Raw genomic sequence first — 136222 nt, forward strand, 5'->3', positions numbered from 1 at the left:
GGAGAATGAAAAACAAATACATGCAAAAAGAATTCCATAGGATGCTTCCAATAGCTTTATTCATAATTACATTCCTACTCTGAAATCACTCCAAATACCTCTCAGCCAGGTGCTTCAGACAGAAAAGTGTCCTCACAAAAATTCCAATGATATATTCACAGAAATAGAAAAATAATTCTAAAATTATTATGGCACCACAAAAGACCACAAATAGCCAAAACACTCTCGATAGAGAAAAAACAAAACTGGAGGCATCATAGTTCCTAATTTTAAATTATATTACAAAGATGTAGTGATCAAAACAGTCTGATTCCAACCCATACACAGACATATAAAGCAATGGAAAAGAAACAAGAACCATTAAATAAACCCATGCATTTATGGTCAACTAAATTTTAACAGGGCCACCAAGAAAAGACAGTGGGGAAAGGATAGTTTATTCAGTAGACATGAGACATGTAGATATCCATATCCAAAGGAATGGAATTGGATCTTTATCAGACACCATAAATTCAAAGTGAGTTAAAAACTTAATATGTGGGGCCAGCACTGTGGTGTAGTGGGTAAAGCCACCGCCTGCAGTGCTGGCATCCGATATGGACACCAGTTGGAGTCCTGGGTGCTCCACTTCTAATCCAACTCTCTGCTGTGGCCTAGGAAACCAGTAAAAGATGGCCCAACTCCTTGGGGCCCTGCAGCCACGTGGGAAACACAGACCTGACTCCTGGCTTCAAATCTGCTCATCTCCATCCATTGCAGCCATTTGGGGAGTGAACCAGTGGATGGAAGCCACCAGTTGGAAGTCCCCAACCGGGACTAGAACCCGGTGTGCCAGCGCTGCAAGGTGGAGGATTAGCCTAGTGAGCCGCGGCGCCGGCCGACCAATGGGATTTTATCAAGCTAAAAAGCTTTTGAAAAGCAAAAGAAACAACAAACGTGATGAAAAGGCAGCCTTGAGGTTGGGAGAAAAGATTTGCAAAACATATATCTCATAAAATGCTAAGACCCAAAGTGAAATGAATTTCACACAACTCAATAGTAAGATAAATGCGCAACAAACAAAGCCCCAGCTAGCCCAATTAAAAATGGGCAAAACACCTCAACAGATATTTCTCCAAAGAAGGCATGCAAGTGACCAATAACAATGGGCAAAGGCCCTCAACATCACTATCAGGGAAATGCAAATTGAAACCAGTCAGATATCATTTCATACCTCTTAGGATGATTATTCTCAAAAAAAAAAAAAAATCCACAACAGTTAGCAGGTACTGGTGAGGGTGTGAAGAAAGGGAATCCTTGTGTAATGTTGGTGAGCATATAACCTGGGGTAGCCATTATTGAAAACAGGAAACTTTTTCAAAAATTTAAAAATAGAGCTACCATATGGCCCAGACATTCCTCTCTGTTGGATGTATACCTAAGGAAGTAAAATAAGAACCTGAAGAGATATCTGGGCTCCTGTGTCCACTGCAGTGTTATTCACAATAGCCAAGATACAAGAATGACTTAAGTGTCCATCAACAGATTAATAAAGAAAACATGGCAGGCATCCAAGGACTTTGGCCACCTTCTGCTGCTTTCCCAAGTGCATTTGAAGGGAGCTAGATCAGGAGGAGGCGGATTGCATCTGGTCACAACTCAACAGGACGCAAGTAAGGATGGGATACTGGTGAAGTATAGATCCTCGTTCTCTCTGGGTAAGGATAGCATTTTTTTCCATGGACCCTCTGAGCTGGGTTGGAGAGCCAGGGGTCAGATTTCCATTTCCTTGGCAACCAAAACCAGATTATTTGTATTTCTCCAGTTGAATGCCCAGTGCCTAACAGTTATTGATAAACTTACTTAAGCTGCTTCAGAGGTTTTGGCCTTTGTCCTAGGGATGTTTTCTATATAGCGCTATTGGAGATGATCAAAGATTCTCATTCTTTCTAGGAGGGCATTGTTCCTTTCAGCTTACAGCTTCCCACCTCTGCAGCCTTGTGCATGCCCTCCCCTTCTACCAGCCGATTTTGGAAATCATGTTGAGCCCTGGGGAGTCTGTCTTGGTACCATGTCGCTCCCCCTCTTCGCGGAGGAACGACACTAGACCCTGCGCTGTTCTTTTGTCTGCTCGGCTCTTCCCGGGTTTGCTGCTGGTCCTTCCCGGGTTGGCTGCCGACCCCTCCACCTCTGTGGAGGGGCGGCTCCCCCTGCCACTTTCCCCGCTTCCGCGGAGGAGCGGCACACCGCCAGCTGGCTCTCTCAGGGGGCTGCTCAGGTGTTCCTTCAGATGTTCCCTTTAGATGTTCCTAGTGCATGTTGTCTCTCTCCTCCTTTACAGTCCTCTTCCACCAATCCCAACTCTGCTGCCCACACGCCAAGCACGCTGCTCTCCTCCAATCAGGAGCAGGATCAGCTCCTGCAGCTTATCAGTCAAACTGGCGAGAGGCAGCTGCGTAGAGGTTGTTTGGGCTCTCTCCCAGCGCCATATTGTGGGAGAGCAGATGCATAGAATAAGTCTTAATTCCAGTAACAGTCTAGTCCGAGTTGCTCCCCACAGTACCACTCTGTAGGTTCTTCTAGAATGCCCGTTTCCCCCTGAATACAAAGTAATTGGAATACAACTCTGGGAAACCATTGTTTCCCAACAGAAATAAACTAAGTCCATTTTCTTTTCCAAAAACAAGAGGTTCCAGTTTCTAAACCAGACACGGTCAATCTCCGGGTTGGATCCACGAGAAGAACTGTGGCTACAGGAAAGAGAAGTTCTGTGACATTCCTGTCTAGGTGAGTGAGCGAAAGCTTGGTAAGTTAGCATCCTTTCATTCACTGAAGGAGTGCATGGCCTGTTGCACGTTCTGCTAGCGAGAGCAATTTTGTTTGTTTTTATCAGTCATGAGAGACACCTGTAGCTGATCCATTCATAGAAAGAGTGGAAACTGATCATTTGCAGGGCCTGAATTGAACTGGTTTGCAATTCCAGCTCTGAGGAGAAAAATGAACATTTTAAGGATTCTGAACGTTGACTGAGCCTTTCATTTGCCTGTCATACCTGCCCACATCTCAGCGTTCTTCACTACATATGAGACATTTCAAATTGCATTCTAGGTCAGAGGCTATCTACATTTCGACTCAAAATGTAGTATGTTTAGTGATGGCAGCTGAACCACAAATGAAGCACTGGGAAGAGAGTGACAAAGGAAAACATTTATTTTGTTTTTAAAAGATATTCATCCATGCAGTTAATATATATTTTTACCCAATCACATTTGTTTTACAAAAACAACATTTGCAGGGCCGGCACTGTGTCATAGTTGGTAAAGTCGCTGCCTGCAGTGCCGGTATCCCATATGGATGCTGGTTCGAGTCCTGGCTGCACCCCTTCTGATCTAGCTCTCTGATATGGCCTAGAAAGGCAGTGGAAGATGGCCCAACTTCTTGGGCCCCTGCACCCACGTGGGTGACCTATATGGGAGACCTGGGAGAAGCTCCTGGCTTCAGATCGGCACAGCTCTGACCATTGCTGCCTACTGGGGACTGAACAAGCAGATGGAAGACTTCTCTCTCTCTCTCTCTCTCTCTCTCTCTCTCTCTGTGTGTGTGTGTGTGTGTAACTCTGACTTTCAAATAAATAAACCTTTAAAAAATAACATTTGCTCCTTCTAGTTAAAAGTGTTAAAAATGCACACATGAGGAAAACACAGAAGTCCTGGGGCTGTACCACCCAGAGACAGCGTCAACCTTTGCATAAGCGTTCTCCCAAGCATGCCTCTGCATGGTTACATGTACAGATGTGGACACTTTGATGCATATGCTGTAATCCTTCACCTGCCATTTTTCTGTGATTTATGTGTTGTGGGCAGCTTTCCATGTCAGTTAACATACACATGTACACAGATATTCATCCTCTTTAGTGGCTGCTGGACTATTCCACTGTATCAATTTATGATAATCTGCTGATAGCTATTTAGGATGTTTCTAGGTCTTCATTATTGTCAGCCATACCTAAAATATGAAAAATCACAGCTTTCAAACTAGTGAGACTGTCTTCAGGATCAATACTTAGGAGTGTTATTGACAGGGCAAATGGTGAAAGGCAAGAAATCTAAAATATATAGTTCTTTTTTTGTTCACAACTCTTGCATCATTTGTACTAGATGTCAAATAAATCTGAGTTGGTCTTAAAAATGAACTGATGGCACTTTGCTAAAAATTCCCCAGGCTTATGAGGAAAATGTATGATATGGAGGTGGGTATTATCTTTAATCTGCTTGTCTTCATCTGAGTCTTTTATTTATTGTTCCTGCTTCTTTAGGGCTTCCCTGGAAGCTGGAAGTTTTCCTCTGTTTCAGTCCTGAGCCCCAGAGCATTCACTCTGTATTTTGGGTTATCCCACATCAATATGCTGGGTATTGGGAATAAATAATAAGACAGCACGCACCTGTATTGCATTTGATATGCCAGGCATGCAAAGTTATATGTGTTTTACAAATATAACTGAGTTTATCTTTGAAAATGCCCAAGGGAGTAGATATTATCATCTTCTTCATAAATAAACTGAAGCCCTGAGAGACTAAGAAGTTTGTCCAAGTTCATCATGCAAGTAAGTGCATGGGCCAGTAACTCATGCAGCTTGGCTCCAGAAGCTCCCAGACCAATCTCAGTCAGTGTGCCTCCCTTGCCAGTCCCTACAAGCCACTTGCACAGATTCTTTGTGCTTTAGCCCATTCACTTTTGCAAATGGATGTCAAGGGCATCCTCTCTTTCCCCACCATCCCAGTCAAAGAATTTAGATGTGGGTGGTTCCCTGTGTTCATTTGGTAGAACATGTTGCTCCTCTTGTGTGTGATTCCCTCCTCAAGGGCTGACATGTGGTTCTTTTCTCTACATTTCTTGCTTCTCCTTAAGTTTCAAGGTTTAGATCATTCTGCTCATCCTGGAAACAAAGAGCACACCAGTTTCCCTTTTGGAGACAGTGGGTGGTTTTGCACTGGAGCTGCAGTCTTCTGAGCAGTCCTAAACATTGGGCTGGATAAAATTGAGATTTCCCCCTCCTGATTTGGGAGGAATGTTTCTTGTTGGTGGGGTTTTACTTAATCAGAAAAAAGTATCATGTGCTCATGGCAGAGAACTATAAAGAAAGGAGTAACGCCACTTGTTAGAGAAAGCAACTATTGTTTTTCTGTATTTCATTCTAGCCTAGTTACGGAGCTATAAAATTCATATTATGCCATGTATTTGTATATAATTTTGTATAACTCTTCACATGTCATTTCAAAATCGTGATCCATAATGACTGTGGAGCATTTAATCATCTAAATGGATAATTTAATCATGTCTTTATTGTTGGAATTTTAATTTTCTCTTCTTCACAGTGGTTGCTCATACTGTTATACATTCTTTCTTAAAATTATTTATTTATTTATTTATTTATTTGACAGGCAGAGTGGACAGTGAGAGAGACAGAGAGAAAGGTCTTCCTTTGCCGTTGGTTCACCCTTCAATGGCCGCCGCAGCCGGCGCGCTGCGGCCGGCGCACCGCGCTGATCCGATGGCAGGAGCCAGGAGCCAGGTGCTTTTCCTGGTCTCCCATGGGGTGCAGGGCCCAAGCACCTGGGCCATCCTCCACTGCACTCCCTGGCCACAGCAGAGGGCTGGCCTGGAAGAGGGGCAACCGGGACAGAATCCGGCGCCCCGACCGGGACTAGAACCCGGTGTGCCGGCGCCGCTAGGCGGAGGATTAGCCTAGTGAGCCGCGGCGCCGGCCTTATTTATTTATTTTGAAAGTCAGAGTTACACTGAGAAGGGGAGGCAGAGAGAGAGAGGTCTTCCATCTGCTGGTTCATTCCCCAGTTAGCCCCAAGGGTCAGAGTTGCGCCAATCTGAAGCAAGGAGCCAGGAGCCAGGAGCTTCTTCCAGGTCTCCCACATGGGTTCAAGGGCCCAAGGACCTGGGCCATCTTCTACTGCTTTCCCAGGACTTAGCAGAGAGCTGGATCGGAAGTGAAGCAACCGGGAGTTGAACTGGCGCCCATATGGGATGCTGGCACTGTAAGCGGTGGTGGATTTACCCACTACACCACAACACTGGACCTATTATACATTCCTGTACTTAAATCTCTATGAAGAACTCTGTTTCATCCCTCTGGAATAAGGGCTAGAATATTTTTTCAAGTTCTTCTAGTTTACAATCTTACAGTAATGTATTAGAATATGTCTCTGTATACCCTCCCAGCATGTACAATTGTTTTATTTTAAATCATGTCTCCCAATTTGAAAAGGAAAAAATTGTTTTCAACTTTTATTTCTAAAAAGTTGAAGAAAACATCCTTAAAATATTTATTGGTCTTTATTTTTTTCCCTTTTTTATGTTAAGGTCCCCCTTTAGAGACAGGGACCATGGAGGACCATAGTCCTTTAATCTGAGCATCTCAACTCTCCTGCTACTTTGCTCTCTGAAGCATGGCCTTTGATTTGCAGTGTGGAGCTGTCTTAGTCAGCTCGGGTTACTAGGACAAATGACTATAGGCATGGTGGCTTAAGCAACAAAGATTTATTTCTCGCTGTTCTGGAGGCTGGGAAGTCCAAGATCAAGACGCTAGCAGATCCCATCTGCTTGGTTGTTCTCACAAGGCAGAGCAGCAGAGAGAGCTCTCCCCTGTCTCTGCTTTGAGGACACTAACTCCATTCCCGAGGCCCACCCCCATGATGTAATTACCTGCCAATGGCCCCACCTCCTAATACTAACCCAATAGGGGATGAGATTTAAACACAGGGATTTGAGGTGGGGCCATAAACACTCCATAGCAGGAGTCCATACTTCATTTCTCCTCAGCCTCTTGCCCCACAATTACTCTGTCTTTTACTTCATAAAACTGCCTCTCTTCCCCCTGAAGTCAGGCCTGCTTTGCTTCCCATTGGAATCAGGACTTCACGTTTCATCCAGTTTCTTCTTCTTACTAATGTGAGGTGCGTTTCCTTGAGTTGGCAAATTCTTCAACTGTGTACTCAGGAGGTCCCAATCAGTCGGCCCTGCCCCTTGTTCTCTGGGATCCTTCTGCCATGCCAAACATTGCAGGCTTTCTTGAGAATCCTTGATCTCCCTGATGTGTGTCAATCCCATTCTACCTTCCTGCTTCCTAGCCTCCCCCAAATGCTCCTCGGTTCTCTGTCCTCCCCCAGTTGAGCCTGCTATATACTTGCCACTCATTCAATTTTTTAAAAGATTTATTTATTTATTTGAAAGGCAGAGCTACAGAGAGAGAAGGATGGAGTGAGAGACAGAGAATGATTGAGATCTTCCATCTGCTGGTTCACTCCCCAAATGGCCGCAACGGCTGGAACTTGGAGGATCCAAAGCCAGGACCCTGGAGCTTCTTTTGGGTCTCCCGCGTGGGTGCAGTGGCCCAAGCCCTTGAGCCGTCTTCCTGTGCTTTTACAGGCCACTACTAAGGAGCTGGATCAGAAGTGGAGCCCATTTGGGATGCTGGTGTCACAGACACTCATCTCACACATTGTGTCTCTGGCAACACTTGATAACAAGTAAGATGGCCAGTTCCTGCTGAGGGGGTTAAAGCAGAATGGAGCTGAACCTGCCCTTGCTCTTGAAAGCCCACCAGATTCTGGAGACATGGGCTGTAGTCCCAGCTGTGCCTGACCTTGTACGCCCTGCCCTCCCTGGGCCTGATATCTAGTGCTGTGGCTGTCCTCAGTCCATCAGAACCATAAGATCCATGGGAGAGGGCTGTAACCCAAGGAGAGGGGCTGTGTCAGGGAAGACTTCTCCCCCCTCTTGTGAGTCTAATTGCCTGGTAAAGTCCAAGGAGAAAGGTGGGAGGGGCATCATTAGTCTTGTGCTTAAAGAGGCAGCTTGAAGACCTCCAGGATGTGCAGGTCCAACCTAGGGAAGATGTAGTCCTGCAGGGCAAACCCAGCGAAGGCCCCAGACAGGTGGCACAATCACTGCCCCCAGGTGCATTTCAGGCTCAGGCAGCTGTTGCGCTGCTGTGTGTACAGCTTTGGACCTCCTGCCTAGCCCCCATTAGTGGGCAGCAACCAAAGGGCTTAGAACCAGGAGCACCTGTCCACCAGGGCTGCATTTGATGTTCCATGATGGTGTTTCCTTGACCCAGAGCCATGCACAACACCTGTTGTTGGAGACCGTAAAGCTTGTTGGCTGATGGCCACCAGGAGGGGCCAACTCCTTCACCTGTAGCATGGCTGCTCTGAGCTACCTCCTTCCTCTGTAGCCTCTGCCTTTGCTACAGTCAACAGGCATGTGATTCAGGACTAGCAGTGGGGCTGGGAGAGGAGACACACTCTTGAATAATGGAGAGGATATGGCACTGGGGCAGGGAAGCACCTAGATTTCATTTTTGCTGAAATCTGCTGTCACAATCCCTGCCCCCCCACTCACACTCACAGACATGGCAGCAAGCACTTTCCACCTATCACTGATGTCACCCTTTCCTTTCATTCAGTGCTCTTTCTGGAAAGCCTCTTCCGGACCCAGCCTCTCGTTAGATCCTAGACATTGAGCAGTAAATGTCATAGCAAGGCCTGTTCCAGAGGTCCTTACAGCCTATGGGGGAACAAACAGTAACTTGGGGGAGGGGAAACTGATACAATTACATGCCATGAAAAGTGTTAAAAATAAAAGATGAAAAGTAAGTGTTGTGGGTTCTGGTTAAAAAGGCTGCTTTCAGAAAGTGAGAGAAGGATGAGAGGGGTTTCAGGCTAGTGAAGACCAGGAGAAAGCAAGTCCTGGCATGTGAGTGGAGCGACAAAGGTGTGATAGTGGAGAAAGTCCTTCCAAGAACCTGGAGTAGAACCAGGAAGAGGGGGCAACTGGGGGCTGTGTGGAGAGGATGAGGCAGGAGCCTTGTGGTTCACAGAGAGGGATCTGGAGACCACTGAAAGGTTCTGAGCGGGATGGGCATTCTAGAGTGGTACTCGGACTACCATATAGAGCGTGGGTGTAGAGGAAGGGTAGCTAGCTGGGAGCATAGTGAAGTGCTAGGCTAAATGTGGCTATGGAATGGAGAAAGGCTGTTCAGGTCCCAGGCAGTGCATCACTGCTCCCTTCGTCTCTTTTGATGGACATTTACTTTTTTCTCCACTTCAAATTAGATGTTCTTCAGGTCTTCAAAGAAGGAGGTACCTTTCTCTGAAGGGAGGAGAGAACCTCCACTTTGACTATGACCTTGTCTAAACAAGATAAGAGTCGGAGAACTCAAAAGGCTTCTATAGCCTTGGAAACTCATGACTGGAGCATAGGGAGATTACTGATGCCATAAACAAGAGAGTCAATTTGTAAAGTCAACAACAGGAGTCACTGTGCCCTTACTCCTCATGTAGGATCTCTGTCCTTAATGTGCTGTACATTGAGATTTAATGCTATAACGAGTACTCAAACAATATATTTAACTTTGTGTTTCTATGGGGGTGCAAACTGTTGAAATCTTTACTTAATGTATACTAAACTGATCTTCTGTAAAAAAAAAAAAAAGAAATTATCAATTCCCAACTTGACTCTCGCTGGGATTAAACATGACAATAGGTCTGATCTGATTTCATCATCATTTAAAAAATCATCTATCATTTTTCACTTTATGTTTCTGTGTGGGAGCAAACTGTTGAAATCTTTACTTAATGTATGCTAAACTGATCTTCTGTATATTAAGAGAATCGAAAATGAATCTTGATGTGAATGGAAGGGGAGAGGGAGTGGGAAAGGGGAGGGTTGCGGGTGGAAGGGACGGTATGGGGGGGAAGCCATTGTAATCCATAAGCCATACTTTGGAAATTTATATTCATTAAATAAAAGTTAAAAAAAATTAGATGTTCTTCATTAAAGAAAGACAGTGAGATTCTTAAAAATAAATTGGAGGGGATCGGCATTGTGACATAGCAGGTTGTGACGTCATCATCCCATATGATTGCCAGTTCATGTCCCAGCTACTTTCAACTCAGCTTTCAACTCAGCTCCCTGCTATTGAGGCTGGTTCACTTCCCAGCTAGCTGCAACGGCCATAAAGGGCCAGATCAGAGCCAGGAGCCAGGAGCTTCTTCTGGGTCTCTCAGATAGATGCAGGAACCCAAGCACTTGGACCATCTTCCTCTGCTTTCCCAGGCGCATTAGCTTGGAGCTGGATTGATGGGATGCCGGTTTTGCAGGTGGCAGCTTAACCTGTTATGCCACAATGCTGGCCCTGAGAAATCTCATTTCTAATCCAAAGACTGTTGCTATGAAGTAGTTAGGGCCTTTGGGAGAAAAGTGTCCAGTGGCTTTTCCAGAAGCAATGAAAGGGTGGTGGGTCTGGCCAAGCAAGCCCTCCATTCACAAGGAAGGTTCTGCCTTGGGGATGCTAGGGAGCTTTTCTGCCCCTAAGGCTTCTATACTTGTGCCTGGGTTCTGTTGTTTGGAGTAGGAGAAATGCTCTGATTGTGTTTGTGTCCCACAAGTAATAATATGAGGCGTGCTGACCACCAAATAACTGCATGTGTGACTTCTCTTAAGCCAACAATCCTGCAAGACCAATATACTCACACCTCAACTCCTAAGTGGAACATAGGTAGAAGGAAAGTGTGATTTTAGATTTAACACTGAGCATGAAAACTGAGGAATGCCAAGGATACACCATTTCACTAATTACATAAATATATTTCTATCAGCAAAAGTAAAGTAGCTTCTCTACCTTTTCCAAAACACCTTTGTTTTGATAAAGAACAGATTTACAGAACTGTTGCAAAATTAATATAGGATTACTCTATATTCTTCACTCTGCTTCTCCCATGCTCGTTCACTTTTAGCTTTAAATAAGCTGTATAATTCCAAACACAACAAAGGCCAGGACAAATCTTTTATTTATTTATTTATCTGACAGGTAGAGTTATAGACAGTGAGAGAGAGAGAGAGAGAGAGAGAGACAGAGAGAAAGGTCTTCCTTCCATTGGTTCACTCCCCAAATGGATGCTACAGCCGGAAATGCGCCAATCTGAAGCCAGGAGCCAGGTGCTTCCTCCCGGTCTCCCATGCAGGTGCAGGGGCCCAAGCACTTGGGCCATCCTCCACTGCCCTCCTGGGGCACAGCAGAGAGCTGGATTGGAAGAGGAGCAACCAGGACTAGAACCCGGCGCCCATATGGGATGCCAGTGCCGCAGGCAAAGAATTAACCAAGTGAGCCACGGCACCGGCCCCAGGACAAATCTTCAAAACAGAGAGAGTATGTTATGTCACCAAACACCCACACCTCCCAGTTTGTTCTATTCTTCCTGCTGAATAGATATTTTCTCTTCCCTGTTGGCTGATACATAGTCAAAAGACTAAATACCATATGTGCTCACACTTCTTTAGTAGCAATTTCCTTATCCTTCTTTATTCTATCTCAGAGCAAATCAGCTTTTGCTGAGTTCTGCCGCCTCAAGGAATACTAGAGAGTGTCCTTCAGACTGGTGAGATGAATTCGGAAACATAGAGCAAGCATTTAAAGATGTTTATGTCAATCTGCCACTGCTGAAACACCCTTACTGTATTTTACAGAAAGTCGCCAGACTGGAAGTCAAAATCCTTTGTGGCTTGGTGTAGAGAGGGGAGAGTAGATTAGGGAAGCCAGTTGACCAGCCCATTGTCCAATACTGAAAAATGAGCCAGGCCTGACTTTCAGCTCTGGACCACAGAGGGAGGCCTGGGGCAAAAACCAGTGTGCAGCTGGTGGCAGCATATAAAGAGAAGAAAGAGTCCAAGACAGACATCAGTAACTCTCTGTGCCTCCTCATGCCCAACTCAGGCTCTTCTGCCTGCCAGTAATTGCCCTAATACTCCAAGCCACCAGCATGCATACACACATTCACACTCACTCTCACACACATTGTGTTTCACACATACATGCTCACACCCACACTTAGTTTCATTTATACCCATCCATACACTGCCCATATACACTTATCCAATGTCATGCACACAATGCCCTCATATGTACACTCAGACACTTGCACACACCACACATTCTCACGTTTCTTCTCACACATATATACTCTTATTTTCATACATCTGTACATGCCCATACCCTGAATACATCCACATGTTCACACACATATGCCCTCATGTGTTGCTTAATGCATATAAATGTGTACACATCCCCATACTTGTAATATTCTCTCATACACTCACACTCAATTATCTTAAACACTCAAGCAATTTATTTCTTATACCTTCATTTTCTCAAGTGCCATGCATATTTGTGCCACACATTCATTCACACACACACATTTATACATACTTTATTATCCTTGCAGGAGTAATTCAAATGTTAATTCTTTTATGACACTTTCTCTGATCCACAGCTCTCTCTGCCCTTGTGGACCTCACCACTGAGACTTTCTAGAGTACATGACTCAGCACTGAACTAGTTACTTGACTATATAGCTCCTCCCAATTTGATAAACACACACACACACACACACACATACACAAAGATGCAGTGATGTGCTGGAGCCATTTCTTTTATTTTTTAAAATATTTATTTTTTTTTGAGAGGCAGAGTTACAGATACAAAGAGGGAGAGACAGAGAGAAAGGCGACTTCCATCCACTTCCATCCACTGGTTCACTCCCCAATGGCTGCAATGGCCAGAGCTGGGCACATCCTAAGTCAGGAGCCTGGAGCTTCTTCTGGGTCTCCCACATGGGTACAGGGACCTAAGGACTTGGGCCACATTCCACTGATTTCCCAGGCCATTAGCAGGGAGCTGGATCAGAAGTGGAGCAGCCTGAATGCGAACCAGTGTCCATATGGGATGCTGGCACCCCGGGCTGAGCCTAACCTACTATACCACAGCGCCAGCTCCAAGCCATTCATTTTTTTGTCTTTGTTTATTCTGAATCAGTTTTATAAGCGGCAGCCTGTACATGTTTGGGAGACGATTGGATGTAGTGTGACACCTGTTACGTATTCTGTTGCATTAAATTAAACTTGCAGGGATACCAGCAGTAAAGATACTCATTTGCAGAACATGCAGTGGAAAAGTAGAGTTGGGGTGCTTACTTTTTAGAGGGGATTCCAAGGGTAATAAAGGAAATAATGCTTGCTTTTAGAATACTGAAAATAGGGTGCCCATGGAAATTCTGCTGTCCTAGATAGTTGGTTCTAAAGCTTAGGAGACAGGTATAAGGTAGAGGTTGAGATTCGGAAATTATCACTAGAGCTCATGGTTAAAGCCAGGATGAAATTCTTGGAGAGTTTAGAGAGAATATGGAAGAAACAGAAAGCAAGCATTTAGAGACTTTTATGTCAATCTGTCACTGCTGCAATCCATTTATTGTATTTTACAAAACGTTTGCCAGAGATTGGAAACCAAAATCCTCAGTGACTTAGTGCAGAGAGGAGAAAGTAGATTAGAATGGCTTCAACAAGGAAAGATGGGCAAGATATTCATAGGCTGGTATTTGTAGAAAGGAAGGGAGGAGAACTTCAAGGAATAATGAGTACCAGACCCAGGAGGTCCTTTGCCTCCTATCTTTCTCCAGGTGTCCAAGGTACATGTTTTGATTCTCCAGCCACTGAACCTAGACCCCAGAATCATTCTCACCATATAGACACAGTAAGAAGGCCTAAAGAGGGAAAGTATCAGTGCAGAAGATAGAACAGAGGTGCAGGCAGCCCGACACCAGAGCCTGGGCTCTTAATGACCATTGTCTAAGGCCTCAGAAAGGAAATAAAAGGAAGCCACCCTGAACTCAAATATAGTCTCCATTATGGTTTCTACTAACAACATAAGCAATGTTATCTATAGCTATATGAAGCTACAAGCATAGACATTAGCAGCTTCATGTGACACATGCCCCACGATACAGACTATAGGAATTGGTCAGGGTAGGACAGCTGTGTGGCAAAACTGATGGCTCCTAATGCCAGTACCTTAGCATCACAAAAGCTTACATTTTGCCCGTGCTGCATGTTTGCCACAGGTCAACAGGGGTCTCTGCTCCACAGAGTCCTTCAGGGACCCAGACTAATGAAGAATCCACTCCTTGTATCTGGGTCCTCTGAAGCACGACCTCCACAGATTCAAGAAACAAGCCTATCAACTGTTAAATGCTTTGGACATGAAACAGCACACATCATTTCCAGCGATGGTTCACTAACCAGAATTAATCACGTGGACCCTCCTAAATGCACAGGATCAGGGTCAAGGTCAGGGTTAGGGGAGTGCAGGGGAGGGAAATGTGGAGGAGAAAATAAAATGTGTGGCTATCACTACTTTCTGAACCGAAGTGGGGTTTGGACAATTTGTTTCACACACAGCTTAAAATGTCCCTGGGGCTTTGCATTGTTGGCAATTTTCACACTTGTTTTTTTAGTGGTTTTGTTTTTGTTTTTGGCTTGGCATGTCATAGCTCACTTGCTGTTTTTCCAGTTTCCATTTACCTATCCATTCATACACAAATTCACTCACTCATTTATTCAACAAGTATTTGTGGAACACCTGCTATAGTGTAAAACCCTCTGTGTTTACCATGACAATATCCAAACAGGAGCAGACAAGAACACATCGCACAGACAGGCCTGACAAAAGATGAGGAAAAATCAAGCAGAGAGGGAAAATGAAGTGCTAGATCTGGGGCTGCGGCCACAGAAAGTCTTAGCAAGAAACTGCCAAAGGGGTTAAGAGAGAAAGGAATTGAACCTTTTCTCAGAAAAAAGAGTATTTTATAAGACTTAAAGATTCTCTTGATGGCAGGGCACTGGCATACATGAAGGGCAGAACTCTGTTGTTTCGAGCTCCAAATGAGAGGAGCTGCCACATGGGGCCACACAAGGGACTGCACCTAGGGCAAAGGTAACTGAACTGGAGCTGTAGGGGCAGCTTATGCATGGCCAATGGCAAGGATGGCGATAGCTTTTGTGGGACCCCTTGGATTGGCTACTTTAATGTCATGGGATCCAGATTGCTGCTCTCAGTTTTCTGATACCTGGGCCCAGGACAATCAGGACAGGTACATAGTGCTCCACAGTGTGAGACCTTTATAACGAAAGCAGTAGGACTGTGAACTTACCCCGATGCTCAAGAAGGGGAGTCTCCTTGCCTCTAGCCAGGGTCTCAAAACTGAGTTAAGCAGCAGTACAAAAAAAGCAATGAGGCACTGGAAGGCCTCTAAAACAGGACCCAGGGAGACACTTCTAGCAAAGTGAGGCCACTCTCTTTTTGTGTACTTAGCATAAAAAAAAAAAAAAAAAACCAGGGAAGTCGGGGGGTGGGGAAGGGGGATTGACTTCATCAAGCCAGCAAAAGACTGGCAAGTTACATAAAATATTTCACTTGGCTTCAAGTCAGTGGATTCACTAACTCCGTTTGCAGATGGGAGGCGGTCAGCTGATGAGAATGGTCCATAGTGGCTGTTAGAAGCAACGAACAGAGAAGTTTGGGCCTGAAGTATCACGACTAATTCCCACAAGTCTGTGCCTGATGACGACAAAGAGAAAGTTCTTATGATGTACTCGAAGAGGGTGCTGGGGCAGGTGGAATCATGCATGTGGGTTGCCCTGCACTCTGGGTTTCGTGCTGTTGAGCAGCCTTTTCTCCCAAAGCCCTGTGCATTGGTTCTGCCTGGGATGGGAAATGTGTTGAACGTTTTTTCCTTTCACGAGTCGTCAAGAGCATAGGAGTGCTGAGCTCCTCCGGTGAGTGTCAGTTGGGACTTGAATCAAGTTCTCACACTCCGGGAGCCAAAGCCATGTGCGTTTGATACTGAATCCCTGAGGAGGCTGGGACATGATCACCGTTCAGAGGAAGCTGTGTTTGCCCATGGAGGCTGTCAGTGGTTTTAGGAACGTCATGTATTATGGGATGGGAACTTCCGCACTGCTGGAACCCTCCCAGAGGTTTCCTTTGCTCTGAGAGACAACTTTTTATAGGCTGCAGACTCTCAATCAAAGGAAAGCATCACTAGATGGCATGGGTCCCACAGGTGGGTGCCACGGCTTAAGGTGAAAGGCACTGTACTTGAAAGTTTCTGACCCATACCATCTTCAAAATGTTCTAAATCATTTGTTTTTGAAAAAAGACAAGGGTTTGTGTCTTCAATGATTTCACTGAAGACCAATCAGTTTTACTGTAGAAATCAATTTTAATTAATGCTTCTGAATGACTCCTTTTGTAAAGTGAGAGAATAAGCTAGGCTGCTTAAAATAACATCTGGACTTTTCTTTTTTTCTTTAGCCAAATCCTTCTACATGAAGTCAGCATCATTTGTGGAGTGACAGTTTCAAAACTTGGTTGCCAGGAACCAGGTAATGATTTAAGTTATCTCGCAAGAAGACCAATGTGGGGAAATTAGTTACACGAGGCAATTCAAAGATGGCGCCGAGAGGAAGTAAGGTGGGTGGAACTCAAAGTTGTTTACCACCAAAGCTGATTGGCTGCGCAACATCAAGGGAAGTGACGACAACTGATAGCAAGTGTATAGACATATGGCTAGTCCTATAAGAAATCGTCCTGTAAAGTGACCCTTTAAGTGATTGGTTAGCCCTTATGCCCTGCCCCAATGGCCCTGCAGTTTTGTGCTATAAAAGGCTTTGTTATGCGTGCAATAAATGAGTCCCTGCTTGACTTGGCTCCCCACTGCGTCTGATTGTCTCCGGGATCGGGATCAGGAGGCTGGGAAATGGGCGGCAAGCGGAGCAATTACCTTTCCTCGGGCCCAGTCCATCCTGTACGGGTGAACTTAGACCCTGCAGACCAGGAAGTACAGAAGAATGGGTGGCAGTCCTGAGCAGGTCAGGAGATCCCAGGAACCAAATACATATTCTGCCACACGGAGCCTTGGCCAATGCGGAGAGAGGGCTTGGAGGAGAAAGACCAGTGTGTGTGACCACATCTGTCTGACACTCCATTCCCACAAACTAGACCAGGATCCACATCTGGGTCATCTGTTTCCAACTGGGATGGAAGGTTGGAGAGGAGAGGAGAAGTAGGTGGAGGAAGAGGGGCTTGTCCAGTTGCCTGCATATTTCCCAGTATTGTGGTTGACCAGTGCTGATCTATCTGAAACCTCCCTACGAAAATGCATGCCAAGGGCACGGCACACTCTTGTGTCAACACAAGAAAGAGCAAGGGCTGTGACACACTCAACCGACAGACCTAACACTAATCACTTTCCAGGGAGCTAAGAGAATCACCAGTGATTTGCCATGTGTGTGTGTGTGAGAGAGAGAGTATGTGCCTGCTCATCACAATGATTCCTGTATAAAACTGTGGGAAGGACCCTCCCCAACAGAAACTGGCTCCCAGGGTCCCTGAACATTCTGACTCATGTAAGGCCTAGGAATGCGTAATATATCGAAGAAGAAAGCAGGACTTGGTGGCCACGAGATTGAGGTCCTGCCCACATCTTTCCACGTACTGAGGGAAATGAGAAATACAAGTTTTTCTTCTCATTCCAACATGGTCTTCAAAGGCTCAAGATACTCACTTTACGTTGGCTGAAAGAACTTAGGTGTCAGCCCTAAGAAAACGCAGGGCACACAACTCCTCACAGCAACAAGAATCTCTCAGGCATCACTCTATCATAACATTTGCAAATACACATTAAATTACACACTAAAATAAGAACTGAAATTTCTTGGGCGTTTAAAAAGAAGATTGGTGGAACACTCTTCCTCACCATGGAGTGGGAATTCTTTTGACTTTCAGAGTTGTCAAACTTTTTTTCTGTGCTGTTTATGTTGATGTCTAACTTGTCCACTTTGGTTGTCAGCTGATCAAGAATGTTGTCTTGCTCTTCAATTTCCATCTGCATTCCCAGGGCTACGTCCTTCAGATGGCCCAGTCCTAAGGACAGCTCATCTAGGTTGCTGTCGATCTTCTGGTGACAGGCTTGGAGGTCTGCATTCTTGGGGTAAGTGTCAGTACTCACAGCAGAGGCAGCCCCTCCAGGGATAGAGTCGACATCCTCCAGCTTCCTGGGGTTTGGGTGGCTGGCCTGGTACTCCGCCTCCTGCTCTTTACTTGTATTTATGGCCTCTTTCAATCTACTGTTGGCCTGGGTGGTGACGGTGCCATTCTGTTCAGGGGGTGTCTGCTGGCTTGGATTTGAAGTAATTGACAAGGCCCTGAGACACATTCTTAATGCTGTTGATGTGCGTCTGGCTGGTCTTCAAATCTTGGTCCGTCTTGTCCACTCTCCTCTCTGTGCATTCTAAGACTCCTTGCTGATGGATGAGTTCTTAGGAGGAGGCGATCCTGACTTTTTAGGACTCATAAATAAGGGGCAGGAACCTAGTGGTGCTGGCGGCCATGGCCTTGGCCCTGTATAACACCTCTTGCCGCAGGTACTGCTGCCGATCCGTGGGCATGTTGGGCCCATTGGGGAGGTCATGCCCACCCCTACATGGGGTCGGCCAAACACCCTCGTCTTCGGCGCCATCATTGCAGAAGACGTACGCAACACGGTCCTGGCATCTCTGCTGACCCGGTAACAAGCAGGAGGAACAGCCCTGCACAGCACACCTCTCTTCAACACAAGATTTTAAGAAGATACAGGATCTCATATGATACAGAAGAGGTCTAGATTTCAATTGAAAATTACCAATCACAAGAACCAGAAAGGTCTCTAACACAGATGTTAGAATTATACAACATCAGTGCTGGTGCTGTGGCATAGTGGGTAAAGCCGCTGACTGCAGAGCTGAATTCCCATTTGGGCACTAGTTCAAGTCCCAGCTGCTCCACTTCCAATCCAGCTCTCTGCTATGGCCTGGGAAAGCAGTAGAAGATGGCCCAAGTCCTTGGGGCCCTGCACCCGTGTGGGAGATCTGGAAAAGGGTCCTGGCTCCTGGCTTTGGATCAGCCCAGCTCTGGCCTTTGTGGTCATCTGGAGAGTGAACCAGTGGATGGAATACCTCTCTCTCTCTCTCTCTCTCTCTCTCTCTCTCGTTCCCTCCCTCCCTCCCTCCCTCTGCCTCTCTGTAACTCTGCATTTCAAATAAATAAATCATTTACAAGTATGTTTCAGCCAAGGATGGACCAAATATATGATGGTGGCCTCACAAGATTACAGTGGAGCTGAAAAATTCAAATTGCCTAGTGATGCCATGGCCATTAAGATCATTACATAACATGACACTCATGTTTGTGGTGATGCTGGTCTAAACAAACCTATTGCACTGCCAGATCTATAAAAGTATAGCATACACAAATTTTTATAATACAGAATACTTCATTATGATAATAAACAACTATGTCACTGATTTTTGTATTACCATACAGGCAAAGGGAGGTGTTGGAGAGGGGTGGTGGATCATGATGGCCATGCCTACGGCCTCCTAGGCTGACAAAACTTAGTTGATGGCCCAGGTGAATCTTGGTGAGCCGGCTGCTACTGTGGTTGCAGGGAGGGCTGCTGCACTGGAGCACCCTCCTGCTGTGTCTCTCGCTATGCAGTCTCTGAACTGCGTCTTCACCAGACACTGAGAAAGTTGTTGGGCTTTGAGGCTTCAAGGTCTATAACCATTTGGCATCTCTGAGAGAGCAACAGTAGTTCCATCAAGGGATGCCTGAGCTGGTGACTGCCGTGCCCCCCCCTTCCACTCAAGGCATGATCAGGTGTAGGGGGTAGGTGAGGAATGATGCCTGGCCTGCCATTAATCCCACAGCACCATACACCCTGCTATCCACAAATATTGCTTAGTAGATTGTCTGGGGCTGGACAGCTGTCTGCCAGCAGGAGTGGGCTGAACCGTGTGAGTGGGCAAACACTGCCACCCAGAAAAGTCCCACATGCAGTGCCTGGAAAGGGCACCTGAACTCAGGCCTGGGCTATTTTAGGGCACATCTCTGACTGTATCTGCCAGCTTAGATTTGCAAACATGGCCTTACTGACTTGTGTGGCTGGCTGCCTGAGCCCTCACAGGCCTGCCAGGAATGGCTACTAGTTTCTCTAAAACACAGCCTTGGGATCTAAGAGACAAAGGGGGGTGGTGCTGGAGAGGGGTGGTGGGTAGCAGGTCACGAGAGGCATACCAGCAGCCTCCAAGGCCTACAAGCCTTCGTCAAATCCGGGGTCCCACCAGATGTACCCAGCCCACCTTCGAACATCTAACCCAGTGATTCCTTGGGGCACCCCGAGGGCACCTGGAATGGAACCAGCCCGTACCCACGCTCACTAGCATGCAGTCACCAGGCTGCATCCAGCCCAGAGGACCCCACAGCCCCTGAGGCACAGATGCTGCCCAGCACGTACCCCAGTGCTAACGTGGCCACTGTTGCCCACTCATCCCAGCCCACCACGCCCTGAGACACCCACAGCAGAGGGGAGACAGCTGGAACATTAAACAAGCTTTATTGAACAGAAACACTACAACCATTGAAGAGAAGGGGCAATGACATAGAGGGTAACTCCTGACAGCCACTGGAGGCTATGGGTCCCGGGCCTCCCTCCTCCAGGGTTCCTCATTTGCCCTGCACACCAGGGCCCTCCCGTCTTGTTCTCCCGACCCAAGGGCCCCAGGATCTGCCCCTCGCCAGGATAAGACGCAGTCACTGCAGGGGTCCCCTGACCAGCCGGGCATGGCCCTACCCATGGCCCACACAGGAAGTCAAGGGACACTGCAAACACTGGAGGGAATGTCACATCAGGCTGGGAAACTGAGTCACAACTAACTCGGGGGGCAACATCAGAGCACAGTCCCCAAGGAGCCTCACGCAGCCCCCAAAACATCACCGGGTCAGTGAAGATGACCCAAGTGCTTGGGCCCATGTCACTCATGTGGGTGATTAGGATAGATTTCTTGGCTCCTGGCATCCGCCTAGCACAGCCACAGCTATTGTGGCCAATTGGGGACTGAACCAGCAGATAGAAGATTCTCTCCCTCTCCTTCTCCCTTTCTGTCTCCTTCTCCCTCTCCCTCTCCCTCTTCCTCTCCCTCTTCCTCTCCCTCTCCCTCTCCCTTTCTCCCTCTCCCTCTCCCTCTCTCTCTGGGTGTGTGTGTGTTTAATTCTGCTTTTTGAGTAAATAAATCTTATTTTTCTAAAAAAATGAAACAAACAGGCCAGCGCCGCAGCTCAATAGGCTAATCCTCCACCTGCGGCGCCAGCACTCCGGGTTCTAGTCCCGGTTGGGGCGCCGGATTCTGTCCCGGTTGCTCCGCTTCCAGTCCAGCTCTCTGCTGTGGCCCGGCTATGCAGTGGAGGATGGCCCAAGTGCTTGGGCCCTGCACCCGCATGGGAGACCGGGGGAAGCACCTGGCTCCTGGCTTCAGATCAGCGCGGTGTGCCAGCCACAGCACGCCGGCCGCAGCGGCCATTGGGGGGTGAACCAACGGAAAAGGAAGACCTTTCTCTCTGTCTCTCTCTCACTGTCCACTCTGCCTGTCAAAAAAAAAAAAAAAAGAAATAAAAAAATGAAACAAACAAAAATCCCATATTATAGGGGATTGTAAGTGAATGCTAAGGAAGGAGGGCATCTGATACACTAGAGCAAAGCAGTGAGGCCAGTGGGAGTGAAGCTGAGGGTGTGCAGCTGAGATGGAAGGAGATGAACTTAAGACCCCACTGGGGTATCCTGATGTCCCAAGTCTTTGGCATCAATGCAAAGGCCAGGGCTTTCTCTCCGAGCCAGGGGGAATGTTCTGAGCCGACCAGTGGCTGATCAGCCATGATATTTTAAAATATCTGGGTTGCTGTGAGGATTGGTGTGTACGTGTATGTGTGTGGTGAGCGAGAAGGTGGCAATACAACAGAAGCAGGGCCACCAGTTTGAGTGCTATTGCAGTAATCCAGAAGAGACGAGATGGTGACTTGGAGAAGGAGGATAGCTATGGAGGGGGTCAGTGGTGGCCAGATTCTAGAGGTATTCTGAAAATAGAGGGGACATATCTGTTGGCATATCAGATTTGGGGCATGTGAGAATCAAGAGCGACTTTGAGCAACTGGGAGGATGAAGTTCACATAACTGAGATAGGGAATCTGTGGGAGGAATAGGATTTGGTTTTGAGTATGTGAAGTTTACAATGTCTATTGGACATTCAAGTGGAAGTGTCAAGCATTCAGTTGGACACACGAGGCAGTTCTCAGAGACAAGGTGGATAAATTTGGGAGGAGTCAGTGTGTGTGTATGCCATGACATAGAGCATGATCACTCCTCGTGCGAGAGGATCTAAGGACTGAGTCTCGGAGACAGGAAGGGAAACCAGTGCAGGGCAGTGATATGGAGCTGACAAGGAGGTGGGATGAGCTCCTGGAGTGAATGATATCGTGGTGACCAAGGAAGAAAGCTAGCCACACGCCACATTGAATAGGAGTCATGTGCTATTCTCTTCTTCCATTGCACATGTCTTACGAATGCCCCAGTGCAGCCAAAATTACTCCCTAAGTGCACACTCTCTCCCTTTTCACTGGAATCTTCAGAGTTCTGTAGTGCAGACTCTTCCATTCCTCCTGACAGATTTGCTTTTAGATTGGTTGATTATGGGAACACAACCATTTCCTCAGACTTTTTTATTCATTCAAAGATTTCAAAAGCACCTTTACATGCTAGGTATTGTGGAGTAATGTGGGACTCTAACACAGCTCCTACTCTCCAGCATAAAATAATGTGAGGTAGGCAGTGAAGAATTTCATGGGGGAGTTACAAAGGCATTTGGGAGTTCATAAGAGATAAAGATTCCTGGCAATAGGAGGCAGTAGGGGCAGGGTCAGAAAAGGTCCCAGAAGCTGGTGATAAGAGCAGAGGGAGGTAGGATGGCTTGACTGTATAAAATCACCTTTGTCTTCTTTCCCCACTGTTACCAATTCCAAGGTAAGTTCTGATGTTGCCGTTACTCACACGTTCCTAGGGCCCCTTCTGTTGCCCTAATGTATTTCTGTATGGCTCTGTGGAAATCTCAGCTGATGCTAAATTAAACACTGTTCACGTAAGCAGTTTTAGTGCAACTGTCTTGTCCCCATTACTTTACGTATTGGTATGTAGGCAGATGAAGGCTAAAGATGGGCCTTGAACTATTCCTCTCATCTTGTTACTAGAAAATAACTGGGCACTATTTTTCTGCCCTACATATAGTCCAAGTAGCATAGTATTTGATTGGCCAGTGTTATTTTCTTCTTCAGCCTATTCAAAATCTATTTTTTATTAGCTTAAGGATTGTCCTGTAAAACACACTTTAAAAAAATTCAGAGATCAATTCCCTGTCTTTCGTCCAGATATTATCATTACACTATTATAAATCATGTTCCAAAATCTTTATCAGCAAAGTCAAAACACCTTTCTTTTTTTCTGCGCACTCCTTTTATAAAAGACAAAATTCACTAAAAAAAAAAACAGAGTAAGAGATGAAAATTCTACCTCTACCTCTGAGGTGTTAGTTTTCTAAACTGACAAATACACAGGATCGATTGGGACAGGGAGACACTGGAAGGGAAGAAGCTGGCCTGGGATCATCTTCTATTGTGCCCTGTCATCTTCCGCCTTTCTCTGTAGCCTTGCCCGTCCCTGTATTTCCCAGCTGCCCTGTGACCTGGCCAGACTCTCCTTGGCGTTTACTGCTTGTGACACCTGCCCATCATCTGCCTGCCTGTTGACAGCATGAATGCTCTGGAGTCAATGCTTCCCATTGCACTGTCCTGGCCCAACTCTCACCTTTGTATTTGCTTTCAGATTGGGTCACCAGACGTGAGACTAAGGAGTCAGTTTCCCAGCAGGAAGTTTCTGAAGGCTCATACCAAGGATCGACCACAGAAAGAATGGCTGGAAATGGTCACTGGAACTCCATGTCGCATGAGACTTGGGGATGTGAGGGCCACTTAGAGAGACATGGGGAACAAGCAGCAGGATCGCACAGGAGAAACTGTGCCCAGATGAATGCAGTGCTTTTGAGGGAAGCTTCAGTCTGCAGTCAATCCTGGTTTCACAGCAGTTAATTCCTACAGGAGAGAGTCTTCTTACCTGTGGCAGTCATGTAGGAGGCCTGACCCCACGTTTAGAGCTGAAGGATTACTCAGCAGGGTTTGTGTGTAGAAAAGACATCTTGGCAGTGTATGACCATAGGAAGTCCTCTCCTAACAACTGCACATTCGTTAGGCATCAGAGGATTCACACTAGAGAAAAGCCTTTTACATGCAAGGACTATAAGAAGGCCTTCAACTAGGGCTGTCACTTAGAAAGCATCAGAAGTCTCATACAGGAGAGAAGCCCTTTACATACAATGAGTGTGAGAAAGCCTTCAGTCAGAGCTCATTGCTCATTGAGCACCAGAGAATCCACACAGTGAGTGTGGGAAGGCCTTCACAAACAGCATGCACCTGACCCAGCACACGCATATCCACGCTGGGGAGAAGCATTATGAGTGCCTCGAGTGCGGGAAGGCCTTCCACCACACACACCCCTGAGCCTGCATCGCAGGACCCACACTGGTGAGAAGCCCTACGGGCACCATGAGTGTGCGAGCGCCTTCAAAGATGCTTCCTCACTCACTCGTCACATATTCACAGAGGAGAGAAATCCTCTACATGTCTGACTGGGGGAGAGGCTGCCATGGCCCTTCGGGGCTTGTGTAGCACAACAGAACTCATACCAGAGAGAAACCCCATGTCTGCCACGAGTGTGGGAAGGCCTTCAGCCAGAACTCATCCTTGATCAGACAGCCGAGATTTCATATAGGAGAGAAGCCCTTTAAATGCAGTGAGGGTGAGAAGGTCTTCAGCCAGAGCTCACTGCTCATTGACTATCAGGCCACTCATACCGGAGAGAAATTCTTCTGAAGCAATGAGTGTGGAAGAGCTGTCAGCCGGGCCATACGCTTGCTTGAGCACTGTGCATTCACACTGGCAAGAAGCTGTATGAATGCAATGGGTGTGGGAAAGCATTTACTTAGAGCTCACCTCCTTGACCACCAGCAGATCCACACTGCAGAGAAGGCCTATGAGAGCAGTCTCTGTGGGAAGGCCTTCAGCCAGAGCTTGTCCCTTAGCCAGCCCCTGAGGACCCATGCAGGGAAGAAGTGACTTCACCACAGCATGCACCTGACCCAGCACATGCCGTCCACTCTGGGGGGACGCCCTACGAGTGCCTTGTGTGCGGGAAGGCCTTCTGCCCCAGCACACACCTGAGCCAGCATCGCAGGATCCACACTGGAGAGAGGCCCTATTAAAGCGACGATTGTGGGAAGGCCTTCACTGATATCTCATCCCTTTCCAGATATCTTTTTGTTCATAAAGGAGAGAAACCACGTAAGTGAGGCGAGTGCGGGAAAGTCTGTAGTGGTCCCTCGGGGCTTATTCAGCATCAGGGAACACACACGGGGGAAAAGCTGAATGAATGAATGCAAAGTGTGAGGGAAGGCCTTTAGCTGAAGTACACATCTTCTTGAACATCAGGAAATTCACATTGGAGAGAAACCTCACAGACGTAAAGAATGCGGAAAAGCCTTCAGCCAGAGCTCACACCTGAACAAACGTCTGAGAACACACACCAGGGAGAAATCCCATCAATGTAGGAAATATGAGAAAGGCTTTAGCCAGAATATGTCCCTGATGCAGCGCCAGAAGACACACACTAGAGAAAAGTCCTGTGAATGTTATCATTTCTCCACTTAATCTTCAAGCCAGATTTAGCATCAATAGATGTTCACACTAAGGGGGAAGGGAGGGAGGGGAGAGAGAGAGAGAGGCAGAGAGAAAGAGAGGGAGAGAGAGAGAGAGAGAGGGAGAAAGGGAGGGAGAGAGAGAAATGGAGAAAGAGAGAAAGACATCTTCCATCTGCTGCTTCACTACCCAAACAGTTACAACAGCTGGGCCTGGCCCAGGCTGAAGCCAGGACCCTGAAACTCCATCCTGGTCTCCCATATGGTGGCAGGGGCCCAAGCACCTGGGCCATCAACTGCTGCTTTCCCAGGTATATTATCAGGGAGCTGGATTGGAATCAGAGCAACCAGGGTTCAAATTGGCACTCATATGGGGATGCAGGCATTGCAAGCAGTGGTTAACCTGCTGTACCACAACACTGACTGGTTTGAACCGTTATATAAAGTACAATAGGGGGTCCAGCGTTCTGATGCAGTGGGATAAGTCACCACTTGTGACACTGGCATCCCATGAGTGCCACTTTCGCATCCAAGCTGTTACACTTCTGATCCAGCTCCCTGCTAATGTGGCTGGAAAAGCAGTGGGGGATGGCTTGAGTACTTGGGACCCTGCCACCCATGTGGGTGACCCAGAAGCTCTGGGCTCCTGGCTTCAGCGTGGACCAGTCCCAGCCATTGTAGCCATTCAGATGGAATATATCATTCTCTCTCTCTCTCTCTCTCTCTCTCTCTCTGCCTCCCTCCCTCCCTCCCTCTCTGACTCTGCCTTTCAAATAAATACATCTTCAGAATAAAAAGGACTTTATTAGCCGTCTGACTTTAAATAAGTTACCTATAAAAAAAAGCAGTTGCAATTTTTCAGGGCCAATATGGTCTTATATATTATGTGCGTGCTCTTTTTGGCCTCCATAAAAGGCCTGGAATGTGAGACATGGGGGCATGTGTTGGTGGAAGGGTTCTTGTTCCTCCTTCATCATACAGACATTGTCAGATGTATGTGTCAAAAGGACTACAGTAGTCATCCTGTCATCATGAAGGAAGCAAGGACACAGGGGGTCACTGAGTTAGGTAGCAGAAGAATGAGAGGAATCTGTCCACTAATGACCTTGAAGGGGCATAGTACTGACAATCCCAGGACCTATGGTGACGTGAGTTAACAGACTCTGAACCCATCTAATCATCTAGTACTGCAATTTTGCATTTCAATCTGGATTGCATGATTAGACCAACAGAGTTTATAGCCATGCCCCAGCAACGGAGACTTTGCTTCAAGTTCCTGTGAGGAGAGCTGCACGTTTGTGCAGGCCTCCCTGGACTCTTGGGTCAGACAGAGAAGGGAACACCTATTCCCTGGACTTGCTGTGGCTGCTCCAGAAATCTCTAAATCCACTCTAATCTCAACATGGCAGAGGAGCTTCAGCACCAAATACCTGCATAAACGGCGATGTTAAGGAGAGAGATGGGTGCCTTGGCTAACATGAAGTCTCAGTCTGATGCTCCCCTCCATTTGCAGGGCTGTGAAGAACATGACTGATGGACAACTGCCTCCTCCCCCCGTCCAGATTTGCTGTCCCCAAGCTGCAGCCACTTACTCCAAACATATTTCCTGCCTACACCCACCAAGGCATGTACTCGGAGCTCATTCTGCATCTGATCTGGGGAAGGAGAGGGGACCTATTCAGCCTGGGGCTCCTCATCTCAATTTCAGGGGGATAACAATCAGTATGTTTGCTCTTCTGTCACTTTTATGTGCCAGGTACTACGCCAAAGATATGTGATTATTTTGATTTATTCATCCTAATGACCACCTTAGAAGGTACCAACATTCCCACTTTACAGAGAAGGAAAGTGGTATTCAGAGAGGTGTCACAACTTGCCCAGGTCAAATGGATACTAAGTGGTGGAGCTTGGATTTGAACTTAGTTCAGAAATAACCCAGTTGGGGCCGGTGAGGTAGAGTAGTGGATAAGCCCACCACATGCGGTGCTGACACCCCATGTGGGTGCAGTTTGAGTCCCAGATGCTCCACTTCTGATCCAGCTCTCCACTGGTACCCCTGGGAAGGAAGCAGAAGGTGGTCCATGTATGTGGGTCTCCGCACCCACTTGGGAGACCCGGAAGCGGCTCCTTGCTCCTGATCGGCCCAATTCCAGAGACTGCGGCCATTTAGGGGAGTGAACTAGTGCATGGAAGATCTCTCTCTGCCTCTCTCTCTCTCTCTCCCTCCCTCCCTCCCTCCCTCCCTCTCTCTCTCTCCCTCTCTCTCTTTCTGTCTGTAACTCAGCCTTTCAAAAAAAATAAGTAATATATTTGAAAAAACAAGCCTAGTCTGTGGACTCTTGCTTTGTTCTTGGGAAGCTGGTTCACACTCTATGCTGGCCCATGTCAGCGCCAGACTCTTTCTCAGTGCCCTGTGAGTCCTCCTACAACACCCCGGCATTAGAACGCCGTTATCAGCACCCAAGCTTCCAGAACACAGCTATCCCTAGCAATGAAACTGTACATTTTTCAGTTGTATTAGCTTCTTAAGGCTGCCATAACAAATTACCACAAATGTAGTGTACTAGTAATACAAATTGTTTCTCCAACCATTCCAGGGGTCAGAGTCTGGGAAAGTTCTCACTAAAATCCAAGTGTCAACAGAGTCATGTTCTTTCTGGAGGCTCTAGAAAAAAAACATCCCCTTGTTTTTTGCAACTTCCACAGTCTACCTGCACTTTTTGGCCTGCAGACCATTTTTGTGTCTTTATGACTAAGTCAGTAGTATAAGCATCTTCAAGTCTCTGACTCTGCTTTCATCAGCACAGCTTCTATTACTCTGATCTATACCTTCCTATGTAAGGATCTTCGAGACTACTTTGGGTCCACTTGGATAACCAAAGGTAACCGCTCCATCTCAAGGTCTTTAAATACATCTGGAAGATCCCCACAGCTCTGTGAAGTAACATGCACAGATTCTAAAGATGGATACCAGGACTTGTGGCAGTGGATGTGATTTTGTCTGCCACACTGCACATTCCCTAGTCCGGCCTGATACAGCTTAGAAGGAGCTCTTCCAAAACGAAGCATGAAAGAAAACTGATTTAGAATGAGGAGAAAATTCAGAACGGGCAGTCAAACATGACAACAGCAACCATTATAGTTCCCAAACTATACTTTCTTTGGGTGTGTGTGCATGTGAATTTTTTCACAAACACTCCATCTATGTTGTACAATCTAAAGCACAAGGGAGCATATATTAGGTTAAGACACAAAAGGATTTCATTGTGGTTGCAAACAGACACTCTGCAAATCTGACAATACCACACCGTCACGTGAATGGATACCAGTCTCCATGAGAACAGCTGGCTCCCTGTAAGAACTACACACAGCAAACACAGTAAAGTTCAACTTAAGTCCTTCATGTTGGTTTCCGCACCAAGTTTTCGAAACAAACCAGCTTTTCTGACATTTGCTGTCAAAACGCCTTGGCTTAAGTTAGTCTAAGAACCCACAGGGTGTGGAATGTCCCTTTCAATTAATGTCCCTTTCAATTGCGCATGCTTCATGACGTCCCCACAAGGGTGGCATTTAGGTGAAAAGCCACAGCCGTCCCCTGCTCAAGCAGCCTGGTATGACTCGGTGGTCTGCCTTCGTACCGTGGGAAGCTGTCGGGGCTGGCTAAATGAGTCAGCTGGGAGGTAAAGCTGGGTTGGTGGCAGGCAGAGGATTCCAGGGCGGGGATCCGGGATCCGGGATCCGGATCAAGGTGCTGGGATTCCTGCAATTTCCAGCAGAGTAGGAGCACGCCTGGGCAGCCAGGCGCTACTCAAAGGTGTGGAGAGGCGGGCCTGTGACCGGGAGGTTCGGGGCCGCCATCCTCCGGGACAGGCAGCTGTAGGAAGAGGGTCCAGCCGCCCCCAGTCGCGAGGTCAGCCGAGAACCTGTGTGCCTCGGGACACGCTTCAGCTGTGGAAGAAGAGCTACCACATGGGCAGGATTTCGGGTAAGCCCAGTGAGCCATCCTGCGTGAGGCGGTGGAGTGCTTCCTGCCCGCCGAGATGTTATTCCCTCACACGTGGACAGCGTGCCGGTGCCCGATGGGCTTTCTGTCTGCCACTCGGCATTGCCTCGGGAAAAGGTAGCAGAGGGCAGGGCTGAGATGCGGGAAGGCGTTTGTGTCATTAGTTTCAGCTCTTAGGGCTATTTTCTAAAAATCAAAGAAACAGCAAAGCATAAAGAGGCACGGCAGGGAAACCTCGGGAATTACCTTGGGAAGGAACCCACTCGTTCATTTCAGCGTTAGGCCTAACGCCAAGAGAAACGCAGGTGATGTTTCTGTGAGAAGGTGCACGAGGGTCTGAAAGATGGTGGTTGCGTCCCGGACGGTTTCAGTGCTTTGCGGTGTAAATCAGAGTATGCATCCTCTCCGGAAATGCTGCTTGCAGTCAGAGAGACATGCTGGGAACAATCGTGGCCTTTTCTTTGGAAAATGTCTGGATGAGTCTGTCCATGCGAGCATGGACGGCAAGGCAAATGCGTGCAGAGGGGCTTGTGAAGGGCGTGTGGAGGACAAAGGTGGATGAGTGTGGCGCCCCACAAGTGCTAGAGGTGGATCCAAAAGCAGATGCACATGTTGTCCACCTGCGGTAGAGCAGGGGCCCACGTGGCGCTCCACCTGATTACTGAGATGACGAGGAGGCTGCGTGCTGAGGGCCAGGCGCGCCCAGAGAACTGCTCGCAGCACACGTGGAGGCTAGCCTCCTTCTCACTCTCTTTAAGCTGTTTTTGTCAAACAGTTCCTTCTCGCGGTAATGCACGGGCGGCCCTTGCAGGTATTTCTTTTCTGCGTCCTTGTACTCTAGGCCATCGAGGGCAGCAATGGAACAAATGATTGCTTCTGGCAGGAGGACTTCCAGCACGAATTTGACTTTGTCTCTGACCAGAGCCTGCAACCTCTGGTCTATATGCTCGTAGACTTGTTGTAGATGTTTCGTCACGAGTTCCAACTGGTCCTCGTCCTCCAGGTATGTCTCGACGCACACCACGTACTGGTGGGAATTCAGAAATGACCTTAGCCACCTGGACTGCTTCTTGCCCTTCAGGATGGCCAGGAGGTGGCCGTCGGCCCCCTTCTTCTTCACGATGAAATTCACCAGCTTCTGGTTGTCTCGGTCCCACGCGGCCTTCGAGCGGTCGGGGAGAATTTTCTTGTGGGATGGCATCCCCTGCAGGGCGGTCTCCTCAGAATCTTCCAGGGCTTCCAGTTCGGTGTAGTCCACTTTGGGGAAGGTGATGTCCAGTTCGCTGTCTTGGATGACTCTCCTGATACGGTAGCTGACATCGGCGGCGTAATAGTTCAGGAAAGAGCCCACGAAAGAGCCCCGGCCGAGTTGTTTTCGGTAATGGGTGATCAGGGAGAAGACCCAGTTCACACCCTCCGGGTACGCCTTCCGGGCTGTCTTCAGGAACTTGTCCTTCCCTGCACAGTCCAGGTGCTTCAGTCTTGCAAGAGGAACTCGAATGCCGCGCTTTTCTGGGCACAGGCTGGCCTCAATCAGGAGCACCCTGGCCGTCTTGTCTGTCTCACTGACACTCTTGACCACTGCCGGCCAGTACGGGTGCTCCTGAAATTTAAACCACACCAGCGCTCCCTTTCCGATGGGGCTCGTTGTGGCTGGTCCCTTTTCTCCCTTCCTGATAGCCTTCTTAGGGGTCTTGGGCGATTCTCTGTCCACCAGCCTTTGCTTGTTGGCGGGGGGCGAATCCTGGAGAGCCGCAAGGCTGGTGGATGGTCCCTCTCCCCCATTCCTGCCAGACTTCTTGGACAGCCCTTTCTCAACCAGCCTTCTCTTTTTGGCAGGAGACACATCCTGGGGAGCCGCAAAGCTGGTGGATGGCCCCTCTCCTGCTTCCCCGTCGGACTTCCAGTAGAGCTTGGGAAATAATTTTTCAACCAACCTTTGCTTTTCAGCGATGTGTGACTCCTGGAGAGTCACAGTGCTAGTGGTTGGTCCCTCTTCCTCTTTCCTGTCACTCATCCCAGGGACCTTGGGTGGTCCTTTATCAATCAGCCCTCCCGTTTCAGTGAGGGGCGACTGCTGGGGAGCTGCAAGCCTGGTGGATGCTCCCTCTCCTGCTTCCTCATCGGACTTCCAGCAGATCTTTGGAAATAATTTTTCCACCACCCTTTGCTTCTCAGAAATGTATGGCTCCTGGAGAGTCACCGTGCTAGTAGCTGGTCCTTCTTCCTTTTTCTTCCCAGCCTTCTGAGGTTTCTTGCAGAGTCCTTTGTCAACCAGCCTTTGCTTTTGGGTGGGCTGTGTATCTTGGAGAGCCACGATGCTAGTGCCTAGTCCCTCTTCCTCTTTCCTGGCACCCTTATGAGGGATATTAGGCAGTGGTCTGTCAACCAGCCGTTGCTTTTTGGCGGAGAGCAACTGCTGGGCAGCCACAATGATGGTGGCTGGTCCATCTTCGTCTTTCCTGCCAGTCTCCCCAGGAATACTGGGTGGTCCTTTTTTGTCCACCCTTTGTGTTTCCATGAGGGGCTTCTCCAGGAGAGCTGCAAAGCTGGTGGGTGGTCCCTCTTCCCATTTCTTGTAAGTCCAATGGATCTTGGGAAGTCCTTTGTCAACCAGCCTATGCTTTTCGGTGGGGCATGTCTCTTGGAGAGCCATGACATTTGTGGCTGCTCCATCTTCTTGTTTCTTGCCAGGTTTCTGAGGGATTTTGGGTGATCCTTTGTCCTCCAGCTTTTGCTTTTCAGTGGGGCATGTATCTTGGAGAGTCACGATGCTAGTGGCTGGTCCCCCTTCCCCTTTGCTGCCACCCTTCTGAGGGATCTCAGACAGTGGTTTGTCAAGCGGCATTTGCTTTTTGGTGGCAGGCAAATCCTGGGGAGTTCTGAAGAGTTTCAAAGTGGCTGGTCCCTCTTTTTCATTCTTGGCAGCCTTTCCAGGGATCCCGGGTGGTCCTTTGTCAACCACCCTTCCTGTTTTGATGAGGGACTTCTCCTGGGGAGCCATAAAACACGTGGAAGATCCCTCGTCCCCTTTACTGTCAGTCTTAGAATGGATCTTGGGCTGTCCTTGGTCAACCAGGCTTCCCTTCTGTCGTTTGTCGTCCAGCATTTCTGTTTCAATAAGGGGCTTCTCCTGAGGAGCTGCACAGCTGGTGGATGGTTCCTCTTCCCATTTCTTGTAGGTACTGTAGGTCTTGGAAATTCCTTTGTCAACCCACCTTTGTTTTTCGGTGGGGGGTAATTCCTGAGGAGTCATGAAGATAGTGGCTTGTCCCTCTCCTTCTTTCCTGCCACGCTCCTGGGGGACATTGGACAGTGGTTTGTCAAGCAGCCGTTGCATTTCGGTGGGGGGCGAGAGGTGGAGAGTCATGAGCATAGTGGATAGTTTGTCGTCCTCATTCCGGGCAGCCTGGCCAGGGATCTTGCAAAGTTGTCTGTCCTCCAGCCTTCCTGTTTCAAGTAGGGGCATTTCCTGGGGAGCTGGAAAGCTGGTGGATGGCTCCTCTCCCCCTTTCTTGTAAGTCCAATGGATCTTGGGAAGTACTTTGTCCTCCAACCTTTGCTTTTGGGTGGGAAGTGTCACTTGGATAGCCATGGTACTTGTGGCTGGTCCCTCTTCCTGTTTCTTGTCAGGTTTCTCAGGCACCTTGGTTGGTCCTTTGTCAAACAGCCTTCCATTTTCGGTGGACTGTGTATCTTGAAGAGTCATGATGCGAATGGCTGGTTGCTCTTCCTCTTCCCTGTAACCCTTCTGAGGGACCACGGACATTTCTTTGTCATCGAGCCTTCCCGTGTCGATGGGGGGTGTCTCCTGGGAAGCTGCAAAGCTTGTGGATGGCTCCTCTTCCCCTTTACTGTCAGTTTTGCAATGGATACTGGGCGGTTCTTTGTCAACCAGCCTTGCCTTTTCAATGGAGTCCATCTCCTGGGGAGCCACGAAGCTGCTGGGTGCTCCCTCCTCCCCTTTCCTGTCAGACTTCTCGTGGACCTTGGGCAGTCCTTCGTCAGCCAGCCTTAGCTTTTCGGTGGGGGGCGGCTCCTGGTGAGTCACGATGCTAGCATGTGGGCCTTCTTCTTTCCTGTAGGGCTCCCCAGAGATCTTGGGTGGTTCTATGTCTTCCAGCCTTGGCTTTTCAGCGGGCTGTGTATCTTGGAGAGTCACGAGGGTGGTGGGTGCTCCCTCCTCTGCTCTCCTGCCACCCTTCCGAGGGACCTTGGAGAGTGGTTTGTTAACCAGCTGCTGCGTTTCGGTGGGGGGCGACATGTGGAGAGCCATGAACATACTGGCTAGCTCATCTTCCTCATTCCTGCCCGCCTTGCCAGGGATCTTTCGTGGTCGTTTGCGGGGCGGCCTTCCTTTTTTGATGCAGGGTGTCGCCCGGGGAGCTGCAGAGCTGGTGGACGGCTCCTCTTCCCCTTTCTTGTATGTCCCACGGATCTCGGGACGTGTTCTGTCATCCAGCCTTCGCTTTTTGGTGGCACGCGTCTCCTGGAGAGCCGTGTCGCTTGTGGCTGGTCCCTCTTCCTCCTTCCTGCCACTCTTTCTAGGGACCTTGGCTGGTCCTTTGTCAACCAGCCTTTGCTTTTTGTTGGAGCGCTTCTCCCCGGGAGTCAGGAGTCCTGTGACTCGTCCCTCTCCCCCTTTCTTGCCAGTCTTCCCACGGCTCTTGGGAGGCCCCTTGTCACGGGCTGCTTTCCGGAGCTTCTTTCTTCGTTTTGGTGTACGGAAGACAATTTGCAGCTTTGGGAGACGGTCTTTGAAGGGCACCCTAGCCGCTTGTGAGACTGCCTCTGAGGTATCTTCTCCAGAGTCCTCTGTACGTTCAGTGGACACGGAGCACTCTGAGGACGTTGCCTGGGTCGTTGGGCAGCTGTCCTCTGCCTCTCTGTACACAGCCCTGGGCTCAGCGCGGGGTAGCCCAAGGGGCTGAGATGGAACCCCTTGGTCCTGGGTGGCACCAGCACCCTCCTCCACGACCGTGGGGGTCAGGCATGCGACTGCCGAGGTGCCTGCCTTTCCTCTCTTGCCCTTTGGCTTTTCTTTTGCCTTTCTCTTTCTCGGGCTCGCCAGTGTCGGGACCTTCTGGCCCACACTGGAGCTGTGGGGGGCCTCGGTCTGCACAGCGGCTGCAGGAGGGGCGGCGCTCATGGGCTCCTGCAGTTTCTCGCCCAGCAGGAAGGCATCCTCGCTCTCTGAAGGCATCGGCCCTGGTTCCGGTCCTGGCCTCTTACTTTTCTTGCGCCTGGTCCACAGGGCCCTTCTCGGCTTCCTATGCCTTTTACGAGCCAGTGGGCAGCCTGGCTTCTGTCTGGTCTTTTGGGGCGGTGCTAGCGCCTTTGGCACTTTTGCTTTTTGTTCTTGGCCCCAGCTTTCTCTCTTGCGTAGCATCTCCCAGGCCGCTCTCAGGGCCCTTCTGTAGCCCCTCTTCTGGCCCAGTGGCATGCTGCCCTTCGGCATTGTCCTAGCTGAGAAGGCGACCGCTTCGAGGTCAGAGGTGGTCAGGGCCTTCACGTCTGCTCTCTTCACTCTGATTTTTTCATCGACTCCGAGGATCTGAACGGCTAGTAACAGCGCCCTCTTCCTCTTAGCTTTTGCTGAGGGGCCGCGTCTGGACAAAACCTTTGCTGGCCATAAGTGGCCCCGCCAGTCACACAGGATGTACTTGGCAACCATTGCGACTCGAGTGCCTCACACCAAGAGGAATTCAGAAGCGGCCTCGGCGTCTGGCTGCTGTTGCCGCCGCTGTTCTGGCCCCGATTTCCTTTGCCAAAGGACTGCAAAGGGTACACAGCAGGTGGGGGCTGTGCTCCTCCCCGCGAGTCCTCCCGAGAGGCCTGGACTCGAGCTGTCCAGGATGATCGTGGAGCACACTGCAACACGGAGAAAGAAACCAAGCAGTCTATCAGAACGCAATCATAATGTGGAAGTGGAAGCACCTGCTCCATGAGGCCGAGGGGAGCTACCGTAGGGAAGGAAGGGGAGTGCGTCTCAGACAGGGGGCAGAGGGAGGGCAAGTTTCTGGGAAAAGAGAGGGGAGGTGTCAGAGTAGCGACCAAACACCACAGTGCTCCCCAAACTCATCTTAGTGGCACACGGAAGAGCACCCGACTGGGTGGGTGGCTGAAGTGTCGGGGTTCCCTTTTCCTAATTGGTCACAGTGTGGCTTCAGGGCTCCTGAAGCTTCGACCAAGGGGAAGGCTTCCTTCTTTTCCTTCCTGAGGTGCCAATGCGGCCCTGTCCACCACCGGAAGCCAGAGGCCAACCCCTAAGCACAGACGCTGGGTACCAGCACAGAGCCATGTTCAGGAGCTTGCACACAGAGTGCAGAGTTTCCCCCATAATCACCTGCAACTCGGTAATGGCTGCTGCCCACACTGGGCCTGGGCTGAGACCTGCAGGTCTGTGTGGTGCTTAAAATCCTCTGCCACCCACCCTGAATCTGTGACATCCCATTATCACACAAACGACTGCAGCATGAGCAGCAGGGAACAGCACCGCGCACCCCCCAGATGTCACTAGGGAATGGTTGCAGGTGGATCTTTAGCAGAGAGGAGTCTCACCCAGTGTCACGTGGGTCGCGGTGAGTCTTCTCCTGGGAGCTGGAGCTCTCGCTTGTCACGTCCAGCTGCTGCCTGTCAGTAGACCTCTGACCTGCTGTGAAACACACCGTCCTTCCACAGACCAGATGAGGCCAGCCGTGGAGACCTAGCACTGGCTCCCTTTCAGTGGCTGATCTGTAAGGTGCCAAAGAGATCGGAAATTAAACCCATGACCTGGGGGCACTTTTCTCAACCTGCTCCCATCCCCAGCTCCAGAATGCAAGACCCCATGAAGGAGGACTGATAGCTTAATCCGACCCGGGAAAGTGGATATCACATATCTTTTCTTCCTTCTCCTGCATTCAAAAATGTTTCCAGCTTTCACCATTGCCTCTGCCCCAGACACTCGAACGTGACTTCAGCAGGCTTTCTGGGACTCTGTCCGCACTGGAAGCAAAAATGTGTCTCCCCCCCTGCCCCAGCTCTCAAACAACATTAAACTGGCTTGCAGAGTGTAAGTTTCATGGGAGGACCGACCCAGGGGATGGCATGTGACACACGCTCACCTTACCCTATTGATGTGGGTGCTTCCAACGCATTCCCTATTCCTCGTGCTCCCCTGTGCACTACATGAAACCAAAGTTCCTAACGTAAGAGCAGCTTGGACAACTTTCTTGAAAAGGCTCACTTTCTCACACTGCTTTTGGGGAATCTCTTTGCAACCATGGCTTCCAGTGTTTCCCCAACTGTTGAATGCAGCGGCCAAAGTGCTGGGAACATGCACTGTGGGAGAGGCAGGCATTCTCTTTGTCTTGCTCTTCCCATCTTCCCACTCCCACTCACTTGCAGAACACGCTTGGCTGTTCTCTCTGCACTCCACCTGCACGCAGTACAACTCATCTGTACACCCAGCCTGTGCACCACTGACCTCGAAGTTGGTTTCTTAAAGCAAAGAGGTCATCTCCTTGGCGACCGCTGGCATGTCTGCCTTTGTGGAAGCACACACTCCTAGATGGAATTTTTAGTGTACAGTGACGATGAGATAGTCATGCTTTGGGGCTCTCCTACACAAAACCTTTCTTGGACAAGGGTCTACGATCTCATGGGTTTGGCGCCCTCTGTGTCAGAGAGCTCAGGGCCCTGGTGTCATGACGACAGAGACCACGGGGGACAAGGAATGACAGAGGTGACTCAGCTGCTTCAGTCTCCCCTCAGCTGCACCTGCCACACGTTTTACAGTATACATGTGACGGAGCACCCTCAAGCCCCAGTACAAGCACGAACAGGCACACATGTGCGTATACACAAGCGCACACAGAACCACAATGCCTGGGATCCATGCATGTAATGCACTCTCACTGCCTCTACACATCCCTGTCAACCGTTCTCTTCCAGGAAAAATGCCATTTATGGCTCCATTTAGGTCCTCAATTTAAAAATATACACGCCAAGATATTCCCAAGATGGTGGAATAGGAAGGGAGCACATTGACAGTCCGGGAAAAGACAGTTTAATGCAAGTGGAGATACTGCAGTTTCAAGGAAGAGTTAGGGAAGAAACAGCAGAGGAAACTCTTCCGGAACTGCTGGTTCACAGTGGACCCACGTGGAGGGCACGGCCGCCCATGGCTCGGAACCCCAGCCATGGAATCTACGCACCAGCGGTGGAAAGGGAGGTGAGCCAAAACCCCAGTTGCCTGAGACACCGGCGGGAAAGCGGAAGGAGGAGCCGAGAGGGAACGAGGCTTGAGGTCCCGTGGGGGAAATTTCACCAGGCTAACTAGAGGAGAGAGGGAAAAAAAATGGACCGGTACGGACATGAGTCTCTCTCTCCACTTACCGTTCAAGGGCGAGCAAGACAAAGAGCAGGCGCCGTTTTGGACATACATAGGACGTACATGCCTGCCATTAGCCAAGCAGAAAAACCTGACTCTGGGGGAGTGAAATAACAGGAGGTTGGGACCTGGTGAATGTGTGGAGCTAATGAACTGAGACTGTGAAGAACTGAAGGTGTGGGAGAGAACTCAAGGAGACATGAGTGCTCTCGGGAGAGTACACAAACTCGGTAACCTTGGCAACCCGGTGGGAGATGGCAGAGAAATTTGAGCTTACACTGAGGACTGCATAAATCCTTTGTGGGGTTCTTGGGACAGAGCAGACGCATATTAAACCCACAGGAGGCAGAGATCAGAAATTGACTGCATTCAATTCCGCTCAGCTGTACGGAATTACTTCCCTTCTGAATCGAGAGAGAGAGAGAGAGAGAGAGAGAGAGACAGTGAGAGAGAGAGAGAGAAAGATTTACCACGCCTAACCTGGGTGTGTCAGCTTTGGCACACCCTTAACCCTGAAGAACCAAACAGAGGTCTCTGGCCACACCCATCAGTAGCCTCTAAGGATCCATCAAAAGCAGACAGTCCACTTAATACAGTCATAGTATAACGAGAAAAAACACCACAGCGAGGGAAGAAGAAACCAAAGAATATCTCCGCAATGCCAAGCAACAAACACAGAAACCAAGGAAACAAGAACAAGGAAGACATTATGACGCCCCCCAAATGAACAAGACACCCCAATCCAAGATTATGAAGATGATGAGATAGAAGAAATGCAAGATACGGATTTCAAAAAATTTATGATAAGAACATTTAGAAATTTTCAAAAACAAATTTTTGAACTACAGAAATCCTTACTGGACAGGATAGAAAATCTCTCTCGTGAAAACGAAATCTTAAGGAGGAATCAAACTGAAATGCAGAGACTAGTAGAACATGAAAGTGTGACAGTGAAGAGAAATCAAAATGAAATGAAGAATCCAATAGATCAAATGACAAACACATTAGAGAGCCTTAAAAACAGAGCCAGTGAAGCAGAAGAGAGAATATCAGACTTAGAAGGCAGAGCACAGGAAAGTATACAGTCAAACCAAAGAAAAGAAGAGGAAACGAGAAATCTAAAAAACATTGTTGGGAATCTACAGGACACTACTAAAAAACCCAACATTCGGGTTCTAGGAGTTCCTGAAGGCATGGAGAGAGAGAAAGGATTAGAAGGCCTTTTTGGTGAGATACTAGCAGAGAACTTCCCAGGTTTGGAGAAGGACAGAGACATCCTAGTACAGGAAGCTCACAGAACCCCTAGTAAACACGACCAAAAGAGATCCTCACCACGACACGTGGTAATTAAACTCTCCACAGTGAAGCATAAAGAAAAGATCCTAAAATGTGCAAGAGAGAAACATCAGATTACTCTCAGAGGATCTCCAATTAGACTCACAGCAGACTTCTCATCAGAAACTCTACAGGCTAGGAGGGAATGGTAAGACATAGCCCAGGCACGAAGAGAGAAAAACTGCCAGCCCAGAATATTATATCCTGCAAAGCTCTCATTTGTGAATGAAGGTGAAATAAAGACCTTTCATAGCAAACAGAAATTGAAAGAATTTGTTGCCACTCGTCCAGCCCTGCAAAAGATGCTTAAAGATGTGTTACACACAGAAACACGGTCATCAAGATGAAAGAAGGTAAAGGAAGAAAACCTCACAGTAAAAGATCACACGAAGTTCAAAGCATGTATTAGAAAATATCTTTGGGAAAATGGCAGGGCAAAGTTACTACTTATCAATAGTCACGTTGAACATTAATGGCCTCAACACTCCAATTAAAAGACACAGACTGGCTGAATGGATTAAGGAACAAAACCCATCTATTTGCTGCTTACAAGAAACACATCTTTTCTACAAAGATGCATGCAGACTGAAAGTGAGAGGCTGGAAAAAGATATTCCATGCCAACAGAAACCAAAAAAAAAAAAGCTGGCGTAGCCATCTTAATATCAGGCAAAATAAACTTTAACACAAAACTGTTAAGAGAGACAAAGGGGGGCACTATATAATGATGAAGGGATCTATTCAACAGGAAGATATAACGATTATCAATGTATATGCACCTAATTACAGGGCACCGGTTTATTTAAAAGACATGTTAAGGGACTTAAAGGGAGACTTAGACTCCAATGCAATAGTACTGGGGGACTTCAATACTCCACTCTCAGAAAGACAGATCAACTGGACAGAAGATCAACAAGGAAACAGTAGATTTAAATGACACTATAGCCAAAATGGATGTAACAGATATCTACAGAACTTCTCATCCTACACTTAAAGAATTTACATTCTGCTCAGCAGCACATGGAACCTTCTCTAGGATTGACCACATACTGGGCCATAAAGCAAGTCTCAGCAAATTCAAAAGAATTAGAATCATACGATGCAGCTTCTCAGACCACAGTGGAATGAAGTTGGAAATTAGCAACTCAGGAATCCCTAGAGCATATGCAAACACATGGGTATCGAACAACATGCTCCTGAATGAACACTGGGTCATAGAAGAAATCAAAAGAGAAATCAAAAACTTTCTGGAAGTAAATGAGGACAACAGCACAACATATCAAAACTTATGGGATACAGGAAAAGCAGTGTAAGAGGAAAGTTTATAGCAATAGGTGCCTACATCAAGAAATTGGAAAGGCACCAATAAATGAGCTTTCAATGTATCTCAAAGATCTAGAAAAACTGCAGCAAACCAGACCCAAAACTAGCAGGAGAAGAGGAACACTTAAAATCAGAGAAGAAATCAACAGGATTGAATCTAAGAAAACATTAGCAAAAAATCAGCCAAACGAGGAGCTGTTTTTTTGTAAAAATACACAAAATTGACATACCATTGACTCAGCTGACTAAAAAAAGAAGAGAAAAGACCCAAATCAATAAAATCAGAGATGAAAAAGGAAACGTAACAACAGACACCATAGAAATAAAAAGAGTCATCAGAAATTACTACAAAGAGTTGTATGCCAGCAAACAGGGAAATCTATCAGAAATGGGTAGATTCCTGGACACATGCAACCTACCTAAATTGAACCATGAAGATATAGAAAACCTAAACAAGGCCGGCACCACGGCTCACTAGGTTAATCCTCTGCCTTGCGGCGCCGGCACACTGGGTTCTAGTCCCTGTCGGGGCGCCAGATTCTGTCCCGGTTGCTACTCTTCCAGGCCAGCTCTCTGCTGTGGCCAGGGAGTGCAGTGGAGGATGGCCCAAGTCCTTGGGCCCTGAACCCCATGGGAGACCAGGAGAAGCACCTGGCTCCTGTCATCGGATAGCATGGTGTGCCGGCCGCAGCGCGCCGGCTGCGGTGGCCATTGGAGGTGAACCAACGGCAAAGGAAGACCTTTCTCTCTCTCTCTCTCTCTCACTGTCCACTCTGCCTGTCAAAAAATAAATAAAAAAGAAAACCTAAACAGACCCATAACAGAGGTAGAAATTGAATCAGTAATAAAGGTCCTCCCAACAAAGAAAAGCCCAGGACCAGATGGATTCACTGCTGAATTCTACCAGGCATTTAAAGAAGAACTAACTCCAATTCTTCTCAAACTATTCAGAACAAACGAAAAAGAGGGAATCCTCCCAAATTCTTTCTATGAAGCCACCATCACCTTAATCCCTAAGGTGGAAAAAGATGCAGCATTGAAAGAAAATTACAGACCAATATCCCTGATGAACATAGATGCAAAAAGCCTCAATAAAATTCTGGCCAATAGAATGCAACAACACATCAGAAAGATCATCCACCAGACCAAGTGGGATTTATCCCTGGTATGCAGGGATGGTTCAATGTGCGCAAATCAATCAATGTGATGCACCACATTAACAAACTGCAGAAGAAAAACCATATGATTCTCTCCAATAGATGCAGAGAAAGCATTCGATAAAATACAACACCCTTTCATGATGAAAACTCTAAGTAAACTGGGTATAGATGGAACATTCCTCAGTACAATCCAAGCAATTGATGAAAAACCCACGTCCAGCATCCTATTGAATGGGGACAAGTTGGAAGCATTTCCACTGAGATCTGGTACCAGACAGGGATGCCCACTCTCACCACTGCTATTCAATATAGTTCTCGATGTTTTAGCCAGAGCTATTAGGCAAGAAAAAGAAATTAAAGGGATACAAATTGGGAAGGAAGAAGTCAAACTATCCCTCTTTGCAGATGATATGATTCTTTATTTAGGGGATCCAAAGAACTCTACTAAGAGAGTATTGGTACTCAGCGAAGAGTTTGGCAAAGTAGCAGGATATAAAATCAACGCAGAAAAATCAACAGCCTTTGCATACACAGGCAATGCCATGGCTGAGAAAGAACTTCTCAGGTCAATCCCATTCACAATAGCCACAAAAACAATCAAATACCTTGGAATAAACTTAACCAAGGTCGTCAAAGATCTCTACGGTGAGAATTACAAAATCTTAAAGAAAGAAATAGATGAGGATACCAAAAAATGGAAAAATCTTCCATGCTCATGGATTGGAAGAATCAATATCATCAAAATGTCCATTCTCCCAAAAGCAATTTATAGATTCAATACAATACCAATCAAAATACCAAAGACATTCTTCTCAGATCTGGAAAAATGATGCTGAAATTCATATGGAGACGCAGGAGTCCTCGAATAGCTAAAGCAATCTTGGACAACAGAAACAAAGCCGGAGGCATCACAATACCAGATTTTAGGACATACTACAGGGCCGTTGTAATCAAAACAGCATGATACTGGTACAGAAACAGATGGATAGACCAATGGATCAGATAGAAACACCAGAAATCAATCCAAACATCTACAGCCAACTTATATTTGATCAAGGATCTAAAACCAATTCCTGGAGCAGGGGTAGTCTATTCAACAAATTGTGCTGCGAAAACTGGATTTCAATGTTCAGAAGCATGAAGCAAGACCCCTACCTTACACCTTACACAAAAAGCCACTCAACATGGATTAAAGACATAAATCTACGACCTGACACCATCAACTTATCAGAGAACATTGGAGAAACCTTGCAAGACATAGGTATCGGCAAAGACTTCTTGGAAAATAACCCAGAGGCACAGGCAGTGAAAGCCAAAATTAACATTTGAGATTGCATCAAATTGAGAAGTTTCTGTACTTCAAAAGAAACAGTCAGGAAAGTGAAGAGGCAACCAACAGAATGGGAAATAATATTTGGAAACTATGCAACCGATAAAGGATTAATAACCAGAATCTACAAAGAGATCAAGAAAATCCACAACAACAAAACAAACTACCCACTTACGATTTGGGCCAAGGACCTAAATAGACATTTTTCAAAAGAGGAAATCCAAGTGGCCAACAGACACATGAAAAAATCTTCAGGATCAGTAGCCATCAGGGAAATGCAAATCAAAACCACAATGAGGTGTCACCTCACCCGGTTAGAATGGCTCGCATACAGAAATCTACCAACAACAGATGCTGGTGAGGATTGGGGGAAAAGGGACACTAACCCACTGTTGCTGGGAATGCAAACTGGTAAAGTCACTATGGGAGTCAGTCTGGAGATTCCTCAGAAACTTGAATATAACCCTACCATTCGACCCAGCCATCCCACTCCTTGGAATTTATCCAAAGGAATTTAAATGGGCAAACAAAAAAGCGGTCTGCACCCTAGTGTTTATCGCAGCACAATTCACAATAGCCAAGACCTGGAACCAACCTACATGCCCATCAACGGTAGACTGGATAAAGAAATTATGGGATATGTATTCTTTAGAATACTATATACCGCAGTAAGAAACAACGAAATCCAGTCATTTGCAACAAAATGGAGGAATCTGGAACACATCATGCTGAGTGAAGTAAGCCAGTCCCAAAGGGACAAATACCATATGTTCTCCATGATCGGTGACAACTGACTGAACACCAAAAAGGAAACCTCCTGAAGTGAAATGGACACTATGAGAAACGGTGACTCGATCAGCATAGCCCTGACTGTTAATGAAGAACTTAATACATTATCCCTCTTAGTATTTTTTTGTCTGTTCTACTTAATATGACTGGTTTAATTATGTAATTATCACACAGTTATTCTTAAGTGTTGAAAATTAACTGAAATGTGATCTCTGTTAAACATAAGAGTGGGAATAAGAGAGGGAAGAGATGTATAATTTGGGACATGCTCAAGCTGACTTGCCCCAAATGGTAGAGTTAGAAACATACCAGGGGATTCCAATTCAATCCCATCAAGGTGGCATGTACCAATGCCATCTCACTAGTCCAAGTGATCAATTTCAGTTCACAATTGATCATAATGAAAGGACTAAGAGTCAAAGGGAGCACATAAACAAGTCTAGTACCTGCTAACACTAACCGATAGAATAAATAAAGGGGAGAATGATCCAACATGGGAAGTGAGATACTCAGCAGACTCATAGAATGGCAGATGTCCTAAACAGCACTCTGGCCTCAGAATCAGCCCTAAAGGCATTCGGATCTGGCTGAACAGCCCATGAGAGTATTTCAGGCATGGAAAGCCAAGACACTCTGGCAAAAGATCTCTGTGAGTGAGATCCCAGTGGAAAGAACAGGTCTTCAAAGAAGGAGGTACCTTTCTCTGAAGGGAGGAGAGAACCTCCACTTTGACTATGACCTTGTCTAAACAAGATAAGAGTCGGAGAACTCAGAGGGCTTCCATAGCCTTGGAAACTCATGACTGGAGCATAGGGAGATTACTGATGCCATAGACGGGAGTGTCAATTGGTAAAGTCAACAACAGGAGTCACTGTGCACTTATTCCTCATGTAGGATCTCTGTCCTTAATGTGCTGTACATTGAGATTTAATGCTATAACGAGTACTCAAACACTTTGTGTTTCTATGGGGGTGCAAACTGTTGAAATCTTTACTTAATGCATACTAAACTGACCTTCTGTAAAAAAAAAAAAGAAGAAATCATCAATTCCCAACTTGACTCTCACTGGGATTAAACATGACAATAGGTCTGATCTGATTTCATCATCATTTAAAAAATCATCTATCATTTTTCACTTTATGTTTCTGTGTGGGAGCAAACTGTTGAAATCTTTACTTAATGTATACTAAGCTGATCTTCTGTATATTAAGAGAATCGAAAATGAATCTTGATGTGAATGGAAGGGGAGAGGGAGTGGGAAAGGGGAGGTTTGCGGGTGGGAGGGACGGTATGGGGGGGAAGCCATCGTAATCCATAAGTCGTACTTTGGAAATTTATATTCTTAAAATAAAAGTTAAAAAAAAAGAAATTATGGTACATGTATTCTATAGAATACTATACAGCAGTAAAAAAAACAATGAAATCTGGTCATTTGCAATAAAATGGAGGAATCTGGAGCACATCATGCTGAGTGAAATAAGCCAGTCCCAGAGGGACAAATATCATGTGTTCTCCCTGATCGGTGACAACTAACCAAGCACCATAAAGGAAACCTGTCGAAGTGAAATGGACACTATGTCAAAGAGTGACTTGATCGGCCCTTGTGCTGACTGTTGATGCAGAACTTAATACTTTATCCCTTTTAGTATTTTTTTTTGTTCTACTTAATACTATTGGTTGAACTCTGTGATTAACACACAATTACTCTTAGATGTTTCAATTTAACTGACAAGTGATCTCTGTTAAATTTAAGAGTGGGAATAATTGAGGGAGGAGATGTACAATTTGGGACATGCTGAAGCTGAATTGCCCCAAAGGTAGAGTCAGAAATGTGCCAGGGGATTCCAATCCAATCCCATCAAGATAGCATGTACCAATGCCATCTCACTAGTCAAAGTGATCAATTTCAGTTCACTATTGATCATACTGATAGGTCTAAGAGTCAAAGGGATCACAGAAACAAGATAGTGTCTGCTAATACTAACTCATAGAATAAAAAAGGGAGAGAACGATCCAACATGGGAAGCAGGATACACAGTAGGCTCATAGAATGGCAGATGTCCTAAACAGCACTCTGGCCTCAGAATCAGCCCTAAAGGCATTCGGATTTGGCTGAACAGCCCATGAGAGTATTTCAGGCATGGAAAGCCAAGACACTGTGGCAGAAAAAAAAGAGGACCTAAATGGAAGATCTCTGTGAGTGAGATCCCAGTAGAAAGAACGGGCCATCAAAGAAGGAGGTACCTTTCTCTGAAGGGAGGAGTGAACCTCCACTTTGACTATGACCTTGTCTGAATAAGATTGAAGTCGGCGAACTCAAAAGGCTTCCATAGCCTTGACAACTCATGACAAGAGCCTAGGGAGATTACGGTCGCCATAAACAAGAGTGTCAATTTGCTAAGTCAACAACAGGAGTCACTGTGCACTTACTCCTCATGTAGGATCTCTGTCCTTAATGTGTTGTTCAATGTGAATTAATGCTATAACGAGTACTCAAACAGTATATTTCACTTTGTGTTTCTATGGGGGTGCAAACTGTTGGAATCTTTACTTAATATATGCTAAATTGATCTTCTGTATATAAAGATAATTGAAAATGAATCTTGATGTGAATGGAATGGGAGAGGGAGTGGCAGTTGGGAAGGTTGTGGGCAGGAGAGAAGTTATGGGGGTGGGAAAAAGCCACTATAATCCATAAGCTGTACTTTGGAAATTTATATTTGCTAAATAAAAGTTTAAAAAAAGAAAAATACTCCCAGAAAGTAGCTTTACCTATATTATCATCGTATTCCTCAAAGCTGGAACTACAGATAAGAAGATGGTAACACTTGAAGAACAACAACAACAAAAAAGTTAGACTGGAATTCGAACTCTGGTACAAACATCTCTCTAATCATCCAGTTCTAACTTTTAGCATAAAAGTCTGTTGTACGTTTAAAATGGCACAATTACATCATTTTCTTTTATGCTTCAAACCTCTTGGAGACAAAACTGATAGGTTTTCTTGAAATATACGGGTGTAGACATTTCAAAATAAATTAAAAAACGGCTGCTTACTTGCAAAAAAATATATACACGCCAAACTCTCTGAAATGATGTTTAAAATTACTGAAAAAGAACTACAGGAAGCATCCGCCATTCCATCACCAGGGCATGCTTCTTGCAAACATGCAAGCCCCCGCAGGCTCCAGAAAGTTCGTCTTGTTTTAGACACATATACCATAGTATAGGATAGCATGTTCCTACTATATGTTTATACCGCACAGGATTTGAATACTATTCTGTATCCATGTTTGGCTCCACCTTTTCAAGCGTGAAACACACACTTTCAACGTCGCACTTTCCAACACCAATGATCAAATTATATCTCTGACTAAAACAGCAATGCCTCCTTAAGAGAATGATCTGAAGGGAATATGTCAAGTCCCACTATCAAATCCTCTCACCACACGCTGTGGCCCACTGCCCCAATGCCTTCTATCCAGCACTTCCATATAGGTTTGTGTATGGTTTTCTGATCCTATTTTGTACAAGTGGGAATAGAACTGTCTTCTCTCCCAGCAGAGAGAAGGGTAGGTCACTAGATAGGTTGCTTGGTAAGCAGACAGACGTTTGCGTGGAGAGACAGATGTAGAGGGAAGTGGAAATATTTACATAGACAGAAATGCAGAGCTAGATTGATGGCCACTGACCGAGGACTGATATAGCCAAGACAGATGCACTTATACACACAGATAAATTTACAGGTCCTATCTAGAAGACCACGTGGACGCACAGAAGGATATAAAATGTATATAGACTGAAAGAAAAGGATAACTGCATGCAGAGGCTGAGAAAAACAGATGGATACAGATTAGATACAGAAGGATGCACACAGAAGCAGAGATATCTGATTATAATTGCATGCATGATAGTGAGCTGACAGGTATACAATAGAGGTAGGTGGATAGACACACAGTAGATAGAGAAGTAGGAGGGGCAGAGAGAGAATGGGGGAGAGAGAATGAAAGACGCAGAGAGAGAGAGAGAGAGAGAGAGAGAGAGAATGAGAGAGACAGAGAGACTCAGAGGTAGAAAACATGTATTTTTTGTGCCAACCAGGAACCCTGTGAAAGAAACAGAACGGCAACACCACCAAACCAAGATGTTGAAGTAACTCCACATTCCCTGGGGACCAGCGACTGGAAATGCATCCGGAATTGCAGGCTGCATCCAAACACCACCTGCCGAGTTAAAACAAAAGGAAGATACTATGAGTCTTGAGTGGGAACTGTGTAACATCTCAGTCAACTTCAGGGCACTAAGAATAAAATTCCCCAAAACAAGTGTTGATGATTTGGGGGCACAACTTGTGTTCTAGCCCATTAGCATTTTGCTCGAGGATCAAAGGGCCTATAATCAAATGGGCTTTTCTTTCTCCTGTCAACAGCCATGATGTAGGAAAAGTCATTGCGGAAGCTCCTAGCCCAGGTGGGCACTTCAAGCAATCTGGGGGAAAAGTTTCTGAAAAGCCAAAACCATCTCCCAACCCTCTGGAAGCTTTCTCCCAGTTGGGGTCATTGTGGAGGTGGCGCCCCACAGCATTGCTCGGGGGCAGGCGTCCTCTCATTCTCACCCCAACACTCCTCCCTGTGTGACGAGCTGTTGACCAGAGCTGCTTCTCAGCGGTCAGGGGTGTGACTTTAAACCTCCCTCAGCACACGCATTGCCCTGTGAGGACGAGCTGGCCGTGTGCCTCTCGGTGATAAAGGAGCACTCTGTAGAACCCCTTTGATGAAGAAAATGGATGCCTGCACCTTTCCATTGGCAGCAGAAAGCCGCAGAAGCGTACATACGAGTCTTTCTGTTTCGTTTTCTTTCTTAAGTTTTAAAGGTGTCACTGTGTTAGCGGGGTTTTGGAGACTGGGTGAGGATTTACATCTATGCATTGTCCTTGAAGTTTGGCCACTAATCTAATATCATACTTTAATAGAGGTCACACTTTCCTGGAGAATGCTTTTTCTGTTTTTCTTTTTTGTGCATACAAGTGATCTGTCAATGGTAAGGATCACAAGCATCAGCATCCTGAACTGCCCTCAGTTTTTTCGTAGGAGGAAAAGAGAATTCGTTTTGACACCTTGCAAACCGTGAGCTACGACGTAAACAGACAGGCACCTTCACATTCAAGCGACGAGGGCACTGCCTCTCAAATTTCCTTGAACAACAAAGCAGCACCAGCAACCCTTCGGCAGGCACCTGCGACCCCCACCCCCATCGTCTACTACTCAGAGAAGGAATCGCAGGAGCGCCTGAGGCAAGGGCTGTGCAAACGTCCTGGTCTCTTATCCAGGCCTCTACTTGAAGACCAGCGTACAGACTCTCCCTTGCAAAGCACAGCCCCCTTGCACACAGTTCCCACTCAAAGGGGGGCTGTGCTTTGAAAGCAGACCCTGCTACCTGCCTCAGGGGAGACGAGACCTCCAGACCCCCACAGCTCCCATAAGCTCGCACAGAGTACATTAGGCCTACGGAAGTAAGGGTCACCTCCTCGTTGCTGAGGATGAGAGCTCCGTAACCATTCACACCCTGGCCAGTGAATGAGGCGTGTCTTTTGGTTGGGGATCCACTGAGGAGCCCTCTGTCCTGCATGAGGACAGAGGGTTGTCGTGCCCACAAGGTGAGTCGGGTGCTGTGCACCCTGCAAACCCTATTGGGCAGATGCCAGGTGCTGTCCACGGGCCAAGGACCATGACTCTGGGCTCTAAGCCCACGATAGTGCGTTGCGTGTCCAATGGGAGGACTGAGGCAGAGCCTCGTGGGTGGGCACAGAGAAGACTCAGGTGAATTATGCAGCTTCTGGAAAACTGACACTCACCGGGAGGACAGTGCTACACGTACTTCCCTTAGCACAAGACAGACACAGAAACGCCAAAAAAGCATCCGGAGTGGTGAACAGAAACCTCACGATGTGGCTACACCACAGAGAGGAGCACGATCGACATGAGACATGAGGGTAGGCGCAACTTGTCAACTCTCGTGAAATATCAGGCAGAGGTCAGGCACGTGTGTGCATGTGCATGTCCATCTTACTGTATGAAGACTCGGGGGGCAGGGCCTGCAGAATCACACAGAGGTGAGCAAAAGGAAAGCAGGCTTGGCAAAGGCGTACCACAGAAACCAGGAACGGTGAGATTACACTTGACACTTTCTTGCAGGAATGTTTCATATTCCTGGCAAGACATGCTCATTATTAGAACTCGCAACCTGACACAGAGCAGCCATAGCCAACTGGAGGCCGAGAAGACAGAGGGGAAGCAACATTGGAAAATGATCCACAATAATGGAAAACACCACAAGGCACACTCCAGTCTGCCAGCACCCCATGGTTGTATGTGGCACTCATGGACACACGCGTGGCACATGGACACACAGAGGCACGACCGTACCTACCCATGTGGACAGCCATCAAGGGGGAAAACCGATGAAATGATCCCGAGGCCAGCACGGGGTGAGGCTGGAAAGAGAGGGCAACAAAGGGGGTCCGGTGTTGTGAGGGGCGGGTGCAGCCACGTCGGGAGAAAGGCGGGGAGGCACCGCAGCCAGCAAACCCATGGGCATGGAGGAGGAGACCCTAGGAGCGCGGGCCTGGACTTGAGGAAAGAGTCAGGCCCAGCTCCGTGAAGGCTCTGCAGGAGGCCACGGAAAGGGCTCATGATCCCCAAGACCCCTCCCAGCGATGACAGGGAGCTGTGAGCTGTGGACGGGGTAGTGGGATGGGAGAGGAGGGCCCGCTCGAAGCTGGGACCCTCAACCTCTCTGGAGAGTATACCAGCAATGATTCTGCAGGCACAGGTCTTTCTGTGGGCCACAGACAGAGCGCTGGGTGCCGAGGGCGGGGTGGGATGTCCACTACGGACTGCCTGTGTCCAGGGCAATCCCAGGCCGCTCGTCTCTGAAGAGTATAAATCGGAAGTAGCCCTTAGAGGACGGGAATCGAGGGTAAGGCACGTCCAGCTCACCTGCCTGCTGACCTCCTGCCCGCAAGGAAGGCTCTGACTGGCGGACGCTCTCAGGGAGTCTTAAGGAAGGGGAAGGTGGGGCCGGCAGGGTCAGAGTGTCAGAATCAGGGAGCTTCGCGTGGCAGTAGGGCCTGGAGATTGGATGCCCTGTGCCTCGAATCTGCTCCATCCTGAAGCACAGATGGTGACGGAGATGAGACAGCATGTCCTGTCAAGGCGAAACTTCCCTCCTGGGAGCACGGAGAACACAGAAAAGACCTGGATCCCCTGCACCGCGTGCGCACGTGCAACAGCGCCCGGAGGACATCTGCGAGGGGGCTTGCCTGCACTGCTTCTACAGCCAAGAAGGGGCCCTCACTGACTCGACCTGCACTCACCCAGCTGCAGCGAGGGGTGTGCAGACGGGATATGTGTCTTCTGGAGGACTGATGCTCGGTCACCGGGTGAGCTAGCCAGGGTGAGTAGACTAGGCCCTGGGTGAGCTAGCCAGGGTGAGTAGAGTAGGCCCATCCCCTGGGTCACAGAGTTACACGTCACCATCCAGGCTACCCATGTGTCTGAGCAGTCTCTGGCTTCACATTTCCCCCTGCTCACGTACTACACCAGACCTCTCATCACCGTAAGGACGCGTACAAGGAGTGAAGTCCCATCATTAAGGGGACGTGCCCCAACCTTGGCTACGCATAGGTGTACGTTCACAGATCCTGGGGGTGTGGGGGGTGGGTCTGCACTTTAAAGCGCTCCGATGGCAAAGCCCTCACACAACGGCTGCCATGGCAGGACCATGAGAGTGCTGGGGAGGGGGGTGGGGAGACACGTTCGTTACTCAATGTCCTCAGGCCCCCTTCGACAGGAGCTGCTGGCCTCTCTCATCAACAGGAGGGATGAGAGCCCTACATGGCCCATTAAAAAGGCACCCACTCCCGACACAGGCACACACACTCACACACTCACATTGACGGCAGAAACCTACGGGTTCTGATGTTTCTACAGTTATTCCATGTCTCCAGTCTGTGAATATCCCTGTGAAACGTGAAACGTGTCTGCTGCCAGGAAGGAATGGCGTGCCCCGGTTGTCATAGAAACCAGAATGTCATCAAAACCTCTGACGTGGGCTTTCTATGGAAACCAGGAAGTGCTAATGCATCCTCGGAGCAGAGGTGCCGGTCTCCCTCTCGGCCAGTTCCACCCTGCCCCTCCAGGGACTGACTGCACGAATGAACAAATGATTGCAGACATTACCCCAAATTCTGCTTGGAGTAGATATTGGGGGTTGGGGGTGAATTTTCACAAAGTGAGTTGGGGAAGCAGGAACAACAGAAAGCATAAGAGCCGCTGGTCTCTCCAGAGGCACAGAGTAGGGATCCAGGTTCTGCCGGGACACACGACGCCAGGCCCATGCCATGCATGAGGGATTGTGGACTCTCTGTCCCTTCAGTGATCTGCAGATGAGGCCAGTGCTGTGCTGCAGTGGGTAAATCTGCCACCTGTGATGTCGGCATTCCACAGGGGAGCAGGCTCAAGTCCCGGCTGCTCCATTTGCAATCCAGGTCCCTGCTAATGCGCCTGGGCCAGAGTCCAGCCTGCTCCGTGGTGGGGCTCCTGAATGCTGAGCTGGCAAGTGATGCCCAGGATCAGCTATCACAGGGTGAGGTTTGAGACAGTCCTAGCGCAGCACTGGTCCCCGGGGGCCACGGAGCAAGACCAAGCCACTCTGCTCCACATGTCCCCCACAAAGCAAAGCCCACATCAGACCCCTTTTGTACCCATGTGCCAGCTGAATGAAGCGTTAAACTGGCTTCTTTGCCCATCCTACCACCTACTTTCCTGGGGTGCGCAGAGTGGGGCCAGTTCATGGGACGGCTTCAGATCACAGAGACAGATGTGGGTTTGCCGCACAGCCCCGCCACTCGCTAGCTGTGTGTCTTTCATATCATGCCCTAATGTCTCTGTTCCCTGGTCTCCCCTTTCATCACACCCATCACTAAAGTCCACACCCTGGAAGGGATGGTTAAAGGCCACAGAAGAAAAGGGGTCTTCAGCCGGGCCTAAACAGTTACTTGGTCGAATGGAACCCTGGTTGTGGTCCCAAAGAACCTGTTCTGGGGACCAAGAGGTCTTCCTTTCCCAGTGCAGCATCTGAGCAGGCAGGAGGCACCCACCCTTCATTGGAAACAGCCCACCAGGGCAAGAGGTGGAATGAAGCAGCAGCTATAAAATCCCAGGTGTTTCTCGATCTGATAGACCCAAAAGAGTTTTGCAAAAAATGGAAACGGTCTCCCAGACATTTATGTATTTATTTCATTTATTTCCAAAAATAGGCATTTTTCCCATCAATGCTACATATGTGTGTGTGTGTGTATACACACACACACACACACACAAGTAGGCACAACAACTTTGCTAAACAAGTATTTTAAAAGTTCATTGCCTAAGTGTTTTTTTTTCAAAACCACTTGTTTCTATTTATTATCGTACTTTTTTCAAAAAGATCGATTTATTTGAAAGAGTTACAGAGAGAGGGAGAGACAGAGAGAGATTGATCTTCCATTCACTGGTTTGCTCACAGATGGCATAATTCTCAGGGCTGGGCCACGAGCTTCTTCCAGTACTCCCAGTGGTTGGAAGTGGCCCAAGCACTTAGGCCGTCTCTTCTGCTGCTTTCCTCAGGCCATTGACATGGAGCTGGGTCTGGAAGTAGAGCAGCCCAGAAGTGAACCAACACCTGTGTGGGACACAGGCCTCCCAAGCAGCAGCTTTACCCACTATGTCAAAACATCGGCTCCAAATCTTATTTCTTTCCCATAAGGTTTATTTTACTTATTTGAAAGGTGTAGTGACAGAGAGGGAGGGGCAGAAAAAGAGGTCTTCCATTGGCTGTGGTTCACTCCCCAAATGACCACAAATGCTGCTGGGGCTCAGCCAGGCTGAAGCCATGAGCTGGAACACCATGTGTGACTGTCACTCAAGTGGCAGGGTCTTAAGCATCAGGACATCTGCTGCTGCCTTCCCAGGGGCAGTAGCAAGAAGCTGGATCAGAAGCAGAGCAGCTGGGACACGAACCAGTGCTCCCAGATTGGATGGTAGCCTCCACAGGGCGGCTTAACCTGCCGTGCCACAAAGCGGGCCCCGACACACAGACTTTATGATGTTGGCCCGAGTTCTCTGATTCGGCAAAACCTGGCTCTCATTAACCGGCTGCCAGAGGCAGAGGTGTGGAGAAATGGGAGAAAGAGACAGAAAGTCCAGGAAGGCACAAAGTGTAATTTACTGAGGTGACTCAGGGGCAGAACCGGCGGCCAAGAGACATAAGATCTTCGCTCCACGAGGCAGGAGAGAAAGGATTTCCAAAGGCAAAGGAGGCTTACGGTGACCACGGTGCACCTGGACGTTCTCAGGAGGCAGTCATGCTCCAGGGCATCAGAGCAGAGCAGCAGGTTATCCTAACGGGTAACATCATGACCTCCAGGCTCACCTAAAGTGCGTGATGGTGGATATGACCGAGATGGCTGCAGCCATGTCAGGCTGGGTTCCCTACAAACTCCTATGTTTGCTACTTAAAAGCTGCTCACTGAAGAAAAATTCACGCAAGCTCAGATTTGCCCTTGGAAGTGTGCCATTCAGTGGCATTCAGTCACTTCAGAATCCTGGGACACCCTGACCTCCATCAATTCCCACCAGGTTCCCAGGAGTCCCACAGGAAATCTTGATTCCATCAAGCGGTCCTTTCTCATTCCCACCTCCCCCCAGTCCTTGAGTCCACCACACTGCTCTGCAACCTGACTGGACTACAAGAGTCAGGCTTCTGGGGCTGGTGCTGTGGCCCAGGAGCCTAATCCTCTGCCTGTGGTGCCGGCATTCCATATGGGTGCCAGTTTGTGTTCTGGCTGCTCCGCTTCCACTCCAGCTCTCTGCTAATCGCCTGGAAAAGCAGTGGAGGGTGGCCCAAGTCCTTGGGTCCCTGCTCACACATAAGAGACCTTGTGGAAGCTCCTGGCTCGTGGCTTCAGATCACCCCAGTTTGGCCACTGCTGGACATTTGGGCAGTCAATGCGCACATGGAAGACCTCTCTCTCTCTCTCTCTCTCTCTCTCTCTCTCTGTTTCTCCCTCTCACTGTCTGTAATTCTACCTCTCAAATAAATAAATAAAATCTTTTAAAAACAAGTCAGGCTTCCATGATTTTCCACAAACATACAGTCATAGAATCTTTACTCTCGGTGTCTGCCTCCTTTCACTTCAAATGATTTCAAGATACATCCAATTGTTGTAACACATGTCCGGACATTCTGTCTCATTTGTGGCTGCATCACATTCCATGGTGCAGACAGGCCCTATTTATTTTTTGTTAAGAATTTTATTTATTTATTTATTTGAGAGGAAGAGTTACAGAGAGGGGAGGTCTTTCATCTGCTGGTTCACTTCCCAAATGACCACCAAAGGCCGCAGCTGGGCCGATCCAAAGCCACAACCTGGGAGCTTCCTCTGCTTCTCCCATGAGGGTGCAGGTGTCCAACCACTTGAGCCATCTTCTTTTTTTTAAAAAAAAGATTTATTTGAAATACAGTTACAGAGAGAGGTAGAGACAGAGAGAGGGGTACTCCATTCGCTGGCTCACTCCCCAGATGGCTATAATGGCTGGAGCTGTGCTGATCCAAAGCCAGGAGCCAGGAGCTTCCTCCGGGTCTCTCACGCGGGTGCAGGGGCTGAAGGACTTGGGTCATCCCCCACTGCCTTCCCAGACCATAGCAGAGAGCTGGGTCCGAAGAGGAGCAGCTGGGGCTAGAACCTGGAGCCCATATGGAATGCTGGCGCCTCAGGCCAGGGCTTTAACTAGCTGCGCCACAGCACCAGCCCCAGGGCCATTTTCTACTTCTTTCTCAGGCACTAGCAGAGAGCTGGTTCAGAAGAGGGGCATCCAGGACACGAATCGGCACCCGTATGGAGGCCGCAGCCACAGGCAAAGGCTCAGCGCACTACACCACAGAGCTGGCCTACTGTATATGGGTTAATCTCTACACCAAATGGGGAAATGTTGGCATGTTTCCACTTGACCCTTGGGAAGTGCTTCTGTGAACATGCAGAAAAACTCACGGAGGGGGCCAGCGTGGTGGAATAGGGGGATAAACCATCACCTGCACTGGCATCCCACATGAGCAACGGTTTGAGTTCCAGCAGCTCCCCTCCCAATGCAGCTCCATGCTAATGTCCTGGGAAAGCAGCAGAGGATGGCCAAGTGCTTGGGCCCTTGCACCCACGTGGGAGACCGGGATGGAGTTCTTGGCACTTGGTTTCAGCCTGCTCTAGCCCTGGCTGTTGTGGCCATTTGGGTAGTGAGGCATCAGATGGAAGCGCTCTCTCCCTCCTTCCCTCCCTCCCTCCCCCCTCCCCCGCCATTCAAACAAATACACTTGAAAAAAATACCAGAAACACGTATTGGCTTGAACACCCCTTCATAACTTCTTTTGTACAAGCTTAGGCGTGGAAAGTGTTATGTTAATTTCATGCTTGATGTTTGGGGGAGCTACCAGACTGTCCTGTGCAGAAGTTGCCTCATTCTGAAGTCCCAGCAGCAATGCGTAAAGCTCACAACTTCACCACATCGTCATTTTCTTGTTTCCACAGGGAAAGGCATTAAGCGCTGAACTGTGGCTGACTTGCATGTCCCTGATGTGTAAAGATGTGAGCATGTTTTCTGTGCTCCTTACACCCTAGCTGATGCATGGACCAGCCTCTGCTTCTTGCTGGAACCACCCTTTCCATCCTCACTCAGCTGTCGAGCTCCTCCTCATACCTCAAGACCCATCACCAATACTTCTTCTGGTGAGAAATGCTCTAAAGGCCAGACACTCACCAGGAGTCCACTGAGACTAGGGACAAGGAAATGAAGCATGAACCATGCAGGCTGTCAAACGGCCTTGGCAAATCTTAACACCAACACTCTGGTAAGATCAGTGAGAAAGTGCTTTGTCATTAGCATGGGTCATTAGAGCGAGGAACTGGGCAATGAACTGACTGCAAGGCCAGCCATTCACAATGTGCTCTACTAGGCACGAGCATGGAGACAAGTCATGGAATCTCGTCGTTCCACGGGGAGTTATCTGTAGATCATCTGTTGGAGCACATGTTACCATCTCCTGATATTCCCAATAATCAGCTCTGTCAGTAGCTGCATGCCAACGTGACATAGAGATCAATCTCCAGAAACGGGTGTCACAAAATAGGCAAATGGGAGGTAATCTTGGGTGAAGGCCACCCTAGGAAACCACATTCAATCATGCAAAGACACAACGAACGGTCTGTAACGTAGGAGCAGATCCTGTCCTTGGATAAGAATTGGAAGATGTCAATTTGGCTTTCCTGCCAAACTTCAACATGTATGTGGGGAATGAGCCCACCTGAGACCAACCACCCACCAAAGGATCGCTTCAGATACATGAAGGCAGCAGAAAGCAAGGTGTGTGTTGAAACCCGGTCTCAAGAGTGGTGGCCAGCAGGTGGAAGCAGGTGGCACTCTTCACAAGTTACATTCCTTGTATCCCTAGGACGTGGAGATCCCTTCCCCCAGTTCCTCACTGGTTGAGCAAATTTGGAGGCACAATCTAAACACAATACAATGCCTAAACACAGGGCAGAGAGGCAATGGAGGTTGGGTATTGCTGAGCACGTGGTACAGAGGAAGGGGAGTTTACACTGCATTGCTAGCCAAATTTTTAAGATTTATTTATTTGAAAGGCAGAGTTACACACAGAGAGAAGGAAAGGCAGAGGGATAGTTCTTCCATCTGCTGGTTCACTCCCCAATTGGCACAACACCCGGAATTGCGCCTATCCCAAGCCAGGAGCCAGGAGTTTCTTCAAGGTCTCCCATGTGGGTGCAGGGGCCCAAGGACTAGGGCCATCTTCTTCTGCTTTCCCAGGCCAAAGAATAGAGCTGGATCAGAAGTGGAGCAGCTGGGACTTGAACCACCGCCTGTATGGAAAGCCAGCACTGCAGATGGCAGCTTTACCCACTATGCCACGCTTCCGGCGCCAACCCGGTCATATTTTTCTTCAGAGGCTGTTTTTTTTTTTTTTTCTCCACTCTCTACCCGTCATGAGGAGAATGGGTGCCAGTGTGTATGGCAGTCCCACTGAACTTCTGAGTCCTCCATGACCCCCTTTTGCACTGTTGATGTAAAATGACTCCCATTGCCTGAATCGAGATTTTCTACCAGACTCAGTCTAAGTTTAACTTGTTCTAAGATTACTGTAATAACATTCCACACAGTGGCTGTTCTAAGAGGCAAAGTGAGAGAGATTTTCTATAAACACAAGCAAATATTCTAATCTCCCAATTTTAGGCACCTTGTGAAGTCTACCCCGATACCTTGGAATGGTCTCAATCTGGGGGCCTTTGCCCCAGCAGCCGATTTTCTTCTTATTATTATTTACCTTCCAACAAGTTACACAGCCTGCGCACATCTGTTTAGCGACAGTATAGATTCCCATACAGCCATGGTCTCTCAGTATTGTGCCACACAAGGCCTAGGGCCCCAATGGCTCCCTTTGAGTTATATGGCCATCAATTTCCTCTTCATTGGTTTACTGGTCACTTCTCTCCCGTTAAGGAGTAGTCATTCCCCTCATTAGGAGCCTCTACTTAAACTAACTCCTTTTTGTCGTTGGAGGATTGGGCTTCATACTATCGGAGTGGCTTGGGATTAAATAGTATAATTTAATCTTTTATTGATAAAGCCTATTGAGCAGCTTCATCAGCTAGCCTATTTCCAACAGCTTCAAGGGGGTTCCCTTTTTAGTGGCCATTTACATGGAACATTGTCATTTCAGCAGAGAGCAAATGACTCTCTAGGACCTGTGTAATCATTTCTCTGTGAATCAGTTCTTTCCCTTGCTATTGAAAAGCCCCCTTTCTGTCCACATTTTTCCAGAAGTGTGTACCACACCATAAGTATCCCGGAGGGGCACGCAAATATTCCCTTCCTGGCTCTCAAAAAGCTTTAGAGCCCAATTAAGCAGGTGCAACCCACCAGATGTCTGAGCAGGCCAGCTGTTGGGCAATCTGTCCCTTTCACATACTGAACAGCTATCACCATCAATGGCTGCACAAACACTGTGTCGTTTTTCCTCTATTCCTAGGGATGACCCATCCACAAACAGCCTCATTACCTCATGTAACAGGGTATCTCTAATAACCGGTCTAACTTTGTTTTCATATTCTACAATGTATAAACAGTCATGCTAGGTCTTGTTGGGTCAGTTTCTCCCCTCCATAGAAATCCGGGGTTTGTGTAGGCATCTCCTGCTAAGGTCACCTCTTAAGGCCCATGTGCACCCATGTGGGAGACCTGGAGGAAGCTCCTGGCTTCAGATAAGCGCAGCTCCATCCGCTGTGGCCAACTGGGGAGTGAACGAGCGGATGGAAGACATTTCTCTCTCTCTCTCTCTCTCTCTCTGCCTTTCCTTCTCTCTGTGTACCTCTTTCAAGAAAAATACATAAATCTTTAAGGAAAAAAGAAGAACTAGGTCACCTCTTTCCAAAAGGATGCTTTCATATTTTAGGATACTGGATATGTCAAGGAAATTTAACTTTTTGGCTTAAGATACTTCCGACCTGATGTGGGGTGCTCATCGTGAGTGCTCTCCGGAAAGTTAATTTTTGGCTTTCTTCCACCAGTAAGGCAGTGGCAGCCACTGCTTTCACATCCATCCACATTTCGGGCCATCCTTTAGAGACATGATCAAGTAGTTCAGATACAAAGGCCACACAGGCTGTCTTTTTCCTCCCCAACTCTGGGTAAGCACTCCAAGAGGTGCACCCTCATCTACTGTGACAAAGAGGTGAACAGGTTTTTCCAGCGAGGGAGGGGCTAGGATAGGGGCTGTCATCGGGGCCTGCTTGAATGCGTTTACTGTGTGACCCTCCTCTGTGGACCATTCTAAGGGTCAGAACTTTCCTCCAAAAGTTTGTAATAATGACTTTTTGTCCTTTGAGTGTAAGAATCAGCCCATAGTTGGCAATACCCTGTTAGGTCTAGCGGCTTTCTCAGCTTCCATTTGGTTTTAGGCAAGCAGAGGTGTACAATACCGATTTTCTCCTGGGATTGATTCAGCACTTCCCTTCACGATCAGATGCCCCAGATATTTTACTTCCTTTTCTACAAATTGAAGCTTATGCCTGGAAACACGTAGGCTCCTATCTGCCAAGAAGTTAAGTAGATCCCTGGTGGCTACTGACACCTCGATCCTAACATCAGGATGGTCATCTACATAGTCCAACAGCTAGAGCTCAGGTGCAGGGAGACACCAGCTTGCAAGGAATTGCTCCAATTTTTTTTCCAAAACATGACCAAATAAGTTGGATGTCTCAGTGAAACCTTAGGGTCATACGTCTATCTGTATTGCTGTTTTCTTCCTGTATGGGGATTTTCCTATTTAAAAGCAAAGAGGTCTGTACTCTCTTGAGTCTAGCGGGCAGGCCCAGAAAGTATACGTTAGAGCAACCACACTAAACCACTTGTGTTCATGAGGAATTTTACTGAGGGAGGTGTAAGGATTTGGCACCACGATGTTCATAGCGTGCAAACCCTGTACTAATCTATAAGACCCATTGTATCTTTACCTGAAGAACTGGAGTGTTATATGGGGACAACTCAGAGTTCTAACAGTCCGTCTTTAATGAAAACCTCTACTGTGGGTTGTAGCCCTTTCTTCCTTCATTGGAAAGAGGGTATTGTCTTTTATGAACTATCTCCTTTGGTACTGGAGTTTAATTTTCAGAGGTGTAATTTTTAACTATCTTTCCCACCTCCTCCCCCCCAACATTTCCCCTTTCATCGGTACTTAGGGGTCAATGGGTTTTTCTTCCCTTTCTCTAAGGAAATCTATCAGGATTCGTAGCTGTCCATAATCCACTCTGAGGCCCAGTCCTAATTTAGCAGTTAGATCTGCGCTGAGCAGGTTAGTTCCCACCTCTGGAACATATAGGAAGGTAACTTCAATTTCTCCTGACCTTATTTGAACTTCTGTTTTTTTTTTTTTTTAATACTGGGACTTGAAATACTCCCCTTTTTTCACCAGACACTGTAATTTTTTGGGATGTTTGTGCCCTTTGGTTGACAAGCAAGGAAGGATCAGGCTGAAACCCACCAGGAATATTAAGTCTTCCCCTTGAAGTCCCACTTTTAAATTTACCAAGGGTTTCAGGTGAGACCTGTGATAAAGGAACCCCTGACCCCCCCTCCCTCTCCCACCTTGGTTCTCATCTAACTTCATGATGGAATCATCTTTTTCTAACTCGGGACAATTCCTTTTTTTAAAAACTTTTATTTAATAAATATAAATTTCCAAAATACAACGTTTGGATTATAGCCACATTTTCTCCCCATAACCACCCTCCCATCCAAAGCATCCCATCTCCCACTCCCTCTCCCATCCCATTCTTCATCAAGATTCATTTTCAATTATCTTTATATACAGAAGATCAATTTAGTATATACTAAGTAAAGATTTCAACAGTTTGCACCCACACAGAAACACAAAGTATAAAGTACTGTTTGAGTACTAGTTATACCGTTAATTCACATAGTACAACACATTAAGGACAGAGATCCTACATGGGGAGTAAGTGCACAGTGACTCCTGTTGTTGATTTAACGACTGACACTCTTATTTATGACGTCAGTAATCACCTGAAGCTCTTGTCATGAGCTGCCAAGGCTACAGAAGCCTCCTGAGTTTGCCAACTCCAATCTTATTTAGACAAGGCCATAGTCAAAGTGGAAGCTCTCTCCTCCCTTCAGAGAGAAAGGTACCTCCTTCTTTGATGGCCCGTTCTTTCTGCTGGGATCTCACTCACAGAGATCTTTCATTTAGGTTTTTTTTTTTTTCTTTGCCAGTGTCTTGGCTTTCCATGCCTAAAATACTCTCGTGGGCTTTTCAGCCAGATCCAAATGCCTTAAGGGCTGATTCTGAGGCCAGAGTGCTGTTTAGGACATCTGCCATTCTATGAACGTGCTGTGTATCCTGCTTCCCATGTTGGATCGTTCTCTCTTTTCATCAGTATTAGTAGGCACTATTCTTGTTTATGTGATCCCTCTGACACTTAATCCTATCATTATGATCAATTATGAACTGAAACTGATCACTTTGACTAGTGAGATGGCATTGGTACATGCCACCTTGATGGGATTGAATTGGAATCCCCTGGCACGTTTCTAAATCTACCATTAGGGTAAATCCGATTGAGCATGTGCCGAACTGTGCATTTCCTCCCTCTCTTATTCCCACTCTTATATTTCACGGGATCATTTTCAGTTAATTTTTTTTGACAGGCAGAGTGGACAGTGAAAGAGAGAGACAGAGAGAGAGGTCTTCCTTTGCCGTTGGTTCACCCTCCAATGGCCGCCGCGGCCGGCGCGTTGCGGCCGGCGCACCGCACTGATCCGAAGCCAGGAGCCAGGTGCTTCTCCTGGTCTCCCACGCGGGTGCAGGGCCCATGGGCTTGGGCCATCCTCCACTGCATAGCCGGGCCACAGCAGAGAGCTGGCCTGGAAGAGGGGCAACCGGGACAGAATCCGGCACCCCAACCGGGACTAGAACCTGGTGTGCCGGCGCCGCAGGCAGAGGATTAGCCTGTTGAGCTACGGCACCAGCCTTTCTGTTAAATTTAAACACCTAAGAATAATCGTGTGTTAATGAAAGAGTTCAACCAATGGTACTAAGTAGAACAAACATATACTAAAAGGAAGAAAATAGTAAATTGTTGCTCGACAATCAGGACAAGGGCTTTTCAAGCCATTATTTCTCATAGTTTCTATTTCACTTCAACAGGTTTCCTTTTAGGTGCTCTGTTAGTTGTCACCGATCAGGGAGAACATATGATATTGGGACAATTCCTTTTGAAATGTACTAGCTCTACACCATTGTAGCACCTAGCTGCTCTAGAGTGTATTCATCAGTTCTAGCAGCTACTCCTCCATTCTTTATAGCATGCTGGCCACGGTGAGCTTCCATTACCCTATGAGGACCTTTTCTCAAGTCTCTTGTCCACTGTGCCTTCCACTGTAAATATCATGGCTTTTGCCTTTTGGTTTTGATTTCCTCCTCCCTGATTACAAAGACTTTTTGAGCTTCCCTCAGTAATGCTTCAGTTGATTCTTCATTCCAATCATCTCCTGTCTCTCCTTCCCTCACTGGTTGCTCCTCTCAGACTCTATTTTGAGGTGTATAGGAGGTAAGGGATCTCAGGATTTAGTCCTGGAGTCCCTTTCCTTACCCTTTATAGAAGAAACTTGGGAGTGGAGGCTAACAGAATGGAACTTGGGTTTCTCATCGAGCAGAGAGAATAATCTCTCTGCTCCTGGGAAGACGAGGCTCGACCGTGTACATGCAAAACTAGAGGCTGGCATACCCAGCCCTCGTCTGAACCAGATTTAGGGCAGAACACTGGAAGCCTTAACATTGGATGTGCTGGCCAAATGCAACAGCAGTATTTAACCATCTTCTTATTTTTGCCTCTGGTCCAAGGGGCATCCCTTCAGAATCCAAACATCCTCCACAAAGGACTTTCTTGGGGGACTGCTGAAGAGAGCTTTCTGTGCTCTCTCTTCCATAGCCCTAGAAATTAGTTTCTTGTTTTGGGCTTGGCACAGTCAATCCACACAATGTGGATGTGTACTGTGTGTGGAGGTCCCTTTGAATGCCTTCTGATGTGCTCACCCCCCACCCTTTCAGACATATCTCACACACCCTGAGATTTGTGCTTGCTTCTCAGCTACATTCTAGGGACACACATTTGACCCAGAAAATGCCCTACCACCAGGACATTACTTATAAAGTACAATTTTTCCTACCTTGTTTCTACATATGGAGTGAGCTGGTGGCCCATAGTGCTTGCTTTCATTTCTCCCAGTGTGTCTGTTGCTTTGCCTTTGGCCAATCAGCCTCGAATTTGTCTACAGCTTCCACGGGGATTGAGAACCCAGGCAGAGCAGGCTGCCCAAAACTGGGTGGGACATGTCTCTCCACCCTCTCGGAGCCCCAACTCCACGTAGGCACAGATTCCAGATGAGCCCCCACGTTGTGGGTCATGAAGCTACCTGAGACCACATACCCACCAAAGGATGGCCTCAGACACAGGAAGGAAGCAGAAAGCAGGGCGGTTATTGAAATCTTATCTATGTTGGCCACTGTGGGCTAACCACTGGCATCGGTCACATTGGAAGAGAGGACGTGAGGGTGGGATTACCCCAACAGGAGTGATCATAGCCTCTCCCCTGCTGACAACGGAGGAGATCTACCATGCCCAACTTGGTGTCACCCTGAATTCTTGCACCACCCTTCAGCATTGTACAGTGCTCCCTGAAAGAGCAGATACCCCACTAAATCACAGAGGCATAGCTCCAAGTTAAAATCCACCAGGAGAGTAAATCCAACAAGTATGTCCACAAATGCATCATAACAATCCCCAGAAATGCAAGGAACAAGAACAAGGAAGACAGCATGACTCCCACAAAGTAATGTGACAACACTTCAATATTAGGAATCTGAAGACGGCTTGATGAAATGCCTGAACAGAAATTAAAAGAAGGATCATAGGACTAGTGAGAAGAAAATCAATGAGAAGAAATCCATGTATGACATGGTTGAAAAATTTTCCCTTGGGATAGAGCGTCCAAAGGGGGCACAAAATGAAATAGTTGGAATGAAAAAATTCAGTATTTCATATAAAATAGATGTGGAAAGCCTTAACAACAGAATTGGTGAGGCAGAAGAAAGAACATCTGAGTTAAAGACACACTTTTAGAAATATATGTCAGAAGGAAGAGGAGGAAGAGCAGAGGGAAGAGAAGGAGAAGAAGAAGTTAGGAAAATTGAAAACAGTGTTTGAGATTTATGGGATACCATCAAGCAACCCAACATATGGGTCTTAGGATTTCCTGGAGGTGTGAAAAGAGAGAATGGATTAGAAGGCCTATTCCATGAAAGAATAACAGAAAACTTGCCAAATTTGGTTAAAGTAAGGGACATCCAAGTACATGAAGCACACAGAACTCTTAATAGACATGAGCAGAAAAAAATGTTCACCATGGCCCATTGTAGTCGAACTTTCAACAGTAAAGCATAAAGAAAAGATTCTGAAATGTGCATGAGGGAAGCAACAGATTACCTTCAAAGGATCTCCAATTAGACTGACAGCTGATTTCTGATCAGAAACCCTGTAGACTAGGACAGAGAATGGAGAGACACAGTCCAAATCTAAGGGAAAAAAACTGTCAACCCAGAATACTGTACCCTGCGACACCCTCATTTATGAAGGAAGGCGAAACAAAGACTTTCTGTAACAAACAGAAATTCAAAGAACACGTCACTACTCGTCCGGCCTTACATAAGATGCTTAAGGATGTGTTACACGCAAAAACACAGAACTACAGTCATCACTGTGAAAGAAGGTGAAAGCAGAAAAATCTCCTAGCAAAAGCAGGAAGAAAGCCGAGGCAAACAATAGGGATATTTATGGGAAAACGGCAAGGCCAAGTCACTACTTATCAATGGTAAACTTGAAAGTAAACAGCCTAAATTCCCCAATTAGAAGATACAGACTGGCTGAATGGATTCAAAAACAAGACCCATCTATGTGTTGCCCATAAGAAACACATCTCACCAACAAAGACACAGGTAGACAGAAAGTAAGGCATGGAAAATATATTCCATGGTAAGGGAAAGCAAAAACGAGCATGAGCAGTCAACCTCACATCAGACACAATAGACTTAACACAAAAACTGTTAAAAGAGACAAGTGTACTATGTAATGATTAAGGGGTCACTTCAACAGGAAGATGTGACTATAATAAGTGTATATGCACCCAATGCCAGGGCACCTGGCTATTTAAAGAAAATGTTAATGGATCTAAAGAGAGACATAGACTCCAATACAAGAGTAATCAGGGACTTAAACACCCCACTTTCCTCAATGGGCAGATCAACTAGATTAAAAAAAAACTGGAAATCATACCACGTATCATCTCTGACCACAGTGGAATGAAGCTGGAAATGAACGACTTAAGAATCTCTAAAAAATACGCAAATGTATGGAGACGGAACAACAACCTGCTGAATGAAGAGTGGGTCGTAGAAGGCATCAAAAGGGAAACAAAACTATTCCTGAGAATGAATGAAGATGCAAATGCCACGTATCAAAGTTTACAGGATACAGAAAAAGCGGTGTTAAGAGGGAAATTTACAGCAATTATTGCCTACATCAAGAAATTGTAAAGGTATCAAAAAATGAGCTGTCAGTGAGTCTCAAAGACCTAGAAAAACAACAAACCAAACCCAACATTAGTAGGAGGAAACAAGTAATTAAACGTCAAAAAGAAATAAAAAAAATTAAAACAAACAAAAAAACAATAGCTATGACATGGATACATCCCAGATGTCCTTTAACTGATGACTGGATAAGGAAATTGTGGTGTGTGTGTGTATGTGTGTGTGTGCGCGTGTGTGTGCGTGCGTGCGTGCGTGTTTTTATTATGGAATACTATCCAGCTATAAAAATGAGTTGAATCCCGTCTCTTGCAACAAAATGTATGCAGTTGGAGATCCTTATGCTTAGTGCAGTGAGATAAGCCAGTCCCCAAAAGACCAATACCATACTTGAAATTTATCCACCTTACAAAATTAAAAAGAAAATACCACCTGGAGACCCTCTTTAAAATGCTGGTCTCACATCTGCACCAACAGGGTTAAATGGGTAAACCTTGGGTCGAGCAAAGGATCCTGAATGTTGATATCTCCCTTCCCGGTCTGCAAACCTTGTTTTCAGAAACTCTGATGTAAATGGTAAAGGTGGCAATGGGCATATACGAACATGTTGAGAGAAACAGTGAGTTGTACAGCGAGGAGAGAACTGAGCCAAACGGAGTCCCATGAAACTCTCAGCATGTCAGGGCCACTTGGGAGGTGGGGTTAACCAAGATACTGACAGACTCACAGAGTGCAAAGAGGAGCGCAGAAGCAACACGTAGTTATGGAGGACAAAGGAGACAGGAGGAAAGCAACGAGAAGAAGTACAGTAGTCAACTGTGTTGACCACTGCTGGGAATCAGTAAAGGGGGGGCCAGAGTACGTTCATCTGGTATAGCCCCATGGAGGTCACCAGTGACTTCAGGATGGATACAGGATGGGTAAAATTAGCCTAAGTTTGTTGAGGTTCCTCAGTTTTCAAAGAGATGTATTTATTTTATTGGAAAGTCAGAGTTACACAGAGAGAGAAGGAGAGGTAGAAAGAGAGAGCGAGAAAGAGAAAGAGAGAGAGGTCAAGAGAGAGAGAGAGAGAGAGAGAGAGAGAGGTCTCCCATCTACTGGTTCACACCCAATTGGCCACAATGGTCAGAACTGTGCCGATCCGAAGCCAGGAGCCAGGAGCTGCTTCTGGGTCTGCAACGCGGGTGCAGGGATCAAGGACTTGGTCCATTCTCTACTGCTTTCCCAGGCCACAGCACAGAGCTGGATCGGAAGTGGAGCCGCTGGGACTTGAACCAGTGCCCACATGGGATGCCCGCACCACAGGCCGTGGCTTTACTTGGTATGCCACAGCACCTACTCCAAGGTTCCTCATTTTTTAAAATGATTTATTTATCCTATTTGAAATCCGTTTTGAAATCTATTTGAAAGTCTATTAGAAATCTATTTGAGTTACACACAGAGAGAAGGAGACACAGAGAAAGAGAGAGGTCTTGCATCTACTGCTTCACTCCCCATCTGGCCACACTGGTCGAAACTCCTCTGATCCGAAGCCAGGAACCTGGCGCTTCTTCCGGGTCTCCCTCATGGGTGCATGGGCCCAAGGACTTGGGCCATCTTCTACTGTCTTCCCAGGTCATATCAGAGAGATGATCAGAAGTAGAGAAACTGGGACTTGAATATCACGCCCATGTGGGATGCAGGCACTGCCGGCAGCAGCTTTACTCACTATGCCAAAGTGCTGGACCTAAAGGATGCTTTCTCTGACATACCGTTATTCCCAGAATCCCGGTTTCCACTTACATTTGAGTGGACTGATTCATCTCCCAATGTAACTGAGTAGTATACTTGGGATAGTCCTTTCTCAAGGCTTTAGAGATAGTCCTCACTTGTTTGGTAATGCTCTTGCAAAGGAACACAGGGAACTCCAACTGACGACCGAAGCCATTCTCCAAAACGCAGATGACATTCGCACTTGCAGGTCCACCCACGAGGACTCAGATAAAAGTAAAACCTAGATCTTAAACTCCTTAGGGAGACAATGACACGTTTCCCCAACCAAAGCTCAGATTTCCAAACAAGAATTAAACTGCTTAGGACATATTATGAGCCCAGGAAGACGTGCTCTTTCACTGAAGGTTCAGGAAGGTACTGTGCATGGAGCCACCAAAGATAAACAGCTAAGGACGTTCCAGGGAATGGGGGTGGGGGGTGGATTTTGTAGGATATGGATTCTAGGATTTGGTTGACAGCCAAATCTATCTAGGAGACTATTTAAATGGTCCTGACACAGACACTCTTCACTGGGCAGAGGAGCAACCAGTGGGTTTTCCGGAAGGGATTCAAGAACTTGTAGGCACTAGGAATAAATATCTCGGACAAGTGGGTCTCTCTCTTTGCGCAGAGAAACGGGGAATAGCGTTGGGTGCACTCACTCGGAGGCTGAGTCCACTTTTGTGGCCAGTGACCTACTTTTCTAAGTAACCAGATCGGGTGTCGTCAGTATGGCCTGCATGCCTAAGGGCAGTCACTGCCACAGCACTTCTAGCTAATTAAGGTCTTTATGAACTCTGGCAAAGCTCTGATCTCCCTACTCAAATAATGAAAAATCCTGATAGATGCACACAGCTTGGAATACCCCGTATCTTAACTGCCTATTGCCTGTGGCAACCTAACCCAGACTTCAGGCCAGATTTTACACCAAATCCTCAAGTCTCAGAATGCCCTTCCTAAGGTAGTCATGAACCACTGACTAGCACAAGAATACATACTGGTACAACAAAGTGGAGCACGTGCAGTGATTAATGGGCTGTGTCACATTTACGCCAACAGAAACCTCAGAATCACGGTCTGATCTATTGTCCATTGACCTGCTCAGGATGAGAACAGCACCTAAGGCTGCCCTTAAACTGAGCACGTTTGAAACGCTACATTGAAGACCCTTTTCAATTCTGAGGTTCTCTTTGATCCCAGTACTCAGAAAAAGCATGTTGCCAAAGTAGGACAGGCACTAGAGGCTCTGAAAGAGTATGGGAACAGAAACTACCCCGGGACAAGTCCCCAAAAGTCACAAGCTGCCAAGCTCCCCAGGAGTGCTCATTCTGTTAAAAACTTGGAAGGGATGAACCACTTCTGACCAAATTACAGCCTACACGGAAGGGACCTTCCAAGGCGCTACTCAGCGCTCCCACTGCAGTTAAGATACAGGGTATTCCAAGCTGGGTACATCTGTCAGGATTTAACCTTTTACTTGTTGAATCTTCGTAAGTGTACATAAGATAAGCCTTCCTACCCTTGTGGGCCAACTGAAGACCTCAACTACTCTTCAAAAAGTTAAAGCATACGTAAAATCATTTCGTTTGGTCACCTCAAGGCCAGTGCACACTGTGGGAGACACGTCTTTCCTCCATCTTCTCATTTCTTTGTTACAGGCAGGAAAACTCCCTGGTGTGCTCGTCTCACAAGAGGAGATCCAGCTGTGTCTCATGAAGCTGCTTTCAAAAACTGTCTATTGCCTGTGGCGACCTAGCCCAGACTTCAGGCCAGATTTTACACCAAATACTCAAGTCTCAGAATGCTATACCTAAGGTATCGTGGACAACTGACTAGCCCTAGAATACATACTGGTACAACAAAGTGGAACGTGTGCGGTGATTAATGGACTGTGTCACATTTACTCTAAGGGCAGTCTGTTTACTGAGAGAGACAATTGAAAAACTTTACCACCAGGCTTGGTTCCATACTTTGGGTAAGGAAAGCCTATTAGTCCCCACTATTTGGGAAACAATAAATGCTCCCTTTCTTAAGAGGATCCCACCTATGGTCTGTCTTTCCAATTATGCTCGTGCTGAGTGACCAAAGTAATGATGACCATGCAGGGGCCACACCACTGGCACAAGCAGACAGAGATCTTCTGCCTCTTCACATAGACGCACTAGATTAGACAGGCAAGATTTCCACTCCCAGGATACGAAAGGTCCATGACCCCGACCAGTACAAAGTAACTCTAGAAGATGGATCATCATTCTTCAGCATCCCCTCAAGATCAAGGGACAGAATTCTCCAAGGGGAGGGAGGAGATGGCATGATGTAACTAGGCAGTTATTCGACGTTTAGGCGAGCTGTAACTCTTGTACCCTTGCAAAGCAGTGTCTGTCTCTTGAACTGGCAGCTTGATACGCTCACCCTCCCAGGGCGCACCTGTGGCATCCTCCACCGGGGTGCACGCTAAGACTCCACCTCATCTGTGTACCTGATGGGGGGTACCACACTGCACCTCAGAAACAAGTGGCAGAGGGGGAGGAGGCAGCATGGGGGGCGGTGGGGGGGGCAGGAGGCAGAAGGAGGAGGAGAGAGGCCAAAGGGGGGCGGAACAAGGAGGGGGGCTGGTGAGGGAGGCATGGGGAGGCAGTGGGAGGTGGGTGCGGGGGTAGTCGTGGGAGAGCGGGTAAGCCGTGGTTGAAAAGGGGAAGGGGGCAGGCGGGTGCGGGAGGGGTGGCTGGGGCTGGATGGAGGAAAGCCCGTGGCTGAGCAACTATGCTCAGAGGTGTGGCTCTTGTTTCCCCCCTTAGTTGCCGCAGACCATGGTTAGGAGGTGGGGGAGCAAGGTGGAGCAAGCAGGGAGTGGGCCAACGGGAGGAAGTCCTAGGTGCAGGAGCAGGCAAGGGGAGGTGCGGGGGAGGCAGGGTAGGAAGGGAGAAGGGTGGCGGGTGAGGGGAGTCCTGGGGTGCAGGCAGTCCTGCGGGGAGGGCGGGTGGAAAGGCTGGTGGGAGGAAAGATGGAGGGACGGCCAGAAGGACTGGCAGGAGGAAAGACGGGGCAGGCGGAGGGTGGAAAGTGCTGATGGGAAGAATGGGGGTGGGGGGGGGCAGAATGGAGGGCCGGAGGAAAGATGCGAGGTTGGGAAGTGCCGGCGGAGGGACTGAGGACAGATGAGAGGCGGTGGGGGGTATGGGAAGGGCTGGCGGTAGGAGGGGAGGCTCGCTTTCTACAGCTGAACACGCTCAGGTGGCCGCTCTTGTTTTCTTCGCCTTTCACCACAGGCCACCCAACAAAGTACACTTTCTCCCGTTCTAGGGCAATACTTTGGCCCGCTCATGACGGGTTTTTCTGTGAGGGGTGATGCACAATCACAAGACGATGGGTATTTATTCCTCGACCGCTAAATAAATACGCCATTCGTATCTGCGCACGTTACCACTCTCTGGTTAGTATTTGCGCACGTCTCTAGTCTCCCCTAAGTATTTTTAGCTTGGCAGGAGACATGACCCCCAGGAACCCCGTTCAGAGATGAATATAATCGTTGCCCACCTCAAAAGGATGGAGTAGGAACAGGAATGGGCCGCTGTCCGTGGCGCTGGGTTAGGCACGGTGTCCGCGGCAGGCCACGAGGCCGGCATTGCCGCGCCATCGTCCAGGAACAGGAAGTGCCGGAAAACGACGGCAGCGTCAGAACGCCAAGCGTCACCCCCTCGTGCAGAGGGGGTTTCCGCGAGGCAGAAGGGGCGTGGCTCCGCAGGGACGGCCTTGCGCAGGCGTTGTGCTGACCAATCAGCACGCAGCCCGCCCAGAGCCAACCCTGTGTGAGAGGAACTCATTGCGGAGGGGGTCGCCGTTGATCTTGCTGTCTTCAGTGCCTGTGAGACCCCTGGGGAGGCGGCAGCAGCAAGTGACTGGGGTGGGCGGTGCTCTGCGGCCATTTGGGGACCTGGATTGGCTTCCCGGGTGGGGCCGGACCGGCAGATGTCTGGGGGTACATCCTCCCATTGGCGTTGTGTTTTGTCGGGGCCTGAGGGAGACCCTGAGGGAGGGCGAGCAGTGACTTGAAAGGCCGAGTTCGGGGTTGGGGTTGGGGTTGGGGTTGGGGCTGGGGCTGGGGCCCAGGCTTGCGCCAGGCGGCTTCCAGGCACGGGTTGGACCACTCCTGAGGTCCTTGGAGGGTGGTGTCGGAGGCGTTGGGCGGGGGGGGGGAGCTGTGGGTCTGTGGACCCGGGGTGAGGCAGGGATGTCTGTGCGTGTCCCTACTGCTCTGCCAACGGTCAGGGCCTGCCATTCGGGTCACCAGAAGGCCTCCTGGGGGTGGGGGCTGCCTATGGCGCGTCAGCAGGCCCCAGTGCTGGAGCCGGGATCTTTCCATGGGAAGAGGGCGGCACAGGGGACTGCGGGTAGGTGTGAAGCGTGGGAGTGGCGGTCCCCTGCCCAGTCCTGCCCAACCCTGCCTGTGCCTCCCTCCCTGCCCGCAGCAGGAGGCTGGAGGTTCGCCAGGCGGTGGTGCCGTTGGCCTCCATGACGCGGCATCCGTGGCACGGCCCCCAACTCCTGTCCCCTGCCCCCATGCCTTTAGCCCGGGAGCCTTCACTCGCACGTGGAAGCATGCAGCCCGCCATGGCGCCCGAGAGCAGGAAGCGCTTCCGGGAAGCTTCAGCGACCCGAAGCAAACCCTCCCATCTGGAAGCCTGGAACTTGCGGCACCAAGGTAAAGGGTGGGCGGGGCCGGGGCCCAGCTTCTCTTATGGATGTGCCCTTCCCAGGGGAGGGCGGGGCTCATCTCTGGCACGTGGCACACTGGGCGGCCCCGGTCCCCGGGTCTTGCCTTTGGCCTCCACCGCGTGGCAGACGCGCCAAGCCCGGAGTCTGAAAAATGGCTTTGCAGACTTGGCAGTTCCCTCTTGAGGCTTCCACCACATGGCAGGGTGCCAGTGGCTTCCCACGGCCGCTGTCCTGGCCCTGCGCGTCCTTACTTCCCACGTGTCTGACGTGCAGCGCAGAGCTTTCTGAGCGCCAGACCCCGATGGCCTGGGACAAAGGCCAACGTAACCTGGTCTTGGGCCCTGGCCCGATTCCAGCGTCCTGCACCTGAGGAATGCCCCTGGCAGGTCTGCCTTCAGAGGGGTTGCTGGCCAAGAGGCTGAGAATCACACCCCACCCTGAGAGTGACGGTTCTCCCTGAGAAATGTTCCGCGTTGGCTACACCTTTAACCAAGTGTGTTTCTCCTCATTTCAACGCAGCCGGCAATCCAGGAATTGATCCCCACGGGAACAGCTCTGCTTCTGCTGGAGCAGCTGCGCTGGAAGTGGAAGTGGGGTAATGTGTTTAAAGTGTGTTTTGCCCGCCACCTAAGCTACATTGAGAACAGTGACCTTTGGCCCCACTAATAACTATTCCGTAGGAAACACGTGGCATGAGAGGTCTTCCAAATCACCTGCCATTTTATCTAGCTTTGTTTTAAATCTCTGATGTGGCTTTTCCACAGGGATGACGCCCAGAAGGTGTCACGAGGACGTACAGGTATGCTTTCTCAGCTATTTGCCCTTGCAAACAACCAACCTAAACCATAAAAAGCATTATAGTAGACAGCATTGCACGCTGGACTACAGGACTGGTCTCCTCGTATGTAGGATTCTGTGTCAGTGTCGTGAGTGATTCAGCTTCACAGGTTTCCTTACTTAGCTTTTTAGATTGTTGATGCGGAAAGCAAGAACGCTGCTGACGGTCTTCTGATGATAAGAGTAAGAGTGACCCTGTTGCTTTGTCCAGGTAGAAATGTCATGCATTCAAAGACAGTGGGGGGTGGGGGGAGTGATCCCCTTTTAGCACATATACAGTATGCGCTATGTTAATTTCTCATGCCAGTTCTTCATGCTACTAATATAGTTAATGTTTTTTACAGATATCTGATGTTTTCTTTGGAGTAGCCTACAAATTGCGTCCTCTGGAACACAGTTTTACTGTCAACAAACTGAGTATTAGAGATTTCAGATAATTTTTCTAGCTATTGAGGAAGTGCAGTTGGATCCAAACAGTCATAAATTTTGTAGTGCCGTGTGAAATGTCTGTTACGCTAGCTGTCTGAGAGGACCACACTGGTAAAAACGTGTAAATTGCTGGCTCTTCGCCAAGAGCCTTTAGCGAGAGGACCCTTAGCAAAGAATCCCAACCAATTTTGGACACCTGTGTAGAGATAACTCACCTGTGCAAGTATGCTTTGAGCGCTCTGTTCTTTTGGTGTGGACAAAGCTGTTCTTCTAGGAGTCGCTCAAGAGATGGATTGGTATGGATGGGTAGAGTAAGTTTAGAATATTTTTATGGCCCTGCAGATCCCTTGTGAGTAACGGAAAATAACTCAGTAGATTCCCGAGGGAAAATCCGATGCTTACTGAAGCATTACGTGTAGTTTGAGAATTTTTAGAAACACAGTAATAGTGGATACCAATGTGTTCTTCAAAGCTCGGGGACAGTCTCTACCCTTGAACCTATTTATTTGCTGAACGTGGAACTTGCATGCCCACAGGCATTGCCTCTCTCGGTCAACTTCAGCTAAAAGAATCATTTACCTGGTGGTTTCAAAGCAATCTTACTGTGTGTTGAACTATTTTTCTATCATTTTGATGGAGCTGCTAAGCATAAAATGCTTGGTGTGTGTTATCCATTTAGCGCTAACTATATTCTGCATAATGGTGTCCTTTGAACTTGAGGGTACCTCATAAGTGTAAACAATTTGATCTTTTTAACCAAGTTCTCATGAACTTGAAGTCGTGTTTTGAGACTCTTTGTACGTATTTTCACAAGCGGGAACTATTTTCGTGATTAGTCCTTCTTTCTCGTCCCTAAATTAAAAGTTGATCCATCCGTAAACAACTAGAGTTGGAATACTAGCATTGCCCCGTACGTGTTCACAGAAGATGAGTAAATCTTGCTTTTCGGAACGGTGTCCGTATTAGGATTTGTAGATGTCTTTCCAATACTGCTGAGCCAACGTCTCCCATGTTGATTTGGATATATGGGTACAGAGTACTTTTCCACATTAAGTTTCAGTGAGTATTTATCTTCCATGTAGCTGACGTTCAGTTGGCCCTTCCGGCAAAGAGAAGAAGGCGCACAGTGAATGCAGATAATTCTCCCAACGCTACCAAGGAGAAATTTGAGCAGATCTTGAAAGTGCAAAAAGAGCAATGGTAATGCGCTAGACTCCTTTGAATCGTAACATTTCTGTCATTTCTCTCTCTTTTAAGATTCATTTATTTGTTTGAAAGTCAGAGTTACGCAGGGAGAGAAGGGGAGGCAAAGAAGAGAGGGGCCTTCCATCCGCTGGTTCACTCGCCAGATGGCCACGACGGCTGGAGCTGTGCCCATCCAAAACCACGAGCCAGGAGCTTCTTTGGGGTCTCCCACGCGGGTGCAGGGGCCCAATGACTCGGGCTGTCTTCCACTGCTTTCCCAGCCCAGGCCATAGCAGAGAGCTGGATTGGAAGCAGAGCAGCCGGGACTCGAACCGGCACCCATATGGGCCGCCAGTACTGCAAGTGGCGGCTTTATCCACCACGCCACAGCGCCGGCCCCTCTATCGTTTCTGAAGCGTTTATTGGTGCAGGGAACTTTACACAATCTTCTATTCATTGGTGACTCCCGGGAAAAGGCTATTTCCCCTCAGTTTTACTTTAGGTAGATAAGTTTCCTAACTTCTGTGTACATCACACACATGCACACGCATCAGAAACACACACGTGCACGCACACACGACTTAGAAGCCAACGAATATGATTTGTTTTTGTCCTTTCAGGTAAGGACGACATTTTCTTCCCATACAGTCAGGTTATATACACTTCTGGAAATGCGATAGCTGACTGAAATGTAAATGTGTTAAAGCATTAGTCACTTGAGACTCAGTGATAATTCAGTTATGTAAAAACAGCTAATCATATTGTAAATGTTTTGTGTATTTTGACTACATTTTGTTAATTTTGTTTTTGTTGCTTAAATATCGCTGGTGTGCAAGTAGGAAGAAGCAGTTAGTTTGGAAATTGTCCAGGGTGAGTGGGTGTGATATCCTCATTGAATTCTACATACCATATGAGATTCTCCACGTCATATGATAGAAGGAGGAGGTGGAATGTAAACACTTTTAGATAAAATTAATATTCTGGAAAATGTACGGTGCACCCAATCCTCCTCTTGCTTCAAGAGGTAAAGTGTGTGAGACAGCTTCTGTACCAGTCAGTTAGGAACAAGCACCTCGGCAATGAGAACAAAACTTTTCTCCTTTTGTGTTCCCGTGAGAAGTTTTCAGCTACTATTTGTCCCCTTCTCCCTTTGCACTAAAAAAGCGTGTCAAATAGGTTTTGTTTGCGTATGTTGAATTTTCCATGTCATTGTGAAATCCGACTGTGCTCATCACTATGTTTTACAGGCAAAATATCCGCTACAGCTATTCTCGGCAGTTCCTGACTTTCTTTGAAGAGTGGGACACGGGTGTGCGGAAAACCGCGAAACAGCAGGAAAGACTAACTGTTGGTATCAGGCTAGGCCTCTTAACTGATTACTCGGTTGTAGCCAAAGTCTCCAGTAGCAACAGTTCATGCAGAAATTGCAGAGAGAAATGAGAGCTCATGAGCCCAGATGGACAAAGGAGGGTGGAAGGGGCGATGATGGGAGACTGCACGACCCTTTGGGCTGTGGTGAGCTTGTTAGGTCATCAGTCAGGCGTGAGCGTGGGTGGGGGGAGCAGTCACTGCCTTTTGGGGGTAGGGGGAGAAGGCAAGGAATACTTCCTGGATGCGGGCTGCTGAATGGACTAGTGGAATACAGTTACCGAGAAGCATTGCAAGTCCAAGTTAGGTTAGTGTCATGGTGATCGTGAATTTCAAGCGATACCAGCTGTGGTCACTGTAGCACAGCAGGTAGGGAGGTGGGCTTTCCAAGACTGGGGTATAGCCAAGCACAATGACAGAGGGAGAAAAGGGACGAGGTCTGTCTTCAGGGCCAGAGATACAGTGACAGACTGTGGAATTTAAGGTGGGGTTGAGGAAATCGGTGCCACAGGGATGGGCTACTGGACAGCAGAAGTTGTTCCTTTTGATGATGTGAGGCCCAAGAGATTTCCCAGCTGTGGTACAACGTGAGTGACTCACAAAGTTTGGGCGATCGTGGCTACATGTTGGGAAAAATGGAGAAACACTAAGGTACAGTGGTTCCAGGGTGTCTGGTGGCTCCAACTCTGGTCCGACCAGTGGCTACCTGTGAAGCCACGAGAAAAGTGTTTCTCTGCCTCGATTTCCTTCTTTGGTGAATGGAGGCCTAAGGTGAGGACTTAACTCTCAGACACGCATTGAGATTAAATGAGGGATTTAGGGGATGATGTCATTGGATGGCTCAGAAAGGCACCTGACGTGTAGAGTTCTAACCTAATTCCACTATTATTTATATTGTGTACGCAGTAAGCTTACCAGGAATAACAAAATCTAGGGGCCGACTGCACAAGTGTGCAGCAGGTGGGGGAGAGGACAAAAGCACTGCTGGAGTGCAGGTCAGGGAACAGGACGGCCAGCATTATGTGCATGTCAGAATGAACAGGAGTGTATACACGCTTTCCATATTGGTAAGAAACACTGTTTCTCACGTGATATCTGTTAGGTAGGTAGGATTACTGTACGGATTTTACCAGTGCATGGCAGACTGATTATTGAGAAGAGTCTCTGTGGACTTTGAAATCAAGAACTAAGGCGTATGTTAAAAGGAAATTGCTTCCCACTCAATGACTGAAAGAAAGAATTAGTGTGTGTTCTTGGTGTAGAAATGTTGAACACACGCAATTAAATTTGTTCACAAAAGCTGTTAAAGCAGAACTCGTTAGCAAGTATTGATTTAAAGACAGGTCTTTAAAACTTAGCGTCGGTTGGTATATGTTTTCTACATGTCAAGATTTATCTGACTTTTATCCCTTCTTAAAAATATTGTAGAGGATGCTTCACGACCACCGAAGGCTTTTCCTGCAAGCTAAAAATGTTCAAATGGAGACGCTGACTACAGTTAAGAACCTGTATGAGGAATTCTTAAAGGTCAGTTGTGTTTGGTAATACAATGCATTCTTGAGAAATACCATGTGCATGTAGTGGTAGAAGACAGTGTGGTTCTTTCCACACTTACGGAAAAATAGCTTTTCATTATATATATTTGTGACTCTTATTCTTTTTGCATCTTTCAATTGATTCTTCCATCTTTAAGGCAGCCAGTGAATGTACTTTCCATTTTAGAATTCCATACTGGTCTTTATTTCGGCGGGGAGGGGGGGAGAGTAGGGAAGCAGGTAGGATTGGAGGGCTGTATTTAAATCAGGAATAGTTAAATTGTAAATTTGCCAAGGAAGATGCATCTTGTGCTCATAGAGTATTGATTGCTTGTTAACATGTTCAATTCTCATGCTTTCATGCAGAACAACTGATTTTTAGATGATCAGCAGTAAACGCAGTGGAAAGTAGGATGGAAGTCAGTCCTTTCCAGATGTCTTTTTTCTGGATATTCTACAGACTTTGTTTTGGTTGTTATCGAGCAAGTAGCAAGTGTAAGCATTGAGTACCCATTATTTTGTACCATGTCCTGTGAGGTTCATCTTGTCATACTTATGGCACAGTCACTTTTAGTTCTTTCTTCATAATAATGGTAAGAGATGGCCCAGACACTGACCTTTGTTTCCCGCAGGTATGCATGGTTCAGGAACCAATGCAGTCTTGTTTCCAGGATGTCCTTTTTAAGAGTCTTGTGATGCTGCTTATTAAAACGTCGCTCATCTAGACAGGTTGAGATGGTTTTTTTGCAAACTGCTCAAGGGAGCTTTGAACTATAAATCTTTGACCGGCCTTAGAATTCTCTGTCTACAAAGTGGTCATTTAAGAGGAGCTAGCAAGTGGAGAGACATGGAACTCCCATGTTCCCCAGCTGTCCATCTGGGAATCGGGGTGAAGACTCGCATAGAAAGATACCTTCTAAATGTCAGCGCTGGGTATTACCAAAGTTAGGGTAGAAAGTTTGGCACTAGGTTTTGGCGTCTTCCAAATCCCGCATCCTTCCCGGCCGGTGTCCCCTGCAGTTTTTACCCACCTCGGTGGTGGCACTTTCATTGCTTTCTTTAATCTCCCTTGCTTGTATCCTCACCTGAGTTCTGAATCTGCCATCCTCCCTTCAGAGGTCTTACAGTACCACCTTCCAAAGACACAGGCCCACTCTCTCATTCAGCCCTCCCTGTAGCTTCCCCCTTGTAAACGAGTGGTGGTTCAAGGACGCCCCCACCCCTGAACAAGCTGACCCACCCTCTGAGAGCTTCCTTTGCTGCATTCCTTCTTGACTCTCACCCCTGTAGGTTGATGGCTTTCCCTGAAGGAAGTCAGCATTGCTTCCAGGCTTTGCCTAGGTTCTTTCCGGAGAGGACGTGTACCTCCTTTTTCCTTGCCTATTGAAACCTTGCTCTTTGGCCAACTGAATCACTGGCGGTCTTCAGCTGTGTGGCCGCAGCATGTTGCCCTTCCCCTCCTTTCGATAATCGTGCTGTTTCGGCGTGGATGCTTGCTCCTGTCACGGGGATATGGAGGAGACGGTGTATTCATTGATCGTATCACACCATAGCACTCGACATGGTACATTTTCTTAGTATGTGCTGCTTCACTGTTTGTTGAATGAAGAAAGATTCAGAACATACTCTACGATACATTTTCCTGAACGCGAAGCTGACATTTAACAAACCGTTTATAGTTTCCTCTGAGCAACTCATGTTATGTGGAGCACTAGTGGTAGTGGGTGGGTCATTAGCTGTGAAAAATTATGGCATAACCTGACATGGGACTGCCAGTCTTTCTCTGTCTCTGCTCCATCTTCCCCTTAACTCTTCAGCTGCCCATTTTCCCCAACTCATTGTACAACTCTTGTACCTCCTGTGGCAGCATCGCCCTCAAATCTGACTTCTGAGAAATTTCCAAGCGGGTGCTTTTGTTGCCTATATTCATCACAATTCTTTATTTGAAATAAAAAGTGAGCTCATTTGAATATTTGAGTGTTACTCCTGAAATTTCAGTTTGCCCTTTTAGAACATGAGCCACGTGTGGTGGTTTCTGACTGAACCCGAGTTTCTGTTTTAGGGTATCAACGACTTGGAGCTGAGCCAGCAAAGCCTGCTTACTGATGAGCAAAAGAAGCTCAAAAACGAAATTGACATCTTGAAGAACAAAATTATTGCTGCAACTGTAAGCAGTCTGTGTTTAATACTGAAATCTAAGGATTGATTGATGCGAGCCGAGGGATATTTCACTTGCAGAAATGTGTGTAATGATTATCGGCATTTCCTTGTTTTGAAGGAGCAACAGCAAGAGTTGGCGAGTATTCAACAATCTCTGCAAGCCATGCTGCTTCTATGAATCTGAAGAAGGAACTTCCACTCAAGTTCTGTCTGAAAGTCCAACGTTAGCTACACTAATTCAAGTTCTCGCAGATATAAGCACATCTTCTTTGTCACTAGTTCGTTTGTGAAATGCAAGACCATGTTTCTCTTGCCCCCCTGAACCCTAAACAGTAATGTGATCAGCAGCAGTGGAGGGGTTACGTGTATAACACTCTGGCTCTTTGGTAGTGATGGTGAAGTTTCCTCCCTCCTCCGGTCAATGTACGTGTAGCAGTAGGGATGACAGGGTTTTCGGTTTGGCCTCAGCGGATCTGTGTCGGTCTCAGAAGGCAGAGCTCCCTCTAGAGGGTACATCGTCCTTCCTTGAAGGAGTAAAGAAGACAAACTGTAACCTGTGCACTGTCTTGTATTTCCTCCCTATGGTATGGAGCCAATTCATAAGCAAATGCTGTTTCCAAAAAGACCCTACTCTAAGGCCTTACAAGCATAGTTAAAAGCAACTCACCTCTGGGTGTTTGAAAAAAGCTAAGCTGGGACACATAATTAAGATACCTGGCGAGATATCTGTGCTAAGCTGTGGATTTCTGATTTTGTCATTTTCCACACAGACATCAAGGTGTCATTCAAGGAAGTTCTGGTCCACCAGTAAATAACACCTGGCCTTAGTGTTGATTGCCAGTATTTGGTTAACAAACTTAACAAACAAAATTGATTTGTTCGTGATGACGATAATTATTACTTTATGATAATTTAATTAGAATAAGTTGTTATGTAATGATTTAAGTTTCTCAATGCTTGTCTTCAGACAAAAGTAACCAGAGTGCTTTGCTTTTCCACTTTGATATTAGGTGAGAATGCGGAATTCAAATGCACATTCCTCTGAGAAATGATTAATTCTGATAGGTTTCCCTTTGTAATTAGAATACGTTGTTATGTAATGGTCTGATGATCTCACTTGTCTTCAGACATAAAATAACTAGAGTGCTTTGCTTTTCAGCTTTAATCAGTGAGAATGTGGAATTTTAGATGCACATTCCTCTGAAGAATGATTAATTCTGATAGGTTTCCTCTTGTAATGTATACATTTTACATTTAATGACACCTCAAATTGTTCTGTGGATACATTTCATGCAATAAATATGCAATTATTTAAAGTGTATTTGGGAAAAGTCAGTGAAATGAATTCTTTGTGCTGATGAAATTGTCTTAAAAATCATTCAAAAATACCGCGTTTGTTAGGAGAGGGGTGACTTTCTGTGGACTTTCCATTTTATTTACTTTTTGAAGATGTATTTATTTGAAAGTCAGCCTTATAGCGAATGATGGAAAGACAGACAGACAGACAGACAGAGAGAGAAGGGAGAGAGAGGGAGAGAGAGAGCTTCAATCCGCTGGTTCATTCCCCAGGTGGATGCACATTTCAGTACAAAAGTCTAAGAACTACATCTGATTATTAAGATCCTCACTTGAAAGAATTCTGACCGTACTGCAAGGGTAGAGTAAGTTCTCTAAGTGTCGTTGCTGAGAGTTCTGGTTTTCACTCTTAGCTATCTAAGTGACTTTATAACAGAGAATGAAAAGACGGGAGTTAGGATAGCATGGACTTAGTGACGTGATGGTTAATGTTTTGCTCGTCCCCTTCCTTCCTGGAATGAGTCAGCTGTCCTTCCTGGAATGAGTCAGCTGCCCAATTGAGTAGCTCCCTCGTTTTCTGAAGGGAAGGATTTTTTTTTTTTTTTTGCCATTAAAGAAACTGTTAGGTGAGGGTACGTCTGTGTGTATATGACTTTTTTCTTTTAAGCTTATTTATCTGAAAGTGTTACAGAGAGAGGGGGAGGGACAGACAGTTCTTCCATCCACTGGTTCACTCCGCAAATGGCTGCAATGGCTGGGGCAGGGCCAGGCTGGAGCCAGGTGTCCCATCTGAGTCTCCCATGCGACCTGGTGCTGCAGGGGCCTGAGCACGTGGGCCATCTGCTGTTTTCCCAGGCAGGTGAGCAGGGAGCTGGATCAGAAGTGGGACTCAGACCGGCATCCATATGGGACGTTGGCACTGTACGCAAGCAGCTGAACTCACTGCACCACCGCACCAGCCCCCTATGACTTACTTTTGTAGTACAATTTTAGGTTCACACCAGAAAGATCAGAAGGTGCATAGATTCACCGTATAACCCTTGTCCCCACTAGCAAGCACAGAATTCTGCACTATCGACTTTCCACCCTAGAATGGAACATTTGTCCCAGTCCCTGTACTTAAAATGGAAACATCATTGCCACCCAGAGTTCACAGTCACATTGGGGTTAAGGCCAACGGCTATGGTCTCCAGCAGTTGCTCAGTGTATGGGGCAGTTGTGTTGGCATTCACCGCCTGCCGTTGGGCAGCTTGTAAAACCTTCTCCCAGATGCACGGATCATGGCTACTGCCTCAAGCCACGGGCACACGCCCGCAGCAGTTTCCCAAAATCTTCCAGTTAACTCCCGTTTTAATGTTTGGCCACGAGTTTCCAACAAAGCCTGCAAGAGCTTAGGCCTGGGGTCCTGACTTGGGGTCTGGCCCATAGTGAGGAGTGAAAGTAAGTAACCAATCAGGAAAGGGAAGGGAAAAGGTAGGAGGATAGAATCACAGGCAGACCAGTTCATGGGGTGGCCATGAATTCTTTGTGCTGATGAAATTGTCTTAAAAATCATTCAAAAATACCACGTTTGTTAGGAGAGGGGTGCCTTTCTGTGGACTTTCCATTTTATTTGCTTTTTGAAGAGTTATTTATTTGAAAGTCAGCCTTATAGCGAATGATGGAAAGAGAGACAGACGGTGGGCGGGGGGCGGCAAAAGAAAATCCAAATGAAGAGCCGGTGACTGCTCTGGGGGTCCCTAGAATGGGACAGAGAAGCCCTCTCATCTAGCAGAGAGATTGGAGCCCAACTACCTGTGCCATCCTCCATTGCTTTCCCAGCCCACAGCGGAGAGCTGGATTAGAAGTGGAGCAGCCAGGACAAGAACTTGTACCCATATGTGATGTGGTACTGCCGGCTGAGGAATATCCTACTACACCACAGTGCTGGCGCCTGTCAGTACTCCTTTTTTGAAGTGTTTACAAAATGTCTAATATTTATTTGCATGTAGTGTTTGTGTTTATGCATGTTTAAATATTTGCCTTCTTGTTGTACTGAAAAATAAATAATAAATATTAAGTAAATGATACATAATGTTTCAGATTTTCAAAAGGAAAAATATAAAGAATGACAAATGGAAATAAGCATGTAGTGGTATAAATGGTACTGCTACATTTCTTTTTTTTATAGAAAACTTTTATTTAACAAATATAAATTTCATAAGTACAGCTTTTGGATTACAGCGGTTCTTCCCCCCCATATCTGCCATCCCACCCCCAAACCATCCCTACTCCTACTCCCTCTCCCATCTCATTCTTCATTAAGATCATTTTTGATTATATACAGATCAACTCTATACTAAGATTTCAGCAGTTTGCACCCACACAGGCACACAAAGTATAGAGTACCGTTTGAATACTACTTTTACCGTTAATTCTCATAGTGCAACACATTAAGCACAAAGGTCATACATGGGGAGCAAGTGCACAGTGATCCTGTTGTTGATCTAACAATTGACACTCCTATTTACGACATCAGAGCACACCATTTAATGGGCAGGCAGGGTCACATAGCTGATTCAGGGCAACACTCATTCTACAGGATAAAGCTGATATTGGCACCGCTATGCTTTCTCCAATCAGCTTGAAGGAGCTCGGCCTCCTCACAGTCCTCCGGGAAGCCCTGGATGAGCAGGCCTCTGGCGAGCGCGGACGCCCAGCCACCTGCACCAGTCCTGCAGCATCGCCATCACCATCGCCTGCATTGCAGCCGGCCCAGGCTGATACCGGGAGCAGCGAAGGGCGCCAAGCGCAGACCAGGGTGGCACCGCGGCTGGGGGTGGGGGGGAACTGGGGCAGGAGCCGAGGGCTGGGGGAGAACGGCCAGGGTCTCCGCCGCCTGTGAAGGCGAAAGGGGCGACAGCGCGGTTTAAGACCCACCCCGCCGCGACCCTCCCGCCTGTAGGCGCCTCTCCAGCCAGGCCCGACCCCGACCCCGACCCCGACCCCGACCCCGACCCCCGCCGCGGTCCCCGCCTCGCCCCCCTCTCGCCCTCGCGGGCCGCAACCCCGGCCCCGCACCCCCGCCCGGAGCCCTGCCCCAGGGCGGTCCCAGGGCCACGGGGTCTCCCCGGACGGACCACGCCTCCCCCACCCTCTGGGCCTCGGGCACCTTCTCCTGGGGCGAGGTCCTTCCGGGTCCGGGTCCCAGCTGGGGGCCGGGGGCTGCGCGGTGGTGGCAGAAGGCCCTGGCTCCCTTGCTGGCTTGCGCTGCCTCTGGCTCCCTGTCTGTCGGCGCAGCACGTGGGCCAGTGCGCGGGCGCCCTCTGGCCTGGGCTCTCTGCAGCGCGGACGCGGGGCGGGGCCGCGCTGGCGGCAGAGCGCGGACCCTCCGTGTCGCCCCGGAGGAGGCGGCCGGGCCATTGGCGCAAGCAGCTCATGCTGCCGGGCCGTCCTCGCGGCCGCGGCCGCTCGGGGACCGACACCGACCTTGATGTCGCTTGATGTCACCTGCTCTTCTCTCCCCACTGCCCTCCGCCCCGACAGGTGGGGCCCTGGGGCACGAGGGGTCCGAGCTTTGGTGGCCAGGAGTCCGCACGCCTTTGGCTCCCCCCTGCGCTCCCCTGGCTCGCACCCAGCCCTGTGCCCCACCACTGTGAGATGCGCCTGCCCTTGGGGCACAGGCGAGCAAGGGTCAGCAGCTGTGGGTGCCCGTCAGGCTGTGTTCGGCAGGCGGCAGGGGGCGGCTGGGCACGGGCGCGGGCGCGGGAGGGGGACGCGCTCTGGGGCTTGGCCTGCTCTGCCCTTCCCCCGCCCCACCCCGGAGGACTAATTCAGAGGCCAAGCCAGGAGAAGAGCACCTCAAGTGGGTGTGTGTCTTTGGCGTCGGTGCCACGTGCGCTAGGGTGCGCTTACGCCACGCTGCCGGTGCCACGTCGCGCCACAGTGGGACTGCGACGTCGGCGCTGCGAGTCTCCTTGGACGGGCCACAAGCCTTGGCCGCCTGCTATGCACCTGTTTCCCATGTCTGGCACTGTGCAGCTGCTGTGCCCCGAGCCCAGGAGGGTCACCAGCGCCTGGCCTTTCCCGCTTTGCCTAATGCGAAAATGGCAAATGACCCACCCGCTAGGGTCAGTATATCACTGCGGGGTCTGGTGCCAGGTGGAGCCTTAGGCCTGCGTCCTACCCTGGCCGCCTCCTCTCAGGGACAGCGCTAGGCGGGGAGTCTCTGTGGCGTCTATCTCAGTGTGCGTGCTGAGGGGCAGTGTGCCGGGAGTGGTGTGCTCAGGGTGCCCCCTGTGCCCTGTGCCTTTGCCAACTTGATGGGCTATGGGGCATTGCTCTGCTGGCCGGGAGGCAGCGAGGGTTTCCACACAGATATGTTAAGTTCCTTGCACGCAGTTCCTCAGTCTGGGACCTTATTTGTAGTTCAGTATTTAGCATTGCTAAATGTAAAGGAAGCCCTAATACAATCGAATGACTTTCTTATGCCAAGGGAATGTCAGACACCGAGACTCACAGGTCCACAGGGAGAATGCTGCGTAAACATGGGTACCCTGCCATATGCTCAGGGGGTATCAGTGGCCCCCAGTAATTCGGATAAAAGCAGGGGAAAAGATTCTGCTTCAGAGCCTGCAGGAGGCAAAACTGCAGACACTTTTTTCTTGGCAATTTTGGAGTTCACGTTAAGCTTTGATGGTCGTCGATATATGAGTCAGTCTTAAGAAAAAAATAAACTTAAACATACGCCCACCTTTTGGTTCAGCCTTCGCAGTGCTATTTATTTATAGGAGAATGAAAAACAAATACATGCAAAAAGAATCCCATAGGATGCTTCCAATAGCTTTATTCATAATTACATTCCTACTCTGAAATCACTCCAAATACCTCTCAGCCAGGTGCTTAAAACAGAAAAGTGTCCTCACAAAAATTCCAATGATATTTTCACAGAAATAGAAAAATAATTCTAAAATTATTATGGCACCACAAAAGACCACAAATAGCCAAAACACTCTCGATAGAGAAAAAACAAAACTGGAGGCATCATAGTTCCTAATTTTAAATTATATTACAAAGATGTAGTGATCAAAACAGTCTGATTCCAACCCATACACAGACATATAAAGCAATGGAAAAGAAACAAGAACCATTAAATAAACCCATGCATTTATGGTCAACTAAATTTTAACAGGGCCACCAAGAAAAGACAGTGGGGAAAGGATAGTTTATTCAGTAGACATGAGACATGTAGATATCCATATCCAAAGGAATGGAATTGGATCTTTATCAGACACCATAAATTCAAAGTGAGTTAAAAACTTAATATGTGGGGCCAGCACTGTGGTGTAGTGGGTAAAGCCACCGCCTGCAGTGCTGGCATCCGATATGGACACCAGTTGGAGTCCTGGGTGCTCCACTTCTAATCCAACTCTCTGCTGTGGCCTAGGAAACCAGTAAAAGATGGCCCAACTCCTTGGGGCCCTGCAGCCACGTGGGAAACACAGACCTGGCTCCTGGCTTCAAATCTGCTCATCTCCATCCATTGCAGCCATTTGGGGAGTGAACCAGTGGATGGAAGCCACCAGTTGGAAGTCCCCAACCGGGACTAGAACCCGGTGTGCCAGCGCTGCAAGGTGGAGGATTAGCCTAGTGAGCCGTGGCGCCGGCCGACCAATGGAATTTTATCAAGCTAAAAAGCTTTTGAAAAGCAAAAGAAACAACAAACGTGATGAAAAGGCAGCCCTGAGGTTGGGAGAAAAGATTTGCAAAACATATATCTCATAAAATGCTAAGACCCAAAGTGAAATGAATTTCACACAACTCAATAGTAAGATAAATGCGCAACAAACAAAGCCCCAGCTAGCCCAATTAAAAATGGGCAAAACACCTCAACAGATATTTCTCCAAAGAAGGCATGCAAGTGACCAATAACAATGGGCAAAGGCCCTCAACATCACTATCAGGGAAATGCAAATTGAAACCAGTCAGATATCATTTCATACCTCTTAGGATGATTATTCTCAAAAAAAAAAAAAATCCACCACAGATAGCAGGTACTGGTGAGGGTGTGAAGAAAGGGAATCCTTGTGTAATGTTGGTGAGCATATAACCTGGGGTAGCCATTATTGAAAACAGGAAACTTTTTCAAAAATTTAAAAATAGAGCTACCATATGGCCCAGACATTCCTCTCTGTTGGATGTATACCTAAGGAAGTAAAATAAGAACCTGAAGAGATATCTGGGCTCCTGTGTCCACTGCAGTGTTATTCACAATAGCCAAGATACAAGAATGACTTAAGTGTCCATCAACAGATTAATAAAGAAAACATGGCAGGCATCCAAGGATTTTGGCCACCTTCTGCTGCTTTCCCAAGTGCATTTGAAGGGAGCTAGATCAGGAGGAGGCGGATTGCATCTGGTCACAGCTCAACAGGACGCAAGTAAGGATGGGATACTGGTGAAGTATAGATCCTCGCTCTCTCTGGGTAAGGATAGCATTTTTTTCCATGGACCCTCTGAGCTGGGTTGGAGAGCCAGGGGTCAGATTTCCATTTCCTTGGCAACCAAAACCAGATTATTTGTATTTCTCCAGTTGAATGCCCAGTGCCAAACAGTTATTGATAAACTTACTTAAGCTGCTTCAGAGGTTTTGGCCTTTGTCCTAGGGATGTTTTCTATATAGCGCTATTGGAGATGATCAAAGATTCTCATTCTTTCTAGGAGGGCATTGTTCCTTTCAGCTTACAGCTTCCCACCTCTGCAGCCTTGTGCATGCCCTCCCCTTCTACCAGCCGATTTTGGAAATCATGTTGAGCCCTGGGGAGTCTGTCTTGGTACCATGTCGCTCCCCCTCTTCGCGGAGGAACGACACTAGACCCTGCGCTGTTCTTTTGTCTGCTCGGCCCTTCCCGGGTTTGCTGCTGGTCCTTCCCGGGTTGGCTGCCGACCCCTCCACCTCCGTGGAGGGGCGGCTCCCCCTGCCACTTTCCCTGCTTCCGCGGAGGAGCGGCACACCGCCAGCTGGCTCTCTCGGGGGGCTGCACAGGTGTTCCTTCAGATGTTCCCTTTAGATGTTCCTAGTGCATGTTGTCTCTCTCCTCCTTTACAGTCCTCTTCCACCAACCCCAACTCTGCTGCCCACACGCCGAGCACGCTGCTCTCCTCCAATCAGGAGCAGGATCAGCTCCTGCAGCTTATCAGTCAAACTGGCGAGAGGCAGCTGCGTAGAGGTTGTTTGGGCTCTCTCCCAGCGCCATATTGTGGGAGAGCAGATGCATAGAATAAGTCTTAATTCCAGTAACTTAGTCTAGTCCGAGTTGCTCCCCACAGTACCACTCTGTAGGTTCTTCTAGAATGCCCTTTTCCCCCTGAAGACAAAGTAATTGGAATACAACTCTGGGAAACCATTGTTTCCCAACAGAAATAAACTAAGTCCATTTTCTTTTCCAAAAACAAGAGGTTCCAGTTTCTAAACCAGACACGGTCAATCTCCGGGTTGTGTCCACGAGAAGAACTGTGGCTACAGGAAAGAGAAGTTCTGCGACATTCCTGTCTAGGTGAGTGAGCGAAAGCTTGGTAAGTCAGCATCCTTTCATTCACTGAAGGAGTGCATGGCCTGTTGCACGTTCTGCTAGCGAGAGCAATTTTGTTTGTTTTTATCAGTCATGAGAGACACCTGTAGCTGATCCATTCATAGAAAGAGTGGAAACTGATCATTTGCAGGGCCTGAATTGAACTGGTTTGCAATTCCAGCTCTGAGGAGAAAAATGAACATTTTAAGGATTCTGAACGTTGACTGAGCCTTTCATTTGTCTGTCATACCTGCCCACATTTCAGCGTTCTTCACTACATATGAGACATTTCAAATTGCATTCTAGGTCAGAGGCTATCTACATTTCGACTCAAAATGTAGTATGCTTAGTGATGGCAGCTGAACCACAAATGAAGCACTGGGAAGAGAGTGACAAAGGAAAACATTTATTTTGTTTTTAAAAGATATTCATCCATGCAGTTAATATATATTTTTACCCAATCACATTTGTTTTACAAAAATAACATTTGCAGGGCCGGCACTGTATCATAGTTGGTAAAGTCGCTGCCTGCAGTGCCGGTATCCCATATGGATGCCGGTTCGAGTCCTGGCTGCACCCCTTCTGATCTAGCTCTCTGCTATGGCCTAGAAAGGCAGTGGAAGATGGCCCAACTTCTTGGGCCCCTGCACCCACGTGGGTGACCTATATGGGAGACCTGGGAGAAGCTCCTGGCTTCAGATCGGCACAGCTCTGACCATTGCTGCCTACTGGGGACTGAACAAGCAGATGGAAGACTTCTCTCTCTCTCTCTCTCTCTCTCTCTGTGTGTGTGTGTGTGTGTAACTCTGACTTTCAAATAAATAAACCTTTAAAAAATAACATTTGCTCCTTCTAGTTAAAAGTGTTAAAAATGCACACATGAGGAAAACACAGAAGTCCTGGGACTGTACCACCCAGAGACAGCGTCAACCTTTGCATAAGCGTTCTCCCAAGCATGCCTCTGCATAGTTACATGTACAGATGTGGACACTTTGATGCATATGCTGTAATCCTTCACCTGCCATTTTTCTGTGATTTATGTGTTGTGGGCAGCTTTCCATGTCAGTTAACATACACATGTACACAGATATTCATCCTCTTTAGTGGCTGCTGGACTATTCCACTGTATCAATTTATGATAATCTGCTGATAGCTATTTAGGATGTTTCTAGGTCTTCATTATTGTGAGCCATACCTAAAATATGAAAAATCGCAGCTTTCAAACTAGTGAGACTGTCTTCAGGATCAATACTTAGGAGTGTTATTGACAGGGCAAATGGTGAAAGGCAAGAAATCTAAAATATATAGTTCTTTTTTTGTTCACAACTCTTGCATCATTTGTACTAGATGTCAAATAAATCTGAGTTGGTCTTAAAAATGAACTGATGGCACTTTGCTAAAAATTCCCCAGGCTTATGAGGAAAATGTATGATATGGAGGTGGGTATTATCTTTAATCTGCTTGTCTTCATCTGAGTCTTTTATTTATTGTTCCTGCTTCTTTAGGGCTTCCCTGGAAGCTGGAAGTTTTCCTCTGTTTCAGTCCTGAGCCCCAGAGCATTCACTCTGTATTTTGGGTTATCCCACATCAATATGCTGGGTATTGGGAATAAATAATAAGACAGCACGCACCTGTATTGCATTTGATATGCCAGGCATGCAAAGTTATATGTGTTTTACAAATATAACTGAGTTTATCTTTGAAAATGCCCAAGGGAGTAGATATTATCATCTTCTTCATAAATAAACTGAAGCCCTGAGAGACTAAGAAGTTTGTCCAAGTTCATCATGCAAGTAAGTGCATGGGCCAGTAACTCATGCAGCTTGGCTCCAGAAGCTCCCAGACCAATCTCAGTCAGTGTGCCTCCCTTGCCAGTCCCTACAAGCCACTTGCACAGATTCTTTGTGCTTTAGCCCATTCACTTTTGCAAATGGATGTCAAGGGCATCCTCTCTTTCCCCACCATCCCAGTCAAAGAATTTAGATGTGGGTGGTTCCCTGTGTTCATTTGGTAGAACATGTTGCTCCTCTTGTGTGTGATTCCCTCCTCAAGGGCTGACATGTGGTTCTTTTCTCTACATTTCTTGCTTCTCCTTAAGTTTCAAGGTTTAGATCATTCTGCTCATCCTGGAAACAAAGAGCACACCAGTTTCCCTTTTGGAGACAGTGGGTGGTTTTGCACTTGAGCTGCAGTCTTCTGAGCAGTCCTAAACATTGGGCTGGATAAAATTGAGATTTCCCCCTCCTGATTTGGGAGGAATGTTTCTTGTTGGTGGGGTTTTACTTAATCAGAAAAAAGTATCATGTGCTCATGGCAGAGAACTATAAAGAAAGGAGTAACGCCACTTGTTAGAGAAAGCAACTATTGTTTTTCTGTATTTCATTCTAGCCTAGTTACGGAGCTATAAAATTCATATTATGCCATGTATTTGTATATAATTTTGTATAACTCTTCACATGTCATTTCAAAATCGTGATCCATAATGACTGTGGAGCATTTAATCATCTAAATGGATAATTTAATCATGTCTTTATTGTTGGAATTTTAATTTTCTCTTCTTCACAGTGGTTGCTCATACTGTTATACATTCTTTCTTAAAATTATTTATTTATTTATTTATTTGACAGGCAGAGTGGACAGTGAGAGAGACAGAGAGAAAGGTCTTCCTTTGCCGTTGGTTCACCCTTCAATGGCCGCCGCAGCCGGCGCGCTGCGGCCGGCGCACCGCGCTGATCCGATGGCAGGAGCCAGGAGCCAGGTGCTTTTCCTGGTCTCCCATGGGGTGCAGGGCCCAAGCACCTGGGCCATCCTCCACTGCACTCCCTGGCCACAGCAGAGGGCTGGCCTGGAAGAGGGGCAACCGGGACAGAATCCGGCGCCCCGACCGGGACTAGAACCCGGTGTGCCGGCGCCGCTAGGCGGAGGATTAGCCTAGTGAGCCGCGGCGCCGGCCTTATTTATTTATTTTGAAAGTCAGAGTTACACTGAGAAGGGGAGGCAGAGAGAGAGAGAGAGAGAGAGGTCTTCCATCTGCTGGTTCATTCCCCAGTTAGCCCCAAGGGTCAGAGTTGCGCCAATCTGAAGCAAGGAGCCAGGAGCCAGGAGCTTCTTCCAGGTCTCCCACATGGGTTCAAGGGCCCAAGGACCTGGGCCATCTTCTACTGCTTTCCCAGGACTTAGCAGAGAGCTGGATCGGAAGTGAAGCAACCGGGAGTTGAACTGGCGCCCATATGGGATGCTGGCACTGTAAGCGGTGGTGGATTTACCCACTACACCACAACACTGGACCTATTATACATTCCTGTACTTAAATCTCTATGAAGAACTCTGTTTCATCCCTCTGGAATAAGGGCTAGAATATTTTTTCAAGTTCTTCTAGTTTACAATCTTACAGTAATGTATTAGAATATGTCTCTGTATACCCTCCCAGCATGTACAATTGTTTTATTTTAAATCATGTCTCCCAATTTGAAAAGGAAAAAATTGTTTTCAACTTTTATTTCTAAAAAGTTGAAGAAAACATCCTTAAAATATTTATTGGTCTTTATTTTTTTCCCTTTTTTATGTTAAGGTCCCCCTTTAGAGACAGGGACCATGGAGGACCATAGTCCTTTAATCTGAGCATCTCAACTCTCCTGCTACTTTGCTCTCTGAAGCATGGCCTTTGATTTGCAGTGTGGAGCTGTCTTAGTCAGCTCGGGTTACTAGGACAAATGACTATAGGCATGGTGGCTTAAGCAACAAAGATTTATTTCTCGCTGTTCTGGAGGCTGGGAAGTCCAAGATCAAGACGCTAGCAGATCCCATCTGCTTGGTTGTTCTCACAAGGCAGAGCAGCAGAGAGAGCTCTCCCCTGTCTCTGCTTTGAGGACACTAACTCCATTCCCGAGGCCCACCCCCATGATGTAATTACCTGCCAATGGCCCCACCTCCTAATACTAACCCAATAGGGGATGAGATTTAAACACAGGGATTTGAGGTGGGGCCATAAACACTCCATAGCAGGAGTCCATACTTCATTTCTCCTCAGCCTCTTGCCCCACAATTACTCTGTCTTTTACTTCATAAAACTGCCTCTCTTCCCCCTGAAGTCAGGCCTGCTTTGCTTCCCATTGGAATCAGGACTTCACGTTTCATCCAGTTTCTTCTTCTTACTAATGTGAGGTGCGTTTCCTTGAGTTGGCAAATTCTTCAACTGTGTACTCAGGAGGTCCCAATCAGTCGGCCCTGCCCCTTGTTCTCTGGGATCCTTCTGCCATGCCAAACATTGCAGGCTTTCTTGAGAATCCTTGATCTCCCTGATGTGTGTCAATCCCATTCTACCTTCCTGCTTCCTAGCCTCCCCCAAATGCTCCTCGGTTCTCTGTCCTCCCCCAGTTGAGCCTGCTATATACTTGCCACTCATTCAATTTTTTAAAAGATTTATTTATTTATTTGAAAGGCAGAGCTACAGAGAGAGAAGGATGGAGTGAGAGACAGAGAATGATTGAGATCTTCCATCTGCTGGTTCACTCCCCAAATGGCCGCAACGGCTGGAACTTGGAGGATCCAAAGCCAGGACCCTGGAGCTTCTTTTGGGTCTCCCGCGTGGGTGCAGTGGCCCAAGCCCTTGAGCCGTCTTCCTGTGCTTTTACAGGCCACTACCAAGGAGCTGGATCAGAAGTGGAGCCCATTTGGGATGCTGGTGTCACAGACAGCAGCCTTACCCACTATGCCACAGTGCCCACCCCAACTCGTTCAGTTTACTTAATTATTGACTAAATTACTTGCTTACTTAATTAAATTACTTAATTAATTACAAATTAATTAACAATTACTTAATAACCAAATGTTGTCATCAGTGGGGCAGTTTAGTATTGAGCTGTGGGCCTCAGAGTTTTATATGAGATGCTTCTTAGACTGGAGGATGGGTGAGAGAGACTGTCCATCTCCTTGTTCTGGTTAAGTTTCCTTGCCACAATGTGGGACAAAACTGAACTCTATTAAAGCAAACTAGAAGTTGATAACAGGAAAACTGTACACCTTTTCTGCTTGTACTGCTATAACAGAATATCTGAGACTGGGTGATTTACGAAGAACAGAAATTTAGTTCTCACAGTTCCAGAGGCTGCAAAGTCCAATATCAAGCTAGGCCATGGCAGCCAACTAGGATGTGACCCAGTGGATAGAAGATCTCCTAATTTCTCTCTCTTTCTCTCTGTAACTCTGCCTTTCAGATTAAAAAATTTATAAGTAAATAAATAAAAGTAATGAAATAAATTACAGAGTAAAAATCTTAATACATTCAACAGCACAAAAAATTTTTAAAGAACTTTACATCAAGCATCTGAAAGGCAGTAAGTGGCAAGTAGAGCAAATCACTGTAAGAAATATAATGGACAAAAGGTCAATATATGAATCACTCCTAAAATGTCTACACATAGAAAGTCTCTAGCAGCTAAGTGGATAATTGATAGGTACAGATAATTTACTACAGACAAAGTACAAATAGTCAGTATTAAGTCCTCCTGGAATTAGTCACCAAAGAAATACAAAGAAAGGACAACCTGCCATTTGTAAAAGAGCAAGTAAAATAGTAATTTGAGTGAAAACAAGCTATGAAAAAAATAGCTAAACAAAATTACAATTCTTACAAGCCATGCACTGGGTTGAACAACTAGGCCTGCACTGTCTCCTCGAGTTCTCAGAGGAGCCCTTGGGAATGTAGATGGTCAATGTCATGACCCTGCCTCTCCAGTGAGGACACTGGGCCCGGGAGAGTTCAGGGACTTACTGAGAGTCAGACAAATCCTTGGGGGAGGCGTGGGGATTCCAGCCCAGGTTGCCAGGTCCCATGGATGGCTCTGTCCCTGGAAACAAAGGACCCTCAGGCATGCTAATGGTGACAGCAGCTGGAAATAGAGCTGAGAGATACGCAATATGTGATTAAAGAATGGCAGTTCCTGGAAACACAGCCAGAGAACAGGCAGTATGTGGTTAATGGAGACCAGCACTGTCTCAGTGGGAAACGTATGTTGCTTCTGTAATCCGGGGAAAAAATCAGTATTAGTGTCTTTTTAAAGCTTCCAAGAAGCAGACTGAAAGAACACCTGCTACATGTTTGTAGTGACTGCCTGCATCCACTAGGGGACACAGTGACTATGTGCTTCCCACTTTTTTCTCCTGGAGTATCCCAAGCTTCTGGGCCAATGGGGCCAGGGCCTGTTCTCAGCTTTTCTTCTCTACTCTTGGCAGGCTGTGTACTGGGCTAGGGAGCAAGCCCTGTGCCAGGCCAGGTTGAAGTGTCTCTCAGGTGCCTCTTGGGAAGTCAGACCCTATCGCTAACCTGCTGGTGTCATTTTTCTGTGCTCACTGTCCAGCTCTGTTAGCTAACAGAGCTCATCTCACACATTGTGTCTCTGGCAACACTTGATAACAAGTAAGATGGCCAGTTCCTGCTGAGGGGGTTAAAGCAGAATGGAGCTGAACCTGCCCTTGCTCTTGAAAGCCCACCAGATTCTGGAGACATGGGCTGTAGTCCCAGCTGTGCCTGACCTTGTACGCCCTGCCCTCCCTGGGTCTGATATCTAGTGCTGTGGCTGTCCTCAGTCCATCAGAACCATAAGATCCATGGGAGAGGGCTGTAACCCAAGGAGAGGGGCTGTGTCAGGGAAGACTTCTCCCCCCTCTTGTGAGTCTAATTGCCTGGTAAAGTCCAAGGAGAAAGGTGGGAGGGGCATCATTAGTCTTGTGCTTAAAGAGGCAGCTTGAAGACCTCCAGGATGTGCAGGTCCAACCTAGGGAAGATGTAGTCCTGCAGGGCAAACCCAGCGAAGGCCCCAGACAGGTGGCACAATCACTGCCCCCAGGTGCATTTCAGGCTCAGGCAGCTGTTGCGCTGCTGTGTGTACAGCTTTGGACCTCCTGCCTAGCCCCCATTAGTGGGCAGCAACCAAAGGGCTTAGAACCAGGAGCACCTGTCCACCAGGGCTGCATTTGATGTTCCATGATGGTGTTTCCTTGACCCAGAGCCATGCACAACACCTGTTGTTGGAGACCGTAAAGCTTGTTGGCTGATGGCCACCAGGAGGGGCCAACTCCTTCACCTGTAGCATGGCTGCTCTGAGCTACCTCCTTCCTCTGTAGCCTCTGCCTTTGCTACAGTCAACAGGCATGTGATTCAGGACTAGCAGTGGGGCTGGGAGAGGAGACACACTCTTGAATAATGGAGAGGATATGGCACTGGGGCAGGGAAGCACCTAGATTTCATTTTTGCTGAAATCTGCTGTCACAATCCCTGCCCCCCCACTCACACTCACAGACATGGCAGCAAGCACTTTCCACCTATCACTGATGTCACCCTTTCCTTTCATTCAGTGCTCTTTCTGGAAAGCCTCTTCCGGACCCAGCCTCTCGTTAGATCCTAGACATTGAGCAGTAAATGTCATAGCAAGGCCTGTTCCAGAGGTCCTTACAGCCTATGGGGGAACAAACAGTAACTTGGGGGAGGGGAAACTGATACAATTACATGCCATGAAAAGTGTTAAAAATAAAAGATGAAAAGTAAGTGTTGTGGGTTCTGGTTAAAAAGGCTGCTTTCAGAAAGTGAGAGAAGGATGAGAGGGGTTTCAGGCTAGTGAAGACCAGGAGAAAGCAAGTCCTGGCATGTGAGTGGAGCGACAAAGGTGTGATAGTGGAGAAAGTCCTTCCAAGAACCTGGAGTAGAACCAGGAAGAGGGGGCAACTGGGGGCTGTGTGGAGAGGATGAGGCAGGAGCCTTGTGGTTCACAGAGAGGGATCTGGAGACCACTGAAAGGTTCTGAGCGGGATGGGCATTCTAGAGTGGTACTCGGACTACCATATAGAGCGTGGGTGTAGAGGAAGGGTAGCTAGCTGGGAGCATAGTGAAGTGCTAGGCTAAATGTGGCTATGGAATGGAGAAAGGCTGTTCAGGTCCCAGGCAGTGCATCACTGCTCCCTTCGTCTCTTTTGATGGACATTTACTTTTTTCTCCACTTCAAATTAGATGTTCTTCAGGTCTTCAAAGAAGGAGGTACCTTTCTCTGAAGGGAGGAGAGAACCTCCACTTTGACTATGACCTTGTCTAAACAAGATAAGAGTCGGAGAACTCAAAAGGCTTCTATAGCCTTGGAAACTCATGACTGGAGCATAGGGAGATTACTGATGCCATAAACAAGAGAGTCAATTTGTAAAGTCAACAACAGGAGTCACTGTGCACTTACTCCTCATGTAGGATCTCTGTCCTTAGTGTGCTGTACATTGAGATTTAATGCTATAACGAGTACTCAAACAGTATATTTCACTTTGTGTTTCGATGGGGGTGCAAACTGTTCAAATCTTTACTTAATGTATACTAAACTGATCTTCTGTAAAAAAAAAAGAAATTATCAATTCCCAACTTGACTCTCACTGGGATTAAACATGACAATAGGTCTGATCTGATTTCATCATCATTTAAAAAATCATCTATTATTTTTCACTTTATGTTTCTGTGTGGGAGCAAACTGTTGAAATCTTTATTTAATGTATGCTAAACTGATCTTCTGTATATTAAGAGAATCGAAAATGAATCTTGATGTGAATGGAAGGGGAGAGGGAGTGGGAAAGGGGAGGGTTGCAGGTGGAAGGGATGTTATGGGGGGGAAGCCATTGTAATCCATAAAGCCGTACTTTGGAAATTTATATTCATTAAATAAACGTTAAAAAATTAGATGTTCTTCATTAAAGAAAGACAGTGAGATTCTTAAAAATAAATTGGAGGGGATCGGCATTGTGACATAGCAGGTTGTGATGTCATCATCCCATATGATTGCCAGTTCATGTCCCAGCTACTTTCAACTCAGCTTTCAACTCAGCTCCCTGCTATTGAGGCTGGTTCACTTCCCAGCTAGCTGCAACGGCCAAAAAGGGCCAGATCAGAGCCAGGAGCCAGGAGCTTCTTCTGGGTCTCTCAGATAGATGCAGGAACCCAAGCACTTGGACCATCTTCCTCTGCTTTCCCAGGCGCATTAGCTTGGAGCTGGATTGATGGGATGCCGGTTTTGCAGGTGGCAGCTTAACCTGTTATGCCACAATGCTGGCCCTGAGAAATCTCATTTCTAATCCAAAGACTGTTGCTATGAAGTAGTTAGGGCCTTTGGGAGAAAAATGTCCAGTGGCTTTTCCAGAAGCAATGAAAGGGTGGTGGGTCTGGCCAAGCAAGCCCTCCATTCACAAGGAAGGTTCTGCCTTGGGGATGCTAGGGAGCTTTTCTGCCCCTAAGGCTTCTATACTTGTGCCTGGGTTCTGTTGTTTGGAGTAGGAGAAATGCTCTGATTGTGTTTGTGTCCCACAAGTAATAATATGAGGCGTGCTGACCACCAAATAACTGCATGTGTGACTTCTCTTAAGCCAACAATCCTGCAAGACCAATATACTCACACCTCAATTCCTAAGTGGAACATAGGTAAAAGGAAAGTGTGATTTTAGATTTAACACTGAGCATGAAAACTGAGGAATGCCAAGGATACACCATTTCACTAATTACATAAATATATTTCTATCAGCAAAAGTAAAGTAGCTTCTCTACCTTTTCCAAAACACCTTTGTTTTGATAAAAAACAGATTTACAGAACTGTTGCAAAATTAATACAGGATTACTCTATATTCTTCACTCTGCTTCTCCCATGCTCGTTCACTTTTAGCTTTAAATAAGCTGTATAATTCCAAATACAACAAAGGCCAGGACAAATCTTTTATTTATTTATTTATTTATCTGACAGGTAGAGTTATAGACAGTGAGAGAGAGAGAGAGAGAGAGAGAGAGAAAGGTCTTCCTTCCGTTGGTTCACTCCCCAAATGGATGCTACAGCCGGAAATGCGCCGATCCGAAGCCAGGAGCCAGGTGCTTCCTCCCGGTCTCCCATGCAGGTGCAGGGGCCTAAGAACTTGGGCCATCCTCCACTGCCCTCCTGGGGCACAGCAGAGAGCTGGATTGGAAGAGGAGCAACCAGGACTAGAACCCGGCGCCCATATGGGATGCCAGTGCCGCAGGCAAAGAATTAACCAAGTGAGCCACGGCACCGGCCCCAGGACAAATCTTCAAAACAGAGAGAGTATGTTATGTCACCAAACACCCACACCTCCCAGTTTGTTCTATTCTTCCTGCTGAATAGATATTTTCTCTTCCCTGTTGGCTGATACATAGTCAAAAGACTAAATACCATATGTGCTCACACTTCTTTAGTAGCAATTTCCTTATCCTTCTTTATTCTATCTCAGAGCAAATCAGCTTTTGCTGAGTTCTGCCGCCTCAAGGAATACTAGAGAGTGTCCTTCAGACTGGTGAGATGAATTCGGAAACATAGAGCAAGCATTTAAAGATGTTTGTGTCAATCTGCCACTGCTGCAACACCCTTACTGTATTTTACAGAAAGTCGCCAGACTGGAAATCAAAATCCTTTGTGGCTTGGTGTAGAGAGGGGAGAGTAGATTAGGGAAGCCAGTTGACCAGCCCATTGTTCAATACTGAAAAATGAGCCAGGCCTGACTTTCAGCTCTGGACCACAGAGGGAGGCTTGGGGCAAAAACCAGTGTGCAGCTGGTGGCAGCATATAAAGAGAAGAAAGAGTCCAAGACAGACATCAGTAACTCTCTGTGCCTCCTCATGCCCAACTCAGGCTCTTCTGCCTGCCAGTAATTGCCCTAATACTCCAAGCCACCAGCATGCATACACACATTCACACTCACTCTCACACACATTGTGTTTCACACATACATGCTCACACCCACACTTAGTTTCATTTATACCCATCCATACACTGCCTATATACACTTATCCAATGTCATGCACACAATGCCCTCATATGTACACTCAGACACTTGCACACACCACACATTCTCACGTTTCTTCTCACACATATATACTCTTATTTTCATACATCTGTACATGCCCATACCCTGAATACATCCACATGTTCACACACATATGCCCTCATGTGTGGCTCAATGCATATAAATGTGTACACATCCCCATACTTGTAATATTCTCTCATACACTCACGCTCAATTATCTTAAACACTCAAGCAATTTATTTCTTATACCTTCATTTTCTCAAGTGCCATGCATATTTGTGCCACACATTCATTCACACACACACATTTATACATACTTTATTATCCTTGCAGGAGTAATTCAAATGTTAATTCTTTTATGACACTTTCTCTGATCCACAGCTCTCTCTGCCCTTGTGGACCTCGCCACTGAGACTTTCTAGAGTACATGACTCAGCACTGAACTAGTTACTTGACTATATAGCTCCTCCCAATTTGATAAACACACACACACACATACATACACAAAGATGCAATGATGTGCTGGAGCCATTTCTTTTATTTTTTAAAATATTTATTTTTTTTTGAGAGGCAGAGTTACAGATACAAAGAGGGAGAGACAGAGAGAAAGGCGACTTCCATCCACTTCCATCCAATGGTTCACTCCCCAATGGCTGCAATGGCCAGAGCTGGGCACATCCTAAGTCAGGAGCCTGGAGCTTCTTCTGGGTCTCCCACATGGGTACAGGGACCTAAGGACTTGGGCCACATTCCACTGATTTCCCAGGCCATTAGCAGGGAGCTGGATCAGAAGTGGAGCAGCCTGAATGCGAACCAACCGGGATGCTGGCACCCCGGGCTGAGCCTAACCTACTATACCACAGCGCCAGCTCCAAGCCATTCATTTTTTTGTCTTTGTTTATTCTGAATCAGTTTTATAAGCGGCAGCCTGTACATGTTTGGGAGACGATTGGATGTAGTGTGACACCTGTTACGTATTCTGTTGCATTAAATTAAACTTGCAGGGATACCAGCAGTAAAGATACTCATTTGCAGAACATGCAGTGGAAAAGTAGAGTTGGGGTGCTTACTTTTTAGAGGGGATTCCAAGGGTAATAAAGGAAATAATGCTTGCTTTTAGAATACTGAAAATAGGGTGCCCATGGAAATTCTGCTGTCCTAGATAGTTGGTTCTAAAGCTTAGGAGACAGGTATAAGGTAGAGGTTGAGATTCGGAAATTATCACTAGAGCTCATGGTTAAAGCCAGGATGAAATTCTTGGAGAGTTTAGAGAGAATATGGAAGAAACAGAAAGCAAGCATTTAGAGACTTTTATGTCAATCTGTCACTGCTGCAATCCATTTATTGTATTTTACAAAACGTTTGCCAGAGATTGGAAACCAAAATCCTCAGTGACTTAGTGCAGAGAGGAGAAAGTAGATTAGAATGGCTTCAACAAGGAAAGATGGGCAAGATATTCATAGGCTGGTATTTGTAGAAAGGAAGGGAGGAGAACTTCAAGGAATAATGAGTACCAGACCCAGGAGGTCCTTTGCCTCCTATCTTTCTCCAGGTGTCCAAGGTACATGTTTTGATTCTCCAGCCACTGAACCTAGACCCCAGAATCATTCTCACCATATAGACACAGTAAGAAGGCCTAAAGAGGGAAAGTATCAGTGCAGAAGATAGAACAGAGGTGCAGGCAGCCCGACACCAGAGCCTGGGCTCTTAATGACCATTGTCTAAGGCCTCAGAAAGGAAATAAAAGGAAGCCACCCTGAACTCAAATATAGTCTCCATTATGGTTTCTACTAACAACATAAGCAATGTTATCTATAGCTATATGAAGCTACAAGCATAGACATTAGCAGCTTCATGTGACACATGCCCCACGATACAGACTATAGGAATTGGTCAGGGTAGGACAGCTGTGTGGCAAAACTGATGGCTCCTAATGCCAGTACCTTAGCATCACAAAAGCTTACATTTTGCCCGTGCTGCATGTTTGCCACAGGTCAACAGGGGTCTCTGCTCCACAGAGTCCTTCAGGGACCCAGACTAATGAAGAATCCACTCCTTGTATCTGGGTCCTCTGAAGCACGACCTCCACAGATTCAAGAAACAAGCCTATCAACTGTTAAATGCTTTGGACATGAAACAGCACACATCATTTCCAGCGATGGTTCACTAACCAGAATTAATCACGTGGACCCTCCTAAATGCACAGGATCAGGGTCAAGGTCAGGGTTAGGGGAGTGCAGGGGAGGGAAATGTGGAGGAGAAAATAAAATGTGTGGCTATCACTACTTTCTGAACCGAAGTGGGGTTTGGACAATTTGTTTCACACACAGCTTAAAATGTCCCTGGGGCTTTGCATTGTTGGCAATTTTCACACTTGTTTTTTTAGTGGTTTTGTTTTTGTTTTTGGCTTGGCATGTCATAGCTCACTTGCTGTTTTTCCAGTTTCCATTTACCTATCCATTCATACACAAATTCACTCACTCATTTATTCAACAAGTATTTGTGGAACACCTGCTATAGTGTAAAACCCTCTGTGTTTACCATGACAATATCCAAACAGGAGCAGACAAGAACACATCGCACAGACAGGCCTGACAAAAGATGAGGAAAAATCAAGCAGAGAGGGAAAATGAAGTGCTAGATCTGGGGCTGCGGCCACAGAAAGTCTTAGCAAGAAACTGCCAAAGGGGTTAAGAGAGAAAGGAATTGAACCTTTTCTCAGAAAAAAGAGTATTTTATAAGACTTAAAGATTCTCTTGATGGCAGGGCACTGGCATACATGAAGGGCAGAACTCTGTTGTTTCGAGCTCCAAATGAGAGGAGCTGCCACATGGGGCCACACAAGGGACTGCACCTAGGGCAAAGGTAACTGAACTGGAGCTGTAGGGGCAGCTTATGCATGGCCAATGGCAAGGATGGCGATAGTTTTTGTGGGACCCCTTGGATGGGCTACTTTGAATAATGTCATGGGATCCAGATTGCTGCTCTCAGTTTTCTGATACCTGGGCCCAGGACAATCAGGACAGGTACATAGTGCTCCACAGTGTGAGACCTTTATAACGAAAGCAGTAGGACTGTGAACTTACCCCGATGCTCAAGAAGGGGAGTCTCCTTGCCTCTAGCCAGGGTCTCAAAACTGAGTTAAGCAGCAGTACAAAAAAAGCAATGAGGCACTGGAAGGCCTCTAAAACAGGACCCAGGGAGACACTTATAGCAAAGTGAGGCCACTCTCTTTTTGTGTACTTAGCATAAAAAAAAAAAAAAACAAAAAACAAAAAACAGGGAAGTCGGGGGCGGGGGTGAGGAAGGGGGATTGACTTCATCAAGCCAGCAAAAGACTGGCAAGTTACATAAAATATTTCACTTGGCTTCAAGTCAGTGAGTGGATTCACTAACTCCGTTTGCAGATGGGAGGCGGTCAGCTGATGAGAATGGTCCATAGTGGCTGTTAGAAGCAACGAACAGAGAAGTTTGGGCCTGAAGTATCACGACTAATTCCCACAAGTCTGTGCCTGATGACGACAAAGAGAAAGTTCTTATGATGTACTCGAAGAGGGTGCTGGGGCAGGTGGAATCATGCACGTGGGTTGCCCTGCACTCTGGGTTTCGTGCTGTTGAGCAGCCTTTTCTCCCAAAGCCCTGTGCATTGGTTCTGCCTGGGATGGGAAATGTGTTGAACGTTTTTTCCTTTCACGAGTTGTCAAGAGCATAGGAGTGCTGAGCTCCTCCGGTGAATGTCAGTTGGGACTTGAATCAAGTTCTCACACTCCGGGAGCCAAAGCCATGTGCATTTGATAGTGAATCCCTGAGGAGGCTGGGACATGATCACCGTTCAGAGGAAGCTGTGTTTGCCCATGGAGGCTGTCAGTGGTTTTAGGAACGTCATGTATTATGGGATGGGAACTTCCGCACTGCTGGAACCCTCCCAGAGGTTTCCTTTGCTCTGAGAGACAACTTTTTATAGGCTGCAGACTCTCAATCAAAGGAAAGCATCACTAGATGGCATGGGTCCCACAGGTGGGTGCCACGGCTTAAGGTGAAAGGCACTGTACTTGAAAGTTTCTGACCCATACCATCTTCAAAATGTTCTAAATCGTTTGTTTTTGAAAAAAGACAAGGGTTTGTGTCTTCAATGATTTCACTGAAGACCAATCAGTTTTACTGTAGAAATCAATTTTAATTAATGCTTCTGAACGACTCCTTTTGTAAAGTGAGAGAATAAGCTAGGCTGCTTAAAATAACATCTGGACTTTTCTTTTTTTCTTTAGCCAAATCCTTCTACATGAAGTCAGCATCATTTGTGGAGTGACAGTTTCAAAACTTGGTTGCCAGGAACCAGGTAATGATTTAAGTTATCTCGCAAGAAGACCAATGTGGGGAAATTAGTTACACGAGGCAATTCAAAGATGGCGCCGAGAGGAAGTAAGGTGGGTGGAACTCAAAGTTGTTTACCACCAAAGCTGATTGGCTGCGCAACATCAAGGGAAGTGACGACAACTGATAGCAAGTGTATAGACATATGGCTAGTCCTATAAGAAATCGTCCCGTAAAGTGACCCTTTAAGTGATTGGTTAGCCCTTATGCCCTGCCCCAATGGCCCTGCAGTTTTGTGCTATAAAAGGCTTTGTTATGCGTGCAATAAATGAGTCCCTGCTTGACTTGGCTCCCCACTGCGTCTGATTGTCTCCGGGATCGGGATCAGGAGGCTGGGAAATGGGCGGCAAGCGGAGCAATTACCTTTCCTCGGGCCCAGTCCATCCTGTACGGGTGAACTTAGACCCTGCAGACCAGGAAGTACAGAAGAATGGGTGGCAGTCCTGAGCAGGTCAGGAGATCCCAGGAACCAAATACATATTCTGCCACACGGAGCCTTGGCCAATGCGGAGAGAGGGCTTGGAGGAGAAAGACCAGTGTGTGTGACCACATCTGTCTGACACTCCATTCCCACAAACTAGACCAGGATCCACATCTGGGTCATCTGTTTCCAACTGGGATGGAAGGTTGGAGAGGAGAGGAGAAGTAGGTGGAGGAAGAGGGGCTTGTCCAGTTGCCTGCATATTTCCCAGTATTGTGGTTGACCAGTGCTGATCTATCTGAAACCTCCCTACGAAAATGCATGCCAAGGGCACGGCACACTCTTGTGTCAACACAAGAGCAAGGGCTGTGACACACTCAACCGACAGACCTAACACTAATCACTTTCCAGGGAGCTAAGAGAATCACCAGTGATTTGCCATGTGTGTGTGTGAGAGAGAGAGAGTATGTGCCTGCTCATCACAATGATTCCTGTATAAAACTGTGGGAAGGACCCTCCCCAACAGAAACTGGCTCCCAGGGTCCCTGAACATTCCGACTCATGTAAGGCCTAGGAATGAGTAATATATCAAAGAAGAAAGCAGGACTTGGTGGCCACGAGATTGAGGTCCTGCCCACATCTTTCCACGTACTGAGGGAAATGAGAAATACAAGTTTTTCTTCTCATTCCAACATGGTCTTCAAAGGCTCAAGATACTCACTTTACGTTGGCTGAAAGAACTTAGGTGTCAGCCCTAAGAAAACGCAGGGCACACAACTCCTCACAGCAACAAGAATCTCTCAGGCATCACTCTATCATAACATTTGCAAATACACATTAAATTACACACTAAAATAAGAACTGAAATTTCTTGGGCGTTTAAAAAGAAGATTGGTGGAACACTCTTCCTCACCATGGAGTGGGAATTCTTTTGACTTTCAGAGTTGTCAATCTTTTTTTCTGTGCTGTTTATGTTGATGTCTAACTTGTCCACTTTGGTTGTCAGCTGATCAAGAATGTTGTCTTGCTCTTCAATTTCCATCTGCATTCCCAGGGCTACGTCCTTCAGATGGCCCAGTCCTAAGGACAGCTCATCTAGGTTGCTGTCGATCTTCTGGTGACAGGCTTGGAGGTCTGCATTCTTGGGGTAAGTGTCAGTACTCACAGCAGAGGCAGCCCCTCCAGGGATAGAGTCGACATCCTCCAGCTTCCTGGGGTTTGGGTGGCTGGCCTGGTACTCCGCCTCCTGCTCTTTACTTGTATTTATGGCCTCTTTCAATCTACTGTTGGGCTGGGTGGTGACGGTGCCATTCTGTTCAGGGGTGTCTGCTGGCTTGGATTTGAAGTAATTGACAAGGCCCTGAGACACATTCTTAATGCTGTTGATGTGCGTCTGGCTGGTCTTCAAATCTTGGTCCATCTTGTCCACTCTCCTCTCTGTGCATTCTAAGACTCCTTGCTGATGGATGAGTTCTTAGGAGGAGGCGATCCTGACTTTTTAGGACTCATAAATAAGGGACAGGAACCTAGTGGTGCTGGCGGCCATGGCCTTGGCCCTGTATAACACCTCTTGCCGCAGGTACTGCTGCCGATCCGTGGGCATGTTGGGCCCATTGCGGAGGTCATGCCCATCCCTCCATGGGGTCGGCCAAACACCCTCGTCTTCGGCGCCATCATTGCAGAAGACGTACGCAACACGGTCCTGGCATCTCTGCTGACCCGGTAACAAGCAGGAGGAACAGCCCTGCACAGCACACCTCTCTTCAACACAAGATTTTAAGAAGATACAGGATCTCATATGATACAGAAGAGGTCTAGATTTCAATTGAAAATTACCAATCACAAGAACCAGAAAGGTCTCTAACACAGATGTTAGAATTATACAACATCAGTGCTGGCGCTGTGGCATAGTGGGTAAAGCCGCTGACTGCAGAGCTGAATTCCCATTTGGGCACTAGTTCAAGTCCCAGCTGCTCCACTTCCAATCCAGCTCTCTGCTATGGCCTGGGAGAGCAGTAGAAGATGGCCCAAGACCTTGGGCCCCTGCACCCGTGTGGGAGATCTGGAAAAGGGTCCTGGCTCCTGGCTTTGGATCAGCCCAGCTCTGGCCTTTGTGGTCATCTGGGGAGTGAACCAGTGGATGGAATACCTCTCTCTCTCTCTCTCTCTCTCTCTCTCTCTCTTGTTCCCTCCCTCCCTCCCTCTGCCTCTCTGTAACTCTGCATTTCAAATAAATAAATCATTTACAAGTATGTTTCAGCCAAGGATGGACCAAATATATGATGGTGGCCTCACAAGATTACAGTGGAGCTGAAAAATTCAAATTGCCTAGTGATGCCATGGCCATTAAGATCATTACATAACATGACACTCATGTTTGTGGTGATGCTGGTCTAAACAAACCTATTGCACTGCCAGATCTATAAAAGTATAGCATACACAAATTTTTTTTTTTTTGGACAGGCAGAGTGGACAGTGAGAGAGAGAGACAGAGAGAAAGGTCTTCCTTTTGCCGTTGGTTCACCCTCCAATGGCCGCCGCGGCCGACGCGCTGCGGCCGGCGCACCGCGCTGATCCGATGGCAGGAGCCAGGAGCCAGGTGCTTTTCCTGGTCTCCCATGGGGTGCAGGGCCCAAGCACCTGGGCCATCCTCCACTGCACTCCCTGGCCACAGCAGAGGGCTGGCCTGGAAGAGGGGCAACCGGGACAGAATCCAGCGCCCTGACCGGGACTAGAACCCGGTGTGCCGGCGCCGCTAGGTGGAGGATTAGCCTAGTGAGCCGCGGCGCCGGCCAGCATACACAAATTTTTATAATACAGAATACTTCATTATGATGATAAACAACTATGTCACTGATTTTTGTATTACCATACAGGCAAAGGGGGGTGTTGGAGAGGGGTGGTGGATCATGATGGCCATGCCTACGGCCTCCTAGGCTGACAAAACTTGGTTGATGGCCCAGGTGAATCTTGGTGAGCCGGCTGCTACTGTGGTTGCAGGGAGGGCTGCTGCTCTGGAGCACCCTCCTGCTGTGTCTCTCGCTATGCAGTCTCTGAACTGCGTCTTCACCAGACACTGAGAAAGTTGTTGGGCTTTGAGGCTTCAAGGTCTATAACCATTTGGCATGTCTGAGAGAGCAACAGTAGTTCCATCAAGGGATGCCTGAGCTGGTGACTGCCGTGCCCCCCCCCTTCCACTCAAGGCATGATCAGGTGTAGGGGGTAGGTGAGGAATGATGCCTGGCCTGCCATTAATCCCACAGCACCATACACCCTGCTATCCACAAATATTGCTTAGTAGATTGTCGGGCTGGACAGCTGTCTGCCGGCAGGAGTGGGCTGAACCATGTGAGTGGGCAAACACTACCACCCAGAAAAGTCCCACATGCAGTGCCTGGAAAGGGCACCTGAACTCAGGCCTGGGCTATTTTAGGGCACATCTCTGACTGTATCTGCCAGCTTAGATTTGCAAACATGGCCTTACTGACTTGTGTGGCTGGCTGCCTGAGCCCTCACAGGCCTGCCAGGAATGGCTACTAGTTTCTCTAAAACACAGCCTTGGGATCTAAGAGACAAAGGGGGGTGGTGCTGGTGAGGGGTGGTGGGTAGCAGGTCACGAGAGGCATACCAGCAGCCTCCAAGGCCTACAAGCCTTCGTCAAATCTGGGGTCCCACCAGATGTACCCAGCCCACCCTCGAACATCTAACCCAGTGATTCCTTGGGGCACCCCGAGGGCACCTGGAATGGAACCAGCCCGTACCCACGCTCACTAGCATGCAGTCACCAGGCTGCATCCAGCCCAGAGGACCCCACAGCCCCTGAGGCACAGATGCTGCCCAGCACGTACCCCAGTGCTAACGTGGCCACTGTTGCCCACTCATCCCAGCCCACCACCCCCTGAGACACCCACAGCAGAGGGGAGACAGCTGGAACATTAAACAAGCTTTATTGAACAGAAACACTGCAGCCATTGAAGAGAAGGGACGATGACATAGAGGGTAACTCCTGACAGCCACTGGAGGCTATGGGTCCCGGGCCTCCCTCCTCCAGGGTTCCTCATTTGCCCTGCACACCAGGGCCCTCCCGTCTTGTTCTCCCGACCGGAGGGCCCCAGGATCTGCCCCTCGCCAGGATAAGACGCAGTCACTGCAGGGGTCCCCTGACCAGCCGGGCATGGCCCTACCCATGGCCCACACAGGAAGTCAAGGGACACTGCAAACACTGAAGGGAATGTCACATCAGGCTGGGAAACTGAGTCACAACTAACTCAGGGGGCAACATCAGAGCACAGTCCCCAAGGAGCCTCACGCAGCCCCCAAAACATCACCGGGTCAGTGAAGATGACCCAAGTGCTTGGGCCCATGTCACTCATGTGGGTGATTAGGATAGATTTCTTGGCTCCTGGCATCCGCCTAGCACAGCCACAGCTATTGTGGCCAATTGGGGACTGAACCAGCAGATAGAAGATTCTCTCCCTCTCCTTCTCCCTTTCTGTCTCCTTCTCCCTCTCCCTCGCCTTCTCCCTCTCCCTGTGTGTGTGTGTGTGTGTGTGTAATTCTGCTTTTTGAGTAAATAAATCTTATTTTTCTAAAAAAATGAAACAAACAGGCCAGCGCCGCAGCTCAATAGGCTAATCCTCCGCCTGCGGTGCCAGCACTCCGGGTTCTAGTCCCTGTCGGGGCGCCAGATTCTGTCCCGGTTGCTCCTCTTCCTGTCCAGATCTCTGCTGTGGCCCGGGAGTACAGTGGAGGATGGCCCAAGTGCTTGGGCCCTGCACCCGCATGGGAGACCGGGGGAAGCACCTGGCTCCTGGCTTCAGATCAGCGCGGTGTGCCAGCCACAGCACGCCGGCCGCAGCGGCCATTGGGGGGTGAACCAACGGAAAAGGAAGACCTTTCTCTCTGTCTCTCTCTCACTGTCCACTCTGCCTGTCAAAAAAAAAAAAAAGAAATAAAAAAATGAAACAAACAAAAATCCCATATTATAGGGGATTGTAAGTGAATGCTAAGGAAGGAGGGCATCTGATACACTAGAGCAAAGCAGTGAGGCCAGTGGGAGTGAAGCTGAGGGTGTGCAGCTGAGATGGAAGGAGATGAACTTAAGACCCCACTGGGGTATCCTGATGTCCCAAGTCTTTGGCATCAATGCAAAGGCCAGGGCTTTCTCTCCGAGCCAGGGGGAATGTTCTGAGCCGACCAGTGGCTGATCAGCCATGATATTTTAAAATATCTGGGTTGCTGTGAGGATTGGTGTGTACGTGTATGTGTGTGGTGAGCGAGAAGGTGGCAATACAACAGAAGCAGGGCCACCAGTTTGAGTGCTATTGCAGTAATCCAGAAGAGACGAGATGGTGACTTGGAGAAGGAGGATAGCTATGGAGGGGGTCAGTGGTGGCCAGATTCTAGAGGTATTCTGAAAATAGAGGGGACATATCTGTTGGCAGATCAGATTTGGGGCATGTGAAAATCAAGAGCGACTTTGAGCAACTGGGAGGATGAAGTTCACATAACTGAGATAGGGAATCTGTGGGAGGAATAGGATTTAGTTTTGAGTATGTGAAGTTTACAATGTCTATTGGACATTCAAGTGGAAGTGTCAAGCATTCAGTTGGACACACGAGGCAGTTCTCAGAGACAAGGTGGAGAAATTTGGGAGGAGTCAGTGTGTGTGTATGCCATGACATAGAGCATGATCACTCCTCGTGCGAGAGGATCTAAGGGCTGAGTCTCGGAGACAGGAAGGGAAACCAGTGCAGGGCAGTGATATGGAGCTGACAAGGAGGTGGGATGAGCTCCTGGAGTGAATGATATCGTGGTGACCAAGGAAGAAAGCTAGCCACACGCCACATTGAATAGGAGTCATGTGCTATTCTCTTCTTCCATTGCACATGTCTTACGAATGCCCCAGTGCAGCCAAAATTACTCCCTAAGTGCACACCCTCTCCCTTTTCACTGGAATCTTCAGAGTTCTGTAGTGCAGACTCTTCCATTCCTCCTGACAGATTTGCTTTTAGATTGGTTGATTATGGGATCACAACCATTTCCTCAGACTTTTTTATTCATTCAAAGATTTCAAAAGCACCTTTACATGCTAGGTATTGTGGAGTAATGTGGGACTCTAACACAGCTCCTACTCTCCAGGATAAAATAATGTGAGGTAGGCAGTGAAGAATTTCATGGGGGAGTTACAAAGGCGTTTGGGAGTTCATAAGAGATAAAGATTCCTGGCAATAGGAGGCAGTAGGGGCAGGGTCAGAAAAGGTCCCAGAAGCTGGTGATAAGAGCAGAGGGAGGTAGGATGGCTTGACTGTATAAAATCACCTTTGTCTTCTTTCCCCACTGTTACCAATTCCAAGGTAAGTTCTGATGTTGCCGTTACTCACACGTTCCTAGGGCCCCTTCTGTTGCCCTATGTATTTCTGTATGGCTCTGTGGAAATCTCAGCTGATGCTAAATTAAACACTGTTCACGTAAGCAGTTTTAGTGCAACTGTCTTGTCCCCATTACTTTACGTATTGGTATGTAGGCAGATGAAGGCTAAAGATGGGCCTTGAACTATTCCTCTCATCTTGTTACTAGAAAATAACTGGGCACTATTTTTCTGCCCTATATATAGTCCAAGTAGCATAGTATTTGATTGGCCAGTGTTATTTTCTTCTTCAGCCTATTCAAAATCTATTTTTTATTAGCTTAAGGATTGTCCTGTAAAACACACTTTAAAAAAATTCAGAGATCAATTCCCTGTCTTTCGTCCAGATATTATCATTACACTATTATAAATCATATTCCAAAATCTTTACCAGCAAAGTCAAAACACCTTTCTTTTTTTCTGCGCACTCCTTTTATAAAAGACAAAATTCACTAAAAAAAAAAACAGAGTAAGAGATGAAAATTCTACCTCTACCTCTGAGGTGTTAGTTTTCTAAACTGACAAATACACAGGATCGATTGGGACAGGGAGACACTGGAAGGGAAGAAGCTGGCCTGGGATCATCTTCTATTGTGCCCTGTCATCTTCCGCCTTTCTCTGTAGCCTTGCCCGTCCCTGTATTTCCCAGCTGCCCTGTGACCTGGCCAGACTCTCCTTGGCGTTTACTGCTTGTGACACCTGCCCATCATCTGCCTGCCTGTTGACAGCACGAATGCTCTGGAGTCAATGCTTCCCATTGCACTGTCCTGGCCCAACTCTCACCTTTGTATTTGCTTTCAGATTGGGTCACCAGACGTGAGACTAAGGAGTCAGTTTCCCAGCAGGAAGTTTCTGAAGGCTCATACCAAGGATCGACCACAGAAAGAATGGCTGGAAATGGTCACTGGAACTCCATGTCGCATGAGACTTGGGGATGTGAGGGCCACTTAGAGAGACATGGGGAACAAGCAGCAGGATCGCACAGGAGAAACTGTGCCCAGATGAATGCAGTGCTTTTGAGGGAAGCTTCAGTCTGCAGTCAATCCTGGTTTCACAGCAGTTAATTCCTACAGGAGAGAGTCTTCTTACCTGTGGCAGTTATGTAGGAGGCCTGACCCCACGTCTAGAGCTGAAGGATTACTCAGCGGGGTTTGTGTGTAGAAAAGACACCTTGGCAGTGTATGACCATAGGAAGTCCTCTCCTAACAACTGCACATTCGTTAGGCATCAGAGGATTCACACTAGAGAAAAGCCTTTTACATGCAAGGACTATAAGAAGGCCTTCAACTAGGGCTGTCACTTAGAAAGCATCAGAAGTCTCATACAGGAGAGAAGCCCTTTACATACAATGAGTGTGAGAAAGCCTTCAGTCAGAGCTCATTGCTCATTGAGCACCAGAGAATCCACACAGATTGCCTTACGAGTGCAGTGAGTGTGGGAAGGCCTTCACAAACAGCATGCACCTGACCCAGCACACGCATATCCACGCTGGGGAGAAGCATTATGAGTGCCTCGAGTGCGGGAAGGCCTTCCACCACACACACCCCTGAGCCTGCATCGCAGGACCCACACTGGTGAGAAGCCCTACGGGCACCATGAGTGTGCGAGCGCCTTCAAAGATGCTTCCTCACTCACTCGTCACATATTCACAGAGGAGAGAAATCCTCTACATGTCTGACTGGGGGAGAGGCTGCCATGGCCCTTCGGGGCTTGTGTAGCACAACAGAACTCATACCAGAGAGAAACCCCATGTCTGCCACGAGTGTGGGAAGGCCTTCAGCCAGAACTCATCCTTGATCAGACAGCCGAGATTTCATATAGGAGAGAAGCCCTTTAAATGCAGTGAGGGTGAGAAGGTCTTCAGCCAGAGCTCACTGCTCATTGACTATCAGGCCACTCATACCGGAGAGAAATTCTTCTGAAGCAATGAGTGTGGAAGAGCTGTCAGCCGGGCCATACGCTTGCTTGAGCACTGTGCATTCACACTGGCAAGAAGCTGTATGAATGCAATGGGTGTGGGAAAGCATTTACTTAGAGCTCATCTCATTGACCACCAGCAGATCCACACTGCAGAGAAGGCCTATGAGAGCAGTCTCTGTGGGAAGGCCTCCAGCCAGAGCTTGTCCCTTAGCCAGCCCCTGAGGACCCATGCAGGGAAGAAGTGACTTCACCACAGCATGCACCTGACCCAGCACATGCTGTCCACTCTGGGGGGACGCCCTACGAGTGCCTTGTGTGCGGGAAGGCCTTCTGCCCCAGCACACACCTGAGCCAGCATCGCAGGATCCACACTGGAGAGAGGCCCTATTAAAGCGACGATTGTGGGAAGGCCTTCACTGATATCTCATCCCTTTCCAGATATCTTTTTGTTCATAAAGGAGAGAAACCACGTAAGTGAGGCGAGTGCGGGAAAGTCTGTAGTGGTCCCTCGGGGCTTATTCAGCATCAGGGAACACACACGGGGGAAAAGCTGAATGAATGAATGCAAAGTGTGAGGGAAGGCCTTTAGCTGAAGTACACATCTTCTTGAACATCAGGAAATTCACATTGGAGAGAAACCTCACAGACGTAAAGCATGCGGAAAAGCCTTCAGCCAGAGCTCACACCTGAACAAACGTCTGGGAACACACACCAGGGAGAAATCCCATCAATGTAGGAAATATGAGAAAGGCTTTAGCCAGAATACGTCCCTGATACAGCGCCAGAAGACACACGCTAGAGAAAAGTCCTGTGAATGTTATCATTCCTCCACTTAAATCTTCAAGCCAGATTTAGCATCAATAGATATTCACACTAAGGGGGAAGGGAGGGAGGGAGGGAGGGGGGAGAGAGAGAGAGAGGCAGAGAGAAAGAGAGGGAGAGAGAGAGAGGGAGAAAGGGAGGGAGAGAGAGAAATGGAGAAAGAGAGAAAGACATCTTCCATCTGCTGCTTCACTACCCAAACAGTTACAACAGCTGGGCCTGGCCCAGGCTGAAGCCAGGACCCTGAAACTCCATCCTGGTCTCCCATATGGTGGCAGGGGCCCAAGCACCTGGGCCATCAACTGCTGCTTTCCCAGGTATATTATCAGGGAGCTGGATTGGAATCAGAGCAACCAGGGTTCAAATTGGCACTCATATGGGGATGCAGGCATTGCAAGCAGTGGTTAACCTGCTGTACCACAACACTGACTGGTTTGAACCGTTATATAAAGTACAATAGGGGGTCCAGCGTTCTGATGCAGTGGGATAAGTCACCACTTGTGACACTGGCATCCCATGAGTGCCACTTTCGCATCCAAGCTGTTACACTTCTGATCCAGCTCCCTGCTAATGTGGCTGGAAAAGCAGTGGGGGATGGCTTGAGTACTTGGGACCCTGCCACCCATGTGGGTGACCCAGAAGCTCTGGGCTCCTGGCTTCAGCGTGGACCAGTCCCAGCCATTGTAGCCATTCAGATGGAATATATCATTCTCTCCCTCTCTCTCTCTCTCTCTCTCTGCCTCCCTCCCTCCCTCCCTCCCTCCCTCTCTGACTCTGCCTTTCAAATAAATACATCTTCAGAATAAAAAGGACTTCATTAGCCGTCTGACTTTAGATAAGTTACCTATAAAAAAAAGCAGTTGCAATTTTTCAGGGCCAATATGGTCTTATATATTATGTGCGTGTTCTTTTTGGCCTCCATAAAAGGCCTGGAATGTGAGACATGGGGGCATGTGTTGGTGGAAGGGTTCTTGTTCCTCCTTCATCATACAGACATTGTCAGATGTATGTGTCAAAAGGACTACAGTAGTCATCCTGTCATCATGAAGGAAGCAAGGACACAGGGGGTCACTGAGTTAGGTAGCAGAAGAATGAGAGGAATCTGTCCACTAATGACCTTGAAGGGGCATAGTACTGACAATCCCAGGACCTATGGTGACGTGAGTTAACAGACTCTGAACCCATCTAATCATCTAGTACTGCAATTTTGCATTTCAATCTGGATTGCATGATTAGACCAACAGAGTTTATAGCCATGCCCCAGCAACGGAGACTTTGCTTCAAGTTCCTGTGAGGAGAGCTGCACGTTTGTGCAGGCCTCCCTGGACTCTTGGGTCAGACAGAGAAGGGAACACCTATTCCCTGGACTTGCTGTGGCTGCTCCAGAAATCTCTAAATCCACTCTAATCTCAACATGGCAGAGGAGCTTCAGCACCAAATACCTGCATAAACGGCGATGTTAAGGAGAGAGATGGGTGCCTTGGCTAACATGAAGTCTCAGTCTGATGCTCCCCTCCATTTGCAGGGCTGTGAAGAACATGACTGATGGACAACTGCCTCCTCCCCCCGTCCAGATTTGCTGTCCCCAAGCTGCAGCCACTTACTCCAAACATATTTCCTGCCTACACCCACCAAGGCATGTACTCGGAGCTCATTCTGCATCTGATCTGGGGAAGGAGAGGGGACCTATTCAGCCTGGGGCTCCTCATCTCAATTTCAGGGGGATAACAATCAGTATGTTTGCTCTTCTGTCACTTTTATGTGCCAGGTACTACGCCAAAGATATGTGATTATTTTGATTTATTCATCCTAATGACCACCTTAGAAGGTACCAACATTCCCACTTTACAGAGAAGGAAAGTGGTATTCAGAGAGGTGTCACAACTTGCCCAGGTCAAATGGATACTAAGTGGTGGAGCTTGGATTTGAACTTAGTTCAGAAATAACCCAGTTGGGGCCGGTGAGGTAGAGTAGTGGATAAGCCCACCACATGCGGTGCTGACACCCCATGTGGGTGCAGTTTGAGTCCCAGATGCTCCACTTCTGATCCAGCTCTCCACTGGTACCCCTGGGAAGGAAGCAGAAGGTGGTCCATGTATGTGGGTCTCCGCACCCACTTGGGAGACCCGGAAGCGGCTCCTTGCTCCTGATCGGCCCAATTCCAGAGACTGCGGCCATTTAGGGGAGTGAACTAGTGCATGGAAGATCTCTCTCTGCCTCTCTCTCTCTCTCTCTCTCCCTCCCTCCCTCCCTCCCTCCCTCTCTCTCTCTCCCTCTCTCTCTTTCTGTCTGTAACTCAGCCTTTCAAAAAAAATAAGTAATATATTTGAAAAAACAAGCCTAGTCTGTGGACTCTTGCTTTGTTCTTGGGAAGCTGGTTCACACTCTATGCTGGCCCATGTCAGCGCCAGACTCTTTCTCAGTGCCCTGTGAGTCCTCCTACAACACCCCGGCATTAGAACGCCGTTATCAGCACCCAAGCTTCCAGAACACAGCTATCCCTAGCAATGAAACTGTACATTTTTCAGTTGTATTAGCTTCTTAAGGCTGCCATAACAAATTACCACAAATGTAGTGTACTAGTAATACAAATTGTTTCTCCAACCATTCCAGGGGTCAGAGTCTGGGAAAGTTCTCACTAAAATCCAAGTGTCAACAGAGTCATGTTCTTTCTGGAGGCTCTAGAAAAAAAACATTCCCTTGTTTTTTGCAACTTCCACAGTCTACCTGCACTTTTTGGCCTGCAGACCATTTTTGTGTCTTTATGACTAAGTCAGTAGTATAAGCATCTTCAAGTCTCTGACTCTGCTTTCATCAGCACAGCTTCTATTACTCTGATCTATACCTTCCTATGTAAGGATCTTCGAGACTACTTTGGGTCCACTTGGATAACCAAAGGTAACCGCTCCATCTCAAGGTCTTTAAATACATCTGGAAGATCCCCACAGCTCTGTGAAGTAACATGCACAGATTCTAAAGATGGATACCAGGACTTGTGGCAGTGGATGTGATTTTGTCTGCCACACTGCACATTCCCTAGTCCGGCCTGATACAGCTTAGAAGGAGCTCTTCCAAAACGAAGCATGAAAGAAAACTGATTTAGAATGAGGAGAAAATTCAGAACGGGCAGTCAAACATGACAACAGCAACCATTATGGTTCCCAAACTATACTTTCTTTGGGTGTGTGTGCATGTGAGTTTTTTCACAAACACTCCATCTATGTTGTACAATCTAAAGCACAAGGGAGCATATATTAGGTTAAGACACAAAAGGATTTCATTGTGGTTGCAAACAGACACTCTGCAAATCTGACAATACCACACCGTCACGTGAATGGATACCAGTCTCCATGAGAACAGCTGGCTCCCTGTAAGAACTACACACAGCAAACACAGTAAAGTTCAACTTAAGTCCTTCATGTTGGTTTCCGCACCAAGTTTTCGAAACAAACCAGCTTTTCTGACATTTGCTCTCAAAACGCCTTGGCTTAAGTTAGTCTAAGAACCCACGGGGTGTGGAATGTCCCTTTCAATTGCGCGTGCTTCATGACGTCCCAACAAGGGTGGCATTTAGGTGAAAAGCCACAGCTGTCCCCTGCTCGAGCAGCCTGGTATGACTCGGTGGTCTGCCTTCGTACCGTGGGAAGCTGTCGGGGCTGGCTAAATGAGTCAGCTGGGAGGTAAAGCTGGGTTGGTGGCAGGCAGAGGATTCCAGGGCGGGGATCCGGGATCCGGATCAAGGTGCTGGGATTCCTGCAATTTCCAGCAGAGTAGGAGCACGCCTGGGCAGCCAGGCGCTACTCAAAGGTGTGGAGAGGCGGGCCTGTGACCGGGAGGTTCGGGGCCGCCATCCTCCGGGACAGGCAGCTGTAGGAAGAGGGTCCAGCCGCCACCAGTCGCGAGGTCAGCCGAGAACCTGTGTGCCTCGGGACACGCTTCAGCTGTGGAAGAAGAGCTACCACATGGGCAGGATTTCGGGTAAGCCCAGTGAGCCATCCTGCGTGAGGCGGTGGAGTGCTTCCTGCCCGCCGAGATGTTATTCCCTCACACGTGGACAGCGTGCCGGTGCCCGATGGGCTTTCTGTCTGCCACTCGGCATTGCCTCGGGAAAAGGTAGCAGAGGGCAGGGCTGAGATGCGGGAAGGCGTTTGTGTCATTAGTTTCAGCTCTTAGGGCTATTTTCTAAAAATCAAAGAAACAGCAAAGCATAAAGAGGCACGGCAGGGAAACCTCGGGAATTACCTTGGGAAGGAACCCACTCGTTCATTTCAGCGTTAGGCCTAACGCCAAGAGAAACGCAGGTGATGTTTCTGTGAGAAGGTGCACGAGGGTCTGAAAGATGGTGGTTGCATCCCGGACGGTTTCAGTGCTTTGCGGTGTAAATCAGAGTATGCATCCTCTCCGGAAATGCTGCTTGCAGTCAGAGAGACATGCTGGGAACAATCGTGGCCTTTTCTTTGGAAAATGTCTGGATGAGTCTGTCCATGCGAGCATGGACGGCAAGGCAAATGCGTGCAGAGGGGCTTGTGAAGGGCGTGTGGAGGACAAAGGTGGATGAGTGTGGCGCCCCACAAGTGCTAGAGGTGGATCCAAAAGCAGATGCACATGTTGTCCACCTGCGGTAGAGCAGGGGCCCACGTGGCGCTCCACCTGATTACTGAGATGACGAGGAGGCTGCGTGCTGAGGGCCAGGCGCGCCCAGAGAACTGCTCGCAGCACACGTGGAGGCTAGCCTCCTTCTCACTCTCTTTAAGCTGTTTTTGTCAAACAGTTCCTTCTCGCGGTAATGCACGGGCGGCCCTTGCAAGTATTTCTTTTCTGCGTCCTTGTACTCTAGGCCATCGAGGGCAGCAATGGAACAAATGATTGCTTCTGGCAGGAGGACTTCCAGCACGAATTTGACTTTGTCTCTGACCAGAGCCTGCAACCTCTGGTCTATATGCTCGTAGACTTGTTGTAGATGTTTCGTCACGAGTTCCAACTGGTCCTCGTCCTCCAGGTATGTCTCGACGCACACCACGTACTGGTGGGAATTCAGAAATGACCTTAGCCACCTGGACTGCTTCTTGCCCTTCAGGATGGCCAGGAGGTGGCTGTCGGCCCCCTTCTTCTTCACGATGAAATCCACCAGCTTCTGGTTGTCTCGGTCCCACGCGGCCTTCGTGCGGTCGGGGAGAATTTTCTTGTGGGATGGCATCCCTTGCAGGGCGGTCTCCTCAGAATCTTCCAGGGCCTCCAGTTCGGTGTAGTCCACTTTGGGGAAGGTGATGTCCAGTTCGCTGTCTTGGATGACTCTCCTGATACGGTAGCTGACATCGGCGGTGTAATAGTTCAGGAAAGAGCCCACGAAAGAGCCCCGGCCGAGTTGTTTTCGGTAATGGGTGATCAGGGAGAAGACCCAGTTCACACCCTCCGGGTACGCCTTCCGGGCTGTCTTCAGGAACTTGTCCTTCCCTGCACAGTCCAGGTGCTTCAGTCTTGCAAGAGGAACTCGAATGCCGCGCTTTTCTGGGCACAGGCTGGCCTCAATCAGGAGCACCCTGGCCGTCTTGTCTGTCTCACTGACACTCTTGACCACTGCCGGCCAGTACGGGTGCTCCTGAAATTTAAACCACACCAGCGCTCCCTTTCCGATGGGGCTCGTTGTGGCTGGTCCCTTTTCTCCCTTCCTGATAGCCTTCTTAGGGGTCTTGGGCGATTCTCTGTCCACCAGCCTTTGCTTGTTGGCGGGGGGCGAATCCTGGAGAGCCGCAAGGCTGGTGGATGGTCCCTCTCCCCCATTCCTGCCAGACTTCTTGGACAGTCCTTTCTCAACCAGCCTTCTCTTTTTGGCAGGAGACACATCCTGGGGAGCCGCAAAGCTGGTGGATGGCCCCTCTCCTGCTTCCCCGTCGGACTTCCAGTAGAGCTTGGGAAATAATTTTTCAACCAACCTTTGCTTTTCAGCGATGTGTGACTCCTGGAGAGTCACAGTGCTAGTGGTTGGTCCCTCTTCCTCTTTCCTGTCACTCATCCCAGGGACCTTGGGTGGTCCTTTATCAATCAGCCCTCCCGTTTCAGTGAGGGGCGACTGCTGGGGAGCTGCAAGCCTGGTGGATGCTCCCTCTCCTGCTTCCTCATCGGACTTCCAGCAGATCTTTGGAAATAATTTTTCCACCACCCTTTGCTTCTCAGAAATGTATGGCTCCTGGAGAGTCACCGTGCTAGTAGCTGGTCCTTCTTCCTTTTTCTTCCCAGCCTTCTGAGGTTTCTTGCGGAGTCCTTTGTCAACCAGCCTTTGCTTTTGGGTGGGCTGTGTATCTTGGAGAGCCACGATGCTAGTGCCTAGTCCCTCTTCCTCTTTCCTGGCACCCTTATGAGGGATATTAGGCAGTGGTCTGTCAACCAGCCGTTGCTTTTTGGTGGAGAGCAACTGCTGGGCAGCCACAACGATGGTGGCTGGTCCCTTTTCGTCTTTCCTGCCAGTCTCCCCAGGAATACTGGGTGGTCCTTTTTTGTCCACCCTTTGTGTTTCCATGAGGGGCTTCTCCAGGAGAGCTGCAAAGCTGGTGGGTGGTCCCTCTTCCCGTTTCTTGTAAGTCCAATGGATCTTGGGAAGTCCTTTGTCAACCAGCCTATGCTTTTCGGTGGGGCATGTCTCTTGGAGAGCCATGACATTTGTGGCTGCTCCATCTTCTTGTTTCTTGCCAGGTTTCTGAGGGATTTTGGGTGATCCTTTGTCCTCCAGCTTTTGCTTTTCAGTGGGGCATGTATCTTGGAGAGTCACGATGCTAGTGGCTGGTCCCCCTTCCCCTTTGCTGCCACCCTTCTGAGGGATCTCAGACAGTGGTTTGTCAAGCGGCATTTGCTTTTTGGTGGCAGGCAAATCCTGGGGAGTTCTGAAGAGTTTCAAAGTGGCTGGTCCCTCTTTTTCATTCTTGGCAGCCTTTCCAGGGATCCCGGGTGGTCCTTTGTCAACCACCCTTCCTGTTTTGATGAGGGACTTCTCCTGGGGAGCCATAAAACACGTGGAAGATCCCTCGTCCCCTTTACTGTCAGTCTTAGAATGGATCTTGGGCTGTCCTTGGTCAACCAGGCTTCCCTTCTGTCGTTTGTTGTCCAGCATTTCTGTTTCAATAAGGGGCTTCTCCTGAGGAGCTGCACAGCTGGTGGATGGTTCCTCTTCCCATTTCTTGTAGGTACTGTAGGTCTTGGAAATTCCTTTGTCAACCCACCTTTGTTTTTCGGTGGGGGGTAATTCCTGAGGAGTCATGAAGATAGTGGCTTGTCCCTCTCCTTCTTTCCTGCCACGCTCCTGGGGGACATTGGACAGTGGTTTGTCAAGCAGCCGTTGCATTTCGGTGGGGGGCGAGAGGTGGAGAGTCATGAGCATAGTGGATAGTTTGTCGTCCTCATTCCGGGCAGCCTGGCCAGGGATCTTGCAAAGTTGTCTGTCCTCCAGCCTTCCTGTTTCAAGTAGGGGCATTTCCTGGGGAGCTGGAAAGCTGGTGGATGGCTCCTCTCCCCCTTTCTTGTAAGTCCAATGGATCTTGGGAAGTACTTTGTCCTCCAACCTTTGCTTTTGGGTGGGAAGTGTCACTTGGATAGCCATGGTACTTGTGGCTGGTCCCTCTTCCTGTTTCTTGTCAGGTTTCTCAGGCACCTTGGTTGGTCCTTTGTCAAACAGCCTTCCATTTTCGGTGGACTGTGTATCTTGAAGAGTCATGATGCGAATGGCTGGTTGCTCTTCCTCTTCCCTGTAACCCTTCTGAGGGACCACGGACATTTCTTTGTCATCGAGCCTTCCCGTGTCGATGGGGGGTGTCTCCTGGGAAGCTGCAAAGCTTGTGGATGGCTCCTCTTCCCCTTTACTGTCAGTTTTGCAATGGATACTGGGCGGTTCTTTGTCAACCAGCCTTGCCTTTTCAATGGAGTCCATCTCCTGGGGAGCCACGAAGCTGCTGGGTGCTCCCTCCTCCCCTTTCCTGTCAGACTTCTCGTGGACCTTGGGCAGTCCTTCGTCAGCCAGCCTTAGCTTTTCGGTGGGGGGCGGCTCCTGGTGAGTCACGATGCTAGCATGTGGGCCTTCTTCTTTCCTGTAGGGCTCCCCAGAGATCTTGGGTGGTTCTATGTCTTCCAGCCTTGGCTTTTCAGCGGGCTGTGTATCTTGGAGAGTCACGAGGGTGGTGGGTGCTCCCTCCTCTGCTCTCCTGCCACCCTTCCGAGGGACCTTGGAGAATGGTTTGTTAACCAGCTGCTGCGTTTCGGTGGGGGGCGACATGTGGAGAGCCATGAACATACTGGCTAGCTCATCTTCCTCATTCCTGCCCGCCTTGCCAGGGATCTTTCGTGGTCGTTTGCGGGGCGGCCTTCCTTTTTTGATGCGGGGTGTCGCCCGGGGAGCTGCAGAGCTGGTGGACGGCTCCTCTTCCCCTTTCTTGTATGTCCCACGGATCTCGGGACGTGTTCTGTCATCCAGCCTTCGCTTTTTGGTGGCACGCGTCTCCTGGAGAGCCGTGTCGCTTGTGGCTGGTCCCTCTTCCTCCTTCCTGCCAGCCTTTCTAGGGACCTTGGCTGGTCCTTTGTCAACCAGCCTTTGCTTTTTGTTGGAGCGCTTCTCCCCGGGAGTCAGGAGTCCTGTGACTCGTCCCTCTCCCCCTTTCTTGCCAGTCTTCCCACGGCTCTTGGGAGGCCCCTTGTCACGGGCTGCTTTCCGGAGCTTCTTTCTTCGTTTTGGTGTACGGAAGACAATTTGCAGCTTTGGGAGACGGTCTTTGAAGGGCACCCTAGCCGCTTGTGAGACTGCCTCTGAGGTATCTTCTCCAGAGTCCTCTGTACGTTCAGTGGACACGGAGCACTCTGAGGACGTTGCCTGGGTCGTTGGGCAGCTGTCCTCTGCCTCTCTGTACACAGCCCTGGGCTCAGCGCGGGGTAGCCCAAGGGGCTGAGATGGAACCCCTTGGTCCTGGGTGGCACCAGCACCCTCCTCCACGACCGTGGGGGTCAGGCATGCGACTGCCGAGGTGCCTGCCTTTCCTCTCTTGCCCTTTGGCTTTTCTTTTGCCTTTCTCTTTCTCGGGCTCGCCAGTGTCGGGACCTTCTGGCCCACACTGGAGCTGTGGGGGGCCTCGGTCTGCACAGCGGCTGCAGGAGGGGCGGCGCTCATGGGCTCCTGCAGTTTCTCGCCCAGCAGGAAGGCATCCTCGCTCTCTGAAGGCATCGGCCCTGGTTCCGGTCCTGGCCTCTTACTTTTCTTGCGCCTGGTCCACAGGGCCCTTCTCGGCTTCCTATGCCTTTTACGAGCCAGTGGGCAGCCTGGCTTCTGTCTGGTCTTTTGGGGCGGTGCTAGCGCCTTTGGCACTTTTGCTTTTTGTTCTTGGCCCCAGCTTGCTCTCTTGCGTAGCATCTCCCAGGCCGCTCTCAGGGCCCTTCTGTAGCCCCTCTTCTGGCCCAGTGGCATGCTGCCCTTCGGCATTGTCCTAGCTGAGAAGGCGACCGCTTCGAGGTCAGAGGTGGTCAGGGCCTTCACGTCTGCTCTCTTCACTCTGATTTTTTCATCGACTCCGAGGATCTGAACGGCTAGTAACAGCGCCCTCTTCCTCTTAGCTTTTGCTGAGGGGCCGCGTCTGGACAAAACCTTTGCTGGCCATAAGTGGCCCCGCCAGTCACACAGGATGTACTTGGCAACCATTGCGACTCGAGTGCCTCACACCAAGAGGAATTCAGAAGCGGCCTCGGCGTCTGGCTGCTGTTGCCGCCGCTGTTCTGGCCCCGATTTCCTTTGCCAAAGGACTGCAAAGGGTACACAGCAGGTGGGGGCTGTGCTCCTCCCCGCGAGTCCTCCCGAGAGGCCTGGACTCGAGCTGTCCAGGATGATCGTGGAGCACACTGCAACACGGAGAAAGAAACCAAGCAGTCTATCAGAACGCAATCATAATGTGGAAGTGGAAGCACCTGCTCCATGAGGCCGAGGGGAGCTACCGTAGGGAAGGAAGGGGAGTGCGTCTCAGACAGGGGGCAGAGGGAGGGCAAGTTTCTGGGAAAAGAGAGGGGAGGTGTCAGAGTAGCGACCAAACACCACAGTGCTCCCCAAACTCATCTTAGTGGCACACGGAAGAGCACCCGACTGGGTGGGTGGCTGAAGTGTCGGGGTTCCCTTTTCCTAATTGGTCACAGTGTGGCTTCAGGGCTCCTGAAGCTTCGACCAAGGGGAAGGCTTCCTTCTTTTCCTTCCTGAGGTGCCAATGCGGCCCTGTCCACCACCGGAAGCCAGAGGCCAACCCCTAAGCACAGACGCTGGGTACCAGCACAGAGCCATGTTCAGGAGCTTGCACACAGAGTGCAGAGTTTCCCCCATAATCACCTGCAACTCGGTAATGGCTGCTGCCCACACTGGGCCTGGGCTGAGACCTGCAGGTCTGTGTGGTGCTTAAAATCCTCTGCCACCCACCCTGAATCTGTGACATCCCATTATCACACAAACGACTGCAGCATGAGCAGCAGGGAACAGCACCGCGCACCCCCCAGATGTCACTAGGGAATGGTTGCAGGTGGATCTTTAGCAGAGAGGAGTCTCACCCAGTGTCACGTGGGTCGCGGTGAGTCTTCTCCTGGGAGCTGGAGCTCTCGCTTGTCACGTCCAGCTGCTGCCTGTCAGTAGACCTCTGACCTGCTGTGAAACACACCGTCCTTCCACAGACCAGATGAGGCCAGCCGTGGAGACCTAGCACTGGCTCCCTTTCAGTGGCTGATCTGTAAGGTGCCAAAGAGATCGGAAATTAAACCCATGACCTGGGGGCACTTTTCTCAACCTGCTCCCATCCCCAGCTCCAGAATGCAAGACCCCATGAAGGAGGACTGATAGCTTAATCCGACCCGGGAAAGTGGATATCACATATCTTTTCTTCCTTCTCCTGCATTCAAAAATGTTTCCAGCTTTCACCATTGCCTCTGCCCCAGACACTCGAACGTGACTTCAGCAGGCTTTCTGGGACTCTGTCCGCACTGGAAGCAAAAATGTGTCTCCCCCCCTGCCCCAGCTCTCAAACAACATTAAACTGGCTTGCAGAGTGTAAGTTTCATGGGAGGACCGACCCAGGGGATGGCATGTGACACACGCTCACCTTACCCTATTGATGTGGGTGCTTCCAACGCATTCCCTATTCCTCGTGCTCCCCTGTGCACTACATGAAACCAAAGTTCCTAACGTAAGAGCAGCTTGGACAACTTTCTTGAAAAGGCTCACTTTCTCACACTGCTTTTGGGGAATCTCTTTGCAACCATGGCTTCCAGTGTTTCCCCAACTGTTGAATGCAGCGGCCAAAGTGCTGGGAACATGCACTGTGGGAGAGGCAGGCATTCTCTTTGTCTTGCTCTTCCCATCTTCCCACTCCCACTCACTTGCAGAACACGCTTGGCTGTTCTCTCTGCACTCCACCTGCACGCAGTACAACTCATCTGTACACCCAGCCTGTGCACCACTGACCTCGAAGTTGGTTTCTTAAAGCAAAGAGGTCATCTCCTTGGCGACCGCTGGCATGTCTGCCTTTGTGGAAGCACACACTCCTAGATGGAATTTTTAGTGTACAGTGACGATGAGATAGTCATGCTTTGGGGCTCTCCTACACAAAACCTTTCTTGGACAAGGGTCTACGATCTCATGGGTTTGGCGCCCTCTGTGTCAGAGAGCTCAGGGCCCTGGTGTCATGACGACAGAGACCACGGGGGACAAGGAATGACAGAGGTGACTCAGCTGCTTCAGTCTCCCCTCAGCTGCACCTGCCACACGTTTTACAGTATACATGTGACGGAGCACCCTCAAGCCCCAGTACAAGCACGAACAGGCACACATGTGCGTATACACAAGCGCACACAGAACCACAATGCCTGGGATCCATGCATGTAATGCACTCTCACTGCCTCTACACATCCCTGTCAACCGTTCTCTTCCAGGAAAAATGCCATTTATGGCTCCATTTAGGTCCTCAATTTAAAAATATACACGCCAAGATATTCCCAAGATGGTGGAATAGGAAGGGAGCACATTGACAGTCCGGGAAAAGACAGTTTAATGCAAGTGGAGATACTGCAGTTTCAAGGAAGAGTTAGGGAAGAAACAGCAGAGGAAACTCTTCCGGAACTGCTGGTTCACAGTGGACCCACGTGGAGGGCACGGCCGCCCATGGCTCGGAACCCCAGCCATGGAATCTACGCACCAGCGGTGGAAAGGGAGGTGAGCCAAAACCCCAGTTGCCTGAGACACCGGCGGGAAAGCGGAAGGAGGAGCCGAGAGGGAACGAGGCTTGAGGTCCCGTGGGGGAAATTTCACCAGGCTAACTAGAGGAGAGAGGGAAAAAAAATGGACCGGTACGGACATGAGTCTCTCTCTCCACTTACCGTTCAAGGGCGAGCAAGACAAAGAGCAGGCGCCGTTTTGGACATACATAGGACGTACATGCCTGCCATTAGCCAAGCAGAAAAACCTGACTCTGGGGGAGTGAAATAACAGGAGGTTGGGACCTGGTGAATGTGTGGAGCTAATGAACTGAGACTGTGAAGAACTGAAGGTGTGGGAGAGAACTCAAGGAGACATGAGTGCTCTCGGGAGAGTACACAAACTCGGTAACCTTGGCAACCTGGTGGGAGATAGCAGAGAAATTTGAGCTTACACTGAGGACTGCATAAACCCTTTGTGGGGTTCTTGGGACAGAGCAGACGAATATTAAACCCACAGGAGGCAGAGATCAGAAATTGACTGCATTCAATTCCGCTCAGCTGTACGGAATTACTTCCCTTCTGAATCGAGAGAGAGAGAGAGAGAGAGAGAGAGAGACAGTGAGAGAGAGAGAGAGAAAGATTTACCACGCCTAACCTGGGTGTGTCAGCTTTGGCACACCCTTAACCCTGAAGAACCAAACAGAGGTCTCTGGCCACACCCATCAGGAACCTCTAAGGATCCATCAAAAGCAGACAGTCCACTTAATACAGTCATAGTATAACGAGAAAAAACACCACAGCGAGGGAAGAAGAAACCAAAGAATATCTCCGCAATGCCAAGCAACAAACACAGAAACCAAGGAAACAAGAACAAGGAAGACATTATGACGCCCCCCAAATGAACAAGACACCCCAATCCAAGATTATGAAGATGATGAGATAGAAGAAATGCAAGATACGGATTTCAAAAAATTTATGATAAGAACATTTAGAAATTTTCAAAAACAAATTTTTGAACTACAGAAATCCTTACTGGACAGGATAGAAAATCCCTCTCGTGAAAACGAAATCTTAAGGAGGAATCAAACTGAAATGCAGAAACTAGTAGAACATGAAAGTGTGACAGTGAAGAGAAATCAAAATGAAATGAAGAATCCAATAGATCAAATGACAAACACATTAGAGAGCCTTAAAAACAGAGCCAGTGAAGCAGAAGAGAGAATATCAGACTTAGAAGGCAGAGCACAGGAAAGTATGCAGTCAAACCAAAGAAAAGAAGAGGAAATGAGAAATCTAAAAAACATTGTTGGGAATCTACAGGCCACTACTAAAAAAACCAACATTCGGGTTCTAGGAGTTCCTGAAGGCATGGAGAGAGAGAAAGGATTAGAAGGCCTTTTTGGTGAGATACTAGCAGAGAACTTCCCAGGTTTGGAGAAGGACAGAGACATCCTAGTACAGGAAGCTCATAGAACCCCTAGTAAACACGACCAAAAGAGATCCTCACCACGACACGTGGTAATTAAACTTACCACAGTGAAACATAAAGAAAAGATTCTAAAATGTGCAAGAGAGAAACGTCAGATTACTCTCAGAGGATCTCCAATTAGACTCACAGCAGACTTCTCATCAGAAACTCTACAGGCTAGGAGGGAATGGTAAGACATAGCCCAGGCACGAAGAGAGAAAAACTGCCAGCACAGAATATTATATCCTGCAAAGCTCTCATTTGTGAATGAAGGTGAAATAAAGACCTTTCATAGCAAACAGAAATTGAAAGAATTTGTTGCCACTCGTCCAGCCCTGCAAAAGATGCTTAAAGATGTGTTACACACAGAAACACGGTCATCAATATGAAAGAAGGTAAATGAAGAAAACCTCACAGTAAAAGATCACACGAAGTTCAAAGCATGTATTAGAAAATATCTTTGGGAAAATGGCAGGGCAAAGTTACTACTTATCAATAGTCACGTTGAACGTTAATGGCCTCAACACTCCAATTAAGACACAGACTGGCTGAATGGATTAAGGAACAAAACCCATCTATTTGCTGCTTACAAGAAACACATCTTTCCTACAAAGATGCATGCAGACTGAAAGTGAGAGGCTGGAAAAAGATATTCCATGCCAACAGAAACCAAAAAAAAGGTGGCGTAGCCATCTTAATATCAGGCAAAATAAACTTTAACACAAAACTGTTAAGAGAGACAAAGGGGGGCACTATATAATGATGAAGGGATCGATTCAACAGGAAGATATAACGATTATCAATGTATATGCACCTAATTACAGGGCACCGGTTTATTTAAAAGACATGTTAAGGGACTTAAAGGGAGACTTAGACTCCAATGCAATAGTACTGGGGGACTTCAATACTCCACTCTCAGAAAGACAGATCAACTGGACAGAAGATCAACAAGGAAACAGTAGATTTAAATGACACTATAGCCAAAATGGATGTAACAGATATCTACAGAACTTCTCATCCTACACTTAAAGAATTTACATTCTGCTCAGCAGCACATGGAACCTTCTCTAGGATTGACCACATACTGGGCCATAAAGCAAGTCTCAGCAAATTCAAAAGAATTAGAATCATACGATGCAGCTTCTCAGACCACAGTGGAATGAAGTTGGAAATTAGCAACTCAGGAATCCCTAGAGCATATGCAAACACATGGGTATTGAACAACATGCTCCTGAATGAACACTGGGTCATAGAAGAAATCAAAAGAGAAATCAAAAACTTTCTGGAAGTAAATGAGGACAACAGCACAACATATCAAAACTTATGGGATACAGGAAAAGCAGTGTAAGAGGAAAGTTTATAGCAATAGGTGCCTACATCAAGAAATTGGAAAGGCACCAAATAAATGAGCTTTCAATGCATCTCAAAGATCTAGAAAAACTGCAGCAAACCAGACCCAAAACTAGCAGGAGAAGAGGAATACTTAAAATCAGAGAAGAAATGAACAGGATTGAATCTAAGAAAACATTACCAAAAAATCAGCCAAACGAGGAGCTGGTTTTTTGAAAAAATACACAAAATTGACATACCATTGACTCAGCTGACTAAAAAAAGAAGAGAAAAGACCCAAATCAATAAAATCAGAGATGAAAAAGGAAACGTAACAACAGACACCATAGAAATAAAAAGAGTCATCAGAAATTACTACAAAGAGTTGTATGCCAGCAAACAGGGAAATCTATCAGAAATGGGTAGATTCCTGGACACATGCAACCTACCTAAATTGAACCATGAAGATATAGAAAACCTAAACAAGGCCGGCACCATGGCTCACTAGGTTAATCCTTTGCCTTGAGGCGCCGGCACACTGGGTTCTAGTCCCTGTCGGGGCGCCAGATTCTGTCCCGGTTGCTACTCTTCCAGGCCAGCTCTCTGATGTGGCCAGGGAGTGCAGTGGAGGATGGCCCAAGTCCTTGGGCCCTGAACCCCATGGGAGACCAGGAGAAGCACCTGGCTCCTGTCATCGGATAGCATGGTGTGCCGGCCGCAGCGCGCCGGCTGCGGTGGCCATTGGAGGTGAACCAACGGCAAAGGAAGACCTTTCTCTCTGTCTCTCTCTCACTGTCCACTCTGCCTGTCAAAAAATAAATAAAAAAAGAAAACCTAAACAGAGCCATAACAGAGGTAGAAATTGAATCAGTAATAAAGGTCCTCCCAACAAAGAAAAGCCCAGGACCAGATGGATTCACTGCTGAATTCTACCAGACATTTAAAGAAGAACTAACTCCAATTCTTCTCAAACTATTCAGAACAAACGAAAAAGAGAGAATTCTCCCAAATTCTTTCTATGAAGCCAGCATCACCTTAATCCCTAAGGTGGAAAAAGATGCAGCATTGAAAGAAAATTACAGACCAATATCCCTGATGAACATAGATGCAAAAAGCCTCAATAAAATTCTGGCCAATAGAATGCAACAACACATCAGAAAGATCATCCACCAGACCAAGTGGGATTTATCCCTGGTATGCAGGGATGGTTCAATGTGCGCAAATCAATCAATGTGATGCACCACATTAACAAACTGCAGAAGAAAAACCATATGATTCTCTCAATAGACGCAGAGAAAGCATTCGATAAAATACAACACCCTTTCATGATGAAAATTCTAAGCAAACTGGGTATAGATGGAACATTCCTCAGTACAATCCAAGCAATTTATGAAAAACACACGTCCAGCATCCTATTGAATGGGGAAAAGTTGGAAGCATTTCCACTGAGATCTGGTACCAGACAGGGATGCCCACTCTCACCACTGCTATTCAATATAGTTCTCGATGTTTTAGCCAGAGCTATTAGGCAAGAAAAAGAAATTAAAGGGATACAAATTGGGAAGGAAGAAGTCAAACTATCCCTCTTTGCAGATGATATGATTCTTTATTTAGGGGATCCAAAGAACTCTACTAAGAGAGTATTGGTACTCAGCGAAGAGTTTGGCAAAGTAGCAGGATATAAAATCAACGCAGAAAAATCAACAGCCTTTGCATACACAGGCAATGCCATGGCTGAGAAAGAACTTCTCAGGTCAATCCCATTCACAATAGCCACAAAAACAATCAAATACCTTGGAATAAACTTAACCAAGGTCGTCAAAGATCTCTACGATGAGAATTACAAAATCTTAAAGAAAGAAATAGATGAGGATACCAAAAAATGGAAAAATCTTCCATGCTCATGGATTGGAAGAATCAATATGAACAAAATGTCCATTCTCCCAAAAGCAATTTATAGATTCAATACAATACCAATCAAAATACCAGAGAAATTCTTCTCAGATCTGGAAAAATGATGCTGAAATTCATATGGAGACGCAGGAGTCCTCGAATATCTAAAGCAATCTTGGACAACAGAAACAAAGCCGGAGGCATCACAATACCAGATTTTAGGACATACTACAGGGCCGTTGTAATCAAAACAGCATGATACTGGTACAGAAACAGATGGATAGACCAATGGATCAGATAGAAACACCAGAAATCAATCCAAACATCTATAGCCAATTTATATTTGATCAAGGATCTAAAACCAATTCCTGGAGCAGGGGTAGTCTATTCAACAAATTGTGCTGCGAAAACTGGATTTCCATGTTCAGAAGCATGAAGCAAGACCCCTACCTTACACCTTACACAAAAAGCCACTCAACATGGGTTAAAGACATAAATCTATGACCGGACACCATCAACTTATCAGAGAACATTGGAGAAACCTTGCAAGATATAGGTATCGGCAAAGACTTCTTGGAAAATAACCCGGAGGCACAGGCAGTGAAAGCCAAAATTAACATTTGGGATTGCATCAAATTGAGAAGTTTCTGTACTGCAAAAGAAACAGTCAGGAAAGTGAAGAGGCAACCAACAGAATGGGAAAAAATATTTGGAAACTATGCAACCGATAAAGGATTAATAACCAGAATCTACAAAGAGATCAAGAAAATCCACAACAACAAAACAAACTACCCACTTAAGATTTGGGCCAAGGACCTAAATAGACATTTTTCAAAAGAGGAAATCCAAGCGGCCAACAGACACATGAAAAAATCTTCAGGATCAGTAGCCATCAGGGAAATGCAAATCAAAACCACAATGAGGTGTCACCTCACCCGGTTAGAATGGCTCGCATACAGAAATCTACCAACAACAGATGCTGGCGAGGATGTGGGGAAAAAGGGACACTAACCCACTGTTGCTGGGAATGGAAACTGGTAAAGTCACTATGGGAGTCATTCTGGAGATTCCTCAGAAACCTGAATATAACCCTACCATTAGACCCAGCCATCCCACTCCTTGGAATTTATCCAAAGGAATTTAAATTGGCAAACAAAAAAGCGGTCTGCACCCTAGTGTTTATCGCAGCACAATTCACAATAGCCAAGACCTGGAACCAACCTACATGCCCATCAACGGTAGACTGGATAAAGAAATTATGGGATGTGTATTCTTTAGAATACTATACCGCAGTAAGAAACAACGAAATCCAGTCATTTGCAACAAAATGGAGGAATCTGGAACACATCATGCTGAGTGAAGTAAGCCAGTCCCAAAGGGACAAATACCATATGTTCTCCCTGATCGGTGACAATTGACTGAACACCAAAAAGGAAACCTCCTGATGTGAAATGGACACTATGAGAAACGGTGACTTGATCAGCCTAGCCCTGACTGTTAATGAAGAACTTAATACATTATCCCTCTTAGTATTTTTTTGTCTGTTCTACTTAATATGACTGGTTTAATTATGTAATTATCACACAGTTATTCTTAAGTGTTGAAAATTAACTGAAATGTGATCCCTGTTAAACATAAGAGTGGGAATAAGAGAGGGAAGAGATGTATAACTTGGGACATGCTCAAGCTGACTTGCCCCAAATGGTAGAGTTAGAAACATACCAGGGGATTCCAATTCAATCCCATCAAGGTGGCATGTACCAATGCCATCTCACTATTCCAAGTGATCAATTTCAGTTCACAACTGATCATAATGAAAGGACTAAGAGTCAAAGGGAGCACATAAACAAGTCTAGTACCTGCTAACACTAACCGATAGAATAAATAAAGGGGAGAGTGATCCAATATGGGAAGTGAGATACTCAGCAGACTCATAGAATGGCAGATGTCCTAAATAGCACTCTGGCCTCAGAATCAGCCCTAAAGCCATTCGGATCTGGCTGAAAAGCCCATGAGAGTATTTCAGGCATGGAAAGCCAAGACACTCTGGCAAAAAGATCTCTGTGAGTGAGATCCCAGTGGAAAGAACAGGTCTTCAAAGAAGGAGGTACCTTTCTCTGAAGGGAGGAGAGAACCTCCACTTTGACTATGACCTTGTCTAAACAAGATAAGAGTCGGAGAACTCAGAGGGCTTCCATAGCCTTGGAAACTCATGACTGGAGCATAGGGAGATTACTGATGCCATAGACAGGAGTGTCGATTTGTAAAGTCAACAACAGGAGTCACTGTGCACTTACTCCTCATGTAGGATCTCTGTCCTTAGTGTGCTGTACATTGAGATTTAATGCTATAACGAGTACTCAAACAGTATATTTCACTTTGTGTTTCTATGGGGGTGCAAACTGTTGAAGTCTTTACTTAATATATGCTAAATTGATCTTCTGTATATAAAGATAATTGAAAATGAATCTTGATGTGAATGGAATGGGAGAGGGAGCGGCAGTTGGGAAGGTTGTGGGCAGGAGAGAAGTTATGGGGGTGGGAAAAAGCCACTATAATCCATAAGCTGTACTTTGGAAATTTATATTTGCTAAATAAAAGTTTAAAAAAAGAAAAATACTCCCAGAAAGTAGCTTTGCCTATATTATCATCGTATTCCTCAAAGCTGGAACTACAGATAAGAAGATGATAACACTTGAAGAACAACAACAACAAAAAAGTTAGACTGGAATTCGAACTCTGGTACAAACATCTCTCTAATCATCCAGTTCTAACTTTTAGCATAAAAGTCTGTTGTACGTTTAAAATGGCACAATTACATCATTTTCTTTTATGCTTCAAACCTCTTGGAGACAAAACTGATAGGTTTTCTTGAAATATACGGGTGTAGACATTTCAAAATAAATTAAAAAATGGCTGCTTACTTGCAAAAAAATATATACACGCCGAACTCTCTGAAATGATGTTTAAAATTACTGAAAAAGAACTACAGGAAGCATCCGCCATTCCATCACAAGGGCATGCTTCTTGCAAACATGCAAGCCCCCGCAGGCTCCAGAAAGTTCGTCTTGTTTTAGACACATATACCATAGTATAGGATAGCATGTTCCTACTATATGTTTATACCGCACAGGATTTGAATACTATTCTGTATCCATGTTTGGCTCCACCTTTTCAAGCGTGAAACACACACTTTCAACGTCGCACTTTCCAACACCAATGATCAAATTATATCTCTGACTAAAACAGCAATGCCTCCTTAAGAGAATGATCTGAAGGGAATATGTCAAGTCCCACTATCAAATCCTCTCACCACACGCTGTGGCCCACTGCCCCAATGCCTCCTATCCAGCACTTCCATATAGGTTTGTGTATGGTTTTCTATCCAATTTTGTACCAGTGGGAATAGAATTGTCTTCTCTCCCAGCAGAGAGAAGGGTAGGTCACTAGATAGGTTGCTTGGTAAGTAGGCAGACGTTTGCGTGGAGAGATAGATGTAGAGGGAAGTGGAAATATTTACATAGACAGAAATGCAGAGCTAGATTGATGGCCACTGACCGAGGACTGATATAGCCAAGACAGATGCACTTATACACACAGATAAATTTACAGGTCCTATCTAGAAGACCACGTGAACGCACAGAAGGATATAAAATGTATATAGACTAAAAGAAAAGGATAACTGCATGCAGAGACTGAGAAAAACAGATGGATACAGATTAGATACAGAAGGATGCACACAGAAGCAGAGATATCTGATTATAGTTGCATGCATGATAGTGAGCTGACAGGTATACAATAGAGGTAGGTGGATAGACACACAGTAGATAGAGAAGTAGGAGGGGCAGAGAGAGAATGGGGGAGAGAGAATGAAAGACGCAGAGAGAGAGAGAGAGAGAGAGAGAGAGAGAATGAGAGAGACAGAGAGACTCAGAGGTAGAAAACATGTATTTTTTGTGCCAACCAGGAACCCTGTGAAAGAAACAGAACGGCAACACCACCAAACCAAGATGTTGAAGTAACTCCACATTCCCTGGGGACCGGCGACTGGAAATGCATCCGGAACTGCACGCTGCATCCAAACACCACCTGCCGAGTTAAAACAAAAGGAAGATACTATGAGTCTTGAGTGGGAACTGTGTAACATCTCAGTCAACTTCAGGGCACTAAGAATAAAATCCCCCAAAACAAGTGTTGATGATTTGGGGGCACAACTTGTGTTCTAGCCCATTAGCATTTTGCTCGAGGATCAAAGGGCCTATAATCAAATGGGCTTTTCTTTCTCCTGTCAACAGCCATGATGTAGGAAAAGTCATTGCGGAAGCTCCTAGCCCAGGTGGGCACTTCAAGCAATCTGGGGGAAAAGTTTCTGAAAAGCCAAAACCATCTCCCAACCCTCAGGAAGCTTTCTCCCAGTTGGGGTCGTTGTGGAGGTGGCGCCCCACAGCATTGCTCGGGGGCAGGCGTCCTCTCATTCTCACCCCAACACTCCTCCCTGTGTGACGAGCTGTTGACCAGAGCTGCTTCTCAGCGGTCAGGGGTGTGACTTTAAACCTCCCTCAGCACACGCATTGCCCTGTGAGGACGAGCTGGCCGTGTGCCTCTCGGTGATAAAGGAGCACTCTGTAGAACCCCTTTGATGAAGAAAATGGATGCCTGCACCTTTCCATTGGCAGCAGAAAGCCGCAGAAGCGTACATACGAGTCTTTCTGTTTCGTTTTCTTTCTTAAGTTTTAAAGGTGTCACTGTGTTAGCGGGGTTTTGGAGACTGGGTGAGGATTTACATCTATGCATTGTCCTTGAAGTTTGGCCACTAATCTAATATCATACTTTAATAGAGGTCACACTTTCCTGGAGAATGCTTTTTCTGTTTTTCTTTTTTGTGCATACAAGTGATCTGTCAATGGTAAGGATCACAAGCATCAGCATCCTGAACTGCCCTCAGTTTTTTCGTAGGAGGAAAAGAGAATTCGTTTTGACACCTTGCAAACCGTGAGCTACGACGTAAACAGACAGGCACCTTCACATTCAAGCGACGAGGGCACTGCCTCTCAAATTTCCTTGAACAACAAAGCAGCACCAGCAACCCTTCGGCAGGCACCTGCGACCCCCACCCCCATCGTCTACTACTCAGAGAAGGAATCGCAGGAGCGCCTGAGGCAAGGGCTGTGCAAACGTCCTGGTCTCTTATCCAGGCCTCTACTTCAAGACCAGCGTACAGACTCTCCCTTGCAAAGCACAGCCCCCTTGCACACAGTTCCCACTCAAAGGGGGGCTGTGCTTTGAAAGCAGACCCTGCTACCTGCCTCAGGGGAGACGAGACCTCCAGACCCCCACAGCTCCCATAAGCTCGCACAGAGTACATTAGGCCTACGGAAGTAAGGGTCACCTCCTCGTTGCTGAGGATGAGAGCTCCGTAACCATTCACACCCTGGCCAGTGAATGAGGCGTGTCTTTTGGTTGGGGATCCACTGAGGAGCCCTCTGTCCTGCATGAGGACAGAGGGTTGTCGTGCCCACAAGGTGAGTCGGGTGCTGTGCACCCTGCAAACCCTATTGGGCAGATGCCAGGTGCTGTCCACGGGCCAAGGACCATGACTC

At 47.6% G+C, this 136222-nt stretch overlaps 3 protein-coding genes, 1 long non-coding RNA gene and 1 pseudogene across 10 annotated transcripts; 1 reads left to right on the forward strand and 4 right to left on the reverse strand.

Annotated features, from left to right (window-relative positions):
• Positions 1-27842: 27842 nt before the first annotated feature.
• Positions 27843-71612, reverse strand: LOC100353147 (uncharacterized). Of its 4 annotated transcripts, none has more exons than XM_051828521.2 (4): positions 71420-71612; positions 48003-48090; positions 36119-36292; positions 27843-35428 (listed from the first exon to the last, which is right to left on the reverse strand). In XM_051828521.2, the coding sequence occupies exon 4, from the start codon at positions 35229-35231 to the stop codon at positions 30216-30218; it is 5016 nt and encodes a 1671-aa protein (XP_051684481.2). In that variant the 5' UTR covers positions 35232-35428; positions 36119-36292; positions 48003-48090; positions 71420-71612; the 3' UTR covers positions 27843-30215. The 4 variants fall into 4 exon arrangements, with proteins under 4 accessions (XP_051684481.2, XP_051684483.2, XP_051684482.2 ...); XM_051828523.2 differs by lacking the exon at positions 71420-71612 and adding an exon at positions 51839-51949; XM_051828522.2 differs by lacking the exon at positions 71420-71612 and adding an exon at positions 51820-51949.
• LOC127485260 (synaptonemal complex protein 3-like) lies at positions 71594-81987 on the forward strand. Of its 4 annotated transcripts, none has more exons than XM_070066825.1 (9): positions 71594-71747; positions 72453-72584; positions 73118-73193; positions 73363-73397; positions 74947-75064; positions 76297-76396; positions 77846-77944; positions 80015-80119; positions 80231-81447. In XM_070066825.1, exons 2-9 carry the CDS (start codon positions 72482-72484, stop codon positions 80288-80290), a joined length of 696 nt encoding a protein of 231 aa, XP_069922926.1. In that variant the 5' UTR covers positions 71594-71747; positions 72453-72481; the 3' UTR covers positions 80291-81447. The 4 variants fall into 4 exon arrangements, with proteins under 4 accessions (XP_069922926.1, XP_069922924.1, XP_069922927.1 ...); XM_070066823.1 differs by having other exon boundaries at positions 71614-71861; positions 80231-81986; XM_070066826.1 differs by having other exon boundaries at positions 71618-71786; positions 80231-81985.
• A 1575-nt stretch (positions 81988-83562) lies between these two features.
• LOC138847676 (uncharacterized) lies at positions 83563-84697 on the reverse strand. The gene is made up of 2 exons (XR_011385615.1): positions 84560-84697; positions 83563-84286 (listed from the first exon to the last, which is right to left on the reverse strand). It is a non-coding gene; the product is annotated as an uncharacterized lncRNA (long non-coding RNA).
• Positions 84698-95691: 10994 nt separating this feature from the next.
• LOC127485258 (synaptosomal-associated protein 29 pseudogene) lies at positions 95692-107506 on the reverse strand (annotated as a pseudogene).
• Positions 107507-116442: 8936 nt separating this feature from the next.
• LOC127485261 (uncharacterized) lies at positions 116443-134664 on the reverse strand. The gene is made up of 3 exons (XM_070067066.1): positions 134624-134664; positions 124295-124468; positions 116443-123604 (listed from the first exon to the last, which is right to left on the reverse strand). The coding sequence occupies exon 3, from the start codon at positions 123405-123407 to the stop codon at positions 118392-118394; it is 5016 nt and encodes a 1671-aa protein (XP_069923167.1). The 5' UTR covers positions 123408-123604; positions 124295-124468; positions 134624-134664; the 3' UTR covers positions 116443-118391.
• Positions 134665-136222: the final 1558 nt, after the last annotated feature.

Source organism: Oryctolagus cuniculus, chromosome X (assembly GCF_964237555.1).
Source record: "Oryctolagus cuniculus chromosome X, mOryCun1.1, whole genome shotgun sequence".
NCBI lineage: Eukaryota > Metazoa > Chordata > Mammalia > Lagomorpha > Leporidae > Oryctolagus > Oryctolagus cuniculus.

Coding starts and splice junctions, on each gene's coding strand:
- LOC127485261 (XM_070067066.1), bottom strand. CDS start 123,407: ATGGTTGCCAAGTACATCCTGTGTGACTGGCGGGGCCACTTATGGCCA.
- LOC127485260 (XM_070066822.1), top strand. CDS start 72,114: ATGTCTGTGCGTGTCCCTACTGCTCTGCCAACGGTCAGGGCCTGCCAT. Junction 72,274..72,452: donor GGCGGCACAGGGGACTGCGG/GTAGGTGTGAAG, acceptor CCATGCCTTTAG/CCCGGGAGCCTTCACTCGCA. Junction 80,120..80,230: donor ACAAAATTATTGCTGCAACT/GTAAGCAGTCTG, acceptor CTTGTTTTGAAG/GAGCAACAGCAAGAGTTGGC.
- LOC100353147 (XM_051828521.2), bottom strand. CDS start 35,231: ATGGTTGCCAAGTACATCCTGTGTGACTGGCGGGGCCACTTATGGCCA.